Raw genomic sequence first — 136,913 nt, forward strand, 5'->3', positions numbered from 1 at the left:
GCTCCACGGTAAAATCCTTGCCTGCCTCGAAACCCTGCCTACCTCTGAGATCTGAGGACGGACACTAAACGCTGGACGTAATGCAATGTACACATATAAGCAGGCTCTGTAGGCACTCACTGCGCCCAGGCGCGCGCGTGGCGGAGGGGGAACAGAGAAGCAGACCGCTTTCTATCCTTCCCGTGTTCAGTTGTGCCAGATGACAGGAGAGGTCACAGCCTGGGGCTAACTCCTCTGCCCAAGCGGACTTTCTCTGCAGGGTTCAAGGTTAATTGTGAGGATTTACATTCGCATGGCACACCTGCATCCCCCTCTACGTGGAAATATGTCTTAACTTTCATAACTGCCTTACTAGCAGGGTATTTTTCGCTAGGGGCGAAGCGTCCTCCGCAAGCCGCCCAGCTGACATGCAGCAGAGACAGCGTTCTGGCCCTGCTCGCACGCAAGGACAAAGGCGCGGCTGAGCGCGTCCCTCCAAACCACGTGGTCTTGCCAGTGCTTAAAAACAAGCGCTGAGCCAGGCGCATGCGCCGCGAGCCGCCCCGCGCCAGCCCGAGTCGGAGTCCCTGTTGGGGCGGTGTCTACGGTTGAGCTGAGGGCGCAGGCGCCACGCCCCGTCTAACCGGGTGCCCGGGCGGCTGGCGGCGGCAGCAGCGGCAGCGGCAGAGTCTCCGTTTCCGTGTGGGCGGCCACGTAGCCCTGGGTGAGTGTTCGGGGGGCCCGGCCCAATGTCGGGCAGTGGATGTCGGGGCCCGGCTCAGGCTCCTCGGGCGGCCGCGGCCCCGCGCCTTGGCCTCGCCGTGGTGATTGAGCCTGTCAGCGAGGGCTGTTGGTAGCGGTCTTAGGGCCAGGCGCCCGCTTCCGGTCGCCTAGGCTGAGACCGGAAGTAGCGCCGCGGAGCTTTCACCTGAGGCGGCCCGAGTCCCTGGCTGACCAGAAACTCAGCTACTTCTCCGACTTTGTGTAAGACCCCTGCGCGCAGGGTCAGCTGGGTCCTTTTTGATCTCGATTAAAATGCTGGAGCTGTTATTTTGAAGAGAGTCGGGCTAGATGTACGTCCGAGGTTTTGGGCGTTGATAGAGTCAAGTTGTTAGTGTGTGGGCGGATGGGGCAGGCCGCCGGTAAATGCTGCTGTTACGTGACTTCCACGCAGCGTCTTCACTGCTGTCATCCTGTGACAGGCTGCCCTTGCTTTTCTCCTCCACTTTTCCCAATATATTCTTGTTGCTCTGTCTCCTCCAATCCATTATCTGCACAGTTGTGAAAGTGGTCTCTGGCATAAAGTAGGTCATGCCATCATCACCCTACTTAACAGTTTTCAGAGTCATTCCATTGCACTGGGAGTGGAGTCCATGCTCGTGTTTTCCCAGGCCTTGTGTGATCTGGCCCTTGCCTGTCCCCTCAGAACTGTGCCTGTGTCCGACCAACTCTCCAAACCAGACCCAGCTCTCCCCTGGCTCTGGGAGCCCCAGTGCTGGGAGAAGGACGATGAAGATACTAGCGTCCCAGATGATTAAGCCTTAGAAGATACTCTGCAAGACTTAGGCCATGAATGGAGTCCTTCTTGGCTCTTCTTAATTCAAAGTCAAAAATAAAGTGAAAAATTCGGTGTTCTAGCCTTCTTCCTTTTTCACAAATGCATCAGCTCTTTCTAGTGATAAAAGTTACACACGTTGTTGGGAGGCCGAGGTAGGTGGATCACCTGAGGTCAGGAGTTCGAGACCAGCCTGACCAACATGGTGAAACCTTGTCTTTACTAAATACAAAAAATTAGCCGGGCGTGGTGACACATGCCTGTAATCCCAGCTCTCAGGAGGCTGAGGCAGGAGAATCGTTTGAACCCGGGAGGCAGAGGTTGCAGTGAGCCTGGCGGAGCCTGGCAGAGGTTGCCCTCCAGCCTGGGCAACGGGAGCGAAATTCTGTCTCAAAAAAAAAAAAAAAAAAATTATCTTCGTTGTTTCCTTGCAAGACATTCACTTTACTTTCGATCTGACTGAGTCCTCAGATGTCACTTTATCAGAGAGGCCTCCTTGACCCCACATCTACCTCCATAATTTCAGTTTGGTTTCTCTCATTTTGTCAGAAAGCCTTGTACTTTCCTAACAGCAGTCACCGCAATTATACTTGTATGTGTCTCAAAAGTTGGGAACCACTGTATATCTGCTTTTACTTTCAAGCGTTGAAACTAGTGTCAGTCAACTGCCCTTCTATTTTTATATTGTGTCCAAGAAATCGCTATTGTGTACGTGTGTGTGTGTGTATATATATATATATATGGATTTTAAATATCTGTTTTTCTCATGGGACTCTAAGCTCTATGAGGACAGGAATTAGTTAACCTAGTACATTGCCTAGTGTAATTGACTGTCAGTAACTATTTGTTAAACGTATGATTTATTTCACTTCTGAAATTCTTTAATCTGATAAGAGCCTTCTGGTTTCCAACTCTCACTCCCAGAAGACTTGGTTTTCTGACCACTGTCAGACACTAAATGGCTTCTTGACACCTTTCTCCCATTTCCAGGCCCCTTCTGTTTTTTTTTTTTTTTTTTTTTTTAAACCTACTCAGCTTGGACCCTGAAGTCAGTTACTTCAGCTACTGTTCTCAGCATCTTCAACCCCATGACCCTTTTGCTGTACCATTTCTGCTCTGAAAATCCTCAATAGTGACATTTCCCCCAAGACTGCTAATTGCTGAAGGAGGAGATTGTACAGCCCTGGAGATTGTTAGCAGTCCATGGCTCTACGGGGCTGGGGGCTGGGGGCGGGGGGTCCTCAGGTAGGTCCTCCACAGCAATCATCAGTGTTTGTTCCCTGTCAACTCCCTGTTCTCTTGTACAGGACATTTATTCCAGACTCAGTCTTCAGCCCCTGTGCCAACTTTGTCTCCTGACCCAGGAACTGCCCAACTTGCTACTTTGTGGGATATTTTGTCTATGATCCACTTCAGCTTCCCTCCTCTCCACCTGCAAATTTAGATCCATCAGGATTCCTCCTTCTGCCAGAGTCCGAGAAAGATGGGTTGTGCCTCCTGTTCATTTCTGCTCAGGACCTTCCACTTTTGCTGTCTCTTTTGGTACATCTTTCTGTGTAAGTTATCTCCTCTGTCTCCCTCCAGTCATTACATGCTCTAGTTTTTCTTGCCCTAGTTCTTTCCCCACCCCCAACAAATCCATTATTTATCACTCTAGCTGTCTCCTTGCCACAGGCAAGCTCCTTAAAGGACAGGCCACTCCCTTGTGGCCTCCATTTTCTCATCTGCTCCTTTCACACCAACTACATTTCAACCACTACAGTCTGGTTTTTGACCCCATCCTCCACTGAAACTTTTTTTTTTGAGACAGAGTTTTGCTCTTGTTGCCCAGGCTGTAGTGCAATGGTGCGCTCTCAGCTCACTGCAACCTCTGCCTCCCGGGTTCAAGGGATTCTCGCGCCTCAGCCTCCTGAGTAGCGGGGATTACAGGCATACACCACCACGCCCGGCTAAGTTTTGTATTTTTAGTAGAGGTGGGGTTTCACCGTGTTGGGTCAGGCTGGTCATGAGCTCCTGACCTCAGGTGATCCACCCACCTCGGCCTCCCAAAGTGCTGGGATTACAGGTGTGAGCCGCTGAGCCTGGCCTGAAACTTCTTTTACCAGGGTAAATGGTGACCTGTTAGTATCCAAATTCACTCAGCCCTTTCCAATTCACTGGACTCTCTTCCTCCTTTTTTATTATTAGAAGTTTTCCCCAAACTTCATTATTTTTAACCTTGTCTTTGCACTACAATACTAGTACTTTTTGATATTATTTATTTTACAAAAATAAAAAAAGGTTACTTAATATTTTTGGTTGAATTGGCATCCTTTTTCTCTTAAAAAGAAATCCTCATATGTGTACAAATAAGAAAAATGAGAACAGAATTGTTAACTGCCAGCTAGTACAGAGACTCTGAGCTGGAATCCCCCTCCCTCTGTTGGAAAGTGAGGTGAGCTGAGCCTTCCTCTTGAAAATAATCAGCAGGCCCCAAAAGGAGGAACTTTCTCACTGTGTTGTTCACTTTTTAACCTTTCTGATGTTAGCCTCCTTGGACCCTCCAAAATGACGTTCGGTACCTGTCAGAGCCTTAAGAACCCTGAAACTGCTCACTCTGCTGATCTGTCCACGTATCACCCAGACTTTCCCTTGAGCTCAGATGTGCATTTCTGACTGCATGCTGCACATGGTACTGATTACATGTAAGCTGCTTGCCAGTCCTGCTTCCCATCTGCTTCCTTTTTGAGAGTCTCAGTTTTGTGACTGAATTTATGACTCATTTGTCCAGACCAAACTTTTTATTAGACTTAGCTCTGAACCTCACTTCCTTTCAGCAGATATTGAGCACCTCCTATTTATCAGACCATGCACGGTGCATGTGTTCAAATCTCAGTTCCTCCGTGATATTTCTTGGGCTCCAGGCACCATATATAGGTCCCTCAATGCTCATGTGACCTCTTGTCCATGTCCTGGGCTAGCTGACCTGCCCTGCTCTGTTGTTACTGACATGCTGCTTCTCCAGTGGATAGCCACTCGGGTGTAGATGGTGCTGAATTCTTTGTATGCCAGTGCTTTATTGCTGGGCTTATTTTATTTAATAAGGAATGAGTGGGACCCATTGGGGGAACTTGTCATTTAACAGAAAAGTGACAGTGCTCAAAGAAGTCTTAGTTTATTCACAGATAAACAAAAAGCAAGACTGGTTTTTGGTTATTGTGTTGCTTTTTAATGTATTTATTAGGTGTGATAGTTGTATGGGTAATATAGTGAATATATTCTCCTTAAAGCAGCAGGTCCTGAGTATGTGGAGTACAATGTGAAAGTTCCACCTTATTTTTCCCTGTGCTTTCTCTTCCCCCCTCCTGACTTGCAGGCTTAGTTTGTATCCTGCCAGATCATTCTGTGTGCAGGATACATACTTCTTTCAACATAAGTGCGTTCATACCATGAACTTTTTCACTTAACATGGCTTTTGTATCAGTACTACAGAATATACTTAGTAGCTACATTAAACTATTAAAAATGTGCTCCAGTAAACATCTGTGTTTGACTAGTTTGGAATAATTCTCTGGAATAAATACCAAGAATTGCTTGACAAAGGTCATGTGCGTTTAAAATTTTAATAGCTATTGCTAAGTTGTCCCCCCAAAGGGCTTTACTAATTTATATTCTCAGCAGCGGTGTGTGAGGGGGAGGGGATCATTCTCCTTGTCTGTATTGGATGTATCAGGCTTTACATTCTTGCCAGCCTGATGGGTGAGAAATACTATGTATTAAAATGGAGTTATTTTTGAGGTTTTTTTGTTTTTTGTTTTTTTGAGATTGAGTCTCACTCTTGCCTATGCTGGAATGCAGTGGCTAGATCTCAGCTCACTGCAACCTCCGCCTCCTGGGTTCAAGTGATTCTCCTGCTTCAGCCTCCCAAGTAGCTGGGATTACAGGTGCCCACCACCATGCCCAGCCAATTATTGTATTTTTACTAGAGATGGGGTTTCACCATGTTGGCCAGGCTGGTCTCAAACTCCTGACCTCAAGTGATCTGCCCGCCTCAGCCTCCCAAAGTGTTGGGATCACAGATGTGACCCACTGTGCCCAGCCTATTTTTGAGAATATTTTAATTAATCTTTTAAAAAAACTTCTGATTTATTTTACATAGTCTTACTCTTTTGCCCAGGCTAGAGTGCAGTTGTGCAATCATGGCTCACTGCAGCCTCCGTCTGCCAGGCTCAAGTGATCCTCCTGCCTCAGCCCCTTGAGTAGCTGGGACTATAGGTGCACACCACCAGGCCTGGCTAATTTTTTAAATTTTTAGTAGAGACAAGGCCTCATTATCTTTCCCAGGCTGATCTCGAAGTCCTGAACTTGCTGTTTCCCTGGCTGGTCTCTGTCCTCCTGCTTTGGCTTCCCAAAGTGCTGGGATCACAGGAGTGAGCCACGTGCCTGGCCTAATTAATCTGCTGAGCTTCTGATTTGTTCAGAGCTCCTACTTACTGGATAGGTGTTCAGCCTAGGAGTTTCTAGTCTCAGATTCACACAGAAGCTCTTTCCTAACATCACTGTTTCCTATGCATTACAGTTGATCTTGCCACTATAATATAAATCATTTGTATCATAATGAAATGAAGATGCTAACTTGGAAAACAGCAGCCAAATGACTTCAACTGTTTTGAAGAATATTCCATGGCCATCACCCCAGGATTTTGGTGGCTAGCTTTCTTAGCTGGCTGCCTAAATGTTCTTTGTTGATGACACTGCTTTTCTATTTCTGGTTGATTTTTTAAATTTATTATCAGAACTCAAGAAGATATATTGTTTGTCCCTTTTTAGTGAATTAATACTTGGACACTGGAATTTATATAGTTGGAAGATTATTACTTGATCTTTTTAGAAATTGATCTGCTCTAATTATAAAATATTTAAGAACTACAATGAATCCTACATAACGAAAAGGCTTATAAATTTTTTTTCCTTTTAGATAGTCTGTAGAGAATGCCAAATGAGGGAATCCCCCACTCAAGTCAAACTCAGGAGCAAGACTATTTACAGAGTCAACCTGTCAGTAATAATGAAGAAATGGCAATCAAGCAAGAAAGTGGTGGTGATGGGGCGGTGGAAGAATACCTGCCCTTTAGTTCCGTGGGTGATGGACTGTCCACCTCTGCCGAGGGGTGTGCGGCAGCAGCTCCGAGGAGAGGGCCAGCCCTGCTGCATATCAACCGACATCAGATCCAGGCGGTGGAGCCTAGCGCCCAGGCCCTTGAGCTGCAGGGTTTGGGTGTGGATGTCTATGACCAGGATGTGCTGGAACAGGGTGTGCTTCGGCAGGTGGACAATGCCATCCATGAGGCCAGCCGTACCTCCCAGCTCGCTGACGTAGAGAAGGAGTATCGGTCGGTCCTGGATGACCTCACGTGAGTGCAGCCCATCTTCTTCCTTTAAAAGTTGTAGTTAAACATGACGGGGATATTCAGGTAATGGAGAGCTCTAGTATTCCAGAAGTTTAGGAGATGTGTAGAGTCTTTTATTTGGAGGACAGAGTCAGTAAGGGCAATCCTCAGCCTCATCTTTGAGCCCTAGCCCTTCCCCTCAGGAGTGGCATTGTACATGGTAGTTAGAGTCTCCGTCCAACTCATGAAAGCCAGTTGCATACATAATGTCCAGAAGAGAAGGGCTGTTCACCAGCATGTACACAAAGTGATCTCAGGAGAAGTGCACCTAAAATTCGGGTGTTTCCTATTCGAGATGCCAGGAATACATTCCGCCACCTTCACATTTTTCTCTGTGCAGTAGTTTCTTTCTAGCTTGCTGTCCCCAAACTTAGTGTTCAGTCCTTGGGCAATTTTTCAGATTTGCATTCTAGAAATAGGGGAAGCTGTGGACCTGAGCCAGGGTAGGAGGTGAGGACAGGAGAGGGGAAGTGGGAGGTGTTGAGCTCACTTATCATTGCTGCTTGGCCCCCTGTTGGGCAATGTTCTGGGCAGTGTCAGGTAAGCAAGAAAGAAGACAAGGGCTGAACTGGATGGAGGATGGAGCAGTGTCGCAGAGGATAGCTGGGGAGGGTGGAGTGTGGAGCTGTCATGAATGTGGCTGTTGGTACTGCAAAGACATGTTTTCTGCTAACCATTCCCTGGTGTGTTCTTTTGGTCTCCTCAGGAGCAGGTGCACATTCATGGTTATAGTCTGAGTGTTGAGGACCTCAACTCTTTATAATGATACTTTTACATTTGATCTTGGAAATGTGTCCTCTTTCTACAGAGGTGACAGAGGAAAGTTGTGGGGTCTCCATGCAGAGTGATGCTAGATGGCTGGTGGCATGTGGTATCTCAGCCAGTAATATGCATTGTTTATCCTGTAATCCACAGAGGATGCAAACAGCAAATTACACAAGCATCAAGAAGATTGAATTTGTGTTTTGAAAATTGGAAGCTACAATTTTATGGTGTCTATTTTAGGAGTAATTTATTTTAAATTGATTTGTTTTCTTTGCACCACAAAGTTTAATGCTATAGTAAGTGAATCTTCCATTTATGTAGAAGAAAAATATTGTTGCAGATGTGTGATTTATATAAGAAAATGTTTAAGCATTTTTAGGATGCTTCCAAACTTTGGCTTCTGCAACAGGGTTAAAAAGCCCATGTATGCATTTTTTCATGTAAAAGAACAACTTATTGCACATTGTTCTAGCATAGTGTCTTGAATAAAGTGGGCACTTAAATAATGCTTGTAGAATGAATGAAGCAGCTTACAAATGGGAATGAGCTGATCTAAATCCGCTAGATAAAAGAAAACACTAGCAGTCATCTTAAACCTCTAATGATCCTACAAGTTTTATTTGTGGCAAATAAGGGTATGTATTCTGGTTTAGTTTCTTTTATCTTTTAGTTAATAAGAAGTAAAAGGGATGTGTTTTTAGCATTTTTCTCTTTATATTATGCTATAAAAATGTTATCAGAGTGGAAAATAGACAATTTATCTTATTTTTCAGGTCATGTACGACATCACTAAGGCAAATCAATAAAATTATTGAACAGCTTAGCCCTCAAGCTGCCACCAGCAGAGACGTCAACAGGAAACTAGATTCTGTAAAACGACAGAAGTATAATAAGGTGATTCAGAATAACATATTCAGTATTGCATTTTTGAAAAAGTCATCATTTAGGCCCACTTAATTTAGGAAGTATTTTAAAAAGCACTTATAAGATGTGAAGCAAATACTTATAATTACAGTAGAGAAATTTTGGGTTTCTTTTTTATGTTTAATCTTTCTGCTGTTTCCCTTTGACATCCCATTCTATTGCATTTAAAAAAACACAGATACATATACACACACATCCATCCATACACACATCCATACATACACAGTTGCTCCTTGATTTACGGCAGGGTTACATCCGGACAAACCCATCATAAATTGAAAATATTGTTAGTCAAAAATGCATTTAATACCCTGAAAAACCTATCTTAAAGTCAAAATATTGTAAGTCAAACCGTAGTTAAGTCCAGAGCCTCCTCAGTTTATAATGGGATTATGCCCTGATAAACCCATCACAAAGTTGAAAAATTGCAAGTCAGAACTTGGTAAGTTGGAGACCATCTGTGTATTTGAGAAAAGTTCCTTTTTGGTGTTGCTTGCCTCACTTGGGTGCACTTCCCTAGTCTTCCTGCATCACCATTTCTTTGGCCTGGCTTAGGGTCACACTGACCTCAGTCTCCTGGTCTTGTGTGAATTCTTTTCTACTTCAACCTTGCTTCCTCTGATTGTCTCCACTCTGTTTCCTGGCAGTGCAGCCGTTGACCCTCACACACCTTTGCTCACTGTTGCGAGAGCCTGGCCCTTCTTCCCACCTTGGGTGGTACAGTCAGCACCCAGCCACACTGGAGCTGTACTTAGCTTTGGAAAACTTAAGGGTAGGGAATATTTGTTACTTCGGATATTATTTTTATGAAGTTTGAAACTTTTTTTAAGGATTTATGTACAGCTTTGTGAGGTTTGAAACATTTTTTAGGATTTATGTACCCCTTTGTGAAAATATATTGCAATAGATGGGAATGACTAGTTGTAACCTTTTCAATTCTGCCATCCCAAATGACTAACAGATGTCCTTGTGCTTACAGTTGATTCACTGCAGTGAGTAGAGTCCTTGCATCTTTTCTTTAAACTCTCCAGGGGCAGGGCTGTGAATAGACTCAGTTCACGTGGCCCTCCTTTTATTATACTTTCCACTCACCAGTCTGTTATCTGCACCACCCCATCTTCTCTCACTTGCTTCCAGAATACAAGCCCAAAGGTCAAAGCTAGCAGTTGCCCAAGGCAGGTGGCTCCTCCCAAATCAGAGAGATGATATCTGGTCTCTCATGGGAGCATGTGAAATTGATGTGCACAGATATTATCTTGGGCTTCTGGTGGGCTGGGATTTCAAGGGTGTAGAGCATCAAACTTGAGACCACTTCAGGTCCTAGTCTAACTTAATTATGCATTCTTGTCTTTAACAGCTCTTTGATGGTTAGGTAGACTATTCAGAGGGAAAGTGCTTTAAACAGGATGTTGCTGAGAGAAGACTGAGAAAAAACAAATTGCAAGTCATTGCAATGTGGCATTTATGTTCAGGATTTCCCCTAGTCCCATACTCATATTTGAAGTTGAAACATTCTTGACTTTGGGAAGATGAACCAGGTACCACAGGCCCAGTTCATTGGGCCTTCCCAATGAAGCCCAAGGGCACATATCTGAGTTCTAGTGATGTGGAAGGAAACAAGACAGAGGAGTCTGGAGTGGCCAGGGTGAAGAGGCATGGCAAAATATATTTTTTTCTTAAGGCTTTTTGATTAGATAGAATACTAAAAGGACAGTCATAAATATGGTAGGTTATCAAAGGGGACTAACTTTTTCAACTGAACATTTGCGTTTTTATTTCTTATCTTATGGCCTATTGACTTCCATAGCCCATTGGCTCCGAAGATCAGAAACACAGAGTAGTTTAGAGTTTTGCCCAGTGTGTAAGGGGGAAACCAAGTAGAACAAGTCCACCTTTCAGGTCAGTGTCCATGTATTTAAGAGCTCGGGCACATAGAAGGCTGTCTGCCGCCCTTAGGAGAGCATGGTGGTGCAGGCATGCCTGTCTGCTGGGAATATTCATGGCCCCTTTACTCCTAGAAAAGTGGTAGTTGCTCACATGGGGTTCTCTAGTAATAGTAATGCATGGAATTTTTATATAATGTAATGTATATTTTATTTTTATTTTACTTTGGATTAAAGTTTAAAATTTCATAATGCTGTCTTTTGTATTTAACAATAAATCACTTCATTGCTATTTTCCGGCTTCGATATTTACCATTCAAGGAACAACAGCTAAAAAAGATCTCTGCAAAACAAAAGCATCTCCAGGCCATCCTTGGAGGAGCAGAGGTGAAAATTGAACTAGATCACGCCAGTCTAGAGGAAGATGCAGGTGAGAATGGTGGGAGCAGTTTCTCTGTGTTCTTGAATTGATGCCTGATGCCTGTAGTCAGTGGAGGGTGTCTCTTTAGTCTTTGCCTGGGTTTTGAGAAAAATCCATTTCTTTGCTTTAGTGTCAAAACAGATTTAGGAAAATTTTATTCTTTACACTTGCAGAACCAAATCCCTCTCAAAGAGAATTAAAGTAAACTTTTTACTCAGTTCATTGGAGGCTGCTGATACACATTTATTATTACATTTAATACATTGGAAATCTTAAACATTCTTATATTGTTAATTTGATAAAGACAACTAGCATCGTGATTAAATTACATGTTGGAAGCCCAACATCATCAATCCCCATTTGTAGAATGGCTCTCACATGTCTTTAAGGAGCGTATTTGGCAGGCCTTCCAAGCATCAGTTTAAGAAAAGACATCTTCATTCAGGTTATACTGTGGCCAGTATTTCATTTACATTACTGTCTTGGATAGTTGTCTTTTGGAAAACCTTTTGGGAAAATTCATAAGCTCTGGAACTAAATTATCTTTGCAGTCATTGTGTGTGTGTGTGTGTGTGTGTGTGTACAAATTGTTGGTGGCTGCTTAGGCATTGACTATTTGAAATACAGATTAAAGCTGCTTAACATTAAATTCTCTAAGCAACTATTTTCTACTAGCTTTAGAAGTTTATTCAGTAAGATGAGAATTGTTATGAAGAATTAATTGAGGCAATAGAAAAATGTAAATACATATATATATTTTTGAGACAGAGTTTCGCTCTGGTTGCCCAAGTTGGAGTGCAGTGGCACCATCTCAGCTCACTGCAACCTCTCCCTCCTGGGTTCAAGTGATTCTCCTGCCTCAGCCTCCCAAGTAGCTGGGATTTCAGGTGCGCACCACCACGCCCGGCTAATTTTTTGTATTTTTAGTAGAAACAGGGTTTCACCATGTTAACCAGGCTGGTCTCGAACTCCTGACGTCAGGTGATCTGCCCACCTTGGCCTCCCAAAGTGCTGAGATTACAGGTGTGAGCCACTGCACCCAGCCCAAAAATACGTGGTTTTAAAGTTCAGTCTCTCAGAATTCATTAGGCCTATGACCAGTGCTTTTAACTGCTTGGTACTGTGTTTCTCATTGGTAACAGGTGTTTGTACCTGTCTGGCTGTCTCAGATCTGCTGTTGTCTTTCACCTCCTACTGTGACTTTGGTAGTAGGGTTAATAGCTACCTCTCAGGGTTAACAGCTACTACTTTGATAGTAGGGTTAATAGCTTCATTGTCTAGAGTTATTAGCTACCTCCTCAAATCCAAGAGCCTCTTTTTATCCTTGTTCCACTTTGCCTGTCTACAGCAGCTGACACTTCTATTCCTTCTGAGATCCCTACTTCTCTACTGGTTTTCTTTTTCGCCCTCTGACTACTTCTGCATAGTTATTTCTGGCATTATCTTAAATGTTGATGTTTCTCAGGATTTCTCTGAGCCCTCTTCTTGTTCTACTGCCTCTCCCTGGTCATCTATTCCCCATGGCTTTTGCAGCCACCTAGGTTCTACTAGTACCTTATACAGATCTGTAGACATCTGGCTTTGCTCTTTTTTTGAGCTCCTGGTTCCATCTCTCAGTCTGGACACCAGCCAACACTTGAGACTTGAGGCAAAATACTCAGTGTAAAGGAAAAGATTTGTTAAATGAACTGTATATAAAACCAAGAACTTCTGTTCATCAGAAGATAACATTAAGAGAGTGTAAAGGCAAGATACTGAGCTGGAGAAGATAATTTGCAATACATGTGTGAATCAAAGGACTCAAATCTAGGATGTATAAAGAACTAGCAGTCGTTTAAAAAAAATAGACAAAGAAAAATGGGAAAAAGACTGGAACACTTTCTATACAAAAAAGGCTGTCCAAAAGATAAATTCATGAAAGGCATCTATTTTGTTAGTCATCAGGGAAATGTAAATTATAGCCATAATGTGGTACCACTACACATCTACCAAAATAGCTAACATGGAATGGCAAGAATATGCACCAACTGGAACTTTCTGATGCAGTTGATGGGACTTTGGAAGGTAATACTTTGGAAAACTGACAGTGTCTACTAAAGCTTAGCATACCCAGATAATTATATACACACACACGTACATGTGTATATATATGTATATACGTATATATAACACACGTATATACATATATACTTACATATATATGTACATACGTATATACACGTGTGTGTATATACATGTGTGTGTGTGTATATATATGTTACCGAAAGATGTACATCAGAATATTCATAACATTATTTCTAGTAGCCAAAACCTGGAAGCCACTCAAATGTGCATTAACAGTGACAGTTAACAAACTACAGCTTCATTCAACAGTAAGGATGCAGCTCAAAAGCATAATGTTGCGCGAAAGAAGGTGGACACAGGACAAACTTTTCTACTTATGTAGCATTCAGAGACAGGCACAACTTGTCTGTACATTAGGTGTCCAAGTCCATCGTTATCTTGAGGGGTATAGAGGCTGGGAGGTAGCCTGAATGGCTCATCTGGTGGTGCTAGTAATTTCTGTTATATGATATGGGTGCTAGTTTATGAGTACGTGTTTTCTGAATATTCACTGAGTTCTACACTTAATGATTTGTGCACTTTCAGATGTGTGGTTTGTTTCAGTGCAAGTTTTATGAAAAACTGGGTATCATTGGCCTGCAAGAGTCATAGATTTTAGAATATGGATTCCTTCCTATTAAGCCTTAGGTCTTTTGGTGTTTTGATTATGTGGTAATTTTGCCAGAAATGAATTTCAACTAATGAAAGAGGGATACTTTCTGGGTGACTTTACGCTTATGGTGTAACTTCCAATTTTAGTTCATGTTTTTAAGTCAGTTAACTTCACATATCTAACACAGTGCTGCTCTCCAATAGACCTTTTTGCAGTGATGAAAATATTCTCTGTGTTGCCCATTATAGTAGCCATTAGTCATGTGTAGCTCTTGAGCACTTGAAAAAGGGCAAGTGCAGCTGTGGAACTGAGTTTTTAACTTAATGTAATTTAAATTTAAATAGCTACAGGTGACTGGTAACTGCCATGCTGGGCAGCGTAGAGCTGACATTTATGTTTTTCCTATTTAGATATGTGGTGATCCCTGAGATGCCTGTTTTCGGTTTTACTGTCTCTTGAATTTAAGTCCATCTGAATGCTGGTTTTAGCAATGATGTGAGAACTTCAGAGCTTGCTTCCTCATGGACTATTCCTTGGCTGATAAGGAAACACAGCTAAATATGACTATTTATAACTGTATTTATAGAGTAATCAGCCTATTTTTGGATAGCAGAGAGTATATTTATAGTGAAATATTGTGGAGAAAAGTTACTGAGAAGTCATCTTTTTGAACAGGAATATATTAAATATAGTGTGATGCTATAATAAATTTTATTCTGTCCTTCGTATGTAACATGCTTTAGTACATGGATGATTCTTTTTTTTATATGAGTTACTTGTAGCTGCCTAATATTTCTTGAAAGAGTGAGCATTTCTTTTGTACCCTTGAAAAGTTTCATGCTAGTGCAAAACGCGTTGCCGTTGTTCTTTCAGAGCCGGGGCCATCCAGTCTTGGCAGCATGCTCATGCCTGTCCAGGAGACTGCCTGGGAAGAGCTCATCCGCACTGGCCAGATGACACCTTTTGGTACCCAGATCCCTCAGAAACAGGAGAAAAAGCCCAGAAAAATCATGCTCAATGAAGCATCAGGCTTCGAAAAGTATTTGGCAGATCAAGCAAAACTGTCTTTTGAAAGGAAGAAGCAAGCTACTTGTAATAAAAGACCAGCTAGAAAAGCTCCAGCCTCAGTCACGCCTCCGGCCCCAACACAAAGTAAAAACAAACCAAACAAGAAAGCCAAAGTTCTGTCCAAAAAAGAGGAGCGTTTGAAAAAGCACATCAAGAAACTCCAGAAGAGGGCTTTGCAGTTCCAGGGGAAAGTGGGATTGCCAAAGGCAAGGAGACCCTGGGAGTCAGACATGAGGCCAGAGGCAGAGGGAGACTCTGAGGGTGAAGAGTCTGAGTATTTCCCCACAGAGGAGGAGGAGGAGGAGGAAGATGACGAGGTGGAGGGGGTGGAGGCAGACCTGTCTGGAGACGGTACTGACTATGAGCTGAAGCCTCTGCCCAAGGGCCGGAAACGGCAGAAGAAAGTCCCAGTGCAGGAGGTTGACGACGACTTTTTCCCAAGTTCTGGGGAAGAAGCTGAAGCTTCTCCTATAGGAGAAGGAGGAGGAGGAGGTCGGAAAGTAGGAAGATACCGAGATGATGGAGATGAAGATTATTATAAGCAGCGGTTAAGGTTGGTCTGTGGGGATTATAAATATATCGTACTGTTTGCTTTATCTTAGGTGACAGGTTTATTAATATGTAAACATTCTAGATCCAGCTTAATATATTAGACCCCCGATTATGCAGAGGTTGGATTTCTGCAGCCTTAACCTGCTAGAAGCAGTGGGGCCCCTGAGTCCTTAATGATGCTGGCCCCAAATGCATGTACTTCTAGGTCTTTATTTGGATTTGGAGGCAAGTCGAAGATGAAAAACTTAAGGGAAGCCTGGGGCAAGAGGCATACAGAGGGCTGAGTGTGAGCTGTGTCGCCTTGATATCTACAGTCATCCTAGAATAAGTATCAGGAAAAAGAAAAGGGTGAATTATGTCATGCATACTGGATAGGGGTTTCTGTTTTCCCTTTTGAAGCAGGAAAGTAATTTTAGAGAACTTTTCTTCAAAAACAAGCTGAAACAAGCTTTGGCATAGAAAGAATAAGCTTGTTTTTGTAAATCCTTCATTTGTCTTGAGAAGATAGTCATCTGCATAATTATAAACTACCATCGTGCAAAAAGTATACTTTGTATGCACAGCATACCTTTCTTTTCACTGTTGTTTTTTTTTTTTTTTTTTTTTTTTGAGACGGAGTCTGGCTCTGTCGCCCAGGCTGGAGTGCAGTGGCCGGATCTCAGCTCACTGCAAGCTCCGCCTCCCGGGTTTACGCCATTCTCCTGCCTCAGCCTCCCGAGTAGCTGGGACTACAGGCGCCGCCACCACGCCCGGCTAGTTTTTTGTATTTTTTAGTAGAGACGGGGTTTCACCGTGTTAGCCAGGATGGTCTCGATCTCCTGACCTCGTGATCCCCCCGTCTCGGCCTCCCAAAGTGCTGGGATTACAGGCTTGAGCCACCGCGCCCGGCCTTCACTGTTGTTTTTTATGTTAGAGACTGACTTTGGCTTTTAGCTCCATGACATTGTCTCTGTATAAAGCAAGCACCATAAAAGGGAAGGTGAACGTGTGAAACACGAAGTCTGAATTGCATATTGCCACGCGTTTTCTGTGAGCCAGGAAAAATAATCAGCATTGCAGGCCTCCCCACGGTGGCCCACTGAGCACTGTGCTACTGCTGCACATTTCAAGTCTCCTTGACTTAGAGCTCACTTAGCTCTAAGGAATTCAAAGGGAACAAGGAACTTTATTACTTTTAAAATACTTGATAGTGGGATGGCTTTTTCCCAATCCTCAACAGTTTTTTCTTATTTCTCAAGGTGAAGAGACCTAGTTTGTTATATTTATTGGCCTTTGTGAGTGAAGGTTGACCTGGTGTTTTTTCTTGTTACTTAGAACTGCTCATTAACCCCTGTCCAGACACTACAGACACCATAACCTTTCCAAAATAGATGCGTCAGAATTCTGTTAAACAGTAATTTGAGGACCTGTGACTTAAATCCTGTTCTTTAGAGTTGTGGCACTCACATTCTAGTAGCACCTTCTGTAGTAATGCACAGATGAGGGCTGGCATATATTCGTCATCCCTCAGTGCAGCTTTCGTTTCTGTGCATGTTTATTACCTGTAAAGTTGTTTGAGGAATGTTGCCCAGTACTCTTGAACAGTGAGCAGTGTCAGGCTTTTTCTTAACTACTGCAAGGAATTAATAAAAGTGTTAATCTCAACATATTGATTATAAATGGAGCAATATATATTTTTCCAATTAAATTGGGTCAATATTAAATATGTTTAAAATATATCAGTATTTTGATCAAGAGCAATTTATTTTGACTGAATTTTAAATGTGGGTTTAGTTTAATTTTATGGCAGTAAGTTTTTCTTAATAATGTTAAGATTGTAAAACAATTTATTATTTCCAGAGCCAATATTTTGCTAAAGCTACAGTAAAATCTCCAATGAATTTCAGAAATATCAATAACTCTTAATTGCCACCAAAATACGATAGCTCTTAACATTTTATAGCTACAGTTATTAAGGCTGTTAAACTGCAGATATCCACATTGAAATATTTGTATTACGTCTCCTTTGGTGCTATCTGGATTGGGGGATGTTAAAGGAAAATAAAATGCTCAGGATTGAGAAGCGTGTTAGAACTGCCAGTCTCTCTATATTTTGTTACTCATTGCTGATCTTTGTAGACTGATTGAAATGGTAATGCTATTCCCTTGAGAAACAAAAAGACCTTTAGGGTTGCTTGTCTTAGCAGTGGTTTGACGATGGATGATTAGAATAAGTCATATAGTTTACAGCATAGAAAATTAGTTTTTTTGGGGGGGTTAGAATTTAGAAATAGTTCTCAGGGTAGGCACCCTTAGCTGAACTTAACACCTTTTACTGAGGGTATAGCCTGTTAATTATAATGCTCTTTTCAACTCTAGGAAGTGAGAGTGGGTGACTTCTGGATATCTCATTCTCTTTATTCTCTCAGCGTGAGAGCCATCGGCCTTTCACTGGCACTAGGTTCACCCTAACTAGGTACCTTTGTTTTAGCTGGTACTAGGAATTTCCCGTCAAGCCCTTTCCATAGCTTCTTTATGGAACTGGGCAGTCGCACCTTGGATCCTGCTTTCCTTCATTTGGCTCAGACCCTCAGCTCAGTCTTTGAAGTTTTAACCATTTTTCAAACTGTGTATTCCCCCTTCCCATGTGTTTCTCCTGCCTCCTTCTCTGCACTGAACTGTATCTCGAGGCCAGCTCCTCAGTGGGTTCCCTGGTTTTCATACCATTTCATATCATACAGGATGGATGAGCCATTGCTTAGAAGTAAATGTTCTGTTGGTTCTATGGTCAATGGTATACAGGTCTTATAAAACATATATTATTTTTTCATTTTAATTTTGTGCTACCACAGTTTCCATTTGCTATTGGCTGTTGGTTGTGAGGTCTACTGCTTTCTTAAAATATACTACTGCTTTGCACGTTGTGGGCCTGGGAGCTCCAGGTGCCAAATAAAGATTTAATAGGACTAACACACCTTCAGTGTTTGAGTGATGTGGGTTCCTGGTGAGCATCTACATGCTACTTACCTAGTCCAGGCTGTGCAGCCAAGACAGCCCTGGGTGGCCCAGAAGACCAAACATTTCATATGAACCTTTCCCCTTCAGGGTAATAAAGATCAGGGCGCTTGTCCCCAGTCCTTGTTACCTCCATGTTGTTGATTCACTTCCCAGTTGACATATTCGAGGTCAGCCCACATAGCTTTATCTTTGCTTTCATGTCAGGAAAGCATGTCTGCATCCTTGGACTGGCTTCAAGGGTTTCTGGCAAAAAATTTGCAGTCCGTTGATGGACTTGGGCACAAATAGGACCTAACCAAGTGTGAAGGGAATAATGAATTCAGATTGAGATATTTGGGAGAGACTGTGGAGGAAGTTCATCCAGTGTAGGGCCTCGTCTTGTTGGGTAGCTCAGATATATTAATATGGCCCTTATCCCAATTAACAACGTTACACATTTGCCCCTAAACTCCAGGTGCATCATTGAGAAGGGAAAGAATTTGCTTTGCTTTGGAGGCACATTATTTCCTCAGGGTTCTCATTTGGATTGCCTTGGAGGTTGGTGTGATGCCACAATATGCAGAGAGGCTGAGGACAGGGAGGGCAGGTGGGCTTCACTCTCCAGCCAGCTCTGATTTCTGGGGAGTGGTAGTCTATTCAGGGGGCTCCGAGGCCCTTTTTGGGTGGGCTGGGAAAGAGTCTGCAGTTCCTTAGTGATGTCTATCGTATGCACAGTGGGGAACTAACAACATTCATGCTAGGTAGTTGCCAACCTTGCCAGAGGAAACAAATGTCACTGACTCCTGCCTCTTTGTCCAGCAGTGGTCAGCGCTGCTTGGTCAGGCTGTGGGCGTAGATGGGTTGCATCCTGAGTGAGAAGATGCACTTCCAGATATGTTTTTGTCTCTTCTTGCTGCCAGGACTAGGGTTAGCATTTATCATTTGACTTAAACTCATTCCCCCAAGCTCTTACTCTGTTTTCATCTGCCAGCGGTTATTATTTAAGTTGTTGCCCTCACAGACTACTTCCTTGGCAATAAGCACAGACAACAGCAAAGCTTCCCCACCCACAGACTGAATATGCAGTGTCACTGGGAGCCCCCAACATTGGAGATGCTGACTCAGGAAGTCTAGCATGGGGTCACCTGGCAGGACTTTTAAAATATGTTCCCAGGTGGCTCTGATCACTATCAGGTTTGGGAGCTAGGGATGGAAATAAGCCAATCTTACATATTTCTTCTTTTTGGGGCTGCAGCTTTTGGCTAATGCAGTTTGTATATCAGTTTCTCAAAAATCCTCTTTTATGAGCCCTGCACGGTTGTATGTACACAGGGGACGGCCTGGCAGGGAGCCTTAGCTAAATGCTATATGTCATAGATCATCTGGTTCTTGTGAGGTGTGTGTGTCAGAATCACATGGGGAACACTTTCAGTGGGTAGGGGCCTGAGCTCAACCTGGGGAGTCCGAGGCGGCAGGTGTGGGGCAGGAGGAGCTGGGCACTGCACTTGTGCTTTGGCTGAGCTCCCGCTGACTCTGGGGGGAGCTTGGTGACATTCTTCATGGTCCACAGGCCCTTGTTCAGAAATAACTGTATTCTCATTTAGGAGAGCTTTGAGGCAGTTGGAAAGCATTGTTGGTAAGGATATTGAGGCTTGAGAATGTAATGCTTTTTTCTCTACTTTGGGCCACACTCAGCAAATAATTGCCTCTGGGATAAATCCCCAACCTGTGCCCACCCCAATCAGGGAAACACAGTGGGGAGTTCAGAAATGAACTCTTCAGTAGGCGGTGCCTGAGTCTCCTCAGATGACCTGGTGCATTGGGCTAAGCTGCTAAACACACAGCCTGAAGTGGATTTGAGTTGGTTCCTCTGAATGGTTTGAAGGCTCCCTCGCCACCTTTCAGCATTTCTGATGAGTCCCTGTTTTTTATTGTAAAAGTATGATAATACTAAGATGAAAAAATGACCTCTATTTTTTGTTTTTATTTTCTACATGTCATTCCAGTCTTTGGTTCTGTGAATACACATCTTTACATGGTTATAATCATGGCCCTTCCAGTTAATTGGCTTGCCCACAGTCTTACTGTGAAGTAGAGCTGAGATTTTAAGTTGGCTGGGCCCTCTACATACTTGTGTTTCCTTCCCTTTGGGGGATTGAGTAGAAGGTGCAATATTTAGGTATGACCACAGGGTGGTGCCAAGAATCAACACATAGCTACCCCCACCTCCGTTGGACTGGAAACCAAACCAAAAACCTAAGCCTGTTGTCTGGGAATCGGATGAGGATATAGGGAGATGGCTCAGGAGTATGGAAGACCTGGCAAGTATGGTGTGGATGGGGATCGAATTTACTTCATGATCTGGTGTAACCTGAATCTGTAGTCTTGATGTCTGTTGGTATAATTGGTTTTTAATACATTTTTGATCCTAAAGGTTTTTCTTGTGCTCTATTTTTTACCTTTTTTATATGAGTAACTTTGAGATGTAAAGGGCTGATAAAGATGATATTCATTGTGTAAGTCTTACAGCATGTCTTCTAATAGTCTGTGAGACATAATCTCCTGTGAAGATAATACTCTTAATTGTCCTTCCCCTGAGCACTGGGCCTCTGTGGCCAGGGCCCCATTGGATCCTGGCTTGGGAGGGTTGGGTTGTGCACATCCACTGTTCTGAGGAGGGAGCTCTCAGCGTTTCAGATGCTGAGGGGTCAAGCCAAGTAGGATGACTGTTATGAAGAGAGTCTTGTGGATTTGGAACGTTGAGGCCTTGAGGGCCTGAGCACGGCTGGCATTAAGTGGGGGTGGGGGCGGGGGCAGGGGTAGTGCACAAGAGCAATGATGGCTGACATGTTTGAATGCGTACCTCTTAGTGGTTCCTGTGGTTCTTCTTGTTATATAGGTTAATTTGTTTAATCTTTACAGCTACCCAGGAGATAGGAGTTTGAGCCCAGAGAGATGAAGTCATTTGCTCAAGGTAGCAGTCAGTGGAAGGGCTTGGAGAAGGAGAAGGGGTCTGAAGGTGGTTTGGTACACATGAGAGTGATCTCACAGCTTGCTTTGCTGCAGCAGACTCGGACAAGCATTGCTTCAGTGCCTGGTTTCTCCCTCCACTTGATGGGGGCCAACTCCACCCCATTGTCCCATTCCTATCTTGAAATGCTTCTAAAGGCAGTGCCCTGAGAACCACCACCCTCCCAGCCTGTTTCCATTTTATCGTCTTCCGGGAACCTCTTCCTTCTGTCTAGCACCTGTTTGCACTGGGATTGTCCTGTCTGTCCTTAATTTGGATCCTGGTTTGTACCCGATGAGGATTTAGCAATTTTAGGCTGTGCTTCAGCAAAGGCCAGCTGACAATATGGAGGTTGATTTGATCGTGCCTTTTTTTTTTTAAAGCCCAAATTAAAGAGAAAAAACAAAACTCTCCCAAAATCTGAATTTAGTAAAAGTTTGAGATTTTACCCAGAAACCTAAATATAATGATTTTAAGAATGTTCTTAACTTCTCTGAGAGTTCATTTTTCTCAAGAAATAAGCCTGGCCAGGCACAATGGCTCATACCAGTAAACCCATGACTTTTGGAGGCCAAGGCAGGAGGATTGCTTGAACTCAAGAGTTCGAGACCAGCCTGGGCAACATGGTGAAACCCCACCTCTACAAAAAGTAGAAAAAGTTACCTGGGTGTGGTGGTGTGCCCCTGTAGTCCCAGCTACCCGTGAGACTGAGGCGGGTGGATCACTTGAGCCTGGGAGAAAGAAAAAAAGAAAGAAAGATGCCCATGTTCTTTTTTTTTTAGGAATCTATAAGTTGAAAGAAAAAGTTACACTCTTAAAACCTATTTATGCCTAGTGTTCCATTATTGGAACGCTAAGCATGTGGGAGTTACTTATACCCTACTGCTCAATGTCATTGCCAAGGTCTGATTTTTCACACGTCTGCCTCCTGAGGGTGCATGTTATCACGTGGTGCACAGAGTTAGTTACTGCTACAGATACTGGCATGCTGGGAGCTTGTCAAAAGTGATGTGAGTTTTCAGAAACATTTTTGAGGAAGTATCCAAAGACAGGTACATATAACTTTATTGCACTACATTCTATACTAGTAATTTTAAAAGAATAACTTCTCTATTAGTTATGCTATTGTGCAGTACAAAGAAAATACAGAAAGTATTATTGTTGCATTAGTTATGGGTTTGACATTTTTCATGTTCCATTTTTGGAACACTAGGCAAAACCACTACCACTAGGACTAATAATACCTTTTTTCCGTTTTAGTCCCAAGATGCCTCGAACACTAAGTTTACATGAAATAACTGACCTTTTAGAGACAGATGACAGCATAGAAGCAAGTGCTATAGTGATACAACCACCTGAAAATGCTACAGCACCTGTTTCTGATGAGGAATCAGGAGATGAAGAAGGTGGAACAATAAATAATCTGCCAGGTTCTTTGTTGCACACAGCTGCGTATCTTATTCAAGATGGCTCTGATGCTGAGTCTGACTCAGATGATCCCTCATACGCACCTAAAGATGACTCTCCTGACGAAGTTCCATCTACGTCTACTGTGCAGCAACCTCCACCATCAAGGAGGAGGAAAATGACAAAAATTGTTTGCAAATGGAAAAAAGCCGACCTAACTGTACAACCCGTAGCAGGTAGAGTTACAGCACCACCAAACGATTTCTTCACCGAAATGAGAACTCCCACAGAAATTCTTGAACTTTTTCTTGATGACGAGGTCATTGAACTCATTGTCAAGTACTCCAACTTATATGCTGACAGTAAAGGTGTACATCTTGGCTTGACTAGCTCTGAATTCAAATGTTTTCTGGGAATTATTTTTCTGAGTGGTTATGTTTCAGTTCCTAGAAGGCGTATGTTTTGGGAACAAAGAACGGATGTGCATAATGTACTGGTTAGTGCTGCCATGAGACGTGACCGATTTGAAACTATATTTTCTAATTTGCATGTTGCTGACAATGCAGATTTGGATCCAGTGGACAAATTTTCCAAATTGCGACCTCTCATAAGCAAACTCAATGAGAGATGCATGAAATTTGTTCCAAATGAAACATATTTCAGCTTTGATGAATTCATGGTTCCTTATTTTGGTCGTCATGGGTGCAAACAGTTTATTCGGGGAAAGCCCATTCGGTTTGGCTATAAGTTTTGGTGTGGTGCCACCTGTCTGGGCTACATTTGCTGGTTTCAGCCGTATCAGGGTAAAAACCCGAATACTAAACATGAGGAATATGGTGTCGGTGCGTCACTTGTCCTTCAGTTTAGTGAGGCACTTACAGAGGCACACCCTGGACAATACCATTTTGTATTCAATAACTTTTTCACCAGTATTGCACTTCTTGATAAGCTCAGTTCAATGGGACATCAGGCAACAGGTACAGTGAGAAAGGATCACATTGACAAAGTTCCATTGGAATCAGATGTAGCTTTAAAGAAAAAAGAAAGAGGCACATTTGATTATCGAATTGATGGCAAAGGCAATATTGTCTGCAGATGGAATGATAACAGTGTTGTCACTGTTGCCTCATCTGGTGCTGGTATCCATCCCCTGTGTCTTGTCAGTCGTTATTCCCAGAAATTGAAAAAGAAGATCCAAGTTCAGCAGCCAAACATGATCAAAGTGTATAACCAATTCATGGGAGGCGTAGACAGAGCTGATGAAAACATTGATAAGTATCGGGCCTCAATCCGTGGAAAGAAATGGTATTCAAGCCCTCTTTTGTTCTGTTTCGAATTGGTCTTACAAAATGCTTGGCAATTGCATAAAACATATGATGAGAAACCAGTGGATTTTCTGGAGTTTCGTCGACGTGTGGTATGCCATTATCTGGAGACCCATGGTCATCCTCCAGAACCTGGCCAAAAAGGAAGACCTCAGAAGCGTAACATTGACTCCCGTTATGATGGCATAAATCATGTGATAGTCAAACAGGGAAAGCAAACGCGGTGTGCTGAATGTCATAAGAACACCACTTTTCGATGTGAAAAATGTGATGTTGCCTTACATGTGAAGTGTTCTGTTGAATATCACACTGAATAGCAGGTGTCACCACCTCCTGAGACAAGAAACATAATTTTATACATTATGTACAGTGGTTTTGCCTAGTGTTCCAATTTTGGAACGTCACATAACAATGGAACATAATAAATTTTTTTTATCTTCAGATTTTTGTTCCTTAAATTTTTCTAGGTAACACATATGAATTTAATGCAAAAATTCAAAAAATTGTAACCTTAGACATAAATGGGTTAAAGATGTTTTCTTAGAGAGCACATTGGCTTCTTTTAAATAACAAAGCTGAGACACAAATGAAGACTAATTTTGCTTCCTGCTCTACACACCTTTCATTTTTGGCTCTGGGCATAATTGTCTGCATCAGTCTTAATTTACTCCATGAGATCTGCACTCCTAACTGAGGGTATTTCATCTGCTCAGATGTGCCAATTAAGTTTACCCAGATAGACCATAAAAAGGCAGATAAGAAAAGTAAAACACCAAGTATCTCAATTTAGCAAATTAGACTAATCTGTAAGGGATTCTTAGCTGTCTGAAATAGAAAGCCTATCATACTACAGAATTCAAACTATATTAAATACCCAGCTTGGTGCCTGAATATATTTTTAAAAATCAAATTGTACTCATTGTGCCTCTGTTGTTGAATTTCTTAAATGGATATTGCAATAGGTAGAGAATGATCCTGAGGTTGAAATGTCACTCTATTAAGAATGATTTAACTGTGTGATACACAGCTTTTTCCTTACAGACAGTGCAGATTTAAACTGCTCTGTGTACAGTGACCCTTGCAACATAAAAATATTACAGTAGAGCAATAAGGTCTGTTTTGAAATTTTAGCACCACGGCAGGTGACTTCCTTGAAGTGTTGGAGATGGCATGTTTGTTTTATTAATATGATCTTGGGCTACTAATATTTGACAATTCCCATTAATGTGTATTCTGTCCTTTTTGTGTGTTGGTATGGGCAGTTGTGTACGTTGATTTGTTTAGTATAAAATGTATATTACATGATTGTTCAGCCTAGATTATGTATAGTTCGAAGAACTGCTACACTGATTTTACTGTTACTTGGAAAAGTTTGCAGAGGTGTAGTGAAAAGTGAGTTTTGACTTACCTTACACAGTATTAAGGTGGAGAAGGAATCTTGTTATTGTACAAAAATGAAGGCAATCTTTCCCTTCTTTAAACCTTAGTCCTGATGTTTTTTTAAGACAACATATGGTTTGAAGTTTTAGAATTTGGTTTGTTCTTGTGCAATTGCTTTTGTTCTGTGGCAGTTAAAGAGGACCCTTCTGCTGGCACTGTGAGAAAAGCAGTGGTACTAGGGAGTTTGGAAAATACTTTTTGAAGACAGTATTTTGTAACAGATAGAAATATAGACTCTAGAACCTGACTATCTGGGTTTGAATCTTTTCCTTAACTCATTGGTAATCTTGGACAGCTTCCTTTCTTTCTCCCTGTCTGCTTTGACTGTTAAAAAAAAAAAAAAAAGAAAAAAGAGAGAATAACAATAACAATGGTATTGATATGGTTTGGCTTTCTGTCCCCACCCAAATCTCATCTTGAATTGTAATCCATGTGTCAGGGGAGGAACCTGATGGGAAGTGACTGGATAATGGGGGCAGTTTCCCCCATGCTGTTCTCATGATAGTTAGTTTTCATGAGAGCTTATGGTTTTAAAAGTGGAAGTTTTTCCTGTGCTTGCACTCACTTCCTCCTACTACCTTGTGAAGAAGGTGCCCTTCACCTTCCACCATGATTGTACGTTTCCTGAGGCCTTCCTAGCCATGCCGAACTGTGAGTCAATTAAACCTCTTTCCCTTATAAATTACCCAGTCTTGGGTATTTCTTTATAGCAGTGTGAAAATGGACTCATACATACAATATCTTCCTTATTAAATTGTAAAGATTAAATGAATTAATAAATGTGAAATACTTAAAATAGTGCCCAGTGCCCAGTATCACTGTCAGTCATAATTACTATTTGTTTTCTGACCCAATTAAAAAATATGTATGTATGGGTATATATGTAATCTCAAAACAAAACTTGTCCAGAGCTAGCTGACTTTCCTTAAGGAGACAGTAAATAGCATACGGGTTAGACACCACGGGCCATGGAGTGAGTGCCAGAGCCTTGCCGAGTAGCTCTGAGGTCTTGTGTGTCCACTCACAAGATGGGGTAAGATGGGGATCACAGCAGTACCTTCTTCATGGGTGATGATATGTGTAAGATATTTGGCATACATCAGGCACTCAGTAGATATTAGCTATTCTTGTTACACGCCCACTAGCTAAAAGTTATGACAGAGATTCCACCAAGGCAGTAAGATGCTTGAAATGAGGGTCTGTGAGAACCATGAAGGAGGGTGTATAAATATTGATATGAAAATGTGATCTTTCACAAGTAAAGGCAGCTTAACAATTGATACCACAGGTTGACATCCCTGGTCTGAAAATCCAAAATCTGAAAATGTTTTAGCAACCTGATGCCACAAGTGGAAAATTCCATATTTGACCTCATATGTTGGGTCTCAGTCAAAACACAGTCAAAACTTTGTTCCATGCAGAAAATATTGTATAACATTACCTTCATGAATGAATATGAAACATAAATGAATTCATGTTTAGTCTTGGGTCCCATCCCAACATATCTCATTGTGTATACACACAAATATTCCAAAATCCAAAACACTTCTTGTCCCAAGCATTTTGGATAAGGACTGTTCAACCTGTCATAAGCATAGCAAAATCATTAGCTATTACAAATTTTGTTTTATTGATGTTATGCTTTTGGTACCTTTTATACATTTTTAAAAATAAGCTTAAGGCCCACTTAATGATAAAATGTCTATAAAAATATAAGTACGGTATCAATATTGGGAAGAAATATAATTATTTCTCCTTTGAACACACTAGGGGGCGCCAGACATCTGTCTAGGGGACAAACCGTGCAACATGCCCCTTGGTTCTAAGTGTAGGTAGGTCAAGATTGCGGTGTGGTTTCTCACAGTTGTATTCTGAGGTAGATGTACCAGATCCTTCTCTTGTACCTCTTCTGTGTCTTCTCTTTTGGGTTGATTTCCAGCCTCCTTGCTGTCCTGGATGATAGGATGTCCTGACTGGAATGTCCTGCCGATCTTGACTGACCAGTATGGAGTGAACTGGCATGACAGTCTTCTATGCTTGGGGGTTGAACTGAGCTCCTGCTGGCCTAAGATTGCAATAGGTGTTTTGACATTTGCTATTTTTTATTCCCATTTAACCTGCAATTAATTAAAATTTCTCAATCTTTTTGTATAATCTGCCAACTGTTATAGCATCTGAAATTTATGTAGTTTCAAAAGTATAATGTACATACATTATTTCATTTAGTCTTCATAAAAAGTCATTATTTGGCTCATTTTGTGGTGGAGGAGGCAGATTCAATAGTGTTACATTATGTTTTCTAAAGTTCTCCCCTTACTAGTTAAAGGCCTGTAATGCACCTCTTTTGCCTACATTTAGTTTTCACTTATCTGTGGTTATCTTAAATCTGTGTGTGTTGCTGGGTTCTCCTCTAGTGGCCACCACTGGAGCCTGACAGGGGCTTTAGGAGTTAGAAAATGCCTTGATGGGTCGGGAATGTTGGCTAACACCTGTAATCCTAGCACTTTGGAAGGCAAGGCAGGCAGATCACTTGAGGTCAGTTTGAGACCAGCTTGGCCGACATGGCAAAACCCCATCTACACCAAAAAATACAAAAATCAGCCGGACATGGTGGTGCACGCCTGTAGTCCTAGCTACTCTGGAGGCTGAGGCACAAGGATTGCTTGAATCTGGAAAGTGGAAGTTGCAGTGAGCTGAGATCATGCCACTGCCCTCCGGCTTAGGTGACAGAGTGAGACTTTGTCTCAAAAAAAAAAAAAAAAAAGAAAAAAAAATAAGATGAACAACACACTTACTTTGTTTTATTTGGGTGCAGCTGTGACTTTTACATGTATATATTAAAGAAAGAAATGAAAGTAGGAACATCAAAAACACTATTTCCTTCCTAGTAATGTAAAGACAGTTTAAGGCTAGACTTTTTTCCCATCATAAGAATTCTTTCATAAGAAGGTGCTTCTTTTGCCCAGCCTTTCCCACCTGGTCCTGGGGAAGCTTGGGACCAAACTCAGGGCTCCTGGTTCTTCCTGTCAGCTGGCGTGCAGAAACCAGGCTCCTTACCGTCACCTGCTGGTGATGAACCCAAAAAATGGAGCTCAGACTTAAATCACACAATTTTTATTTTATTTATTTACCTTTTTATTGTTCAGAATAATGAGCTTTCCTTCTCCTTATCTCTTTTTTTTTTGTTATAAGATTCAAATTAAGAACTTATCTGATGTTACAGCCACTCTCATTATGGGTCATTTTTTTGTAGCGAACCTTAACCATTTTTATCCAGTGGACGGAGCTAGGAGCAGTGCTTTAAAGTCATACGGGTAGAAAGAGTAGGAAATGCAGCAAGAGGTAGGCTCTAAATGAGATAGAACAGAAAGTTTCCAGAACCCATTTCTGGATGATCCCTTTTGACCATTTTCAAGCCATGCTTCTCTGTCTGTATCTTCCTTTTCCCTACACAATTATGAACTTCATTCATTCATTCAGCACTTACTGTCTGCCATGAGGAGGCATTATACCAGTCTCTAGTGCTATAAAAATGGCTAGGACAGTGTCTGTCCCCAGGTGGCTTCCACTCCAGTGGAGGACACTGGTATGGATTTCACAGTATGCTATACTTGATGGGGCACTGTAGTAGAGTTCCCAGGTGTGTCCAAGATGTCACGGGATTGGGAGGGCCCTTAGAAGACAGAACGCCTAAATCTGGCTGGTCATAGGAGGTTTCTGTGAGTGGAGGTGCTGCGTGAGTGAGGGTATGAAAGGTCTGCTGAATGTGTGGATATGTGTGTTAGGGGAAGGATTTGGGGACAGTACAGGAATGCAGGTGCACAGAGATGAGGAGGCTGCATACATGGTATGGCACAGTGGTAGCTAGCTGTGTCTTTCCACTTACTTATTTTGAACATCCTCGGAATGCTGAAAATTCTTCTAAAATATATTAAATGACAGCAACTAGCTTTCAGGGTTCCATTGACAAGGCACCCTAATAGGTTATAACTGGAGGAAGCATTGTTCCTAGTGTTGTTCAACTGGTTGTGCTGGGTCTGAGTTGCTTCTGACAGATGATTATTGCAGTCTCAGCCCCAGGCCCCACAGCCTGGGCCAGATTCTCATTCCTGCATGAATGTAGGGAAACCAGGGAGTGTTTTCTCTGTTTGCATCTGACTGGAATTTTAGGTTTATGTTTGTTCCCAGCTTCTCTTGTAATTGGCTGCCAGTGGAGTTGACAGCAGGCTGAATCTGGCAGTTCTGTGAGGAGCTAGAAACACAGCCAGTGAACACCATGCCCACCACTTCGTTTTATGTGGTTGCAGCTGTGACTATTACGTGTGTGGATTTTTTAAAATGAGAGAATAGAGAACATGAAAAAGTTATTTGTTTTCTAAAAGGGTAAATATTGGACTATTTACTGCTCCCTTCTGCTTTTTCTCAGTTAACTGGTCTACTTATTGAAATAACAGAATTTAGACATTTTGAGGTCATCTCTAATTTTTAAGATTTCAGCTTACTTGGCCCAGATCTTAACTCTTACCCACTCCCTACCAATTTTAAGTCAATCTGTATCTGTTTTTGTTACTATCACGTAAAAGACTGCCATACCTAATGGCGGTTTACTATTTACAAATTTGTGACAGAATTTTTAAATTGAGATATTCCAACAGGTACCATCTGAAGACTAGGTGTCTTTACTCCTATGGTGAACACATTATTCGTAATAATTTACTGAGCATCCATTTGATGAGCTATCACAGTTTCTGTTCAGGCATACATGTTCACATAGTTCTGTTAAACAGTCAGGGTACATTGCAATATGCACATTGTATTGGGCCACATATGTAACCTGTTTCTTCTCTCAGTGAACATAATAATAGTATCTGCTGCAGGGTTGTCGTGAGGATTTCAGAAAATGTATGTGGTTATATATAATACTATATCAGTTTATTAAGCACTTCCTAATCTAGGTTCTGTGCTGAGGTGCTTTGTATGTGACACCTTATTTAATCCTTCCCAGAACCCAGTGAAGTAGGTGCTGCTGTTCTCCCCATCTCACAGTGGAGGAAAGTTAGATGCGGACGAAGTTAAGTTACTTGCTGAGGGTTCATGAGCTAGTACATGGCACCAGGATTTGACTACAGCCAGTATGAGCTCAGACTTTTGTGCCTGTGCCTGCATTTCTGCGTATGTCAAACCCAGTGTGTTCGTATACAGAATCCTTTACATCTGCTGGCCAGACAGACTGCTCAGCCTGCCAGACTATAGGACAGGCTGGTTAGACATGTTAAAGAGAGCACCTTAAAGTCTTTTGGCAGCATCTGGGATGGGGAAGGCATGTTTCTGTGTATGTGTAGATGAACTTGGTTCTCCCCCTTTCCCTAGTGTGCTGTGGTGTACTTGTCGGCCCCACCTTCAGCTGTGCTGCTTCAGTGGACCCTTATCAGATGGTCAGGTCTATTTTGGCAATAAGTCACATGAGGAAGTATTGCTTATGTAACAGAAGAATCTCTTCGCCTCTCTGTATATGTGTGGTTTTATAACCGTGGTATTTTCTGTCTTTAATATGTGTATAATTCTACTGGGGCGATTTGTCTTCACAATGATACAAATACTTGTAGGCAATAATGATTTTCCCCACCACTTTTAGTCATCCTTTAGCCAAACTGAATAAATGTTTGGCCCTTTTCATCTTTCTTTATGAAGCGGAAGGCACTAGAATACAATCATTTCTGTAGTGGCTTATGTGGTTTCCTAGGTGCTGAGTTCTGTGGTGACAAGATGCCTATATATTTTAGGAGGGAGGGAGGAGGAGGAAGCTGAATCTTGTCGATGCAGAGTGATGTGGTGGGAAATTTAACAACCACAAAGATCGACTGGCTAAGTCTTAAGGAAATGGTCGTCATATATCAATGAAGTTTAAAAAGTGATACCCTGTATGTAAAATATTTAATGACCTTATTGTGCCAGACTTCTAAAGGCAATATATTCTGGTGTTTTTATTTCTCCTTCTGTAAAATTATCTTGGAGAAATTGCAAAGTGAAGTATGTTTAAGTGGCTGTGATTCTTCCAGCGTTTATGTTATCCACAAGTTTACTAAATACAAGTATCCTTTGTTATGCAGAAGTTTGGCTCTGAGTTCATAGTTTTGATACTGAGGACTCTCTCATTATGTAAACTGCTTGATTGCTGAATTACAGAGTGAGTAGCAAGAATTCAGATATGTGTATCAGGAAAGTATATCTGTTCAGTTTCTAAGTTTTGATAGTAAGGGATACCTACATGCCAGGGCTTCTTGGCTTTGACATTATTGACATTTCAGACTTGATAACTTTTTACTGGGGGGTATGGGGGCTGTCCTGTGTGCTGTAGGATGTTTAGCAGCATACCTGGACTCACATGGAAGATGCCAGTAGCAGTATATCCTCCCGACTCCTTCCACAGTTGTAACAACCAAGAATATCTCTAGGCATTGTCAGATTACCCCAGGGTGGGGTTGAAGGGACAGAATTGCACCCTGTCAAGAACGGTTGTTGTACACCATTGCATTTAACTAAATTTGTAAATAACATGAAACCCAGAAGACTCATAGCCACCTAGAGATACTTCATTTTGTCCATTGCATGGTGGTAATTTTTAAGGAAGAAAAATACCAGTGGAGAAGAAGAGATTACCTTTAGAAGTTAAGCACAAAAAGGACATTAAATTTTTCTATAAAAAGAGTATCACTTTTTTATAATAGTTTTTATAATCACTTTTTTTTAATAGTTATTAAACTATTGTCAGATGATAGCTATTTCCTTGACTTGGCCATATATTGCCTCTTCCATTTGCTGTTCTTCTCTGGAAATGACCAACAGTGCTTCATTGATCTTATTTATAGGTCCTTTACTACCGTGCAGTGCAATTTCAGATCACCAGTTCTTATTGATCACAAGTAAATTTCAGCTAGCCCTTCCTTCTGTTACCTTGAAGAGTTGAAATTTTCAACAAGGCAAGAGTTTATCAGAGGATGTGCTTTAAGGCCCACCAGCAGCTACTCAGATACTAGCATTGGGCTCTGTGCTGGTTTTGTAATGGACAATACACCATACCTCTGACCAGGCAGCATGTGTGCCTGTGAATTACCTTTCACAGCATGTGATTTACCCTTTCATTTTCTCTTGCCTTGCCTCAGACATTCTCTCTTACTCTTGCATAGTCAGTGGCAGATAAATGCCGTATATGTGTTGCCGCTCTTACTTCCTATGAGTTTTTTTTTTTAATTGTAGTTTGAAAGCATTTCTCTGTATTATTGTTTTATTCCATTTCCACCATTTTGTGAAATTCAGAGCATCAGTTGCACCATGCCAAATGAAAAAAGTCATCTTTTTATTTTGAAAGTGAATAGAATTTGAGGCTTTTTTCCCCCACTCATGACAACTAGGGTCCATTATAGTTATATAAATGCAAAATTAGTCTCGTTAAATGGGTGCACCTTCTCCACAACCTTGGTGTGTTGCTAAGACTTTCAGATATTTAGATGAAATATATTTCCTTCTGAAATATAAGTGTTCGCCTTATTTTATATCTGAAAGTATATTACTAAATTTGTAACTTAGATTTTATTCAGTGAACACATTTTTTTGAGTGGTAGCGCTATCAGTGCTTATATATTGTTGATGCCTCTTCCCCCAGTTAAGTAATCAGTAATGTGAACCTGATTCAGTGATTTTTGACCCAAAATTTGCTTAATGTTTAAGGTACTTTGTTGTTTTATGCTGTGATTATCATATCTTTAGCACAGAAACAGTAATTATAAATAAAATCTATTTTTTGTTATATAGTATTGCTGTTGTGAAGACACTCAATTATATTGAAATTTTTACTGAATCTTTTCTAGAACTAATTTCATGTATTACGAACTAGCAGAGAAATTTTCCCTTAGGGTATGCCAGAAGAGGAGAAAGTAGTTTTGATAATGAAATGAGACCTTAAAGAAATATTTCTAGAGCAGCTGTAATAATTTACATAAGAAATGAATTGAGATGGCCGGAGAAGAGAATTGTTTTTCCTCTTTGAATATCCGTGTTTTGGGTAATAATGGCAGCATTAACCTAAGAGACCATTTTAATTTGCCCGTTTTTTCTTGTACATTATCAGGAGCTATCTTTTTAAATCTATCTTGTGATCAAAATAATGGAAATATGATCTTTATTTTTATGGTAGGAGATGGAATAAACTGAGACTGCAGGACAAAGAGAAACATCTGAAGCTGGAGGACGATTCTGAGGAAAGCGATGCTGAATTTGACGAAGGTTTTAAAGTGCCAGGTTTTCTGTTCAAAAAGCTTTTTAAGTATGTACCATGTGTTCTTTCCTTTCTATTTGCTGTCAAGTCATTATGTACAAATTAACATTTTAGGAATTACATAGTAGTTACCTGTGGGCCCTGAAGATACTTGCAGCAATTTATTGCAAAAACAGATACTGTCAAATGAAATTATAGCCACGTGCTGTTCATTAAAATTGGATGATAATAAATTGACTAAAGTGTACATTGGGTATGTTTGTAAACTGATGAATCTATATGGACCTGTCTCAGCAGACTAAAAGCAACACATTTAAAAGCCATCTATGTTGAATAATTTTTTTGTTCTTAGTAATTTTAAGGTGCCAAACTCCTAATTTCTTAAATCAGATTAATAGGAAGAGTTGCATATTAAAATCAATATTGGGAAGGATTTTTTTTCTTATATGTGGGAATAAAAAACTTTTGAGATGTTTTGAGTGTCTTATATTGTACCTGAGGGTATAATATTTTTGAGCTGACCAAATGCGCATCTAAATATTTTATGTAGGATGTCATTCTAATGTCAAAAGAGAAGATATGGGCAACACCTTGACGATTAAGTTGCTATCTGAAGCCAGGTTTCATGTGTAAGTGGCCAAGCATTGGAGATGACCGGATGCTGCCTGATAGATGCGTGCATGTTATCTCTAAGGGCTGGCCGGTCTCCCGTGATGAATGTAAATACTGAGGAACATTTTCAGTCTCATCACTCCTGGGATTTACTTAACAAGATACTTTAGGAAGGCTTCTTAGATGCATGTAGGAAGTTAAACCATTACATAGCTTCTTTCTGTCTCTTTTGTATAATCAATTTGTAGTTGGGAGCAGGATGCAAAGTTCTTTCTTTGAGATGATTAAGTTTAGTCTCCTTTATAGATTCAGTTGTCAGCCATGCCCTAAACTTGTGGAAGAAGTTTACTTAAAAACAGCATGCTCTTTTTTCTCTCAAAGAGCTTATATTACAGTTTTAATTTTTCTCTCCATGGGGGAGTGGAGAGCGAAGAGTAGTTATTTTATCCCACTAAACATTATAGAAAGCCAAACTCTGAAGATGTAAAGTGACTTGATGTGATTGCTTTAACTGGACAGAGGAACAGCCATGCAGAAGTTGAAATCCGAATCTGTAGTAATATTTGCAGAGAGGTGGTTGCTTTGTTTATTGCTTCTCCCAAATGAAAATTAACTACGGAAAGGTAAATAAAGGCCACATTTATTGGCAACTCTTTTTGTTTTCTCTAAAGTGATTGTTTATTAAGAAACAAGCCAAATATCATCAGTGTTGTACTAGCAAAAGGAACACCCAAATTGTAGATTAAATTGATTTTAAAAAGACAGGATGCTTCTGTGTATGTGTAGTAAGTGATTTGGCAAATATCCTCAAGGATCAAGTTGAGTCTACATTTTTGTATAAATGTCAGATTTTCTAGCAAAGATATTTGACAATTAATAGAACTAAACTTTGCTTACTAAAAGTATTTAGGATTCAGTGTATTGACAAAACTCTATAGTAGTTAATATAAATAATATTTGTTTTTTAAAAATTAGTCTTAATTGCACATTCCTGGAAAGTAATGTGTTTTTTAATCTCTGCAAAAACAGGATTTTAAATATTTTATAAATGTCATAAAACTTCTGTTCATTTTCTTTTGCTGCATGAAAAAAATTAACAGGATTGATAGTCTCCATTTTTCTTTTATGATTACATTTTAGCGGGGCCAATTTAATTTTAAACTGTAGATGTATTTTTTACTGTATTTACTGCATTCTATGGAATTGAATTAACAGGGTATAGAGTTGCACACAAGGGAGTCAGAAGGTACAATTAGCCATTTAAGTACTATTTTCTGCAAGATAATGTTTAACACTTAAATTTCTGTTTTGAAAGTTTGCCCAGCAAGTACATTTGTCTATCTAATTTAGCAGTCAAATGACAAACTTCAATCTTTTGAACTTACCTTCAGCCACACTAATAAATGCAATCTTGGGTTAGTGTGGCAATGCCAATGCACACCAATTATCTGTGGTCACATAGTGATGCCTCAGTCTCAGGGGATAGCAGAATAAATTTTTTATGTTCACAAAAATCTTTAACTGTCCCTAAAAAGTAATTTTTATATGCTTTTCAAAAATTTTGAAAACTAGATTCTATAGTATGTTTTTATTTAAACTATGTAATTGGTTTACACTGTTTATTATTAGGAAGGTAAAGCAATAAAACCAAAGTCAGTTAGTGGCACTGCTGAAACCTGAGTCAGGCCGCTTACTCCTCATCTAGCAATACCAGCTCTGTATACCATCTATCAGCTGTGTGGCTAGTGCTTTCAATCTGCAAGTGAATTTCCTTTAAATACCATCTGAGGGCCTTCATGTGTTGTGTGGAAAGAAAGAGCCACTCTTTGCTGTCTTTGTAACTATCCCTAGTTGTTAGGGATCCTACTGGAGATATGACTTACATGCTGCCTAGTAAGATATTTTTTTTAATGTCGTTTTCTTAGTGCTGTTCATCTTCTTGTAAACACATTCACATGCTGTTTGAAAGCCCTCAAAGATTAGATTTGTAGATGAGGAAACATCCAGCACATTGTATGCTACCTCTCCTGGGCCACACAGAATCTAGTTGTCTTAACCCCCTCTCAGGTTCCTGCTGAGAGATCCCCTCTCAGGGATCCTATGCTATTTACCATTCCTTTAATAATTTCTCAATTGCTCCTCTCCATACTCTCCCCACTTTAATTAAGTTGATGAGCCCCAAGCAAAAAGAATTGTTGGACCCATGTAGGATGGAGGCAGTGTGGTGTAGGAATAATACACTAGAATAATCACTGGGAGATTTTGTTCCCTGACTGGAGGAGCTGGTCCCATGGTTGTTCTGTATCTCAGCAAAAAAGAGGTCAATCGACTAGAATTTAGTGATTCTGGAAACTAATTGCACATCAGTTTTTTTGGAGAGCTTTTTACAGTATGCCTTTTCAAAAGTTGAGATTATTCTAGTGTAGCCAGTTCATGAACCAACTTTTGTTCTAAATCAGAGTTTCTCGACCTTGACACAATTGACGTCTAGGGCTAAATAATTTGTTGCTGTGGGGACTGTCCTGTGCAGTATCAGATATTGAACAGCTTCTTTGGCCTCTACTATTGCACTTCTCCAGTTGTAACAAAAATGTCTTTAGACATTGCCAAATGTCCCATAGGGAGAAAAATTACCCCTGGCTGACAACTATTGGTCTAGATCATTTCTAGAATCACTTTGGAAACATACAGTTCTGGATTTCAGCTCTGGCTTGCTCATTTTTTTCTAGCAATGTGACCTTTGGCAAGTTACTTAACCATTCTGAGCTTTTGTTTCCTAGTGATAAAGTGTGCTGATAATCTCCTTTGTGCAGGTTGATTGTGAGGCTGTGTCCAAACCACCTGGCCTGTGCCTCCTCAGCAGCCGGCTCCTTAAGTGGTAGCCATTATTCTCTGATTATATACCACATATTTTTGGAATTTGTCCTTCTTCCCAAATTGAATGATCTTATATCTGTACTAGACTTCATCATGTTTTGATTTTTAGTCCTTTTCTCCAAGGTGCATATCCAGTGTGTGTATTATAATTAGCAGACTTAATAAGCAGCAAAATTCTCATTCAGAGTTTTCATTATGTAATAGGTAATAATGGAACAGCTAGAGTCAAACTTCTAGAATTGCTTTGCAAAATACTGGGAGAAAGTTAATTATGATATATTTACTGAGAGGAGATTAAATAAAACCAGTTAAATGAGCTGAAGTCCAAAATGAGATTTTAGGTAGACATACCAGGTACCAGATAGTAAATATTTGGGCAGCAAAACAACAAAACCGTCTTATTTTAAGATGGATAGCCCATTAGCCTTGATATTTTCTTTGAAAAAAAAAATCCTTTATCTTGCATCATTTATTTATTTATTTATTAGAGATGGGATCTCACTCTGTTGCCCAGTTTGGAATCCAGTGGTGCAATCATGGTTCACTGCAGTTTCATCCTCCATGGCTCAAGCAGTCCTCTCACCTTAGCCTCCTAAGTAGCTGGGACCACAGGCATGTGCCACCACTCCAGGCTAACTTTTTTTTTTTTCTGGTAGAGATGAGATCTCACTATGTTGCCCAGGCTGGTCTTAAACTCCTGGGCTTAAGTGATCCTCCTGCTTTGGCTTCCCAAAGTGTTGGGATTTACAGGCATGAGCCACCTCATCTAACCCATCATCTTTTAATTCAAGTGGTATTTGCTTTAGATTTTGTAACTTGGGATATAATCTTCATACCATTCCCTGTTGTTAAGTGTTTCTTCCAGTCTCAGAAAATTTTTTTGTATTTTTCCTTTTTTAACTTTATTTTTAGGTTTTAGATTAAACATATCATTGATGGAGAAAGAAAAATATTAACTTCTACTTTTTGCGGGGCCGGGGGTGGTTTAAATTATTTCTCTTTGGCCCGTATTCCTTATTTAAAATCTTAATAGCTATGATCTTTTTATACCTATGGTAAACTCCCTGAATCAATTTCTGCTTTGAAATATTAAAAAGACCTTTTGTATTGTTGAGTCTCTAAACTGTTCTTTTTTGCATCTGCTAGTAATATGACAGAATCATCTGTTATGTCCTAATTTTGAGAGCAGCCCTATTATTCAGACTTGTTTATGACCTTAAAATTTAGTTTTTTCTATTAAAAGATAATATGATTACCAAGTGACTTTTCAACAGTATAAGCTGTAGGTTGTGGTGTTCTCTGTCCTGCTTTTTTGATGCTATTCAGATTGAAAAAATAGACATTAGTGCCTCTTTTTTGTAGAAAAATTAATGGAACCTTATGAAAAATGTTTGGGATTTTTTTCCCCCAGAAAGTGAGTGAAAAATAGTAAGTTTATGCTTGTTTAGCAAGCTATTTCTAATGTTGAAAAGAAAGGAAATAGTCTCTAATTACCCCATCTATCAGTTTAATTAGAAATGTGTTAACGTTTTGTAAAGAAAAATTTGTGATTTTATGCCTAGGTGATCAAAAATGTATGACCTTATAAATATAATACTCATGTAAAACACACATCCCGCATGTTTCTCTGACTGGTACTAGAACCTAGCCAAATGATTAATTCATGAGTACTTTCTGTTATGATCTGTATTATCCACCATTTGCCATTTTCTCTTTTCTTGTTGGTGTTTGTTGTTGTAGGTACCAGCAGACAGGTGTTAGGTGGCTGTGGGAATTGCACTGCCAGCAGGCAGGAGGAATTCTGGGAGACGAAATGGGATTGGGCAAGACCATCCAGATAATTGCCTTCTTGGCAGGTCTGAGCTACAGCAAGATCAGGACTCGTGGTTCAAATTACAGGCAAGTGCTCCTCTGCAGACTGTCAGTCTGTGGAGCTCAATTAATATTTCATCAGATGTATTGCTGTGGAGGAGGGTCTTGTGAATTATTGATGATATTTCAATTACAATATTCCTTTAATTCTTTTAGTGGGGGACATCAAAGGAAAAATTTTACGAGACAATGGAGCTGTAGGGCAGGAGAAATTAAACATGTAACACTTTTAATGAATTCCAGGCATTGATGCTTCATTTTGCAGATGAGCCCCACTAGATATTTTGGGTCAATACGATGTCTAAGGTTAGCTTCTACAAATGGATTGTTTACAAACTCAATTATGTTAATATCAATAGTTTACACAATATGGAATTTTAAATTAGACATAATACCTTTAGTTCCATTTATTAAATTTTGCATTAAAATAGTTGTTCTGGCAGGAGACCAGGTGAGCATTACAGTAAGTACAAAGTCTATTCATGGGGAGAGCTGGAGCTTTGAAGAAGCCATTCTCCCTAATTTCCTTTATAATGAGTGTACATGATAGCATTTCTAGATGGCTTGCTCTCTCTTTTGTTTTTGAATGAAGTTACTTGTCTGATCCTTGTGCTTTCTGCCTTTCCCAATCTATGAACTTTATGTAATAAATTCTAAGGCCAAAACCTAAGTGACTACCTAAAATGGTAGAAAACTGTGTTTAGATGTTAATCTTTCTTCTCTTTAGAAATTTAAATAAACTATTAAGGCTTTTGTATTTCAGAAGAATAAGCATTTAATCTGTTTGGTGTGGTAGGACTGAAATACTTTGTTTTGAAAGAAAGTACTATGAGCACTTCCATATTTAAACTGTAAATTGACTTTATAGAAATTGATATTGGTAAAAATATTGGTAGGTAAATTATGTAGGATATTTCATCATATTGAACCCAGATAAGTCCAAGCTCCTTGTGTTTCAGGGCTTATGTAAAGAGTAGGAGCAAGGTATTTGCTAGAGGGGTGTGCCCTGGAAACCTCAGACACTCACTACATATGATTTAGTCTTTACAGTAGTGTCAGTGTGCCTGAAGTCAGCAAGTGCCCAAAGTTCTTCCTACACTCCAGCTCATCAGCAACAAAATGCTTAGTAGAGAGCCAAATATGAACCATAAACTGAGTCAAGATCTTGTTTCTTTAGTCTCTAGAGTTTAGTGTTTTCTTTTTATTTCTAACTATTTTCGTTAAGTTAGCAGATCAATACTTCTGTGAGGAGTGTTTGGAGTTTTAGAATATTTTAGAACCCCAGTTGCATTTATATAGATGTAGGAAGGGGAAGAAAACACTCGGAGATTTTTAAATGCTAAACGTTTTGTTGTTGTTGTTACAAGGAAGTTGTATTGAAGCAGGGGATTTTTTTTCAAATATGAGAATTCTATTACATTTTGCTTGGAAGCATGTGAAAACATTCCAGATCTAAGGAAAAGTTGAAGTTGAAAGTGGGCATTTAGTGTTGTCTTATCTATGACTTTATTTTTTTAATATGCTTTTTCTGTTTCAAATAAAATGCTTTTTCTGTTTCAAATAAGCTCTTTGGTTGGCTTGTTTTCTGCAACTCTATTGGGTGTTTTTGGTAACTAGACTACCCCAAACTCCTCCAAATGGTTTCTAGGACTCTTTCTTTCCTTAAAATGGTTTCTGGGATTTTCTTATTTCCCATTTCTTTTCTTTGCTTCCCTTCCTATTATCATCAAACTCACGTGGAATCTAATGCTCGGGTCCTGGGAAACCTAAAGTCATCCCTGCAGTGTAGTTTTGATCTAAAAATTAAAACATGCTCTCTTGGGTGGTGACAATCCTACTAAGAATGAAGTCAAGGCTAATAATGAACAACAGCTGTAATCAATTAACTATCAATGCTTATATCCTCTTCTCTATAATGAAATAATGTGGCATATTGGACTACATCCCAGATTGTCTTTATTAAGATGGTATTGGTGGAAGTGGCTTGCGAGAATGTGGTGCTGCATCACAAACACCTGGGCTCCTCATGAGTGGAAATTTACAGAGGATTGTGGTCCCCTCCGTTCATATGTACCAGGGCAGACTGGACCACATCTTCCTAACAACTTTATAACACCCTCCTCTGGAACCAGATGAATTTGGGAGTTCTCTATATTTATGTCTTACAGAAAAATAGCTCTTAAGGTCAAATGAAGTTCTGTGTGAGCTGTTATTGCCTCATTGGCTATGTATATTTCCTGTGAACTCTTACAAACTGTAGAGGGGCCCTAATTTGAGATGATTTTAGTGTTGTAATTTTAAAGACCATGAACATTGAAGTGGAAACTGTCTCTGTGATACCAAGAAACTTCATGGTAAAAGAAGTTTGATTTGTTGTTTTTTAAAAATGTGTTTTGTATGTGTGTTTCTAGAAGACAGAGAAGCATATTACATATGGTTAATAAACATCTATACTGGTTTCTGTGTTCCCCGTTCATAATAGATACGCCACCTTCTTTTCACTTTGCCATTCATATTATAATGATAGGCCCCTCAATCTTACAATGAAAAGGAAATAATTTGACTTTTCAAACTTCAGTTAATTTTTTAAAGTCTTGGATATCATTTTGTTAATTTATAATGTTACTAAATTTAATAAACTTTCAAGGATAAATATTTTACTTTGTTGTTCCTGGTAAGTTCTGGGTATGACTAGCAGATTTCCATCTTGCAGGTTGATATATTTGACCATGGAGCTATTGGCTTGCCCTAAATTTGTTAGGTAATCAATGGTAATCAAAGATTAAAGGAATTGTAGTCTGTTTGGTAATTGATGCTAATCACTGTAGTACACTTAGCCATTACTCAAGTTCATCTCACTGGAATTAGGGGTTAGGAAAGGGTGGTTCAGTTGACGATGTGACTGTTAATGGAGTTGATTGTCCTGCTGTGGTCCAGCAACAATCTAGGTCTGCTTCTAGATCTCAACTCAGCATGAAAATCTCCAAATTTTTCTACTAGAGGGAAAATGGCAGAAATTAAAGGGCGTCATGATAATGCCAGATAGATGTTCAGCCAGAAGAATATACTAGCCTTAAATAACAAAATGTGAGTCATCAATGTAGCAGTTTGCAGAAGGCATATTATAAAAGAGAAAAAAATACTGTATAACTTGAAAAAACATATACATGTATTTATGCTTATTTGAATGTGAGTTTGTTGTAAAAATATTTTAGACAGCTTTTGATTGGTTGTTTCCTAATCCCTGCTAAGTGTATATTGATGATAACTCTTTTATTCCCCTTGGAGGACAGAAAGAAGCTGGTGAATTTAATCCTTTTAGAAAGGCTTGCTGCCACGGAAGGGGCCAGGGCAGAGTCCCACTCTCCTCAGGGAGCTCGAGGGGTGCCTAGAGAGGCCCTGTCTTGGTGAGGAGCATAGCTTAGAAACTCTGTAGGAAGAGTGTCAGAGTCTCCTGTAGCCTCTGGCTTCTTGTAGTCTGACCCTTTCCACCCAGTTGAAGGGCAGGGACAGTAGTGACTGTAGCTGGAGGCAGGGAGAGTTTCAAAGTAGACAGGTATTTTGTCACGTTGGAGTATAAGGGTAGGCCTCATTTAAGTTAGGGCTTGACCAAAGTTTCGTTATTTTTCTATAGAACTACAGATTATTTTTCAGTTGTATAGTAGATGATTTTTAATATTTCAAGCACTGTATGATTTACTCTTTAGTTATTTGTAAAAGTTGTATTTTTTTTTGTTTGTTTGTTTTGAGACAGAGTCTTGCTCTTGTCGCCCGGGCTGGAGTGCAGTGGCGCAGTCTCAGCTCACTGTAACCTCCGCCTCCCGGGTTCAAGCGATTCTCATGCTTCAGCGTCCCAAGCAGCTGGGATTACAGACACTCGCCACCACACCGGCTAATTTTTGTAGTTGAGGTAGAGACGGGATTTCACCATGTTGGCCAGGCTGGTCTCGAACTCCTGACTTCAGGTGATCCACCCGCCTTGGCCTCCCAAAGTGATGGGATTACAGGCGTGAGCCACTGCACCCAGCCAAAAATTGTTTTAAGTTCAGGAATCATTTATTTCTGAGCTCTAGTAAGGAAACAAAAATCACTTATGTTTCCCCAACTCTGAAATAATCTCTTTTAGCATGTTGATGTATTTTCTTCCAATCTTAAAAAATGTTTTAATTTAATAAAGCCAGTATTCTTTAATTGCTTGCCATTAGGTAGGCATTGAGATCATTTGAAGAAGAGATTATCTCTTCTCTCACAGAGTTTAGGGAGGATCTCATACAATTACAGTAAAGGGTTAATGTGGAGTGCACTAAAGAAGAGTCCTTAACTTGTTTACAGAGAAAGGGACAGGGAAGGCTTTGTTGAGGAAGCTAGAGATCTGAATGTTGAGTAGAAGGTAACTGGAGGGGTAAGAGGGTAACCAGGACAAGGTGAAGGTCGATTGAAGGGAGGGAAGACGGTTCAGGCTGGTGGGCTGCTGGCCACAGGAGCAAGTGTTAGGATAGTGGCAGTGAGAGGTAAGGCAGGAGAGCTGAGCAGAGGTCAGTCTTTGTCGCCTTGTAGGCCAAATCCAGGTGTTTAATCTCTGTCCCAAGAGCAGTGGGCAGCCATTAGAGGCTTTGAAGTGAGGGGATGAGGAATTCAAATTTTACTGTTTGAAATAATCATCCTTGAAGATGCAGTAAGCCAGATGAGAGAGGAGAGTGGCTGGGAACTGGCATAGTAACAGTGTAGATGGAGAGATATTGTGACTGAAAGGATTCAGGAGGTAAAAATGATGTGAACTCAGTGTAGGTTGCTCATGGTGGAGAGCAAGCAGGTCTGCTCAAGGATGAGGCCTAGGTTTCTGATTTGGGCACCTGGACAGTGGGAGACAGTTCTGTCCATTGGTTTGGAAGCATGGGGATGGGAGACAGCCAGGTAAGGGAGGATGGTGTGTGGTGCTATGGGGATATCAGCAGTGAGGTATCTAGTGTGTGGTGGTTTGGAGTTCAGAAGAGTGAACTCTAAATCTAGGCTGGAGACCTAGATTTGGCATTACCAGCATCTAGAATTGAAATTGTGGGAATTAGTGAGATAGAATGGGGATAGTGTATACAGTGGAGTAATGTATGTGCATTTGGCTTCACACAGTCAACATCTTTGTGGGGCAGGAAAAGGGAGTGGAGGGGAGGGATGACTGTGTGCAGAGTGCAGTGACTCTGTTCCAGGTGTGTGAAAGGCAGGCATGTGGCCGTATGATACCCTCAGTCAGTCCCAGTTTTTAGTTGCCTCTTGTAACATGAGCTGAGTGTTGTTGAAGAGGTTGCCATGGTTAGTTTTGACTTCTGCTTAATTTTCATCTTATGCACTGACTGGCACCCAACCTACAGCAAGACTGAAGATAAATTGGCTACATTAATGGCAACGTTGCTTGTGGAGATATAAGCTCAAGAGCTTAGCTAAAGGGATTGGTCTCAAACAAGAAAAGGGACACTTGTCCCATTGTCCCAGAAGGGCAGGAGGAGTGCAGATGCGGACAGGGAATACAGTGTAGGATGTATCGGGATATTTGACTGCACCTAAGTGAAACCTGGCCTCAAATTGGGTTAAACATTCACAAATGTATGGTACACCTAGAAACCTACAGAGGGGGAGGCTGTGGACACAGCGTGATCAGCAGTTCAGTGATGTCTTCAGGGACCCAGATACTTTAATTTTTGCCTAAGGCCAGGTCTCCTTGTAATCATTAGATCTCCTTACCACTGTAACCCAGCGACCATTGGTCTGTCCATGTAGCTAGAAAGACCAGGAGAGAAAAGTCTCTCCCAACCTAGAATGTAATTCTTCCTTACAAAGTTGGTCAGTCTTGCCAGGCCAGCTTCATGGACTAGTGAGAGTTTCGGGGGGGTACCATGCACTGACAGGTTGTAGATGAGTCAAGATTCCTGCTCCTGAGCCAAGCAGTGGTCAGAGTCCCATAAACTGTGTCTGCGGGAAGGAAGAAGGAGGCGCACCTGCAGAAATCTGATTCTTCAGGAAAAAGAGAGAGGGGAATGGATGTTGAGACAATGGCCACAACCAGTTTCTCCACCTATACCTATGTCTAAGGAAATTGGGATGTTTCCATAAATAATTTTTAAAAATTATGATGAACATTTTTCTAGTTTATTAACTTCTTCAAAATGATTTTAATAGTTATATGATATTCCATCTTATTTAACAGAATCTCACAGTATTTTCTATATGGTCCTGTTTTAAGCACTTTACAGATGTTAACTGATTTAATCTTCTTAATAACCCTATAAGATCAATACTGTTATTATTCCCATTTGAAAATGAAAAACTGAGGTTTCCAGAGGTTAAATAGTGTGCCCGAGATCATACAATGTGTGCAGAGCTGGGATTCAGATCCAGGCAGTGCCCCTAACCCCTGGCCCATGCTTTTTAAAGAAATGGGATAGTTCATTCAGCTTCCGTCTTCTCTATGGACATGGGTAGCGCCCACTTTTTCTGCAGTAAAAATGCTCCAGTGTGTATCCCATTGTGTAAATGTTTGTATTGGGATTGCTGGGTCAATGCATGAGTGCCTTTAAGGCTCTTGATTTTGCTGCCCAGCCACCTGCCCACACAGCAGTGCTAGCTCATACTCGGTTGGTGTGGGCTTCCCAGGAGAGAACACCCACTGCGGTGCTCCTCCATGGTGCTGTTGTGGTGTGGAGGAGCAGGCAGGATGGTGTAGTGAGGACAGGCTGCAGTAAGTGAAGACTGGCTGCTAGGCAGCCCTCTGTCCCCTGGTAGCCGTGTCACCTGTGCCATGCCAGCCTTCTGAGCCTGCATCAGTGGAGCATTTCTGGCCTGCTTGCTTCCTAGGGCAACGAGATTGAAATTCTGTGGGTTGAAAACTCTTGGTAGACTATAAAGCTTCAGACAAATTTAAGATCCTGTTATGTTCAGTTAGGTTAAGAAACACTTCACTAATGTATAAAAACTTCACTAATCTGTAGTAGAAGGGAAAAGAAGAGTATTTTTGTTAAATAATGTTTGTTTGATTTTCTTTTATGTTACTATAGATGTTGTATCTCAATATATAATTTAGTGTTTTCTCTTAACACCTACATCCACTAATTAATCAATGGGATTATAGAGATTTTACTTACTGGGTTTTAACCTCAGTAACTTTTTCTTAAAGAAAATATCAATAAATTTCCATAGTTAGCATTTTTTTTTTGAACTAAGTTTTTTGTTTGTTGTTTTGGGGGATCTTTTCAGCAGTTAATGACTGTATATGCTCTTTCATGGTTGTTTTCTTCTTGGACGTTTGGATGCAGGTTTGAGGGGTTGGGTCCAACTGTAATTGTCTGTCCAACAACAGTGATGCATCAGTGGGTGAAGGAATTTCACACGTGGTGGCCTCCATTCAGAGTGGCAATTCTACATGAAACCGGTTCCTATACCCACAAAAAGGTAACATAATATTTCAATACCTTTTTGTTTTGTTTTAATGCTCTCCATTTTACATATTTGGTTTTTCTCTGATCCATGTGTTTCTCAAATGTATATTCCTGTTTTTTTCCTGTGCATTTATTTTATTATTGACTTACTTTAGAGCTCTGTGTTTTCAGAACAGTTATGAATATAGGTCTTATTGTTCCAACAGTCTGTGGTGGTGTTGTGACATGCCTGTTGTCCAGTGAAATATGAATCATCTCAGACAGGGCACAAGCCTGGTTGCACAGGTGGCTGCGTCCAGTAAGGAGAGACTTTGGGCATTAGCGGCTTTAAACAGTTTTAGGAAAGTGGATATGGAAGTAGAATAACAACTCTTAATTGGTAAATGCATTTGTTAATATGCATTTAAAATCTGTTTTTGATGAGTGAAAGAAGAAACCTTCCATTTTGAGAATTTCCCAAGTGTTGTTGCTTTTTAGTTGTGTTTTGTTCCCCGAATCCTTGATCGTCATGTATTGACAGTTGTATTTCTTCACTTATAGTTTGGTAACATCACAGTATCGAAAAGGAGCTTTATCTGTGCACCTGTGGGTAGCATAGATACGTTGTGTTCTTCCTTTTTTCTTCTCATCTCTCTAACCATCCAGACTGTGAGCTCTGTTGAGTAGGGACTGTGTCTGATTCATTTTTGTATCCCAGGTGACCCCTAAGCATTTGCTGAATAAATAATAATCACACAGTTTCACTGTGAATTTGCAGGTTACATTATTGAGGAGAAGCAGCAGTCTCTTAGGAGCTAGTTCTTTCTTTCCTGAGTCTTCTGAGCTCTTGAGTGAGTTCTCAGGGCCCAGGAAAGCAGTGCCAGCTGCAAGGGCTATGGGGTGTTTGCCTCACGGAGTCAGATGCACGGGGACCGTGAAACTCCAGGATTCCTGTTGTTTTGTGTTCATGGAAAAGCAAGCTTTTGATAGAAGTGACTCAGAAAAATCTATGGTTTGGTAGCACAAGTAAGGCAAGATGGAATTTTGCTTACACTGTTATTGTTAAAACCAACTGACTTTGCCCAGAATTTTAAGTGATAAGTGGAAAATAAACTGGATAAGATAATTAATAAATTAGGGTAAATGCTGTGAGTTATAAAAAGAAGTGATTTTTAGCAATATGAAGATAATAACAGTTTAGACTGTTGTCTAGTCAAACCTTAAATGGTTTGTCAAACCTTAAACTATCCTGTCACTATCCTTGTAAAGCATTTGTGGTTCCTTTTTCTTTTCTGTTATCTGTTAACATCTCTTAGTGTTTTGTACTGCAAAATCCTGTAGCAGGACTCATTAGCTGATGTTTGTCTTATAAAGGCAATTAAAAAAAATGTTCTTCCTTTCATTTTCTTTTGGAGTAGTAAAGTGTGCGTATTGGACACCTTTACCTGGATCATAGCTTGCCTCCAGTTCCTTTGTCACCATAGTTTGAAGAACTGCCTTCATGTAAACCACATACATGGACTCATTATAGAAATAGAATTGACAGTGAACTTGGTGAAATTTGCCTCCTTAACTTTGGAGGGCAAACTTTTAAGAAGAGATATTTCACTTTTGGTTGCAGTGGTTTTACCTTCTGAGGTTGTTTTACCTTCACAGACGCATGCATACATATGGTGGTTAATAATTTTTTCAGTGTTTTACAGTTTACCAAGGACTTTAACTTGAAGATTCTTAATTAACTTTTGAGGAAAAACAGGATTACAGTTTTCTTGTGTTTTTATTCAAACCCTTAACTCTCTTCCTACTGTTCCTTTTCCATTATAAAGTATCTTAGATCACTAAAGATGTAAACTGTTAGGCAAAAGATCAAAAAGATATACTTTTATATGTATCAAACTATATTCTTGACTTAGAAGTGCTATGTTTATTACTTTTTATTAATGTTAATATTGGCTTATTATTTGTGGTGATGACACATTGAAAATGTATTAATAGTTTCCATAGGCCTTGATATTGACATTTCTAAGATCATAATTTTGGTTTCTGGATTCAACTACTGAAGGGGTATTTGCTTCCTCTGCACCTTCAATCTTCTCTGTATGTGCAGATCTTTGTCACCACACATGCATACCTGCTGGCTTACATGTGTGTTAAATTACAATAGAGCCTGTGTTTCTTATTCATATTTCAAAAGTTCTGTTTATGGTGATTCGTCCTCTAACTCAGCATCTAATGCCTGACTTCCTTATCAGCTGTGATTGCTTTTTGCAGTGGATGAACTTTGTGTGCCCACCAGCTGTCCTGTCTAAATTTAATAATGGTACTCTGACATTGGGACATTCAATGCTGGACAGAACAGGGAAGGGAAGAGAATTTCTGTTTAGAAATATTTAAAAGAATAATAATGCCAGAATTGTTTTATCATTCAAGTAGATTATCTTTATTTTCCAAATGCTTTGTTGTAGCTGGTATGACATAAATTTTGAAAAGTGGCCACGCATGGTGGCTCACACCTGTAATCCCAGCACTCTGGGAGGCTGAGGCGGGTGGATCACGAGCTCAGGGATTTGAGACCAGCCTGGTCAACATGGTGAAACCCTGTCTCTACTAAAAATACAAAAATTAGCTGGGTGTGGTGGCATGCGCCTGTAGTCCCAGCTACTTGGGAGGCTGAGGCAGGAGAATCTCTTGGACCCAGGAGGCGGAGATTGCAGTGAGCCTACACTGTGCCATTGCACTCCAGCCTGGGTGACAGAGCGAGACTCTGTCTCAAAAAAAAAAAAAAAAATAAAAAATGACAATTTTTCATTTGGAAAAATATCAAATGGTCAATTTCTCAATTGAGCACATCTACCATTCTTCTTCCCCAGATTGCCCTTTAGCTTCCCACCTCTCTCACCCTTTGATGCTATGTTATCTTTGTTAATAGTCTTTGATTGGCAGCATAATTTAGAATTGTCAAATGCACACCCAGCAGCCATGCAAAAAAATATACAGCTGATAGTTTCAACCAAATGATGAAATCTGATAAAGAAATTTTTAGGCTTCTGAATCTCTTTTAATGGTCACTTGAAATCTCATTTAATAAAAGTTCAAGATTTCCTTTTTCTCATTATATTTTGTGATCTTTTTTTCTAGTATAGAGCAACTTTCATGTGAGTTGATTAATATTTATTTGTTAAAACAACCAGAAACACTGCATTTCAGGTGTTTGATGTTGCTAGGGCTCAAAAAAAAAAAAAAAAAAAAAAAAAGGATGTTTTTAACTAATCTTAAAAAGCCAACTGTTTTCTTGGGGAAAGAAAATATAATAAATGAAGAGATATGAAAGAAGGCAGTCTTGTGATACCTATCCCATAATTCACAGTAGGTGGTGACATCTTTAGCACTGTCTTGTAAAGTTTATTTAATGATTAAGGATCCTTTTTTCAATTTATTGCAAGATATATAATGATACATTGCTTATGTTCTGAAACAGTTGTCTCTCTCCTACCTTTTTTTGCTATGTAGGCTCTAGTAGTTCTGTAACATCTTAGGTAATTTAAAGAGTTTTGTTTCATTTTAATCAATTCATGACATGTAGATGCATAAGAGTGGGAGAAGCAACAAGAGCATGCAGTTTTAAGTGCATTGGTTTTGTGCTTGTAAGACCAGGGTTTGAATCTTGGATCTCCTGTTTTATAACTTTGCAAGCTTGGGCGAGTCACTTGCCTTTCTGAGCCTGATTTGATCACCTGTAAAATGGGTAAGTTTTGGTAAACTTGTGAGAACTTTTTGGGTTAATATGTATGTATGAAGAGCTTAGTGTGGTCCCTAATAGTAACATTTACTCAGGTAATTCTTGCTGTTGTTAGAAACAAAGAATATTTAGGCCTCTTCACCTCAGAGGTTGGGAAAAGAAAAGATGCTGAATGAGGCATTGCTGATTGACTCAATATGTAGTCTAGAGAGAAGGTACACATGTACTTTATCAAAAATGTTCGTGGTCATTCAACATCACTTAGACCTTTTATTCTCGTGTTCAGATACATTTGGCCCCAAATGGAAACAGTGAAGTGCAAGGTGTGGTTAAACAAGCAAATAATGGCCCAGCGCGGTGGCTCATGCCTGTAATTCCAGCACTTTGGGAGGCCGAGGCGGGCGGATCACGAGGTCAGAAGATCGAGACCATCCTGGCCACATGGTGAAACCCCGTCTCTACTAAAAATACAAAAAAATAGCCGGGCGTGGTGGCAGGCACCTGTAGTCCCAGCTACTTGGGAGGCTGAGGCAGGAAAATGGCGTGAACCTGGGAGGCGGAGCTTGCAGTGAGCTGAGATCACGCCACTACACTCCAGCCTGGGCGACTGTCTCAAAAAAAAAAAAAAAAAGAAAAGCAAATAACACAAAAACTTGGCCATCCAATGAAACTCCCGTCAACATGACGTTCTTTAAAAGGGCCTGTTTTCTGAAACTAGAGCAAAAAGACTTGGCTTTTTAAAAAGCTAGACGGGAGTAAAAAACTTAAAAAAAAAAAAAAAGCCACATTATTCCTCAAGCATCTGAAATATTTCAGACACATTCTAAGTGCACGAATTATAGTAGAATGCAAAGTGGTATCATTCCTATTAACTTTAGAGTCAGTGTATACACCTGATAGACGACATGATAGATGCTGGGCTTGTTCTGCGAGGTATGTTGTAAAATTGTATTGCTGGAGCTCCTTTTTTTTTCCCTTATTGTCAGCACAAATCCTTGTTTATTAAAGATTTAGCTTGAAGGAAATTTTAATTAATTACAGGTGCAGTAAATCCTGCCTAGGAAGCGGCTGTACTGTGTTTCCTGTGAATGGCCTTCATGTGCCTGTGCTTCACTCCTCTCCCCGCCGCCTGACAGTGTGATTTATGGCTGTTGTTTTCCACCAGTCCACTGTTTGCCCTCTAGGAGGGATTGGTCTCTTGAGCCTGCATAATAACAGCAGCACTTTCACAGACATCTTTTAATGACAACAGCACTGCATTCAGTAAGTCAGGCTAATTGCAGATGTACCCTATTAATTGCAAAAACTAGGAGAGGTTACATATTTTACAAGCTTTTAATTTGAAACCGCCCGAGATGATTTGTCTTAAGTGTTTGGATAGAGACGTCCATAATATTCAACAATTCACCGTTATTGAAACTCCAGTCTAGGCAGCTATAGAATTCTGTGATTGAATCAGGTGATAATAAATGATCTTAGATGGGGTTTTACCCAGTGGCTAAGTGGAGATTTTATTTTCAGTTGGGACATTTTGAACAATTTCTTGTTCTTTTTACATAAGCATCTTTTAAATTCTTGTTAATCATTAATACATCTTCCTGAACACAGTCGAAGTTTTGTATTTCTATAGCTAACATTTCTATACCTATAAAAGTATTTAGAATTTTCCAAATAAACTTCAATCCTTAAACAAGCATAAGAAACTAAACATCATTCCAGTGGTATACATTTGAGAAGCTTGGTGTCTCATTTGATAACTGTGGGAAAGCTCCAGCTACACTAGGTGATGTCCAGAATTCATTTTGGCTTTGGCTTCTAAAGGTCGTAGGTCTGACCAGGTGAGGTGCTGGAGGTGGACAGTTTTTCTCTGGGCAGACTGCCTTCTTCACTGGCACCAGCAGCTGAGTGGGGCTGGTGCGAAGGAGTCTTGAAGGACCCGTATGTGTGTTTTTAAGGCCGTTGTGCACTCCAAGGTGTTTATTGCTGTATTCTTGTGAGGTCAGAAGTTAGGAAATGGTTCTTTCAGGTGTGGCCTTCAATATGGTATTGTGCAGGTGTTGAATTCTGTGAATGGGAAGATGGAAGAGAAGTAGTCATAATAGTAATAAAAATATGGCACACACCTGTCAAATTATTAATAGGTCCAGGCATTGTGGTTATTCTCTGCAGCAATTGTATTAACTCTTTGAATGTTACATGAATTACAACATATGAGAAGACAATGTCCCTTCTTTATTTTGTTCCTTAAGATTTTCTTAGCCTTTCTTGTTGTACCCTTTTATACTCTGTTGAATTAAAACACATTTTAATCCTAGTTCTTTAAGAAGATACAAAATTACCATTTTTTGAAGATGTTGAATTTTATAAAATTTATATGAGATGATTGTGATTACATGAATTATGTTAGGCTTCCTGATAGCTATTCTTGTATTCCTGTGATAAGCCTTATTAGGTTAATATATTACTAGGTTTTATCTGTAAAGTAGTGGATCTCTAGTTTAGAGGCGTGTATGCACACATGTAAGTGTGCTGTGTCAGTTTCGAAAACAGGGTTTGCTAGCCTTGTAACAATGATTTGGAATCCATTCTTTTTCTATATTTTGGAACAATTTCAGTAATAGGATCTATTCCTACTTTACTCATAAAACCCCTTTGGGTCTGGTAGACTTTTGGTGAGAAGAGTATAACATCTTTTTCACATTGTTCAGTATTGGTTCGTTCTGTTGGTCTGATTTTTCTTGGGTCCATTTTGGCAATGAACTTTTTAGCTATCATATCTGTCAAAATGTTCAGATTTTGTGGCATGTATATTGTTTAACACTTTCATATTCTCTACATCTGTAATTGTGTTCCTTTAACATTTCTGATGCTGTACATCTCAGGCTGTTCTTTTGACTTACTTTTCAGAGGTTGGTTTGGTTTAGTCTTTCCAAAGGGTTATTATTTGCTTCATCAATTCTACCAGTTTTTTTTAGTACCCACTAATTTTTATCTTACTAATTCTCTCATTTTCCTTTTTTAGCAGGCTAAGTTGACTGCTCATTTTGATTTCATCTTTTCTTAATAGAGTGTTTGTAAAGAATGAATATTCTTTGTATAGTCTAACGTGCTGCTGATCACAGTTAAAAGGAGCTCTGATGGTGATACTCAAATCCTTTGCATCCTCTTTTTAAATGTTTTATTTTCTTTGATCTGACTCTCTCTCAGGCTGTGGTCCGCTCTCTGGGTAGGCTGTGGGTGTGTCAGTTTGACAGCTCTAAGGGCTCTGCTTTTGTGTTTATTGCTGTGCGTTTTGGTAGGTAAAGGTTCATGGCTTTTTTTTCTTCTTGTGGGATCCCCATTAAAATATAAAATATTCCTTTCTATTTACTCCTTTTTGTTTCATATTTATATTGCTAATCCTGCCCTTTTTTGGTTTGCATTTCTTTGGTATATCTTTGATAATTCCCATATTACACCTTTCAGTACCAGTCTGATTTGGGTCTCTTTTAAACAGAAGGCTAGGTTTTTGCCTTACCCAGTAGAATGTCTCACTGTTAATAACCCACTGTCATGTGGTGGGTTACCAGGTTTAGTCTGCAACCTGATATCTTGTTTTCTGTTTTCTGTTGTCCTGATTTTTGCTATTTTCTATTATTTTTCCTTGTAATGGTTTGAGAGCTCTACATTCTATTTATTTTCTAGTATTTATGTAGAAGTAGCAACTGTTACTCAGTAATCAGCTTAAAGTTTTGACAAATGTATTTTAACATATTTTTCTGACATGGTTAAGAATTAAACTCTATCAATTTCCTGTGTCCCATTCTACCGTTGGACAGGGTGGAATTTTTAGTCCGCTTTTATTTTCCCTTAATCTCGCTGCAGCTTTCATGAAACTAAATAGGAATTACAGTAACACTTAAAAATATATACCTTTTAATATTTTAGATCATTTCTTAACAGTTTCATTCATATTTAAGTGTTTAATATTTAGGCTTTATTGTTATGCTTTAATGATTTATTTTAAGAAATGGTATGTATATCACATATAATCTTCTTTTTAAATTTTTTCTTTTATATTTTAGTAGGAGGTAGTGTAGCCTAATATCAGTAGTACTAGCTTTGGATTTGGCTACCTTTCTCCATTTGAATTCTGACTCCACCACTTAGCAGCTGCATGACCTGGTACATTAGTTACCATCTCCAACCCCAGTTCCCTCATCTGTAAAATGGAGTTAGTGATGGCCCCTCTGTCCTTCCTTGGGGAGCTGCTGTGAGCATGGGCTGTGGTGAGGATACGAGGCGGGAGCATTGCTGTCTTTCTTCAGGTCATGGCGTCTGTGCATGCCTTCCTCTTTGTCCACGACTGCGCCACTCCACTGTCTGGGTACAGTGCACAGTAGCTAGCCAATCTGTTGGTGACTGATCTTCCAAGTCCTTCCTATCTGAAGCTGGAATTTGTTTATTTTCTTCATCAAGCATGACTGCTAGTTTGGATTGATGTAGAATCTATGGTTACCACTTTTCTTTCTTAGAATTATGTAAAGATTTTCCTCTTTGCCTTCGGACATTTTTAGTGCTACAGAAAAGATGTCTGATGCAGGCAGTCCTTTTCATCTGAAGGGAATATTTTCTTTTTCTGTTTCATTCTGACTAGAATGTATGACACTTTCTTCTTATTTTTAAAAGTATTTTTCTCTTTTGAGTCAGGATCTCACGCCGTCGCCCAGCCTGGAATGCAGTAGTGAGATCATAGCTCACTGTAGCCTCAAACTCCTGAGCTCAAGGGATCTTCTTGCCTGAGCCTGCTGAGTAGCTGGCACTGCAGCTGTATACCACCATGCACTGCTTATACCACCATGCACTGCTAATTTTTTTATTTTTTGTAGAGACAGGTCTTGCTTTGTTGTTCAGGCTAGTCTTGAACTCCTGGCCTGAAGAGATCCTCCTCCCTCAGCTTCCCAAAGTGCTGAGATTATAGGCATAAGCCACTTTGCCTGGCTGTTTTTATTTATTTTTGGAATTCAGACATCTAGTAAGCTACGTCTACAGATATGTCTTTTTTTTAGTGTCTCTGCCTGACACTCTGGGAGATGTTTTGTTCTGTAGATTCAAATCTCGGCTCCATTTATGGAGATTGTTTTCTATCATTTTCTTTTTTTTTTTTTTTTTTTTGAGACAGACTCTGACTGTCACCCAGGCTGGAGTACAGTGGTGCCATCACCGCTCAGTGCAGCCTTGACCTACTGGGCTCAAGGGATCCTCCCACCTCAGCCTCCTGAGTAGATGGGACTACAGGTGCTTGGCACCATATCCAGCTAACTTTTAAAATTTTTTAGTAGAGATAGGCTTTCACCATGTTGCCTAGGCTGGTCTCGAACTCCTGGGCTCAAGCAATCCACCCACCTCAGCCTCCCAAAGTGCTGGGATTACAGGTATAAGCCACTGTACTGGCTTTTTTTCTATCTTTTTAAAATCATTGCTTTTATATCCTTTCCACTCAGTCCTGGAATTCCTGTTATACATTGTTAGAGATCCTAGATTTGTCTGCCGTGTGTCTTTGGATTTTCTCTTATTTTCTTGCTTTTGTTTTAAATTAATATATTTTCCATTCACATTGTTGTTTTAACAAGGATGGACACAAAGGATGTTTTGAAAAAATAAAAATAAAAATTTAATATATGTATATATTTATATAAATATGTATTATAACTTTGTCATCTTTTTGAGAGTCTCCTTCCCCCAATAATGACTGTTTACTACTTGCCAGGTTAACAAATACACTTCCAGTGCTGATAATGTCTATGATTGTGCATGTTATGTTTGTATTTATGCATTTTTATAAAGTGCTTTAGATTGTGTCATGATTGAAAGGGTGTCACTTCTTATTTAAAACTGGCTTTACCATTTTATTATGGTCTTAGGAGAAACTAATTCGAGATGTTGCTCATTGTCATGGAATTTTGATCACATCTTACTCCTACATTCGACTGATGCAGGATGACATTAGCAGGTATGACTGGCATTATGTGATCTTGGACGAAGGACACAAAATTCGAAATCCAAATGCTGCTGTCACCCTTGCTTGCAAACAGGTATGACCTCTTATAACAAGGGAGATTTCCAGGTGGAGAAGAATATTTAATTCAGAATAAACGATCTGCTTTTAGTAACACATTTATTGAATCTTTTCTTGTGCCAACTGCACAAGGAATTTAAAATGTGCATTTTCGTTAGTGCAAAGAACTCCTTATTTTTGCCCTTGATCATGTCTTTAATTCTGATTGTTCACGTTATTTAGTGTCTCTTGTAGGGGCCAGTTGTTAGAATGTAACCAAACCCAACTCTATAGTATTCAGCTTCAACAATAAGAAAAAATTCTTTGTAATTTTTTCATCTAAATGTAATTAAGGATTTGTAATTGCATAAAATGTGTATGTTTTAGAGAGTACCAAAATGATGCAAGAATAATGAGTAAATGTGTAAATAATATTGTAGAGAAGCGTTTTGGGGTAGGAATGGTGATTGCTAAAAGGTAAATTTAATAAAAAGGTGTTTCCTTTCCTCAAATAGTTTCGCACCCCTCATCGGATCATCCTGTCTGGCTCACCAATGCAAAATAACCTCCGAGAGCTGTGGTCACTCTTTGACTTCATCTTCCCGGGAAAGTTAGGCACATTGCCTGTGTTTATGGAGCAGTTCTCTGTCCCCATCACCATGGGGGGATATTCAAATGCTTCCCCAGTACAGGTAATATATTAGGATGATAATACTTTTGGCAGTTTAGTATTTAAAATGCTCCTATTAAATACTATAATTTGTAGCCAAGTGATTCAGAATGTGAGAAAGATGGCCAGGCTTATAAACTGGTATCTGATAAAAAAAATCACAAAATTATTTTTGCTTGATCGTATTTTTTTACTTAAAACATCATGAAAAATATTCACAGAGAGGAAAGCCCTAGAATAAAATATCTCTTCGTTTAATGGAAATTAAACAGTTTTGGCATTGTTCCTGGGATGTTTTAGTCAGACAACAAATTTTAAAAAGATGTCACATGTGGTCAGAAGAGCAGTTAGAAATTATGAAACAAGGACAAATCATTTGGAACAGCATGTAATTTAGTTCTGCAAATTGGGGTAATGCATCTTATAAAGTGGTGGAGAAACTTAGAAACACCAGGAGGATCGGACTGTTCAGGGATGATTTAATGAGACATGGCCCTTAACCTGATTCTGGGAATGTGGGCCATGGAGAGTGAGGGCATCCTTGATTAGGGCAACAGTGTGAATGCAGCCACCATATGTGGCTGGGGGCAGTGAAGAGACCCACTTGACTGGATCGGAGATGCTTGTGGGGGCATAGCTAGAAAGCTGTGGATGCCAGAACTGAAGGGCCTTGAAAGGGAAGCAGTGGCACTCGGGGAGGACTGGGTTACTGAAAGTGTCTGAGCAGGACTCTGGAAGATGCTGGTTCTCAGGGGTTCGTCGTGCTATGGGGTAGTCACAGGAGGGAGGCTGGCACTGAGTGACCTGCAGGAACCACTGGGGTGAGGGCCATGAGGACCTGTACCTGATCTTGGGTGGTGGTCTGAGAAAGATGGTGGGGCAGGAGACTCAGGTGGCATTTTTAGGCAGCACAAACAAGGTTTGGAGGCTGATAGGATCGAGGAGATGGAGTAGGGGCTAAGCTTGCTGTGAATAACTGACTGACTCCTGAGGTTTCAGGCCCGGGCACCTGATGGAATGGGGTGGTCACAAGCAGAAATGCCAGGAGGTAAAGTTAGCCACAGGGCAGTTTGTGGCTTGTAGGGCAGGCTACAGCCTGGATGGGAGGCAGGGTTTCTCAGCAGCCCTTCTTGGGTTGGCCTGTGCCTACCAGGTCATGGCTGAGCCAGGGATGAGACTTTCCACCAAAAGAGAAGCTCTTGTATTTTGGAATATTTAATTAGAAAAAGGATTTTAGACCTTTAAGATTAAAAGATTGTCAGAAACAATTTTAACATCTTTTACATTTTGAGATTGAATTGTTTTCAGCTAACTTTTGTAAGGACTCTCTTCTTTCTCTCAATCTCCTGTTATACCATTCTATTTTTTTTAAAAAAAATTCATTTTGAAATAATTTCAAACTTAACAAAAAGTTGTAAGAATTTTAAAAGAACAAACAAACAAGAAAACCCTCTTAACACTTCACCCAGATTCACTGATTGTTAGCATTTTGCAAACATTTTGCCACATTGGCTTTACTATTCCTCCCCTCCCTCTCCCGCACCTCTTTCCATGTAGATTCACAGCTGAAGTTACTGTTTTCTAACCATCTGAGGGCAGGTTGCAGATCTGATGCCCGTTTCTCCAAATCCTTCAGTGTGTATTTCCAAGAACAAGGATAGCCTCTTACATAGCCAGTGTAAGCAACAAAATCAGAAGGAAGTTTAACATTGATAGGAGTCTGTTATCTAGTCTATAATCACTCATATTTTGTCAGTTGTTCCAGTAGTTTCTGTGTCTCTAGTCTCCTTTAATCTGGGACCGTTTGTTTTGCCCTTCATTATCTTGACATTTTTAAAGACTATAGGCCTGTTAGTTTGTAGAATGTACCTCAGTTTGGGTTTGCCTTACATTTTTTCATGATTGGATTCAGGTTATACATTTTGACCAGGAATATCACAGAAATGATGTGTCTTCCTCAGTGCGTGGTATCTGGAGGAACATGCTGTCTGTCTGTCCCACTATGGGTGATGTTAACTCTGATTACTTTAAGTTGGTGTTGGCCAGATCTAAACTCTGTGAAGTTACCACTTCTCCTTTGACATTAATAAGTCATTTATAGAAAAATGATTTGAGAACATGTCATTATGATCTATTTTTTCCTTGAACTTCTTGTTTCAGGAATCTGTGTACTTATCTTTCTCCCCTTCCTAGCGGGTGAGATCTTTGAAAGCAGAGCATTGGTTGTATTTGCTCCTTTTTGTTTAAGACCATGTTGCCGTGCATTTTGAATTCTAAGAAGATAGTCTGTGTGCCGATATTTATTCTGTCATGCTGGTGCTAAAATGATGGCAGGAGCTGGAAACCAGAACCTTCCCATGAAGGTATTTCCAGTCCGGTAAGGGTGGGCACAGGGGAAAATGGTAAATAAACCTGGTCCCAGTACAGGACAGTGACAACTGTGATCAGGGGAGATGCCCAGTGTCAGAGCTTATGGAGCTCAGAAAGGCTTCCTGGAGAAGGGATGACTAAGCTGGGGCCTGAAAGGTGAGGAAGGTGAGGGGGAGCATGTCAGCAGCCCAAATACAGACTGCTGCTGGGGTTGGTGTGCTCAGCTGGGGCAGGGCATGTGAGAACTGAGAAGAGCCTGCAGAGATGCCTAGTTGACCCTCTTCATTCCACATACAAGGTTTTTGATTCTCAGCGTTCTGGTGACTCGCCTAAGGCCACTGTGCTCAGGAAGAGGCAGAACTCTTCCTTGTCAGAGTAGGAAGTAGCGTGGGCATGCTCAGCAAGGTGTCCATTTTCCACAGCACTGGGATATGAGCATTGGTAGAGAAATCTAGCTGGATCCCACCTTGTATTATTATGAACAGAGAAACAGACTGGGAGCCAGTTGGGAGTGAAACAGATCATCATCTCCATGGGGTGGCATGCAGGAAAGAGCAGGAGCCACAGCCCAGCTGCTCCCCAGCCTAGCCCTGGTGTAGTTAACCAGCACCTCCAACCATCATGCTCATTCTTCTGCGGAAGGGGGTGTGGGCGGAGGGAGGATGTGGGGGCAGTTTTCTTTACAGACTCTACATTCATGCTTCCTTGGTGGGACTGTGTTTTTAAATTCTGAAATTTCATCATCTCTGCATCAGAAATAGTAATAGGTATCTTATCATCATCTTCAAGGTGATTTTTATCAATGTCTGAATGATATATTTAAGGGGTTATATATAAATAAAAGTCATTGATTAGTTGAGCTTCTTTTTTATGTATTATTCCAAGTAAAGCCTATTTTAATATTTATGCACATGCGTTCACACAACAGATACACACACATACATATATGTGCATGAGTGAGGTATTTTTAGCGTTCTTTAAAAATATTTTTTAACAAGTTAATTTTTTAACTTTTTTTGTGTGTGGTCAAGCTCTTTTTTATTATCATTCATTTTACAACTGACTTTCTTAAATTGAAACTTTGGTTGGAATTTTTTCCATGAAATAGTAATTTACTAAGTTGTTAAGCCTATTTAGATTTTTTTTTGAAGTAGCAATAATTTATTGACTGCTTTGCCTGTAAGTGAATTGCAGAGGGAGTGGTTTTCTGGGCTGTGGGGCTTTGTTTTTTGCGTATATTTAGTACTCATCTCATGTGGCCGTGCTCCATTACAGAACCATATGCTGCATTTTAGGGCAGAGTGACCTTTCATTTCTAGGATCAGAGGGCTCTTGTTGAACTTACTCTTGTAAGTCTCCAGTGGGCCCTAATCTCTGCTTATTGGCTGGCTGCTCCATCACTGCAGCTTTTCCCTAGAGTTAGCTTTTGATCTTCAGCTTTACAGAGTGCCTTTGTAGCTTTTGGAGAATACAAGATCATAAACAGAGATTTGTACAAAAGCAGTTTTTCCCCTAGGGGTAGTGGTCAAGAACCCAATAAGTCTCTACTTTAGGGTTTAACTGTACAGTAATAATTAAAAGAAAGTGTACAAGAGAAATAAGGCACAAAATTATCAGTTTTGTTGTACATTGTGGTTAATGAGATAATTTTTTTAACTGATAATATTATGAAAGCTACCACCCCTTGGAGTATATGGAACTTATGCTAGCTTTTTCAAACCATTTTGCAATCATTTCCCACTGACTTTGTACAGCTGTTGGTCATTCTTTTATTTTTTTAAGGAATGGAATCTATTGAGAGGTAAGAACAAATACATTCCTTAAACATGTATGGTAGTGTTCTCTTCTCTGCTCTTTTTAAAGGTCAAAACTGCTTACAAGTGTGCATGTGTATTACGAGATACCATAAATCCATATTTACTACGGAGAATGAAGTCAGATGTCAAAATGAGCCTTTCTTTGCCAGACAAAAATGAACAGGTCTGTAAATCCAGGTGTTAACAAAGCATTCCTAAAGCATAAGTGTGCCTTTCTCTTCACTCTGATTCTCCTCTATGGGTGAGTTTGGTGAGGTGTGATCCTGGAACTGTGGTCAGGCTAGGCCTGCTGTGGCGTCTGCCCTCAGTGGATTCTTTTCTAGTCCACAGGCTTTGACCTCCCTCTTATTGACACATGGGTTCCTACAATTGCTCTTTTAAACATCTCCATTCTCCTTAAGCCCCTAATTCATTCATGCTACAAATTATATTAGGTGCCAACCATGTGCCTGTCATGATCCTAGGCTCTGAGATATAGCAGTGAACAAAGCAAGTTTTGTTCTTGTGGGAACCCACATTTATTCTTGAGGGAGAGTGTCACAGAAACTCTAGAAGATGTCAGGTAGCAGCAGTAAGTGTGGAGACAAATGAAGCAGGGTTGAAGGATAAGCTGGGAATGCTGAGGGCAAGGATTTGGGGAAGTGGGCCATTTATAAGGGATGGTCAGAGAAGACTTTTGATGAACTGACACTTGAGCAGAGGCCTAAAGAAGGCGAAGGAGCAAGTCATATAGGTTTTGAAGGCAGAGCATTGCAGATGGTGGGCTGTGGCAGTGCTTTGGGGCCTCCATGGACAGCAGGGAGGCCAGTGTGGTCAGGGCTGAGAGCAAGGAGGAGGGTAGAAGAGGAGGAGCTAGCTGGGAAGACTGGGGAGGCTGGCGCAGACAGGTGCATGAGCAGAAGTGAAGGCCTGTGGGTCGGAAGGTGAGTAGGGTGACCTGGTAAGGACCCAGTGTGTTTGGCCACTAGGAAGTCATGAGTGATGCCTCAGTGATATCAACAGAGGTGCATGTGAGGCTTGCTCTGTGTGTAGGCTTCAGGAGTGAGTGGAGGTGAGGAAGTGGAGGTGGGGATTGTACCTTATTTTCTCAGGGAAGCCCCCATCTTCCATTTGGAGGCTAACAGGTGAGGCACACTATACTGAGGAGAATGAGTGGGTCTTCAGATGCAGTGCAGAGGTTGAAGCGTTGCCTTCCATCCCGTTCAGGCACCTCTTTCTCTGGGAATAAAGGAAGATGAGGTGGATGCAGAAGTAGAGACATGTTAGGGAGTGAAAACCAGGGAATCATGCCTGATCCTGGTAGGTTCAGGTTTGATTTTCATTTTGTTTTTATTTGTCTGATTGTTTTTTGTTTTTTTTTTTTTTCATAGAACGCAATATTTAATTAAATGAACCAATTACAGAGTTAGGTATTTGGCAGACATTTTCTCTCTAATTCAACAAGTATGTCATTTTAAGGAAAGTAACTGACAGTATTTGTTACCACTGATAACATTTAAGCTTTCAAGCAAAAATTAGAACTTTGGAAAATTTGTACTTGCCTTTCTGAGCTTGACAGTGTCCCGATGCTTAAATACTTTTCTCATGAAACTGGCAATGATATTAACACATGTGGTTTTTTTGATACTGCATATCAATCAATGCATACCAATGAAATGTTTCAACATTTGGAAAATCTGCATAACAAATTGAACCAGTATTTTCCAAATGACCAATGCATGATGCTACAAAATTAACCCTGGATAAAAGAGCCATTTAAGATGGAAGATTTTAATGTAACAGTATATGATTTTAATGGTAGATTAATTCAATTTTTAATGACGAGATCCCTGCCTTATAAAAAATAAATAAAGACTATATTTTTGAAAACAAAAGAATATAATGAGAAGAGTGACATTATTTTACATTTTTGCAAAGCTCTTTAATGTTTGATTTGAAGCAGAAATGTAATTGGAAAAGGCAGAAGTATTAAAATAACCTTTTCAGAAAACAGTAGCTATTCTTTGATATTATACTAAAACTCAACACATCATAGTTTGTTTATTGTTTATAACAAATCAATGTTATAATTATATCAATAAAATTTTGTCTGATTGTTTTTAAGTAGAAGTTGAAACAGAGGTGTGGGTGGCTTAGGTGGTGAGGAGCATGGGCACAGTTGCTCTGGGCTTATGGAAGGCTCTGGGTGGGCATGCGTAGAGGACCCCCTGGAGCAGGGCAGGCCATGGCAGGAAGCTGCCGGGTAGGAGCTTTTCTCCAGCAGCACCGGCACTGACCATAGGCCTACAGAAGACTGATGGTTGAGTTGACCTGTATTTGGAAGTTTACAGGGAAGATGCAGGGAGTTGAAAGCAGTCCAGGTAGGTGACAGAGGGGTAGCTAAATGAGCATCCATGGGAATGTAACTGGTGGTGGTGGACTTCACGAAGGAGGGAGGGTTGAGAGGTGAAGGGTCACAGAGCACGATGGCATGGAGTGGTTGGTGCAGTGGGCTGGGAGGGTAGGGATTGCCTTCCAAGGTGAGTCTGGTAACTCATGGGCCTGCACTTAGAGCTCCAGGAAAGGGAGAGCTGCAGGTGAGGTTGTGGTCTCTGGTCAGGTCTGCGAGTAGAGCATGGCATGGGTCATGGGAGGTGGGATGGTTTGAGCACTTGGAGGCTAACATGGAGGATGGTCTGTGCACCTGGGCCCTGAACTTGCTCGTGAGCAGGAAGCCAGTCTTGGGGACTGTGGGGTGGGCCCTGGAGGTAGATGAGTGACAGAGATGGAGGGACTGGTGAGGAGGGTATGGTAAGAAGTATTATCACCCTTTGTTGTTTTCATATTAATTACAGGGATATCATTAAAATCGCATGCATTGTGCTCTTTTGATTGGGAAGTTTTGTTGATATTTTAATTATTTCTGTTAATTTTTTTTTGAAATTATAGTTTCCTTGTTTTTCCCCTCCGTAGGTCTTATTTTGCCGTCTTACAGATGAGCAGCATAAAGTCTACCAAAATTTCGTTGATTCCAAAGAAGTTTACAGGATTCTCAATGGAGAGATGCAGGTCAGCTAAAAAATAGAAGCTGGAGAAATGAATTGTGGACCAAGGGAAGCGAGGGAGGAAAAGAAACTAGGATCTATAGTATGCCAGGCTTTTCACATACTGTCATCTCACTTCACTTGCATGCAGTCCTGCATGGTAGATGTGCAGTCAGCCTATGGCCTGGAGCCGTAAGGTGCAGAGGAGTTAGGTAACTGGTGGAAGGTGGAAGGTTGCAGAGCTGTGCACTGTGGATCTGAACCCAGACGCAAATGCAGCTGCGAGCTGTGCAGTTACTGTTACTTCTGAGGGTCTTACTTGGTAGGTGGGCAAGTGTCAGGTACATAACTGGGTTTTCTCAGATATTATGACCAAAATTATATATCTTGTGGAGAGGATCGTGAGGATTCATAACTTTTATCAGCTTCCTAAAGGAGCCCTATTCCCCAATAAATGTTTATGAACCATTGCCATATTAGGAACCAGATATAAATCCAGTTCAAATGTCCCTGGCTCTAATACTCATTGTCCCCGGGGTAGGACAGTAGTTTATTTATGGTGATTCTGTTCCTTTCAATACTGAGAAAGCTCTCTTTCTACTAGTGTCCAGAATTCAGAAGTTCCTAGCTAGTGTTTTCTCCAAAAGACTCTATTAATGTGAGTGTGATTAGGTCATTTCATTTCTTTTAACCATCTCTCACAATTTCTTATTTCATTTCTTATTGGTAGCTACAGGAGGTTTTTTCAGTCATTCACATCTGTTCGTCTCCATGAATCTCCCCTTAACTTCTTCAGGTCTCTCCAAGTTAGAAGGTCTAGATCACACTATCCAGAAGAGAGAATGCAAACTACACTTGGAATTGTAAATTTTCTAGTAGTCACATTAAAAAGGAAAAAGAGAAACAGGTGCAATTAATTTTGATCATATATTTTATTTGACCTAATGTATCTAAAATACATTTTAATATATAATCAATAATTAAAAATGATTAGCAAGATATTTTACTCCTGTTTTTGTCTTCGAAATTGGGTGTGTATTTTACAAATGCAGCACATCACAATTTGAACTAGCCACCCTTCATGTACTCGGGAGCCACGTGTGACTAGTGACTACTGCATTGGACAGTGCAGATTGAAAGGAAGAAAAATGAGTCATGGATGACTCTAGGGAGGTTTGCCAGTGTTCCTGACTTATTCAGATCATTTATTGTTAATCTGTTTAACTGCTGTTTACTAGTGATAGCTACCCTACCCTTTGATTATTGGCTTAATGGTGATTTCTCCTTTTTTGCTCAAGCTTTTATACCAGTGAGTTTGATTTGAGTCATCCTCTCAAGGCTGGAAGAGCCCCATTATTGAAGTTTTGTTAATGTCCTTTTGTGGGGATGGGCCAGGGGCACTCACCCCTCATCTTCTGTGCCCTTCTGCATGGACCATACTTCATACTTTTCCGATTGGTGCATTTTTCATGCAGTTTTTTTTTTTTTTTTTTTTTTTTTTCCGGATATAATAATAGTCTAAAGGCAAATGGATCCTCAACCTCTGACTCATATTAAACTGCAGAACTTTTAGTGAGGTACTTAGGAGTGTAATATTTAAATGCATTTGATAAGTCACATGACTGATGTCTTCAAGTTTAGGTTGATAGGACATTTCTGATCTATATTTAAAAGGCAAGTTCCTTTTTTATATTAAGTTTATAATGCTGTGAACAGCATGCCTTTTTTCTAGTGAGGGAAAATGAATTGTCAGCAATTGTATATGACCCCTGTAGACGTGTTCAGTCCAGTAGAATTTTTTTGTTTCCAAGAACTTGTTCTATCAGGGAAACAAGATGAGTGAAAGTTAATTTCTCCCAGCTCCTGATAATGCTGTGATTAGAGAAGAAACTAAGAAACTGGTGGAGACCTGTTTTTTAGTCTGTGTTATAGGTTGAATAGCCTCCTTGCCTAGGGAATCTTACTTTACATGGGGTCATCTGAGTGTACATACGGTCTTTTTTAATCATAGATTTTCTCCGGACTCATAGCCCTAAGAAAAATTTGCAACCACCCTGATCTCTTTTCTGGAGGTCCCAAGAATCTCAAAGGTCTTCCTGATGATGAACTAGAAGAAGATCAGTTTGGGTACTGGAAACGTTCTGGGAAAATGATTGTTGTTGAATCTTTGTTGAAAATATGGCACAAGCAGGGTCAGCGAGTATTGCTGTTTTCTCAGTCAAGGCAGGTGAGTGCACAGACTTCAGACAGGAAACAGGCTGGTTCTTTATGACAGCCATCAACTCACAAAATGGGATTCAGTCTAGAGTAATGATTCTGAAGCAAGTCTACCACTGATGCTGAGGTGGCAGTCTGCCGATTTCTTTGGGAGTTTAGATCTTTCTCTAGAGTTGGTATCTAAAAGTTGACTTTTTAAAAAAGCTCACCATGTGATTTTGGTCTGCAAGTGAGTTTAGGCCTGAGCTTTGGCTGTTTACAAAAGTAAGAATTAACCATATGGATATACCAAAACTACTATTTTAACAGTTCTGTTTATCTGTCCTAAAGCAAGAAACTCCTTTTAACATAGGCCTGTTGGGGAAAGGTGTGACCATTTACGCAAATAGAGAAGCACTCACTGGGAATGTGTATTTGCTTTGCAAATTCCTATCCTCCACCTCCAAACAGATGCTGGACATACTTGAAGTATTCCTTAGAGCCCAAAAGTATACCTATCTCAAGATGGATGGTACCACTACAATAGCTTCAAGACAGCCACTGATTACAAGATACAATGAGGTAACATGTGAATGTAACAGGAAAGTTGAGCGGTGCTGCTGTACGTGGAGGGAAAGGACTAAGCGTATCCACACCCTTACCCACCGAAGCAGCGTTGACATCTGGGCTTGGGAGGGGGCCTAAGGGAAGACTTGTTGCTTTTAACTCTGTGCACTTCTAGATATTTGGGGGTGGGGGTGGGCATGTGTGTGTTCAAACAAAGAATGTGTTTTCCACAGAATGTATTTTCCTCCTAAAAACCCAATTTTTAAATATTTCTATTAAATATTAAAATTAAAAGGTGTGAAATGAGATTTTGATTCACCAGAGGTCTCTAGGACATTACCATTCCTTGTATTGAGAACAGCCCAGTAGTTCCGTGTGTACAGTATGTGGAGGCAGAGGCTGAGAGCTATAACTGGTCTTAAGTGTGTGTGCTCAGTGTTGTGTGTCTTACCTCTAGGACACATCCATATTTGTGTTTCTTCTGACCACGCGGGTGGGCGGTTTAGGTGTCAACCTGACAGGGGCAAACAGAGTTGTCATCTATGACCCCGACTGGAACCCAAGCACAGACACACAGGTTTGTTTTTTATTTTTTTAAGAAAAGAATATATTAGTAGAAATATAGTTTCATGGTTAGTGCTTGTGACTGTCCTTTGATGTTCTGGTTGACTTCAGAGTACATTTCACATTTTGGTTGTCTACTGTTCTTCAACGTGGAAGAAGACACCCTTCAGAGCCACGTGGACAGGAACCATCCTCAACAGTTTATCCATAGCATTCTTTCCTAGAGTTGGGGCAAAAAGAACACAGGCATAGTTACAAACATTTTTTTCAAGTACAGATGTCTTGTCAACTGGCTCTTCATCTTCCTGAGTAGGCCTTAGGTGTACTTGATGTCGTGAGTCAAAATTCTGACTCTGGGAGTGAAAGGTTGTGACCGGCTAGCTTTGTTTCTTATAGTCAGTGCTTGTCATTGGGAAGGATTCTTGTTGAGAGGTCTCTCTCTGCCACAGGCCCGGGAGCGAGCATGGAGAATAGGCCAGAAGAAGCAGGTGACTGTGTACAGGCTCCTCACTGCGGGTACCATTGAAGAAAAGATCTACCACCGGTCAGTGCACACGACGGCCACTCTTGGTTGTGCGTTCCCAGAGTCTTGAGCAGGGAATTTTTCCAAAGTGTTGTTTTTAAAAGTCTTAACATCTTAGAATAATAGTTGCTATAAGTTAAGGTTTTGGTTTTTGTTTTGTATTTTTTCTTTCCCTTTAAAATATGCTTAGATGGCTTACTGTGAGTTGTCAGAAAATGTCTTTGAACCTGATAATTTTTGTACCTTATTCTACCTCAAGAATCACGTATGTGTAAACTTCGTATTGTTATTTGAAAGGAATATTTCTGCCTACTATGGTGTGTTGCCTTCAGAAAAATTTTAAAAAATGACAAGGTTAAATGTTACCATATTGGTATTTACACATACTATGCAGGTGGGATCAGTGTGGGTGTTCTGGCGGTCTTTGACTCTGATGCCCCTTACAAAGAAGTTGACAGGATGCCTGTTTCTTCCTCTTTCTGTAATGACTAGGGGATTTTAGACAGTGGTAACTTCAACAGTAGAATCAAGACATTGCCAGCTTCTCCCACTCCCCCACCACAGACTCTCCTTGAGCCATAGCCCAGCTTTTATAGGAAGTTCTATGCCCTTCATCACATGCTGGGAACATTACATCTTCCTCAAGGGACTGTTGTGTGAGGGTGGAGGACGAGTTGGATCCTGTGAGAATAGAGCTTCCTCTTACAGATTTATGCTTTAGCCAGGAGAATAAATGACAGGGAGGGACAGTGTGGCTGGTGGAGGTGCCTGTTCCAGAGTGGCAGTGGCATGGGGCTTCAGCAGAGTGTGGACCTGCAGGTGGGAGCAGGGAGAGAGAGGTCAGAGTGGAGATGTTGCAAAGCCTAGGTAGGAGAGTTTGCTGAGCCCTATGATAGAAAGGTTCTAGGCAGGGCAGGACCCTTGGTATTCAAGTCAGGGAGGCTAAGAGAGGCTATGAGTCACATGATGGCATGTGAAAAGGTGTTTCTTGAAATGGATTAGATCTTAGAGGTTGAAAAAGCTCATTTGGTGTAAATAATAAGGTATTATTTCTAATTTAAATTCTGCAAGATGTGGGAGATTAACTGATGTATTATCTATTTTCTGAATTGTAATTTTCCAAGGCTGAAAATTTGGGGGATTATTTAGCCATTCATGCAGCAGCTATTATCGTATCTCTCTTATATTGCTTTATAACTTGAATTTTTAGGTAGAGCTACACATTGTTTTATACCAGCTTATCTTTTATTTTTTTAGACAAATCTTCAAGCAGTTTTTGACAAATAGAGTGCTAAAAGACCCAAAACAAAGGCGTTTTTTCAAATCCAATGATCTGTATGAGCTATTTACTCTGACCAGCCCTGATGCATCCCAGAGCACTGAAACAAGTGCGATTTTTGCAGGTATTACATAAAATCATTTAATTTAAAGTAATCAATTGCACAAGATGATACAATATAGTATTAGCGGTGTTTTTCCTCTACAGGAACTGGATCAGATGTTCAGACACCCAAATGCCATCTAAAAAGAAAGATTCAACCAGCCTTTGGAGCAGACCATGATGTTCCAAAACGCAAAAAGTTCCCTGCTTCTAACATATCAATAAATGATGCCACATCATCTGAAGAGAAATCTGAGGCTAAAGGAGCTGAAGTAAATGTAGTACCTTCTAATCAAAGTGATCCTTTGAAAGATGACCCTCACATGAGTAGTAATATAGCTAGCAATGATAGGCTTGGAGAAGAGACAAATGCAGTATCTGGACCGGAAGAGTCGTCAGTGATTAGTGGAAATGGGGAATGTTCAAATTCTTCAGGAACAGGCAAAACTTCTAGGCCATCTGGTGATGAAAGCATTGATGAAAAGTTGGATCTTTCTTACAAAAGAAAAAGACCCAGCCAGGCTCAAACAGAATCTTTTTGGGAGAATAAACAAATGGAAAATAATTTTTATAAGCACAAGTCAAAAACAAAACATCATAGTGTGGCAGAAGAAGAGACCCTAGAGAAACATCTGAGACCAAAGCAAAAGCCTAAGAACCCTAAGCATTGCAGAGACGCCAAGTTTGAAGGAACTCGAATTCCACACCTGGTGAAGAAAAGGCGTTACCAGAAGCAAGATAGTGAAAACAAGAGTGAGGCCAAGGAACAGAGCAATGATGATTATGTTTTGGAAAAGCTTTTCAAAAAATCAGGTAATCCATTTGATACATTTGCCACAGGGATGCTAGGACCAGAAAATGAGTAGGCTGTTTCTAGCAGTAGCAGTCTTTAACTGATGGTGCATAGAGGGCTCTCAGCCAGAAGCGTTTTTCTTCAAAAATTTAGATTTGAAATATATTGACATTTAAAAAATTGTAATTACGCCTCTTTTCTGAAGACCTAGAAGAATTTGAAACTTTGGAAAACAGTAGTACTTATGGCCACTTATGGGAAGTGTGCAATTCTTAAATAGATGTGTAGAACATTAGTAGGCAGTTACTTTACATGCTATGTGCTACATTAATCTGATTTTCCAACCATAGGAGATTAAAGTAACATTATAAGGGAAAGAGACAGGCTTGTGGCTAGAGACAGACATTCTAGAAGTACGAAAGCTGATAACTTATGTCAAGGGAGAAAAGTTAGGAGATGTAGACTCAACAATTGCTCAAGACCATGGAGTATAGATAGCCCTGCTTAGTGATCCCGTAGCAGTCACTGTGTTCACAATGTCATGACCTTGAGTTACCAAAGATTGCTGCTTATGGCACTCAGTTTAAGAAGGCAGGTTTATGTGTAGCATTTCAGAAAGACTTTTATTTAACATGGTTAATTTTTTTGTTAATTTCATATTTTGAAGTAATTTCAAACTTAAAGAAATCAGTTTGAATAATACGAAGAACTCTCCTATATCCTTTACCTAAGTTACTAACATTTTTCAGCTTTTGCTTTATCATTCACACACGCACCCATCTATGCATACATTGTTTTTTTTGGCAGGCATACCACAGAGGTGATACTGTATCTTACTCAGTGCATCTGTCAGGAGACACATGGTGGTTTGACCTAGTACAAGTTAATTTTCAAGATTAAGGTGGAGTCTGCCAGGTTTCTCAATGCTAACGTTAATATTTTTCCCTTTGTAATTAATTTGTACTTTCAAGGAATATGCTTTGAGACTGTGTAAATATCTTGTTTCTCATCAAACTTTTATCCACTAGTTTTAATATCCATTGATGATTCTTTCCTCAGTCAGTTATTACTACAGTGATTGCCAAGTGGTGATTAACATTCTACTATAAGGAAGGTTTTCCTTCTCCCTTATTTATTTATTTATTTATTAGATCAGTATGGACTAATGGATTCTTTTTTTCCATAATTGTAATCCATTAATAGGGGTATTATGATGCTCATATTGTCTTAGATTTGCCTCATGGGTGGGAGCTCCTTCAGGCAGGCTCCTTTGTTCCTCTGGTATGTCCCCTCCATTCTTTGAGCACCTCCTTTCTTCTTGGTATACTAATATATGCTGAGCTCAATTGGTATTCTGTGCCAGCCCTGGAATCAGCCATTTCTTCAAGGAGGCCTGGAGAATGGTATTTAGGAACTAGGATCTGGGTTCTCAGAGTGTTCATTGCTGCTAGTATGTCATTGCTTTTGTAGCCAACAGTATCAGGAAATAGATGTATGTATGTGTGTGTATGTGTTTGTTGTGTACATACGTATACATACATGCATATATATGCACAACAAATTGCACAGATACACCTATCTCTATGTCTATAAAAACCATGAGTTTGGCTTCCAGCAAAGACAGATTAACATTTACCCTTCCATGTGAAACAATGAAAACAATGACAAAACATACGAAGCAATGGTTTTCAGGCACCAAAGGGCAGTGATCTCTTGAGAGATGGGAAACAAATGAACTGAATTCTCCAGTTGCCCTGCCCTACTGCCTTGAGAGAATTTTCATGCTGTGACAGAAAGAGGAAGAAACCAGATGGGAGTCCAAGGCAGACCCTCTGTTGAAAAAACAGAGCTGAGCATCAGGGGAGGCCAGGGTGGCTGGCATTCACATGAAAGAGATGATAGAGGAGACAGCTCTGCACAGGGAGAGAACCCCACAGGTCTGCAGAATCTCCTTTGGCACTCAGCTGAATACTCACCAGCTCATTGTGCAAGAAAACTACTTAAGGTCAGTGAAAAGGCCTTTCCTCTTTAACTTTTTGAATTAGAGGAGAGATGTCTGGTGCTCTCCCATGGCCAGGGATAGTGCCTGTTCCCACCAGCTAAGACTGGAAAAATATTTCATGGGGCATTGGGTATAGGACAGAGTAGGGGGTCTTGCCTCTGTAGTAGGGAATGATCAGCCTTGGAGTGAGCACTGCTTCAGCTCCACCTGAGAGTTTACAGGAATATACAAATACCCAACATCCAGCAAGATGAAATTCACAATGTCTGGAACCCAATCGAAAATTACTGGCTGGGTGTGGTGGCTCAGTCTGTAATCCCAGTGCTTTGAGAGGCTGAGGTGTGTTGATTGCTTGAGCTTAAGAGTTTGAGACAGGTCTGGGCAACATGGTGAGATCCCATCTCTACAAAAAGTAAAAAAAAATTAGCCGAGTGTGGTAGCACACATCTGCAGTCCCAGCTACCTGGGAGGCTGAGGTGGAAGGATTGCTTGAGCCTGGAAGGTTGAGGCTGTGGTGAGCTGTGATCATGCCACTGCACTCCAGCCTGGGCAGCAGAGTGAGACCCCATGTCAAAAAATAAATAAATAAAATGTATAACCCAGTTTTTAAAATGGACAAATAATTTGAACAGACTTTACCAAGAAAGATATGTAGACGGCAAATAAATATATGAAACTTGTTAATATTATTAATTATTAGGGAAATGCCAATTAGGACCATAATGAGACACCACTACACACCCTCTAGAATGGCTAACATGAAAGAAGACTGACCATACTAAGTGTTGGTAAAGATGTGAAGCAGTTGGGTCTCTCATACACGCCTGGTGGGAATGTAAAGTGGCACAATCACTTTGGAAAACAGTTTGGCAGTTTCTTAAAAATTAGGCATGCACCTTCCTTATGATATAGCCTTTTCAGTCCTGGATGTGTATTTGCCCAAGAGAACTGGAAAATATGTCCATACAAAGGCTTGTACGTGAATATTCATAGCAGCTTTATTAGTAATAGCCAAAATGTAGAAATCAAATGTCCATCAACAAGTAAATAGTTAAATTAACCATGGCATATCTGTGTGATCAAATACTAATCAACAGACCAGGCTTGGTGGCTCACACCTATAATCCTAGCACTTCGGGAAGCTGAGGTGGGTGAATCACCTGAGGTCAGGAGTTCGATTCCAACCTGGACAACATGGTGAAACCCTGTCTCTACAAAAATACAAAAATTAGGCATGATGGTAGGTGTCTGGAATCCCAGCTACTTGGGAGGCTGAGCAGGAGAATCGCTTGAACCTGGGAGGTGGAAGTTGCAGTGAGCTGAGATCACACCATTGCACTCCCGCCTGGGCAACAGAGTGAGACTCCATCTCAAAAAATATATATATATATATATTATTCAACAATAAAAGGAAATAGAGTATTGATACATGCTACAGCATGGATGACTTTCAGACTAGTAAGATTAGTACATACTCTGATACCATTTGCATAAAATTCTAGAAAACACAGTCATGACAGAAAGTGGCTTGGTTGTCTGGGAATGGGGTATTTGAGGGTGGGATTACAAAGGGACGTGAGTTTTGCAGGTGATGGCTATGTTCATTGTCTTGATTATAGTGATAGTTTCATGGTATGTACATAATGTCACAACTTACCAATTCTGTACTTTAGCAATTACTGCATATCAGTTACACTCTAACAAGATCCAAACAGCAAAATAAAATGAGGGGATACTGTTGTCTCCAATTTCATTTCAGCGCCCTAGGGCCCTTTCCATGTTTGTAGCTTCCCTCTTCAAGACCTTCATTCACAACGTACTGAGTTACTCCTCAATCCTAGGATACATGGTAGTTTTTTAGAATTTCTAACCTGAACTACGGCAAAAACAGTTATACTAACTAGAATTCAATATTTGTTTTTATTTATACTAACTAGAGTTCTGTATTTGTTTTTATTTATTTTTGTCTTTAAGTTTTTGGTCAAAACACTTCTTGAGTCAAAAAAAACTTGGTTCTTTTTTCTCTTCTTTGTATTTTCAGTGTGTGCTATCAATTTAAAATATAGTTAGGTTGATTTATTTGTTTGTATTCCACTTTAGGGTTTCCTCCCATCCTTGTTGACTCTATGTTATCTTCTGAGTAGTAACACGTTAACATAGTAACAAAAGACAAAATATGCAAAAAGAAATACCAGAGTTGTGTCATCCCCCACCCTGTCCCCACCCCTTCCTTCCCTTTCCAGTCTCATGAGTTTCTGGCATTTCCTTCATGTGTTTCTGTATTAGTCTGTTTTCACACTGCTGATTAGACATACCCAAGACTGAGCAATTTACAAAAGAAAGAGGTTTAATTGACTTACAATTCCACACGCTGGGGAGGCTTTACAATCATGCAAGGAGGAGCAAGTCACATCTTTCGGGGATGGCAGCAGGCAAAGAGCTTGTGCAGAGAAATTCCCGTTTTTAAAACCATCAGATCTCATGAGACTCATTCACTAGTACAAGAACAGCACAGGAAAGACCTGACCCCATAATTCAGTCACCTTCCATCAGATTCCTCCCATGACGTGGGAATTGTGGGAGTTACAATTCAAGATAAGATTTGGCTGGGACATAGCCAAACCATATCGTTCCACCTCTGGCCTCTCCCAAATCTCATATCTTCACATTTTAAAACCAATCATGCCTTCCCAACAGTCCCCCAGAGTCTCAGCTTATTTCAGCATTAACTAAAATGTCCACCGTCCAAAGTCTCATCCAAGATAAGGCAAGTCTTTTCTGCCTATGAGCCTGTAAAATCAAAACAAGTTAGTTACTTCCTGGATGCAGTAGGGGTACGGGCATTGGGTAGGTACAGCCATTCCAAATGGGAGAAATTGACCAAAACAAAGGGGCTACATGCCCCACACAAGTCTGAAATCCAGCAGGGCAGTCAAATCTTAAAGCTCCAAAATATCACCTTTGACTCCATGTCTCACATCCAGGTCACACTGATGCAAGAGGTGGGTTCCCATGGTCTTGGGCAGCTCCACCCCTTTGGCTTTGCAGGGTATAGCCTCCCTCCTGGCTGCTTTCATGGGTGGCATTGAGTGTCTGCAGCCTTTCCAGGTGCATGGTACAAGCTGTCAGTGGATCTACTGTTCTGGGGTCTGGAGGACCGTGGCCCTCTTCGCACAGTTCCACTAGGTGGTGCCCCAGTAGGGACTCTGTGTGGGGGCTCCAACCCCACATTTTCCTTCTGCACTGCCCTAGCAGAGATTCTCCATGAGAACCCTGCCCCTGCAGCAGACTTCTGCCTGGGCATCTAGGTGTTTCCATACATCTTTTGAAATCTAGGTGGAAGTTCCCACATCTCAGTTACTGACTTCTGTGCACCCTCAGGCTCAACACCTTGTGGAAGCTGCCAAGGCTTGGGGCTTGCACCATCTGAAGCCATGGCCTGAGCTCTGTGTTGGCCCCTTTCAGCCACAGCTGGAGTGGCTGGGACGCAGGACACCAAGTCCCCAGGCTGCACACAGCATGAACCGTGGGCCAGGCCCATGAAACTACTTTTTCTTCCTGGGCCTTTGGGCCTGTGATGGGAGGCGCTGCCATGAAGGTCTCTAACATGCCCTGCAGACATTTTCCCTATTGTCTTGGGGATTAACATTTGGCTCCTCGTTACTTATGCAAATTTCTGTAGCCAGCTTGAATTTCTCTTGAGAAAATGGGGTTTTCTTTCCTATCACATTGTCAGGCTGCAAATTATCCAGACTTTTATGCACTGCTTCCCTTATAAAACTGAATGCCTTTAACAACACCCATGTTGCCTCTTGAATGCTTTGCTGCTTAGAAATTTCTTCTGCCAGATACCCTAAATCATCTCTCTCTCGTTCAAAGTTCCACAAATCTCTACAGCAGGGGCAAAATGCCACCAGCCTCTTTGCTAAAACATAACAAGAGTCACCTCCGTTCCACTTCCCAACAAGTTCCTCATCTCCATCTGAGACCACCTCAGTCTAGACCTTACTGTTCATATCACTATCAACATTTTTGTCAAAGCCATTCAACAAGTTTCTAGGAAGTTCCAAACCTTCTCACGTTTTCCTGTCTTTTTCTGAGCCCTCCAAAGTGTTCCCATCTCTACCTGTTACCCAGTTCCAAAGTTGCTTCCACATTTTGGGGTATCTTTTCAGCAGCACACCTCCCCACTGGTACAGATGGACTGTATTAGTGCATTTTCACACTGCTGATAAAGGCATACCCAAGACTGGGCAATTTACAAAAGAGGTTTGATCAACTTACAGTTCCATGTAGGTGTGGAGGCCTCACAATCATGTCAGAAGGCAAGGAGGAGCAAGTCACATCTTGCATGGATGGCAGCAGGCAAAGAGCTTGTGCAGGGAAACTCCCATTTTTAAAATCATGAGATCTCGTGAGACTCATTCACTCATGAGAACAGTGCAGGAAAGACTCATCTTTATAATTCATCACCTCCCACTGGGTTCCTCCCTTGTCACGTGGGAATTGTGGGAGTTACAATTCAAGATGAGATTTGGGTGGGGACACAGCTGAACTGTATCAGTTTCTTTTTGTGGAAATAAGCAGGCACATGTATAATTTCATATTCCCTTATTCTTTTACATAAAAGGTTGTACATTATGTTATCTTCTGTTTCTTTTTTTAAAAAACTTCATATATCTTTACAGCCACTCCTGTATTAGTTAACAGAGAGCTATTCCTCCTTTAGCAATTTTTATTGCTAGAGTGCTCTGCTATGTTGACCCAAAACCCAAAATCTAAAATGCTCAAAAATCAAAACCTTTTGTGCACTGACATGATGCCAGATGTGGAAAATTCCACACCTGACTTCATGTGATGGGTCACAGTCAAAACACAGTTAACACTTTGTTTCTTGCACAAAATTGATAAATGTATTATATTAAAATTACCTTCAGGCTATGTGTGTAAGGTGTATGTTAAAAATACACACATTTTGTGTTTAGACTTGGGGCCCATCCCCAAGATGTCTCATTTTGTATATGCAATTATTCCAAATTCCAAAAAAGTGAAAATTTGAAATACTTCTGGTCCCAGGAATTTTGGTTAAGAGATATTAAACCTGTACCACAGTTTATCCACATATGAGGATTTAGATTGTTTATAGCTTCTTTCAGCCACAATGCTGCACTAAATAATCCTGTGCTTGTACAAGAGAGATTGCTAGATCAAAAGGTGAACACATATGTAAGGTTGTTTTGTTTCTTTGTTTGAATAATGCCCAACACCCTTTTGTAAGGTTTAGATCAATTTGAATTGTCACCAGCAATTGTTCCCCAGAGCCTTGTCAAGAGTGTGGTGTTATAGTTACTTTTAATTTTTCCCAGTCTGATAGGTGAGAAAAGATATATTAAGTTTTAATTTGCAGTTATTTTCTTTGAGTGAAATTGAGCTTTTTATAGGACCATTTATATTTAAAAAATTTTTCTTTATGTGAGTTTGTCTGTTCATATCTTTTGTCCATTTTCTAAATCAGATTTTTGGTCCCTTTTCCCCCTTGGTTTTAAAGAGTTCTTTATATATTAGGGATGTTAACTTTTCATTTTTCATATATGTTACAAGTATTTCCTCATTGGTTGTCTTTTATTACTTATGATAATTTTTTTCCTATGAAACAGGTTTTTTTTTTCTAAAAACACTTGTCAGTCTTTTATTAATTGGAATTGTAGTTCTAAGCCTTTTCTACACATAGATCACATGATAATTCACCATGTTTTCTTGTACTACTTGTATGGTTTTGCTTTTTACATTCAGATTTCTGATCCATTTAGAGTATGAGGTGTGGATTTTATCTTGGTTCAAAGATAAAATGCCCCAACATTTGTGCCCCAACGTTTGTAGCATCATTTATTTCAAATATGTTTTTCTCAGTGATTAGAGATGCCTTTATCATGTAATACATTTCCAAATGTAGTTCGATCTATTTCTAGTTTCTGGTCAATCTCCTGTTGTGTCCCTTCCTCAGCACCAAACTGTTGTAAATGGAGCATGTTTTATTGTCCAATAGGGTGTCACTTTGCCTTTTCAGTGTTTTCTGATCTATTCATGAAGGTTTATTTTTCTATATGAACTTTAATATCAGTTTGTCTAACTTCATAAGAAATCTTGATATTTTTATTGAGATTGCATTAAACATATAAATTAACTCAGGGAAAATGGTTATTGAGTCATTCTTCTCAAATGCAAGGGATATCTTTCTGTTTGTTTAAGTCTGATAGTCTCTCTTCCCAGGAGTGTTTTCATGTCTTCTCCACACAAGCTTTACACATTGCTTGGGTTTATTCCTAAGTGTTTTGTCTTTTCTGTTACTGTAAGTAGAATTTTCGTACCATTTTATCTTTAGCTGGCTATTGTTTGTAAATAGGAACGTTACAGGTTTCTGTATGTGAATTTTATTTTTTTATGTTGCCTGAGTTATTTTACTATTTTTTATCATTGATTCTCTAGGGTTTTCTAAGTGTACTATGACTTTGTTTTTTGTCTACCACAATATTGTACTTATATAGAGGAGAAAAGTGTCTTTCTTGCGTACAAAGTGAAATATCACTTTGCTGTTTCTTTTCTTGCTAGTTGGTGTGCACAGTGTCATGAAGCACGATGCCATCATGGATGGAGCCAGCCCAGATTATGTACTGGTGGAAGCAGAAGCCAACCGAGTGGCTCAGGATGCCTTGAAAGCACTGAGGCTCTCTCGTCAGCGGTGTCTGGGAGCAGTGTCTGGTGTTCCCACCTGGACTGGCCACAGGGGGATTTCTGGTGCACCAGCAGGAACAAAGTAAGAGATTGCTGCATGCCATACTTGCAAGGAGGCCAAACAACTAAGGCTAGAAATAAAATCAGGTGTGGAGGCTTATGTTGTTATTTCTCTTCAGGAATAAATCCCTCATGGAAAGATTATAGCAGCGAAATCTGGGTGACTTGTAGAAATACTGTTACAACTTTGCCTTCCTACTTGCTTTCATCCCCTGTTTTCCAAAGTGGCTTCAGGAGAAGTGGTTGGTTTTATTTGAGAGATGGTGTTGTTAAAAATAGTAAGAGATACAGGATAATGATTAAACTTTAATGAGATAATTAGCCAATTTACAACACACATTAATTACTTTGTTATTCAGTATGCTCTTTTAGAATGATTTTCCTACCTGGAATTGAGAATGGTTCCCATCATCTTTTGAACAAGAAACTGAGTGGTTCTCATTCTGAGATGCAGCAGTTCCTTTTTTTTTTTTTTTTTTTGGAGACGGAGTCTCACCCTGTCACCCGGGCTGGAGTGCGGTGGTGTGATCTCAGCCCACTGCAGCCTCCGCCTCCCGAATAGTTGGGATTACAGGCTTCCGCCACCATGCCATGCTAATTTTTGTGTTTTGAGTAAAGATGGGATTTCACCATGTTGGCCAGGCTAGTCTCGAGCTCCTGACCTCAGGTGATCTGCCCGCCTCGGCGTCCTAAAGTGTTGGGATTACAGGCATGAGCCTCTGCACCCGGCCAGCAGTTACTTTCTAGGAGGTTGGTGTGGAAGAGTCAAGGGGGATAGAGCAGAAATGGCGTGGCTGTGAAAGAATAACCATGCAGATGGAAATGTTTCCAGGAAGAAGTTCATTGTTGAAAGAGTATTTTGATCTCTGAGTCTCAAAAGCAAACATTTAATCTACTGTGATTCTTTTCCTTCTTTAGGAGTAGATTTGGTAAGAAAAGGAATTCTAACTTCTCTGTGCAGCATTCTTCATCGACATCTCCAACAGAGAAGTGCCAGGTAATATAGATAACCTTTTTGCTTTCCAGGGTGAGATTTGCTTGATTGAATGCCATAAAAATTTCACCTGATTTTGGGTGTGAAGAAAATGGTTATCTCTGGTGTAATGACACCTGATATTTGTGTTGCATGCTCTGATTTACAATGCACATTCACTTGAATCTAAAAGGACCTGCTGATTTCCTAAAGACAAAGTCTTTAACCCAAGATCCGTAGCAGCATTTCTGTTTTGCCATTAGAAGGTTGACACAGGGATGGATGTGTCGCTGCTAGGACAGCCTGCCTTGTCTAGAGGGGAAGTGCCAGCTCCAGAGACCACAACCCTCTGAAATAAAGGTCCAGAAAACTGCCTTGAATGTTGGTGTCTGTAACTCACCAGCTCTAGAGCAGAGTGCTTGTCTTTCTCTGTTCAAGAATGCCCTGCTTGCCTTGAGTGCTACAGTGGTTAAAACTAGTCCAGACTCCACCATTCAGTGGAAGTCTTTCTGGTTTTTCTGATTAAGGATTATGTTAAAACTCCCAGATTCAGACTCCAATTTTAAGTTAATATGAACGTGTTTAGGAATATGAGTACCTTTTTGACTTCCCATGTTCTGTGCTTTTAGCAGTAGGGATTTGAGACCCTTTCAGAGTTAGATTTGTGTTTTTTTTAAGGAAACTTGCATTAGATGTAAGGTAGGAAAGAGTAAGAAGATTTAAAAGTGAGGAAAAAGAAGTATAGCTATGATACTGTTCCTTATCCACAGTGTACAGGTCAGGGTCCATTTGAGAGGAAGAATAGGAAAAGCCCACAGGCACTGAAAGTGGTCCTGGGCCTCCTAGAGACAGATTTTCCTGAAACCTTGCCTGGAAACCTCCACTCTGCCTTCCCTTCCACCACCATGCAGAGTGGTGACTAAGGGAATGGCTTGGTTGCCCCCCTTTTAATTTTTTTTTTTTTTTTAGGAAATGGTCTCTTAGCAGTGGGAGGATTTAGATATCGGACCCTCCTCCTTTCCCTTTTCATTAGGTGGAGTCTCAGTCTTACCCCGTCAACCTCACCACCCTGGCACATGTGTTGTCTGGTGACCCCTCACAGCTTTTGGGGAAGGAAGTGGGGGCATAAACTAGAGATTAAATATATCAATATAGTGGTCTTCTTTTTCCAGGATGGCATCATGAAAAAGGAGGGAAAAGATAATGTCCCTGAGCATTTTAGTGGAAGAGCAGAAGATGCAAACTCTTCGTCCGGGGCCCTCGCTTCCTCCTCACTCTTGGCTAAAATGAGAGCTAGAAACCACCTGATTCTGCCAGAGCGTTTAGAAAGTGAAAGCGGGCACCTGCAGGAAGCTTCTGCCCTGCTTCCCACCACAGAACATGATGACCTTCTGGTGGAGATGAGAAACTTCATCGCTTTCCAGGCCCACACTGATGGCCAGGCCAGCACTAGGGAGATACTACAGGAGTTTGAATCCAAGTTATCTGCCTCGCAGTCTTGTGTCTTCCGAGAACTATTGAGAAATCTGTGCACTTTTCATAGAACTTCTGGTGGTGAAGGAATTTGGAAACTCAAGCCAGAATACTGCTAAACAACATTGCTTCCTAAACTTTCAAGTCACTTTTTCTAATGGGCATTTCTGATTATTATTATTAATAATCATGTTTGTCAATGGAAGTTGGCTGCACTTGATGTTTGTTTGCATGACATCTACCTCAGAATTAAAACTTTAAGAAGACGAAACTCTTCTCTGAAAGTTAAAAAGTTTTTTTTTTTTTTTTTTTGAGGCGGAGTCTCGCTCTGCCGCCCAGGCTGGAGTGCAGTGGCCAGATCTCAGCTCACTACAAGCTCCGCCTCCCGGGTTCCCACCATTCTCCTGCCTCAGCCTCCCGAGTAGCTGGGACTACAGGCGCTGCTAGCTAAGGGAGAAAATACTTGGATTGATGTTTTTTTTTTTTTTGGCACTCTGAATTATGTTAAAAAATCAGGGACCTAACGGTTACTCCTTGGAGCACATTTGTTCCTTTACCCAAAAGATGCTGTCAGGGAGCACAGTTAGAAGTTTGCAGAACAGAAATCTCAATAATTTTTTTTATTGGTGCTAAAAACAGGTTTTATATTCAGTCAAACCTGTTCAATAAGTTCATCAATATCTGATAACAGCATTATTTTGATGCATAACCTTTAAACATTTAAATTTACTGTTTGCCACCCACAAAGGTCAGGTTTGTTATTTGTTGTTTGATAATTATGTTAATTTTCTTGAAAAGATCCTTTTTCAAGGTACTGGCAAATTGGTGGGTATTTTTATTAGTAAAGCATGAAACAGTTTGTTAATAAATGATAAGACATGTATTTGTGGAAAGTTGTAGGGTATTCAGTTTACCCTGGCTTTCCTTTAAGCAGAGGGCATCTTTTTCCCTTCTACAGTCACAAAAGGGCATCTTTTTCCCTCCTACAGTCACAAAATGTGTTATTAAAAAAAAAATCCAATTAAAGCCAAAAGTAGGTATATAAAAACCACACATGTGCATGCACACAAACATCACTGCAGCCCACAGCAGACCCAGCTGTTATTACTATGAAGTGACACCCCTCCAGACCTCTCTTATCTGCAGGCTGGCAGGCTGTCTTCTCTCCAGTTGCCTTTGTCTTGCACCTGCCTTTGCATTCCTTTCCTGTTTCTGTGGTTTGGATTCCAGCCAAGGCTGTTTGTATCTCGCTACTGTTTATGTGTTTATGGTTCTGTGATGGTGTTGCTTTGATCCTCAGTTTCTTTTCTTTTTTTTTTTTTTGAGATGGAGTCTCGCTCTGTCGCCCAGGCTGGAGTGCAGTGGCGTGATCTCTGCTCACTGCAAGCTCCGTCTCCCGGGTTCACATCATTCTCCTGCCTCAGCCTCCCGAGTACCTGGGACTACAGGTGCCCGCCACCACACCCGGCTAATTTTTTATATTTTTAGTAGAGACGGGGTTTCACTGTGTTAGCCAAGATGGTCTCGATCTCCTGACCTCGTGATCCGCCCGCCTCGGCCTCCTGAAGTGCTGGGATTACAGGTGTGAGCCACCGCGCCCAGCCCAATTTATTTTCTTACCTGTGTTTTTCTTGTTTCCTTCTCAGGATGATTTTATCATCTCATCTTTGAAGTGTTGTTTTCTGAAATTCATTGTATTCCTTGAATTTCTTCTGTAGCTATCTCAGTGCAGTTTGTTTCTTGGATTTGTGTTCTCTGGTCTGCTCTTTTCCTCTCTCATTTTCTGTAGTATACCTGCCCTCCTGCCGTGCTGTTTCTTTACATCTCGCTCATGCTTAACATGGATAGCTGTGTCCAGATCTTCTGTCTGCTTGTCCCTGTGACTCAGACAGGAGGGTCCTGGGCAGGAGGAGCCTTGCTGGACTGCATGAGAGGACATGAGTTTTGCTTTCTCTGCTCTAATATTTTGCTTAAGCCAAGAATCCTTTTCTTAGAGATGTTCTTTATGATTCCTGCCAGGATTTTCTAGTTTTTTTGGATTATAGCTTGTTCATTTCTTTGGTTTTTAGTTTGGTTTATATATAATGAGGGAAGATGATGATTACATTATTTTTGTCACTTTGCCATCATTGTTGAGAAGTCATAGAAGGAATTTTTAAACAGGCCAATAAGTCTTAAACTTGAATACTTGGTTTAGAAGGAAGTCAAAACTCCTTCCTTTTTGACTAAGTGGTTTGTTTCTGGGGAGCTCTTAATTTCTATTTTTATAATCATTAGCCTATAAGGAAATTGTGTCTTCCTTGTTCTCAGGGTGATCTGCTGACCTTGTTCACTCATATGAAGCATTTGGGCATCACATTTATAGTGTCTGAAACATAAACTGTATTGAGCTAGACAAGGTATAGCCTTCTCTTCAAGTAACAAATACTGTCAAAAGCTATAATGCAGTAGGAGCAAGGTGGTCCTTGTTCCAGTTCTTGTCTCAGTTTTTCTGACGTACCATGATCTTGGGAAGGTGGTGTCTCAGTGAGGAGATCTGCACACATTGTCATCATGCCTCCTGGATGGAGGGACTTGGAGAACAATGCAGTAAGTAGAATGGTTTTAACAATGTAGAGAAATTTATTCATTTAAATAAAAATCTAATTTTTGGAACTTTAAAAGCTTTGTACAGTGTAGATTTAATGTATTTAACATGCTTTATCAGCACAAATAAAGGATTTTAAAATTTTGTCAAAAAATTAAATATGTTAATACCATCACCATTAAAAATGGTCAAGCAATAGTCTGCCTCCCCACCCCCACACCATCTTGCACCTGTTCCACAGCTAAGTACAGTCCTATATTTGGTGTGTCTTCTCCATGCATTTAGAGAATCACATGACACGGACTGCTGCTATAATGTCATTTTCTCATTCTTCCTTTACTAATAAAATTTCGAGTTTTACCTGGACGTCTGGCGGCTCAGCTTAAGACTACTACTCAGCGTCCCTTAAAGTTAATTGTGGCCATATGACTAAGTTTTAAACTTCCAAATTGGCCCTTTAAATAAAGAAGCAGGGTATGCACTCTCCTTGACATTCCCCTTTCTTGCTGGCTGGGAGGCCAATGGGAGCTTCAGTAGTGACCTGGCTTCTCAAGAGATGGAAGTCATGTGTTGAGGAAGGAGAAGTTGGCCTGCCAGTCTTGAACTGTTCTCCTTTGACTTGCTATTTAAGAGTAAAATAAAATACTGACTTGCTTAAACTACTGTCTTTTGAAGTCTATTACAGCAACCAGTTTGCTTTAAATATGTAATTTATATTAATGGGGTGATGCCATCCTTATTTTGCAACTAACTTTTCATTTAATATTATGTGCAAGACATTTCTATTCCTGTAAGTATAGCTCTGCCTGCATAGAATTGTTGGATTATGTAGATTTTAAATGTCAGTTGATGTAACAAAATTGCTTGCTTCAATTCACCCTCCATAAAAGGACCCATTTCTCCAAACCCTTGCCAACAGTAAGTGGTATCAATATCGGTAGGTTGTTTTGTTTTGTTTTAACCAATCTCATGATTGAAAGTACCTTTTTTTCACTTGAATTTCCCTGATTACTTATAAAATCAAACATTTGCGTGTTATTGGCCATTTGTAGATCTCTACCATACTTTGCCTATTTGTGTTATATTTGCCTAGTTTTCCTGTGGGTTGTTTATCTTTTAGGATTGTTCCCCTAAACAAAAACAAAAAGGCAGTTATTCCAATGATCAACAAATATTCTTTTCTCCACCAGTTTAAAATGTCAGCTTTCAACTCATCACATGCTAAGTTGTCTATTTCTGACCCGTGGATCCAGGTGTTGGTTCTACCAACCACACTCCTCATGCTGTCATTTGGTGCTTTGCATTGTGTTTTGCCATTCATGGGCAAGTTGCTTTTCCTTTCTCCCCCTCTTCAGTGTCTTATTCTTGGGTGTTTTCTGTTCCAGCTGAATCAAGAATTAGTTTATTAAATTCCAGTAAAATTGTGGTGTTCTTTTGACTAGGGTTGCATTTCTTTCCACATTAATTTAAGAATAAAAGACTTCTTTATAATTAATATAGTGTTTCTGATTAGTATTATGATAGGCCTCATTTTATTAAAGTCTTTTATATTCTTGGATGAAATTTTAATAACTTTCATCATAAATCTCTTGCACATTTCATAATAGGCTTATTCCTAGGTGTTTTACAGATTTTTAGTTTTGGTTGTGAGTCTTTTAACTTTTATATAAAAATATGGAGAATTAGCATATTCTCATATCTACTTTGTGATGTTTATCATATGGAAGTTTTAAAATACAGTAAATTCAGTCTTTCCATTTTTTTTGTTTCTTTAAGAACCATTCCCTAGCTAAGGTCATGAATACATTCTCATAAATTATTAATTCCATATGGACGACTAGTTTCCCTACCACCTTTAACAAATAGTTTATTATTTTCCTCCTGATGTATAATGCCACCTTTACCAATTTACATATAATTATGGAAATGTTTCTTGGCTCTGCATTCTGTTAAATTGGTCCATTTATCTAACTTTGCTAGTAACCCACTGTTTTTATCATTGTGGTGTCATAATTGGTTATCACACATGGTAGAATGATTGTCCTCAAAGTCTTTTCTGGTATATATTGATATAACTGTATAGCTTTTCTTAGTGTAGTAAAGTACACAGTTAAATTTTCTAACATTGAGATATCCTTTAGACTTTCACTTCCAGAATGGCAATGTGAAGGGCCCTCTGGACCCCCTGTCCTAGGAATTAGCTTTAACTGGTGAAAATTGGAACAAAAAATAAACACCTTCCTCTTATACAGAGAGACACAAACACTTAATGTACTGAAAATTATCCTAAAAGCATGTAGAATAAAGTAACACTTATTCAAGGAAATCCAACAGTGAGTCAGACTCTTCAGCCACAACACACTCCCCCCCTCCCTCCCATTTCAGTGGGTGCAGCCAAGAAAACAGAGCTCCGTCTCCCTCAGCTCCCTGTCCAGAGGTATGGTACCTCACAGGGAGGGGCAAGATGCCAGCGTTTCTTATCCCCTGCAGCTCCAAGTGGCAAGAGCTAAATTCATGAAGTTAAAAACTATGACAAGGAAAAAATGCACGAAAGGGGTTCAATAGTAGATTTGAATTGGCAGAAGAAATTGTCAGCCAACTGGCAGATAGAGTAAGAGAGATATGCTTTCCAAAGAACAGAGAATGAAAATGAAAAATGAGCAAAACCCCAGAGAAATGGGAAGCACCATTATATGCACCATTGAAGACCATTAAGTGTGCATGTAATGGGATTACAAGAAGGACAGAAGAAAAAGAAAATATTTAAAGATATAATGACTGAAAACTCTCCAAACTGATTGAAAAACATCTAGGAAGCTTAGTGAACTCCCAGCATGATAAATGCAGAGGGATTCACAGATACATCATAGTAAAAAATGCTGGAAACAAAGATGAGAAAACCTTGAAAGTAGTGAGTGAAAAAAAGATACATCACTTAGGGAACAAAATTAATACTTGACTTCTCAGAAGAAATAATGGAGGCCAGAGGGCAGGTATAACAGCATGCTCGAAGGAAAAGAAGTGTCAACCAAGAATCCCATATCCAACAAATGTATTATTCAAAAATGAAAGTGAAATAAAGACTTTTCCAGATAAACAAAAACAGAAAAATTGTTGTTAACCAACCTGCCTAATAAGTATTAAAGGAAGTTCTTTAGGCTGAAAGCAAATGAAGAGCACCAGTAAAAGCAATTATATAATTATAAAAGTCACATAAATGCATATTTTTCTCCTCTCAACTGATTCAAAATGCAGCTGTATCAAATAATATGTATGTAATGTATTGGTCTATAACATTCAGAAATGTCATATATATAACATTTGTCAAAACAGCACAAAGGAGGTGGGTGGGAGCAAAGCTGTAATAGACTAATGAAATGGCAGATGGTAAAATAATAATTATAACAATGTGTTGTATTTGTAACATTAATGGATACAGTATGTATACCTAAAATATCACAAAAAGGGGGAAAGGGAATATAGCTATATAGGAGGAAAGCTTCTATATATTATTGGACTTAAGCTTGTGTAATTCTACTAGATTCTGATAAGATGTATATGGTAAATGCTAGAGCAACCACTAAGAAAATAACTCCAGAAATATAGTTGAAAAATTATTAATAAAATTAAAATACTACCTTAGAAAATACTCACTTGATGCAAAAGGCAATAGTAAAAGAGAATGAAAAGAACACAATAGATAATAGAAAACAAAGTAATGTGTATTCAACTTATCAATAATAAATGTTAATGAATTTAATCAGGCAGAGACTGTCAGATTGGATTAAAAATACATTCCCACTCTGTGTTATCTATGGGAGACACACTTTAGGTTCAAAGACACAGATAGATTAAAAGTAAAAGGATAGAAAGAGAAATAGTCCAAACAATTGCCACAAAAGAGCTGGACTGGCTGTACTAGTGTCAGACAAAGTAGATCTTAAGACAAAAATGCTCCTAGAGATAGAGACATTTTATAATGATAAAAAGGTTAACTCATCAAAAAAAATATAACAGTTGTAAACATATATATTAACTTAATAACAGTATCAAAACACAGAAAGCAAAAACTGACAGAAATGAAAAAAGAAAATGGCCATAATAGTAACTGGAGACTCCAATAACCTATTTTCAATAATGGACAGAACTAGACAGAAGGTTAATGAAATAGAAGACTTGACCAACACTATAAACCAACTAGGCCCTAACAGACATCTATAGAACACTTTACCCAAGCACTACAGCATATACATTCTCAAATGCTCATGGAACATTCTTCAGGATAGGCCTTATGCTAGACTAGGAAATTTCAATACGTTTAAAAGGATAGAAATAATACAAAGAGCATTTTGTGGTCATAATCACAGGATTAAATTAGAAATAAAAAATGGGAACATTTGAAGAACTCACAATTAGGAAATTGAACAACACACTATTAAATAACCAATACACTAAAGAAGAAAACAAGAAGGTAATCAGAAAGCACTTTGAGACTAATGAAAATTAAGACACAAGTGAACTGTACAGATGCAGCTAAAAAAGTGCTTAGAGGGAAATTTATAGGTGTAAATGCCTGTATTAAGAAGGAAGAAATAAAGCAGTAACCTTCCTTCCACCTTGAGTCATTGAAGAAAGAAAAACTAAACCTAAAGCAAGCAGAAGGAAGGAAATAATAGAGTAGAAATTAATGAAACAAAGAATAGAAAATAGAGAAAATATTACTAGAAACTGGTTATTTGAAAAGATCAATAAATATGACAAATATTTCACTAGATTGACCAATAAAAAGGCAATACTCAAATTACTAGGATATGATATGAAAGAATAGACACTACTACCAACCTTACAGAAATGGGCAATCTGAATAGACCTATCACTAGTGAGCAGATTAAACCAGCAATCAGAAAATTGCCCACGAAGAATAGCCCAGGCACAGACAGTTTTACCCCTGCGTTCTACCAAACAATCAAAGAAATGCTAATAGCAATTGTTCTCAAACTCTTTCAAGAGATAGGAGGGAATACTTCCCAGTATTGCCCTGATAACAAAACCACTCAAAGATATCACAGGAAAACTGCAGACCAATATGTCTTATGAAATACATGCAAAAATCCTCAACTAAATGCTACAAACCAAATCCAGCAACATATAAAAAGAATTATACACCATCACCAAGTAGGATTTATCCCAGGGATATAAGATTGGCTTAACGTGAAAATCAATGTAATACGTATGTCAATATAATTTTAAAAAGTCATCTCTACTGATGAAAAAAAAAAAGGTGCATTTGAATAAATCCAACACCCTTTCATGATAAAAATGGTTGAAAAACAAGGAATGGAAGGAAACCATCTTAACCTGATAAAGAGCATCTATGAAAAATCTACAGCTGTCTTTATACTTAATGGTGAAAAACAATGCTTTCCCACTAAGATTAGAAATAGGACAAGGATGCCCATTATCACACTTCTATTTAACATTGTACTGGAGGTTCTAGCCATTACAATTATACAAGAAGAAAAAAAGTGTGGAAAGGAAGAAGAAAAACTTTGTTCGCAAATAACATGATCTTGTATGTAGAAAATTCTAGAGAATCCACTAAAAAAAAAAACTATTGAAGCTAATGAGTTCAACAAGATGGGAGGATACAACATCAGTATTTAAAAATCAATTGTATTTCTACACACTTGCAGTGAATAATAAAAAATGAAATTAAGAATATTCATAATAGCATAAAAAAGAATAAGGTGCTTAACATATTTAACAAAAAGTGCAAAACTTACACTCTGAAAACTACAAAACATTGCAGAAAGCAATTAAAGAAGACCTAAATAAGTGGAAAAACATCCCATGTTTGTGGATCAGGAGAGTTAATGCTGTTGAGATGACAGTATTCCTCAAACTTATCTACAGATTCAGCATAATCTCTGTCAGAATCTCTGCTAATTTCTTTGCAGAAATTGACAAGCTGATGCTAAGAGTTATATGAAATTGCAAGGAACCCACAATAGCCAAAGAAATCCTGAAAAAGAATAAAGTAGAAAAACTCACATTTCCTCATTTTGAATTACAAAACAACAGTAATTACGAAGTGTGTTACTGGCACAAGCATAGACATAGATCATTGTATTTTTAAAAAAATGGTGATTCCAGAAATAAATGCAAACATCTGTAGTCAACTGATTTTCAGCAAAGGTGCCAAGTCCATCCAGTGGGGAAAGAACAGTCTTTTCAACAAATGGTGCTGGGACAAGTGGATAGTCATGTGCAAAAGAATAAAGCTGAACACTTACATTATATTTAAAAAGTTGGCTGGGTATGATGGCTCATGTCTGGAGTCTTAGCACTTTGGGAGGCAAAGGGGCAGATTGCTTGAGTTCAGGAGTTTCAGACCAGGCTGGGCAACATGGCAAAGTCATGTCTCTACAGAAAAAAAAAATTAGCTGGTCGTGGTCATGTGCGTCTGTAGTCCCAGCTACTCAGGAGGCTATGGTGAGAGGATCACTTGAGCCCAGGAGGTCAAGGTTGTAGTGAGCCATGAGCATGCCACTGTACTCCAGCCTGGGTGACAGAGCAAGACCCTATCTCAAAAAAAAAAAAAAAAAAAAAAAAAAAAAAAAAAAAGATGAAAGAGGCCAGGCGTGGTGGCTCACGCCTGTAATCCCAGCACTTTGGGAGGCCGAGGTGGGTAGATCACAAAGTCAGGAGTTTGAGACCAGCCTGACCAATATGGTGAAACCTCATCTCTACTAAAAATACAAAAATTAGCTGGGCATGATGGCATGCGCCTGTAGTCCCAGCTACTTGGGAGGCTGAGGCAGAAGAATCACTTGAACCAGAAGAATCACTTGAACCCAGGAGCCGAGATTGTGCCACTGCACTCCAGCCTGGGTGACAGAGTGAGACTCTGTCTTAAAAAAAAAAAAAAAAAAAAAAAAAAGATGAAAGACCTAACTGTCAAAGCAAAATCTATAAAACTCTTAGAAGAAAATGGGTAAATCTTCATGAACTTGGGCTTGGCAAAGCATTCTTAGATATGACATTAAAAACACAAGCAGCAAAAGAAAAAAGAGAATTTGGACTTCATTGACATTTAAAGCTTCTGTGCTTTGAAGGATACCATCAAGAAAGGGAAAAGACAACCTACAGAATTGGAGAAAATGTTTGTGAATCATACTAATAAAGACTCAGAAATAACTTTAAAAATGGACAGAGGATCTGATTAGACATTTTCCCAAATAAATAAAAATGGCCAAGAAGCACATGAAAAGATGCTCAACATCATTAGTCATCAGGGAAATGCAAAGCAAAACCACAATGAGATATCACTTCACAGCCACTAAGTTGGCTAAAATAATAAAAAAGTAACAAGTGTTGAGATTGTAGAGAAGTTGGAAGCCACGGATACTGCTGGTGAGAATGTAAAATGGTGCAGCCACTTTAGAAAACAGTTGCGATTTCTCAAATGATTAAACACAGAGCTAGCCTATGACCTAGAAATTCTTCTCCTAGGTATATAACCAAGTGAAATGAAGACATCTGTCCACACAGAAACTTGTATATGAATGTCTCTAGCAGCATTGTTCATAATAGTAAAAAAATGGAAACAGCTCAAATATACATCAATAGGTGAATGGAGTTTAAAATGCAGTATATCTATACAATGGAATATTATTCAGCCCCAAAAAGCAGTGAAGGACTGATACATGCTACAACACTAACGAACCTCTAAAATTTTCTGCTAAGTGAAAAAGCCATAAAAGACCACATGCTATGATCCCATCCATATAAAAGTCCAGAATAGGGAAATCTATAGAAATAGGAAGGAGGTTAGTGGTTGCTTAAAGAAAAAGTGGTAAGTAGGTTGCGTAAATGGTCAGAAGTGAGGACAATAGTTAAAAAGTTGGGGGTTTGGAGGTGTTTTTAGGTTTTCAGGTGATGAAAATGTAAAATCGAGGTGGTGATGGTTGCATATATCTTTGAGTATACTAAAAGCTACTGAATTGTACTACTGAAATAGAGTTATATGGTATATGAACTATATCTCAGTACAGTTGTTAATACATAATTAACATAAGGTGCAAGATAAATTGGGAGCTTAACAAAAAGACAACCCAATTAAAAATGCTTAAAGAATCTGAATAGACATTTCCCAAAGAAGATATACAAATGGCCAAAAAGCACATGAAAAGATGCTTGACATCATTAGTCTTTAGGGAAATGCAAGTCAAAACCGTGATGAAATACCACTTAACAGTCACTAGCATGACTATAATAAAATATTTTAAACTCAGTAACAAGTGTTGACAAGGACATGGATAAGCAAACGCTTATACATTGCTGGTGAGAATGTAAAATGGTGCAACCACTGTGAAAAACAGTTTGGTGGTTCCTCAAAAAGTTAAACATAGAATTATCATATGATCCAACAGTTATACTTTGTGGAATATTCCACAAACTGAAAACTGGTGCTCAAACAGATACTTGTTTGTGAATATTCATAGTAGCACTATTCATAATAGTCAAAATGTGAAAACAGTTGAAGCATTCATTGACAGATGAATGCGTAAACAAAATGTGGTATATCTATACAGTGGAATATTACTCAGCCACAAAAGGAATGAAGTACTGATGCAACAACATGTATGACACAAAAGATAGCATGTATTGTATGATTCCATTTATATAAAATACACAGAACAGGAAATTCTGTAGACAGAAAGCAGATGAATGGTTGTCAGAGGCTGGGGGTGGGGAGGGGGAATGGGGAGTGATTTCTTAATAGGTATAGGGTTCTTTTATGGGGTAATGAAAGTGCTTTGGAACTAGATGGAAGTGGTGATTGCACAACATTGTGAATGTACTAAAGGCTGCTGATTTGTACACTTTAAAAAATATCTTCAGGTGTTCCATGTTGCTTTCAGTTAATTTTGGTAAGATTTTTCTAGAAAATTGTTTATTTTGTCTGTTTTAAAAGTTGTTCCTTTGTGGATATCATCTGTTTGTCATTGGTGTTCTGCAGTTTCATTCTGATTTATGTGATTTTTTTTCCCCTTCTGGTTCAGTCCTCAGAGATATGTGGATTTATTTTTATCCTGTATGGAGTGTGTGCTTTTTGAATTTAAGGATTCATGTCCTTCAACAGTTCTGGAAGACTGTAGCCATTATTTCTTTGAATACTGCCTCTCCTCATTTGCTTTCACCCTTCTGGAACTTTTTATTTCTAACTTTCTGGTTAAGCTATCCATTGACTTTTTATTTTATTTTTTTGAGACATAGTTTCACTTTTGCCCAGGTTGAAGTGCAGTGGCATGATCATAGCTCTGATCATAGCTCACTGCAAACTTTTGACCATAGCTCACTGCAACCTCGAACTCCTGGGCTCAAGTGATCAGCCTCCCAAGAGGCTGGGGCTACAGGCAGGTGCCACCATACCTGGCTGAAGTTTGAAATTTTTTTCAGAGGGACAGAGTCTCGCTGTGTCACTTAGGCCAGTCTTGAATTCTTGGCCTCAAGTGATCCTCCTGCTTTGGCCTCCCAAAGCACTGGTATGACAGGCATGAGGCACTGTGCCCAGCCTGAATTTTTAATTTTATAATTATATGTTGATTTCTAAAATTGCTTCTTTCTCCCCTCTAAGCTTCCCAGTTTTGTCTTACAATGCTTTTTTCTTATTTTTTCTTCTTGTGGCTATAATAATTTTAAACACCACTGTTTCATAGTCTTCATCGGATTACTGCACTGGCTGCAGGTCTTGCTGTTGATCCTGCTCTTTGTGGTATCTGCTGGCTCTCTCCCTCACAGTAAATTGGTTTTGTGTGTGTGTGTGACTCGTGTGTGTGTAAAGATGGGTGAGTCATCTTCAAAGGGGCTTTCTCACCAGCATGGTTTTTGTATGTGCTTGTGTCTCATGGGTATTATCAGCCTGGGACCAATTTTTTTCTGTTAATTTCTTAACTTTCAATGTTATGTTTTAGCAAAGAGACTGACAGCATTTTGCCCCTGCCCTAGAGATTTGTGGACCTTTGAACCTGAGAGAGATGATTTAGGGTATCTAGCAGAAGAAATTTCCAAGCAGCAAAGCATTCAAGAGATGACTTGGGTGCTGTTAAAGGCATTTAGTTTTATAAGGGAAGCAGTGCATGAAAGTTTGGCAAATTTGCAGTCTGACAATGTGATAGAAAAGAAAAACCCATTTTCTGAGGAGAAATTCAAGTTGGCTGCAGAAATTTGCATAAGTAACGAAGAGCCAAATGTCAATCAAGGACGATGGGGGAAAATGTCTCAAGGACATGTCAGAGGTCTTCACAGCAGCCCCTCCCATCACAGGCCCGAAGGCCTAGGAGGAAAAAGTGGTTTCATGGGCTGGGTCCAGGGTCCCCCAGCTGTGTGCAGCCTAGGGACTTGGTGTCCTGCATCCCAGCTGCTCCAGCTGTCACAGAAAGGGGCCAACATAGAGCTCAGGCCGTGGCTTCAGATGGTGCAAGCCCCAAGCCTTGATAGCTTCCACATAGTGTTGAGCCTGAGGGTACACAGAAGACAAGAATTGAGGTTTGGGAACCTCCACCTAGATTTCAGAAGATGGATGGAAACGCCTAGATGCCCAGGCAGAAGTTTGCTGCAGGGGCAGGGTTCTCATGGAGAACTTTTGCTAGGGCAGTGCAGAAGGGAAATGTGGGCTCAGGGCCCCCATACAGAGCTACTGGGGCATGACTTACTGGAGCTGTAAGAAGAGGGCCACCATCCACCAGACCCCAGAATGGTAGACGCACCAACAGTTTGCACCATGCACCTGGAAAAGCCTCAGACGATGGCAGCCCGTGAAAGCAGCTGGGCAGGAGTCTGTACCCTGCAAAGCCACAAGGGCGGAGTTTCCCAAGACCATGGGAACCTACTTTTTACATCAGCGTGACCTGGATGTGAGACCTGGAGTCAAAGGAGATCATTTTGGGGCTTTAAAATTTGACCGCCCTGCTGGATTTTGGATGCATGGGTCCTGAAACCCCTTTGTTTTGGCCAATTTCTCCCATTTGGAATGGCTGTATTTACCCAATACCTGTACCTCCATTGTATCTAGGAAGTAACTAGCTTGCTTTTGATTTTACAGGCTCATAGGCAGAAGGGACTTGTCTTAGATGAGACTTTGGACTGTTGACTTTTGGGTTAATGCTGAAATGAGTTAAGACTTTGGGGGACTGTTGGGAAGGCACGACTGGTTTTGTAATGTGAGGACATGAGATTTGGAGGGGTCGGGACAGAATGATATGGTTTGGCTGTGTCCCCACCCAAAACTCGCATTGTAGCTCCCAGAATTCCCACGTGTTGTGGGAGGGACCTAGTGGGAAGTAATCGAATCATGGGGGCTGGTCTTTCCCATGCTATTCTTGTGATAGTGAATAAATTTCATGAGATCTGATGGGTTTATCAGAGTTTTCCACTTTTGCTACTTTTTCATTTTCTCTTGCCACTGCCATGTAAGAAGTGCCTTTTTGCCTGCCGCCATGATTCTGAGGCCTCCCCAGCCATGTGGAACTGTAAGTCCAATTAAATCTCTTTTTCTTTCCAGTCTCGGGTTGTCTTTATCAGCAGGGTGAAAACAGACTAATGTACTCCCGTTCTAAAGTTGATGTGTGTTGGTCTCCAGGCGTGCTTCATTCACTGACCATGCCTTTCTGGCTGTCACTGTCCCTGGTTTCCACACTGGATCTGCAGTGTGGTTGGATCTGCAACCAACCTCAGATCAAGAATACTTTTTTAGAAAATAACAATACAATATAGTACAAACAAAAAACAATACAGTATGACAACTATTTGCATAGCATTTACATTGTATTAGGTATTGCAAGTAGTCTTTAAATGATGTAAAGTACACAGGAGGATGTGCCTATGTTAAATGCACGTGTGTCCTATTCTCAAATGGTTATTTAAATTTTGACTTTAACTTAATTACTTTTTTTTTTTTTTAATATTTTTAAGACTGTTTCCATGTTTTTCTTCCCTTTGTTCACCTTGATCTCATGCTGGAGATTTGTCTTTCTTATTAGCCTCTTCAAAAAAATCAGCTTTTTATTATTTATTTGATTACTCTGTTGTTAACTTTCTAACAGACCTCAGGTGCTCAGAACCAGATAAGCCAGAATTCTTGGCAGAAGAGGCTCCCCATCATCCTGTCATGCCTGTTTTATTTTGGTTGTGCCTGTACTAGTAAGCACCCATGAACCCACTGCTCAGCATAAGAGAAAGGACACCCCAATAACTCACAGTTACCTGTTTATTCCTCTCCTCTCCTCCACCTTTCTTCCACAGCTAGTAAACACTATTCTCAGCTTTGTACTATTTCCTTGCTTCTATGTTTGTGTATACCTAGAACAACATTATTTTTAGTTGTTCTTAATGTAATCAAAAGGGATCTTGCTCTACTTAATATTCTGAGACTTCGTTTTTAAAGTCAATGTTATACTGGTGTGTTTTATCCACATTATGGCATGTAGCTGTATATTTCAGTCCATTTTCATGCTGCTGATAAAGACATACCTGAGACTGGGCAATTTATAAAGAAAAATAAGTTTAATGGACTCAATTCCACGTGACTGGGGAGGCTTCACAATCACGGCGGAAGGCAAGGGAAGAACAAAGATATGTCTTGTATGGCAGCAGGCGAGAGAGAATGAGAACCAAGCAAAAGGAGTTTCCCCTTATAAAACCATCGGATCTCCTGAGACTTATTCACTACCACAAGAACAGCATGGGGGAAACCACCCGCCATGATTCAATCATCTCTCACCGGGTGCCTCCCACAACAGGTGGGAATTATGGGAACTACAATTCAAGATGAAATTTGGTGGGGACACAGCCAAACCGTATCACTGTACTTTTTTTTATGTTTCACCATGGTATGATAGGCCATTTTGTAAATATTCCACAATTTATCTATTCTCTCTTACCTGGTTCTAATTTGTAATTTCCGATGTGATTTCTTATTGAAAGGCATTCAGTTATCTCAGGTTTTTCTATTATAAATACTGCAGCTATTAACACTCTGATATATGCCTCCCGGTACATGTGAGTGAGGTTGTCTCTTGGACATAGAGCCAAGAATGGAATTGTACCCATTGTGCCAACTATCACACTTTATAAGAAATCCTGCTGATTTGTATCCTTTCCAATATGTAATGCTATCAGACTTCAATTTTTGTAGACCATGTGAGTTTAAAATCTCATTTTGACCTTTGATTTTCTTTATGTCTAATGGTTTCAGACATTTCTTCATGTGTGTTTCCTTTTCAGTTATTTTTCCTGTTTATTTTTATTGGTTTGTTTGTCCTTCTCATTGATTTGTAGGGATTCTTTGTATTCTTGATTCAGATTCAGCATAGATTATGTAAATATTATCTCCAAGTTTCTAATGTGTCTTTCTGTTTCACTAAGGTATTCGTTGATGAGCTTACTTTTTTACATATAGTCAAATTTATCAATCTTTTATTTTATTGCTAGTGTTTGCTGTGTCTTTTTAAAAAAGTCTTTTCCTACTCTACATTTGGAAAGATTTTTACCTGTATTTCCTACTGAAATTTTTAATTTTGTCATTTAATTACTTAATACAGCTAGAATTAATTTTTAAGCATAGAGAGAGGTAGAGGTTCAATTTCATTTGTTTCACCAATGAATATGCTTACGTCATTTTCTTCCTTTGGTGGCTTTGGAATTTAGTCTGTTAATTCTTCAAATAATAATTTGAGCTGGACCCTTGTTTCATAGATTTTTAGTCTTCCTTGCTTTTTTTTTTTTTTTTTTTTTTGCTTTCTTTCTTTTGAAACAGTCTGATTTTGTCGCCCAGGCTGGAGTACAGTAGCATGATCTCGGCTCACTGCAACCTCCGCCTCCCAGGTTCAAGTGATTCTCCTGCCTCAGCCTCCTGAGTAGCTGGGATGACAGGCGCCTGCCACCACGCCAAGCTAATTTTTGTATTTTTAGTAGAGATGGGGTTTCACCATGTTGGCCAGCCTGGTCTTGAACTCCTGACCTCAAGTGATCACCCGCCTCAGTCTTCCAAAGTGCTGAGATTACAGGCGTGAGCCACTATGCCCTGCCCTCTTGCTTTTTAATACTTGCATTTAAAGCTATAACTTTCCCTCTGAGTACCACTTTAGGTTCATCCTATAGTTTTTATATGCTATGCAGTCATCATTATTTGGTTCTAATTTCTAATTTTCAGTATGGTTTCTTCTTCAATTCATAAGCTATTTAAAGTGTGGAATTTTCAAATACATTTGCAAGGTTGACTGTCTTTCTGTAATTAATTTTGAATGCCATTTCACTGTGGTCAGAGACTGTGCTGTGCGTGGGATTGGCAGTTTTGGTGTTTGTTGAGGCCAGTTTTGTTGTTTAGCAGCTGATTAGATTGTGCTGATTGTTGGGTGTTCTATGACTGTTTATTAGGTCAAGTGTGTAAACGGGGCTGCTTAAATTTTCTGTGTCCTTGCTAATCTTTATTTTCCCTGCTTAATCTATCAATTACTGAATGAAGGTATGTGAACTTTTCCATTATTATATGGATTTTAAAATTTCTCTTTATAAATCTATGAATTTTTGCTTTTTCTTTTTTAAGGCTATATTGTTAGAAACATACAGATTCTGGATTTTAAAAATATCTTTATGGTGAATTTTCATTGTCATATGTGATAGAAATTGTTCCTATAATCACATGATGACTTCTTTCACCCTAATAATGCTTTTTGTCTTGTTTATTTTGTCTAATGTAAGTATAGCTATAACTGCTCTCCTTTAATTTATATTTGCCTAGTATGTTTTTTCCATTTATCATTTTACAAATAATTTTCATCAGAATGCAAATAATTTTCATCAGTATACAAACATAGTCAATGTATAACTGAGATTACTAATAAATTTGGATTTATTTCTGTCATTGTGTGTGTGTTGTATTTATTATCATGCTTTGTTTCATTTTTAACTTTACTTTCCTCTCCTGTCTTCTATGATTTTTTAAAAAATATTGATCATTTTTTAAAAATTGACAAATAGTTGTACATTTATGCGGTACACAATGATATTTTGATACAATGTGCAATGATCAAATCAAGATAATTAGCATATCCATCACCTCAAAATTTTATCATTTTTTGTGCCAGAAACATTCAAACTTCTCTTTTCTAGCTATTTTTTAATATATATATATTTTTATTATTATTATACTTTAAATTCTAGGGTACATGTGCATAACGTGCAGGTTTGTTACATATGTATATTTGTGCCATGTTGGTGTGCTGCACCCACCAACTCGTCAGCACCCATCAACTCGTCATTTACATCGGGTATAACTCCCAATGCAATCCCTCCCCCCTCCCCCCTCCCCATGATAGGCCCCGGTGTGTGATGTTCCCCTTCCCATGTCCAAGTGGTCTCATTGTTCAGTGCCCACCTATGAGTGAGAACATGCGGTATTTGGTTTTCTGTTCTTGTGAAAGTTTGCTGAGAATGATGGTTTCCAGCTGCATCCATGTCCCTACAAAGGACACAAGCTCATCCTTTTTTATGGCTGCATAGTATTCCATGGTGTATATGTGCCACATTTTCTTAATCCAGTCTGTCACTGATGGACATTTGGGTTGATTCCAAGTCTTTGCTATTGTGAATAGTGCCGCAATAAACATACGTGTGCATGTGTCTTTATAGCAGCATGATGTATAATCCTTTGGGTATATACCCAGTAATGGGATGGCTGGGTCATGTGGTACTTCTAGTTCTAGATCCTTGAGGAATCGCCATACTGTTTTCCATAATAGTTGAACTAGTTTACAATCCCACCAACAGTGTAAAAGTGTTCCTATTTCTCCACATCCTCTCCAGCACCTGTTGTTTCCTGACTTTTTAATGATCGCCATTCTAACTGGTGTGAGATGGTATCTCATTGTGGTTTTGATTTGCATTTCTCTGATGGCCAGTGATGATGAGCATTTTTTCATGTGTCTGTTGGCTGTATGAATGTCCTCTTTTGAGAAATGTCTGTTCATATCCTTTGCCCACTTTTTGATGGGGTTGTTTGTTTTTTCTTGTAAATTTGTTTGAGTTCTTTGTAGGTTCTGGATATTAGCCCTTTGTCAGATGAGTAGACTGCAAACATTTTCTCCCATTCTGTAGGTTGCCTGTTCACTCTGATGGTAGTTTCTTTTGCTGTGCAGAAGCTCTTTAGTTTAATTAGATCCCGTTTGTCAATTTTGGCTTTTGTTGCTGTTGCTTTTGGTGTTTTAAACATGAAGTCCTTGCCCATGCCTATGTCCTGAATGGTATTACCTAGGTTTTCTTCTAGGGTTTTTATGGTATTAGGTCTAACATTTAAGTCTCTAATCCATCTTGAATTAATTTTCGTATAAGGAGTAAGGAAAGGATCCAGTTTCAGCTTTCTACTTATGGCTAGCCAATTTTCCCAGCACCATTTATTAAATAGGGAATCCTTTCCCCATTTCTTGTTTTTCTCAGGTTTGTCAAAGATCAGATGGCTATACATGTGTGGTATTATTTCTGAGGACTCTGTTGTGTTCCATTGGTCTATATGTCTGTTTTGGTACCAGTACCATGCTGTTTTGGTTACTGTAGCCTTGTAGTATAGTTTGAAGTCAGGTAGCGTGATGCCTCCAGCTTTGTTCTTTTGGCTTAGGATTGTCTTGGCAATGCAGGCTCTTTTTTGGTTCCATATGAACTTTAAAGCAGTTTTTTTCCAATTCTGTGAAGAAACTCATTGGTAGCTTGATGAGGATGGCATTGAATCTATAAATAACCTTGGGTAGTATGGCCATTTTCATGATATTGATTCTTCCTATCCATGAGCATGGTATGTTCTTCCATTTGTGTCCTCTTTTATTTCACTGAGCAGTGGTTTCTAGTTCTCCTTGAAGAGGTCCTTTACATCCCTTGTAAGTTGGATTCCTAGGTATTTTATTCTCTTTGAAGCAATTGTGAATGGAAGTTCATTCATGATTTGGCTCTCTGTCTATTACTGGTGTATAAGAATGCTTGTGATTTTTGCACATTAATTTTGTATCCTGAGACTTTGCTGAAGTTGCTTATCAGCTTAAGGAGATTTTGGGCTGAGACAGTGGGGTTTTCTAAATATACAATCATGTCATCTGCAAACAGGGACAATTTGACTTCTTTTCCTAACTGAATCCCCTTGATTTCTTTCTCTTGTCTGATTGCCCTAGCCAGAACTTCCAACACTATGTTGAATAGGAGTGGTGAGAGAGGGCATCCCTGTCTTGTGCCAGTTTTCAAAGGAAATTTTTCCAGTTTTTGCCCATTCAGTATGATATTGGCTAATTTTTTTTTTTTAAGATGGAGTTTTGCTCTTGTTGCCCAGGCTGGAGTGCAGTGGTGTGATCTCAGCTCACTGCAACCTCTGCCTCCCGGGTTCAAGCAGTTCTGCCTCAGCTTTGTGAGTAGCTGGGATTACAGGCATCTGCCACCATGCCCGGCTAATTTTTTGTATTTTTTTAATAGCGATGTTTTGGCAAGGCTGGTCTTGAACTCCTGACCTCAGGTGATCTACCTGACCCACCTTCCCAAAGTGTTGGGATTACAGGCATGAACCACCACACCCAGCCCTGACTTCTATGAATTAATTGGACTTGTGTATTCCCTTTCCCTTTTTCACTGAAGTTATACAGTTTATTCCTAGTCTTTACAAATTTAATATGCACTTTTAAAGCTGGTATTTTCATCTTCTTTCCCCAGAATAAAAGAACCACAGAACTCCTTAACTATTATTATTGTATCTTTCCCTCAACTTTAATGCTCTGTTGTCTTAATTTTAGGTCCACCCTGTTTCTAATGATCCCCATTCATCATTAGTGTTGTTTCACACAGTTTGTGGTCATGAGGTTTAGATTTCCCTGCATGTTTATTACTTTTCCTGCTTGTTGCATCTTACTCTGTCTTTGTTTCTGAAGTATGTTCTTCACTAGTTCTCTCAGCATGTGTATGTGTGTGTGGGGGGGTGCTCTATTTGAATGAAAATCACTTCATTTCACTCTCACTCTGGAATGCTTGTTGAACAGGGCATGGAATGTTCAGTTAAAAGTTGTTTGTTTCCAGCACATTGAAGACGTGATTCTCTTTTCTTCAGGCCTCTTCTATTGCACTTTAGGCATCTGTGGTCAGTCAAGCAGATACTGGTTGCTAGGTTATTGGTCTTTTCTCCCTGGTTGCTAACTAGATTTTCTCTTTGTCTTTGACATTTTATGATTTTTATTGAGGTATATCCATGCATTCCTTGTTTTTTTCTAAGTCAGTCTTGCTCTGTCGCCAAGTCTGAAGTGCAGCAGCACGATCTTGGCTCACTGCAACCTCTGCCTCCTGGGTTCAAGTGATTCTCCTGCCTTGGCCTCCTGAGTAGCTGGGACTATAGATGCAAGCCACCATGCCTGGCTATTTTTTGTATTTTTAGTAGAGATGGGGTTTCACCATGTTGGCCAGGCTGGTCTTGAACTTCTGGCCTCAAGTGATTTGCCTGCCTCGGGCTCCCAAAATGTTGGGATTACAGGCATGAGCCACTGCACCCGGCCCATGTATTCATTTTTACTTTTTGTGCTCAGAACTACTTGTGCTTACTCAACCCAAGGATTTGTATTTTAATAATTTCTTTAAAATGACAAATCTCTCAAATATGGCTTCTCCTCCTTCTTCATTCAGAAAGCTCTCCTTTCTGAATGCCCATCAGCTGTGTGTCAGCTCTTATTCTTTTCTCAAGTTTTTGAGCCCCTCAAGGTTTTTAATAAAATTATTTTTTTGCATCTCTGTGATGCATTCTAAGTGATTTCCTCAGAACTATCTTCCACTTCACTAATTCTCTCCTCACAGGTGTTTAACTTGTGTTTAACCTGCCCATTGAGTTTTTAATTTCAATGTCTTTTAATTTTATTTTTCAGCTTTATTGAGGTATAACTGACAAATAAAAATTGTATATATTTACAGTGTACACGATAACTTGACATATCTATACATTCTGAAATGATTGCCACAATCAAGCTGGCTAATCTATCACCTAACATACCATGTTTTTTGTAGTGAGAACATTTAACATCTATTCTCTTAGTGACTTTTTATATTTTTAAGTGTTTTATTTTTCCCTTACTTAATCTTTAGAAGTTCTCTTTTCTTATATGGTTTCCAGTTTCTTTAATCTTTTGAAATGTCTTATTTTATAAACATTTTCATAATGTTTTACTGACTCAAGTTTGGTGAGGATTGGGAGAAGCTAATCTAGTTTGCCGTTTCTGCCATTTTTAAAAAAAAAAATAGGCTTTTTTTTTCCAGCAGTTTGAGGTTGACAGAAAAACTGAGTGAAATAGTTCTGTTGATTTTTACTGATTGTGTCATATTTCTTTGTGTGTTTTGAATTTTTTAAACTGGGACTTCCTATATGGCAGAATTTGTGTTTGTTGGTTTTTAATGTAGGAACCTCTGGGCTGGGAAATTGTTTCTAAGGATGGGTTTTGCTTTCACTGTCTCTGAGACACCTGAAGTCTCAACCAATTATAAACAATTCTCATGTTACTTTTGCAGCTTAGGGATTTTAGTGACACATGGACTTCTAACCTGTGCATAATATAAGTTCAGGGTCTCAGTTTCCCTTAGGAGAGTCCTCCTCTCCTCCTTTCCTTCAGTGCTCTAGGCAGATACCAGCTTTCTTGACCTCTTATATGCTACTGGGCAAAATTTTCCTCATTCTCCTTTCACGGCAGCCTCCCACTCTCAAGGATCTCAACTTTATGTAGTTCCAGTTCTGTAGCTTGAATGCATGCAATGCTGCTTCTCCTCTCTCTTTGTGGGGTGGTAAAGTGGGCTTGGATTATAATCCTGGAGGATACATCCTGAATGCCATGATCTGGAATGCTGAATTTGAAAGATCAACATCCCTAATGTCTAAATTCCTACAGTCTAAAAGCCCCAAAATCACAATACCAACAGATTAGAATCCTGAATGTTGAAATCCTGAAAGTCAAAATTCTGAGGAAGGGATTAGTGCCTCTTTCGTTCTACATAGGATAGTTGCATCATGTTAGGTGGAACTATTACCTTCATATTGTCTTTATGTGAAAATTAAGTATGGTTTAAGGGGATGCATATGGCTATGTATTTCATCTTTGCATCATTTCCAATACTGGAGGTATACATTGTATAGAGACTTCTAGAGAGTTCTAATTTGTTTCATGCATTTTTTGCAGCTTTGACTCCAGAGTGCATTATCACAGTGTTGACTGTGTGTAAGCATTGTGTGTATACATAGGAATGCTGAAATTTCTTCAATAAATGAAGAGATGTCCTTTTTGTACATCTGCCTTTGTGAAAGAGATTTCTTAAGATCTTGACTGTTTGGGTGACTGCTTATGTGGTGGTGACCCATTGTGGTTTTTTGATCCATCTCAAAAGTTGGGCCTAGGGGGAGGTGTTTGGGTGATGGGGGCTGATCCCTCATGAATGGCTTTGTGCTGTCCTCACCATAATGAGTGAACTCTCACTCTATGAGTTCATGTGAGATCTGGTTAAGATTCTGGTGCCTCCCCTCTCTCTCTTGCTCTCTCTTCCACCATGAGTGGAAGCTCCCTGAGGCCTCCCCAGAAGTAAATGCTGGTGCCAGGCTTCTTGTACAGCCTGCAGAATCTTGAGCCAAATAAATCTCTTTTCTTAATAAATTACCCAGCCTCAGGCATCTCCTTACAGTAATGCAAATGGACTAACACACTTTCCATCCCCAGCTCACCCATGGACCAAGGAGGAACCTATCCCAAGGCAGGTGCAGTCTCAAGACCCTCTCTCTCCAGGCTCCCCCTCCCCCACACACCAGGATGCTTGTTCAGTCCCTCTGAGCCCTGGGAAGTGGCTGTCTTGGTGAGCCTGGGCTGCTGGGCGTGGGGTGCGTGACACCCCTCAGAGTCACATGCAGGAGCAAGAGAGAGGGTCTGGGCAGCCAGGAAGCTCTTCCTGGAGAAAGTCACTGATAGCCCCAGGCCATTTAGGCTGAAGCCAGAGCTGCCTGGAAGGTAGTAGGGCCCAAGAGCTCTCTCCCGGGTCAGTTACCCAAGCCTCCACATGAGAAACAGGGTTGGAGTAATTTAAATACTCTAAAAAAGTGACAGGCTTGCCTCCAGGAAGAAAACTCTGCATCTGTGGCTTCCCTTATTTTATGGTGCAGCTTTTCAATTTGAATCCCATATGGGGAGAGGGGCAGGGGCTCCATTTTTGGATAAAACTTTAGGCCCTCCAAAGTCGTCCTGGGCCGAAGGTAGCTGTTGTGAGGCGCTCTCAGGATGCACTATCATCCCTGGATATTTCCCATTGACCTTGGGTGACTTTGGGCAACAGTGAGGGGTGCAGCCTGTGGCAGTCACTGACACACCTCAGCCAGCACCAAGCCTCCCACAGAGCCAGTGAGTGGAATGATCTTGATCCCTGATCTTCCCCACAGCCCTTGGCAGAGATGTTATTGCTGTTTGTAGATGACAAAGCTGAGTTCAAACAGCACGCCTGGGTTTGCACACATCCCCGGTAAGGGCACAATGGGAAGTTAAGTCTCCATCACCCCAAGCCGAGTTATTTTTTTTTTTTTTTTTTTTTGAGACGGAGTCTTGCTCTGTCACCCAGGCTGGAGTGCAGTGGCCGGATCTCAGCTCACTGCAAGCTCCGCCCCCCGGGTTCACGCCATTCTCCTGCCTCAGCCTCCCGAGTAGCTGGGACTACAGGCGCCGCCACCTCGCCCGGCTAGTTTTTTGTATTTTTTTAGTAGAGACGGGGTTTCACCGGGTTAGCCAGGATGGTCTCGATCTCCTGACCTCCTGATCCACCCGCCTCGGCCTCCCAAAGTGCTGGGATTACAGGCTTGAGCCACCGTGCCCGGCCGAGTTATTTTTATTGAACAGAGTTAGTGCAACAACCACAGCATTGCTCCCATATTTCCCCTGAAAGAGATTCTTAGACTTCTGGTTTTAAAAATGTTGGGATCCAACCAGATTGACCAATCTTTTTCAAGCCTAGTCGAGAATTTGAAAAAACTACAGGGTGGGCAGAGCTAGGTTTTGTCCAGCAGCGGTTGTTGTGAGCTGGGGAGGTTCACACCCTCACTTGATTTATTACTCATTACTCATTGCAGTCGTGTGCATGAAGTGTTCATCCCTGATTGCAAATGGAGAAACTGAGGCAGGGCAAAGAAATGTGATTTCCCCTCAGCTGTGGGTGCTGAGGCAGGGCAGAAGCCCGGGCTTGTGGCCTGCAGTCTGGGCTGAGGAATGCTCCTAGGGCCCACGTTCTGCCCTGGTTAAGGATCTGTATTGGGGCTCCACTCTTGCCTGTATGAGGGCACGAGAAGCAGATAAGAATTCTGTAAGGGCTTTTGGAGCCCCCAAACCCTGAAGATGGTAAGTGCCCTTCCCTACAATTCACTTCCAAATACAAACAACACCAAATGCCAGCGCAAGAGGCCCCTCGAAGCACTGATTTTCCTCCTGTGCACTTCTGGGGTTAGGCTTTTTTTACTTAGGTATCTAGTGTGAAATCGTTAAATTATTTAATATTTGATGCCTGTGCTTTGCTGGTACTCCACTTGCAACCTCAGAGTGTCCACTGGGTACCCCTTATGGGGGTTTCAGGATCTCCTTGAAGATGGGGAAATTGAGGCCCAAATACAAGTATGGTCCCGGGCATAGAGGGTGCCCACTCTGTCCCCTCAGGAGGCCTCCTTTCCAGGGAGGGCGGGGCCAGACCCTCCCAGCCCTTGGTCACCATCCCCACCACCAGGGCGGGAGCCATTGCCCTGCAGCTGCTGCCTGTGGGGTGCTGGGCCAGTCTGGTCCTCTGCTCCTGGGCCTAGGGGCGCTAGCAGCCAGGGACATGGCACAGCAGGAGAAGCAGCTGGTGTTGGGGATGAAACACCTGTTGTCCTGGAGGAGCATGACCATGCGCTCCCCCACCCACACTTGGCTGCATGTGGGACCCTTTCCAGAGGGGTGCCGACCCCAGCAGGGTCACCAAGGACCAACGCCCCTACAAGCAACACTGTGTGGTGCCTCCAGCAGGAGGGAGTGCTGGGCTGCCTGGTGGGTCGGGGGAGGGGAGATGGAGGGTGGGTCTGGAGTTGGGGGTGTGTTGGGGAGGGGAGAGGGAAACGGACTGAGAGAAGGGGAGCAGGAGTGAGGCCCCCTCACTGGAGGGCAGGAGCACCACCCCGGACCTAATGCTTTTCTTCCTCGGACCCAGCCTCCCTGGCCTTACCCTCATTTCCGACTCTGCCCAAGGACAAGTGCTAGGGGACACGGCCTCCTAACAGCACCGACTGCCGCCCTTTTCCTCCAGGGTCTCCTCTGTGCCAAGCTGGAGAAGGTTTTGACAGCCAAGCTCAGCTTCACAAGTTCAAGCTCCGGCATCTGCAGGAGACCCCTTCCTACAACAAGGTCCTGCGTTAGCACAGGTGAGAGGGCCTGCGGTGCTGGGAGGCAGTCTGCCGATCCACGCTGGAGGGAGCGCTTCTGGGGAGGACAGCTGGCTTTGACTGGTCCAGATGCATTTCCCTTGGGCTCCCTGCAAGCCAGTTTCCTGGCCTCAAGCCTGGGCTGGGGGAGGCCTGTGGGGGAGAAGCCTCTAGGGCAGCCGCTCTGGCTCCAGGGCTGTTTCTGAAGGAGCTGGGGTGGGTGTCCCAGCAGCCAGCATGCAGGTGGCACAGGGTGGGTGCTCTGTTTCCGAGTGATCTAGCAAGCCCCAACTCTCTCCTTTCTTCTCCCTGTTCCCCTCACTCCTTTACTGCTCATTTCTTGTTTATTTCTAAGAGTAAGTCAGGTAAGGGCTCTGTTCTCAAAGGCCCTGATTTGGGAAGACAAGGTGGAGAGATAGGCTCTCCAGGAGCCATGGAGAGGCAGGGTGATTGCCCGTTTTGGGGAGGGTCTCAAGGGACAGAACTGGATGCCTAGGAGGCAGGTGTCCAAAGTGGCACTGCACTCACTCTTCCATGCTCATGGGGCAACACTGGAGGCCAGCGTTTTCCCCAGAAAAGCTCCTGTCGTCTGAGCTGGCCTTGAGAGGTGCACAGACATTGCTAGGCCCAGGAGGGACTCTAGGAGGAGAACAGCATGGACAAGGAGGGCACTGCTGGAATGAGTGGTGAGCCAGGGGTCATCACAGAAGGCCAGGAATGGGAACAAAGAAGTTGGATTTTATTCCACAGGCAACAAGGTAACATAACCCATGGGAACTACAAAAAGTTCAAAGGAGAGGCAAGAAAGACACCCATGATAGCACCACTGAGGAGCAACTGTCATTAACATCTAGATGTATTTCCTTTCAGTCTTTTTTCTTATAGTTTTTCATGGTAGATTATAGTTTATCTATCTATATATTTTCATTTGATGTCTTAATCCAATCATTTTCCCTTGTGAAGAATTCCTTGGATCACATAATATTGCATCAAGTGGGTGTATCATAATTTACTTAACAACAATTTTCTATTTTCTCCTGTTATAAATAATTCCACTGGACATTTCCATGCATGAAATCTTTCTCCCCTTCCAATTTACATCAGCTTCTTGCAAGACTTCCCAGCTCAGAGGCCTTTCACCTTCCACCTCCCTGCTTGCATGGCAGCAAGCTTTTCTTGCACCTGCATCTTATTTCTCAGGGGCACTGTGTGTAGCTTTTATTCTCCTCCTTTGGGAGTGAGGGGTAAGCTCATGGCAGGGGTGCTGTGTTCCCAGGTAAAATCCACAAGTTCCTTGGATCTACCCCAGAATCAGAAGGAGGGAGCCTCCTCTTGGTCAGAAACATGCCTCTGGCCTCCCAAAGCTGGCTAACTTTTGATGTCACCCAGACATAAGACAGGGAGGGCCTGGACCTTCTGATCTGGGTGCTAGGGGAGCAGTGTTGTGGAGTACCCAGGACCTGCCAGACACCACTCCTGATGCTTTTGCATGCTTTGTTTCAGAGGAGTCTCCTCCAGCATATCTGGCTCATTTACAGGTGTGGGGAGGTCACGGTTGGGGGGAGTTCCCAGATACCTCACACACAGGTGCTGGGGGGCTGGGAACTGTCAGTCACTCCCCTTTGTCACTCTTTCGGTGGTGCCCAAAGCAGAGCATCTGGATCAGCACACAGTCAAATACCTTTCACTTTAAAGATATTTCTATTTAGAAATAACTTCAAACTTACAGAAAAGCTATGAGAGTGGCAGATAACTCCCACGTGCTTTTGATCCAGATTCACCAATTGTTTATGTTTTTGTTCCATTTATTTTACCATTTGTATTCTCTCCCCTCTCCCTTCCCCTTTTTTCCTCATCTCTCCTCTCCTCTCTTTCTCCCTCTCCTCCCCTCCTCCTCTTCTGTCTCTCCTCTCCCCTCTCTCCAGACACATTATGTGTGCACACACGCATACACAAGTATACATTTTTTTTCCCCAAACATTTGAGAGTAAGTTGCAGGCATCATGCCCCTTTGCGCCTAAATATTTCAGTGTTTTTCCCAGGCACAAAGGCGATCTCTTAGAGAATCGCAGTACAGTTATCAAAACCAGGAAACTTCACATTGACACAATACTGATTCACATTCACACTTTGCCAGCTCTCCCCACACTGTCCTTAGCAGTTCTCCTACCTGCCTGTCCAGGCTCCCATGCTGCTTTCGGTCATCTACCCCTATCCTGCAGCTGCGATAGACCCCGACTTTCCTCAGCCTTCATGACATTCACAATTTGGAGTTCACAGAACGTCTCTTGGTTTGGGTCGGCCTGATGTTTCCTGAGGCTCTGGGTGAAGCATCTGTAGCTGATCACATCAGGAGGGACATATCTGTCCCGAAATCCCTGGGTAGGGTGGCGACTCCAGGCCCCGCTAATGTAAGCTGCTTTTAACCCCTTTGAGCTCAGTAAGTAATCTGTGGGGAAATCCTTCTGAGATTATGCAAGTATCCTGTTCCTCATCCAACTATTGCCCACTGTTTTAACCTCATTGATGAGTTTTGACTGAATGCATTATTACTATGAGGGCTGCCAAAGGATTTTCTGACTCCGTCACTCCTACATTTATTATCGGCATTTACTGGAAGGAAGAGCCGCTCCTACTTATTTATTTACATCAGAATGGACTCATGGAATTTTGTTTTATTCACTAGATTATAATCCATTAGCCTCATCATTTATTTTGATGCTCAAATATTCCTGGTCTTGGCCAGGAGCTGCTGTGAGTTAGTGCTGGTGGCCTTTTGACAGGCTCCCATTGCCTTTGTCCATGTCCTCACCTCCTGGCACAGCTCATTGGGTACGTTCCGTATCCTGGCTGAAATCAGACCTCCCTCTGAGGAGTCCTGTCCTTCTCTCCCTTCCTTCCTCCTCCTGATTTTAAACTCTTCATTCTGAAATAATTTCAAACTTATGTAACATTTGCAAGTCTGGCCCTTGTTGCAGTGGGGAATATTATTTAGAAGCCAATGAGCCCTTTATGTGCACATTGCATTTGGAGTATCATTTGTATGATGTATTTATTTTAAATTTATCCTTGCGCACATAAGAATACTGGGTTTATCATAGTGCTACCAAGTGTCCATTTAAATTACACTTTTGGTTACCAAAGTGAGGCAATTGATAGAAAAATGTGAAGTCAATAGTAGACCTTAGATACAAAGATGGAGTGTGGCTGAAATCAGAGAATGCGAACGAGTAAAACCAAGAAAACCTGAACCGCATCGTGCTGGACTTGGATCTGAACACCAATGGGCTCTTCGGCATCCTTGCAAACCACTGAATGCCCAACATTGGGAATGTTGGCTTGCGCTTTGAGAAGCAGCTCATCCATGCCAAGGCATATGAGTTTAATACTCTCAGCAAGCATATGAGGTTCACCAGTATTACTGCTATTGTACAGATGGGGAAACTGAGGCACAAAAGGCCAATCAATGAGGCGGGGCACCTTGGTGCTGTAGGAACTCAAGTTTATAATGGCAATCAGGGATATTGTTCTCTGGGTTCCTACTTTGCGGTATGGGATGTTAGATTGCACAAATTGGAGATTTTTTTCTATTGCTAATATTCAAATATAAAATGTTTATTGGGGTTGTCTTTCCATTGCAAATGTGCACTGGCTTGGAAGCAATGACTTGATCATTCAGTTTGTCTGGAGGGGAATTGGTAGGTACAGTCATGTGTTGATTAATGATGGGGATACATTGTGAGAAATGAATCATTAGGTGATTTTGTTGGTGTGTGAACATCATTGAGTGTACTTACACAGACCTTGATGATATAGCCTACTACACACTCAGGCTACACACTTGTACAGCCTTTTGCTCTCCTGAGTATAGCAAGTGGTTGAAAACACAATGGTAAATATCTGTGTCTCTAACCATATCTAAACATAGAAGAGGTGCCGTAAAATTATGGTATTAGGGTAGGCTCAGTGTCTTATGCCCTGTAAGCCCAGCACTCTGGGAGGCTGAGGCAGGTGGATGGCTTTGAGATTAGCTTGGCAACATAGCAAGACCCCATTCTACTGAAAAAAAAAATGAGCTAGACATAGTGTTGCACACCTGTAGTCCTAGCTACTTGGGAGGCTGGGTGGGAGAATCACTTGAGCCCTAAGCTGGGGTCAATTTGGTTCCTCTCATGTGGAATTGAATCAATTGTCATTTATACCAAGTCGTATGAATTTAATGTTCTCAGCAGTCCTAGGAGATTTATACCATTATTATTACTATTATACAGCTAGGAAAATGAAGGTACAAAAAGGTCACTGAGCTGGTAAGAGCCTGAGCCAGAGTTTGAATCCAGGCAGTGTGGCTCCTGGCATCCTGTTTAGCTCCTACCCATTTGGCACCTGGTGCAGAGTTAACACGGGGTAGCACACAGCTTGGTGCCTGACTCCTGGTTGTGTTACTCGTGGCCATGAGGCAAAGAAAAGGTGGGACCACCTGGAAGGCAGGAGTCGTTCTTGGTTGGCCAGTAAAGCTTTGCCAGTGAGGCCAGGAGTGGTGTGCAAGGACTGGGGCACAGGCAGAGGGAGCTGGGGTGCAGGGCAGGGTCAAGTGTGAATGGTCATACTGAGGCCCCTCTGATGCTCTGCACTGCTGTGCAGCTGCCCTCGGGGCTGTAGCATCTGCCCCAGTGGGAGCCACCTCCAGACATCACCCCCAGCCAGCCCAGATGTCTGAGGAGTGTGAGACGCAAAGTGGACTTCCGGGACATTGGCTGAGTCTTCCCGCCACCCACCAAGCTACCAAGTCAATTACTGCAAGGGTCAGTGTGTCTTCCCAGTGGGCCACAAGACCAATGCCTCCCATCACACCTCCCTCATGTCCTTCCTCTCTCACTTCAAGTGAACCCTGACATCTCCAACCCATCTTATGTCCCCAACAAGCTCCACTCCACCAGACTCCTTTACTTGGACTCACAGAAGATGGTCGTGCTGAGGCAGTGTGCAAACATGGCACTGGAGTGTGTGGCTGTGGTGACAGTCTCACCCTGGCATGAACTTCTCTTGACTTTTCATGACTGCTGAGTAGGGTGAGCAGTGAGAATGGTGTGGGAAGAAATGATATCCACTTGGGAGCTCAGAGCACCAGATCTCATTTAATGATGACATTGAGGTCCCTGTGTGATCTTGGGTGAGGTGTAGATTCTCCCTAAGCCTCGGTTTATCCATCCTGGAATGGTGCTAGCTGAGGGGAGGTATGGGGGCCAGTTTAGGCGGGACTGTTGCCTCCTGTGTTATTCTATTCCATAAAAACTTACAGCTGGGTCCCCAGGGCAACACTGGCCCAGCACAGAGACAGCCCTTGGTATTTATTGAATGAATAATGAATGGATCAGAGGTTTCTCTTGTCATTCTTTTTCTTTTTAAGTTTTTTTTCCACTTAAAGCCCAGTGTCTTCATATCTAGCTATTCCTCTCACAAGGCTATGTCCTGTTTTTAAGGCAGGAGGAAGAGTTTTATAGCTTTATTACCTTCCCCAACCTCCTTCCCAGCTTGGGTACAGAAGTCCTGGTTTGAGGGCAGAACATAAACTCTCCTGGCTGGCTGACTGGAGATAGTGGAACTGGTCAGCTTTAGCAGGTGATCAGCAGTGGAATTTATAAAGCTTAGGGAAGCAGGTCACTGGCAGAGCTGAGACTCTGCACAGCTGGAGGCCAGTGGCACCTGTGTTTCTGTACCACTGGGACAGAGTGGTGGAGGGAAAAACCTTTTTAATCTTCACTCTTCTTGACGACCCCCCTGGAGCCCAAGTGAGACCATTTGAGATCTAATGAAATCAGAACAAGAGCCCTGCCATGCCAGTAAGCTACCACTCTCAATCAGGTAGTGGAAAGAGGACAATATCCTGTCGTCCATTGTGGATGTGTGGTACTGCTTAGATTAAAGTGAAACAAACCCATCCATCCATCCTTCCATCCATCCATCCTTCCATCCATCTATCTATCCATCCATCCATCCATCCATCCATCCATCCATCCAAATTATGGTGAAGACATTGAAGATGATGTTTATAGCAAGATGTTCAACAACATTGTTTGATTCAAAAAGCTGGTCACAGAAGTCTTCACAATATGATCCTATTTTTGTTTACAACTATTTGCATAGAAAAAACACCAGACAGAAATACATTACAGTCAACACTGGAAAGCTTTTCTTTTGTTAGTAAGATCTTGTGTGGTTTTTATTTTCTTCTTATTTAGCTATGTTTTCTACATTTTCTTCAGTGAAGATATATTAATTTTATTTAAAAGAAAAAACCCAACTGATTTAAAAAGAGAGCAGATGTGTTCTGTGTGTTCTTTGGATCTGACTGGGAGATAGGGGTGTCCACGGCGGGAAGGTGGGGAGAGCCAGGCAGGGGCATCTTCAGGCTTCACTTGCCAGGTACTGGTGGGCTCCTACCTGGCATGAATGAGGTTCTGGTGACCTCTGAGGCTTCACCCAACTCAGGGCTCCTAGATCAACCTAAGGTGCCATTCAAGGACAGCCTCTCGGTGCCCTGCGGACCTAGGGTGTGGGGAGGTGAAGGCAGTCCCGTCCCAGCCCTACGTGAACCAAGGATATGTTCAAAGTTCCATGTTTGGACCTGGCTCTGTCCCTGGCCACCTATCTGTGTGACCTTAGGAAAATTCCCTCACCTCTGTGAGTGGCAGCCTTCTCATCTGCGAAGAACGGGAAATACCACATCTCTTAAAGGGCTTTTGGGGGAATAAATGGCACAGTAAGCAAATAGAAAGCAAGAGACACTCCTCTCTAGCGAGGAGATGAGATAAACACTAGTTCACATAAAAGCCAGCCAAGAAGATTGTGTAGGGCTGGGCTGGGGGCACCCGGGAGCTGATTTTGCCAGCCCTCCTTTGCAGTGCCGAGGCCTGGCAGAGAGCTGGTGTTAGGAACATTTCTGCTACTTAATGAAGATGAGGGGGAGGTAACAGGACCGCAGGAATGAATCTATAAAAGCACAGGCTGCTGGCAGCAGCAAAATGGGAATAAACTCCTTAGTGCACCTGCGGGAGCCTGCTGTCCCATCACTACGCAGGTGCCCCACAGCAGGACACCCCTGGGAATGCCTGGGACCCTCTGACCTGGCAACAGTTTGTTGACTGAATAGATGGCAGCACATGCAAGACCCACTTTCTTCCAATAATCCCAGGACCATAAGTAGGAGTCAGAAAAGCCCGCTGCTCGCCTCAGCTCCCCTCTGGGTTTTTGTGTGCCTGGGACCAACGCCAGGCTGAGCCAGGGAATCCCAGAGAGGGGAGTCCGCCACTTCTTCCTGGGGCTCTCTGGGCTCTCTGTGGTCAAGGGCAGTGAGTGAGGAGCCTGATGTGGGCCTGCAGAGCCCAGCTTCACTTGTGGCAGTCTCAAAGGTCCTTCCACCTTGTCTGCTGTTGACACAGCCTCTCCCAGTCCTACTATCTAGTGCTCCTTTGATGATGGTGAATTCTGGAAGAAGCCCCACCTGCAGACCTGGGGAGGGCCACAGGATTTAGAAGACTTTCTGAGAAAACACACAGGTGAAGGCCAGCTGTCCTGCTGGATGTGCTCCTGGACTGTGTGGCTTTCTTGCAGATTTCTTTCCCCCTTCTTCCTTCTTTGGTGTCCCAGGGTTGTTTTGTCCTCCCCTAGTCCCTTCCTAAGTAGAAACAAAGACTCAAAAGAGCCAGGAGCTGAATGCAAGGCGGGAATAAAGCGAGGCTGAAAAGCCAGGGATGCAGGAGGGCAGCAAGGAGGAGGGCCCCTGGGGGGCAGATGGGTGAGACGGGCCTTCCTGGGGGATGGCAAGGAGGGGGTCTCTCTTCTTGGGTAGCCAGAGAATCAGTGTGTGCTATCTTGCCCAACTGGTGGAGCTCTGATGTTCCTGCCACAGGGACCTTGTGGGAGAATGGGGCCTTGGGGGCTGAATCCCACCCTCGCCAAGACTAAAAGGGCCGAGGAAGTTGAGATTGTCATGTGAGTGGACACACAGCCACTGCCACACAAGAAACTAGGAAAAACATCTGTGTCACTGATGACAAATGGAAGATGAAAGCCTTATGACATTAAAAGCTCTCACAAGTCATGAACCTTTCAATAAGAAAACAAGCAAAGAAGAGGAAGTCCCCCCACTTTGCCCCGGCACAAACAACTTAAAAGAAATACAATATAGTCAATATATGTATGATAAACTCTTTTAGCCTGTAAAAATGGAAAAAAGAAAAAAACCCTGAGATAAAACAAAATGCCTTTTTGTGTGGCTTGTCAAATCCTGGCACTTGGCATGTGGGGAACTTCCACCATCCACAAGGTCCCTGGGTTTTGGATTGCTCTCCAGGAGGGCGGACAACCTGCCCTGGTGGTGGGCTCAGAGCCAAAGGCAAGGCGGATAAATAAGTGATGGGATTTCTGGGCACAGAGAGGCAGCTGGGATTACGGTAAATGAAACCTGAACATCAAGGCTCCCACTCACCACTGGCCCTGCACAGGTGGATACTCCAAATGATCTCCTTTTGTGCACCCTCGCTATAGTTTCATTACGGTCCATTAAACAGCAATAATTAAAACAAAATATATTGGATTTGTTTGTCCTGGACTTTGTAAGGAAATGAGATTTGCAATGGTGTTGGTGCACAGTTGAGGACTACAGGACTTGTAATTAGTAGGGCAATTAAGGAGATGTCGCCTTTTTACTGCGACGGTACACTTCTCAGGGATAATGAACTCTCCTGGTGGAGGGCAGTCTGGCTGGGGGTAGCCACGGGGACCAGGGGCTGCCTATTGCTGGTCCAGCCAGTGGGGGAGCTGGGGCTCTTTATGTAACAAAATGCTGCATGCCAGATGCTGTTCTAGAAGCCAGGGTGCACTGTGGAGCTTGCATGCGAGCACCGAGACAGACACCAAGCATGTGCCAATAAAGCATTCGAGAAGGACTTAACAGCTAAGCAGGAAACCAAAGCAGGAATAAAGGTGGAGAGTGGTGGGGACGAGAAACGGGCTTCTATCGTCTCAGAAGTCTTCTCTTAAAGAGATGACTTTAAGCCGAGATTGGGATGAAGTGAGGGCCAGAGTCTCGAAGGCCACCCAGGGGCAGCTTTCCAGACAAGGGGAAGGGCAAGGACTGGTGGGAAGGTGGGTGATGGTGTCTGGCCAGGCTGGGGTGGGAACTGGGTACAGGAAGGGTTTTTTTCCCCGATTGCTCCTGGTGTGATGCAGAGTGTGAGGACACCCCAGTGACCTCTTGCTCTCTACCCCGTGACACAGAGGGCAGACCCTGTCTCCACTAATTTGTTCAATAAAGGCCCTCTCTCCAGGCTGTGTACCTCGGCTGGAGCTGGAGGCAGAAGCACCTGGGAGGGCATATTCTTGAGTTGGAGTTCATTGTGAAGTCCAGGGCACATCTCCAGCTTTACCTGTGGTTTCCACTTAAAGGAGAAGAGGTGCCAGGCTCCTGTGGGACTAGGGAGGTAGAATGAACTCCATCATCTGTCCCTTCATCCATCCATTTGTTCATTCCTCCTTCCTCCTTCCTCCTTCCATCCACCCACCTATCCATCCATTCTCCAACCAGCAGGCATTTGCAATTTCTGAGACCCCAGGCTGTTTCAGGGCCTTAGTAGGAGCAGGAACACCCAGATAGATCGGTCCTGGCTCCTGCCATCCACTTGAAGCTGTCTCTCCAGTGGAAAAGGAGCTACTCCGCAGTTTGGTGCCACCTGGTGGCAGCTGTTGGCTCTGGCTGAAATCAGTGAGGTTGATTCTGGGCTGGGTGGCTCTGTGCAACTTCAGGACAGCAGCAGCTGTTTCAGAAAGTACCAAGTGGGTTAATGCCTCTTCTCAGCCCAGTCTGAGGAAGTTGAGCTGGGAGAATGCTGGGAAGGCAGAGACCCCTCCCTGCCGCCACTTCCCTTTTCCCACGATTGGTGGCAGGTTACTTGGTTTCCCGCTGTTTACCCTGTTCTCCCTCGGAGGCAGTGGTTTCTACTCTGAATTTACATTTAAATGGAGTGTATAGTTCTGTCCAGTGACCCAGAAAGTATGGTCACTGAGGAGTTTCTCTGTAGGGCTGTAGGCAGAGAGTCCCATCTGCTGCAGACAGCCGTCTGAGACCGTGGGTGGAGCCAAGTGGGTTCAGGGGAGGCTCTGAGGACCACCATATGCCACATGCTAGATGACCCTGCCTGGGAGAAACAGCCAGCGGCCTTGACCTTGACATCTTTACTATCTGAACTTGTGAGTATCTTTTTTCCTGGCCACGGAAAACAGACCCCTGACCTGATGCCTGATTGTCCTAGGACCTGCCTCTACAGCCTTCCAGCTCCACCCCAGAGACCTTTGACCTTGGGGTACCTGCTTATGACCTCTTCCTCCAGCCAGCCTCTTTATTGAAGCATCTATCTGGAGGCTCAGGGCTTCCCTACAGACCTCTGTCCCTGGCCTCGGTCCTCACAAAAATGTCCAACATCTCAGGCCATCCCTGAGACCCTGCCTGGCTCTAACTTTGCCACCACTGACTAGAGTGGCTGACTCAGAGGCCTGTGGGATTAGCATGATGAATGTAGTTTTCCACGTGGAGCTATGCTCGTGAGTGTTTCACCATCCACAAGGATGGGCCACTTGGTTAAGGAGGGGACGCTGAAGGGTGCTCAAGGTGGAAGTGAAGCTGAAGAGAAAAGTGCTTGCATGCCACTGGTCACTGATGGGCTTTCACAGAAATGGGAAGCAGTGTGAGTAAATTGAGGCATCTGCAATATGCTTATTCTTTGATCAAATCATTTATCTACTGAAAGTTTATTTTAAGAAAATAACGAAAATTAGCCCAGGGAATTTTTGTATTTTTCGTACAGATGGGGTTTTGCCATGTTATCCAGGCTGGTCTTGAACTCCTGGGCCTGCCTTGGCTTCCCAAAGTGCTGGGACTACAGGCATGAGCCACCACTCACTGCTAGTTTTACTTTTTTGTCTTATGTGCTTCCTTAAATTTTTTTTAAACATTTAATTCATTGATTGATTGATTTTCCTTTAGACAACTTTTTCTGAAGAGCATAATAAAAGGAAAGTCAGCCATAAACAAACCACTTAAAAAAATCCATTCAGGGATTGTAAGTTCAGCTGCCTTCAGACATGAGACAGAAAGTATCCTGGTGTGAGGGGTGAGACGTTCCAAGGGACCAGGACCTCGGGCAGATGCAGTCCATGCAATTGTTTTCATATTTTAGAAAATCTAAAACAACACTAATACTGACACTGGCCAAACAACACAACTCTCACCCTGGCTGGACAGCCAGAAGGTAACCTTTGCCCAAAGTAAGAAATGAGGGTCCCCTCTCCTTCACCCCTTCTGCATTCCTACTCGCCAAACTCCAGACACAATTTTTTGGTTAAAGGGGTGAGGCCATGAGAGCCAAGGTAGGTGCGCCTGGGAGAGCCATCGTAGGGAATGGGGAATAGGCATTACTTGGACACAGCAGAGTTCAGCATAGGTGTTGCCAGACAGAGGCTGGACCTGGGTGGGGACAGGCAGGAGGAGAAGGAAAAGGAGGAAGAGGGACAGAAGGGAGGGGAGAGAGAAAGGGATGCGGAGAGAGGGAGAAGGAGTGGGAGGGAAGGGAAAGAGGAAGGGAAGGAGGGAGTGGAGGGGAGAGTAGGCAGAGAGGGTGGGAGGAAGAGAAGAGGAGGAGGAGGAGAAAGAGAAGGAGGGAGGAGAGAGAGAGAGAGAGAGAAAGAAAGGGGGGCATTTCAGGATTGAGGACAGATATACAGATGTGGAAGGGCTATCCTGCCTCCTCCGTTTTCTGAAAGGCTGTCACACTTGCTAATCACCACCACCAGCTGTGGAAAATGTTACCATTTCATGCAGCAGTTCTTCCATGATGGGAATCCTTTTGGCTTTGCAGATGGGAAAAATGATGTTCAAAAAACTAAGACAACCCAAGAGCTGGAAAGCAGCAACAAGGATTTGGGACATGAAGCCCCATATCCATTCTATGACTTTGGCTGCAGCATGCGGGGAGAGTAGCCATTGGGAAGGTTTGTGGGTGCAGTCAAGAGAAGCAGGCTAGGGAGAAGTGCCTTCCCACTGCTGCAGCCTTTCGAGTAAGACTGGACAGGGTGTCCACCTGGCTCGCACACCACGTATCCCCATGACCATGTAGGAGGTGACTCTCCAAAGGCCCTTAGCAACCTTTAGTAACAGATACGGGAAAGAAGAGACGATTGATTGTCCCTCTTTAATTAATGCGATTATTCAAGGCCTGACTTGTCCCGGAGAGCACTGAAGGACACCAGCCCAGCACTGCAGGGAGGCACTGGCTTTGTTCGCTGTCTGAGGCACTTATCTCCAAATGCTTTGTTCACGGCTATGTCCTCTGTGACTTGAAGCTGTAGATCTTGTCTTATTAATGTATGCATTCAACAGATCTTTATTTTATGCCTACTAGGTGCCAGGCACTGCTAAGCCCATGCTGACCTGCTGTTTACAGTCAGCATTTACAATCTAGTTGGGGAAATAATATTGGTAAACACACATACACGAACACACACAAATATTATATTAAAAGTTTTAAGGATCATGAAGGAAATGATATCTCTTTTCTTTTGTCCCCATGTAAGGCTGGCATGAACAGGGTTTTCAGTTGAAGAATGAATTGAAGAAATGAATGGGGAAGGGAGAAAAAGAATATGCAGGCTATAGGAGGGGCCTCCATCCTCCAGCAAAAGGGAGGCCTGGTCCTGAGCTGGGCTGGTGCGGCTGGGGAGTGAAGACGCCGTGGCCACCCTGGCTGGCTGGGACTCCCTAAGCCCAAGCTGCCAGGGCTGAGGAGCTGCCTTGGACAGCTGAGGTCCCCTCCAGGGCTGCATCCAGGGGACCTGCTGCCTGTTGTTGGAGGTCTCAATTTGGCAAGCTTTGTTACAATGGCTGTATGAGGCCCTCCCAACACCCCAAACTCCCCAGGTCCCCAGGTACATGTGCTGAATGTTACCTGACCACAGAACCAGGGCTGCATAGCTGTTTGAATAATGGATGAGGAGGCAGATGGATCAGTGGGCAAAGGGGCATGCCCTCTGAGTATTACCTTGTCTCTTGCCAGGCTGGTCTGTGGAGGGTGTGGGCTGATTGGGGATGGGGCTGAAAGGTGGGAATTGCCTGAGCCAGCTTTGCTTAGACAGCGGGCAATTTCATGCAATAAAAATTTCTGTTGGGATCTAAGAGTGCTCGGAGAGTCTGCTGTTGAGTGAGGCTGAGGCCATGGGAAGGAGAGGGAGGCAGTGCCCCACCCCTGGGAAATGTGCTGAGGAGTCCCTGTTATAGCCTTGCTATGCCAGGCAAGATGATGGCCAACCAAGTCACCAAGAGCAGAGCAGTGAGATGTTGGGGAGGGCCAGAGGGCAGTCCTGGTGAGATGGGACCAATGTGGATGGGAGTGGGCTGGTCAGGTGGGGAGAGAGAGGGCCCTGCAGATCCAGGATTGCAAGAGCGTGACAGTGAAGTCACAGCTGAGAAGTACTCACTGTGTGTATCTTTGTGTGTATGAGAGAGTAGGAGGGAGAGAGAGAGAGGAGAGAGAGAAAGAAGGGAGGGAGAGAAAGAGAAAGGGAAAGAAAGAAGGAGAGAGAGAAAAGGAGAGAGAGAAAGAAGGAGAGACAGAAGGGGAGAGAGAAAGAAGGAAAGAAAGGAGAGACAGAAGGTGAGAGAAAAAAGGGGAGAGAGAAAGGAGAGAGACAGAAAGAAGGAAGAGAAAGGAGAGAATGAGAGAGAAAGAAGGAGAAAGAAGAGAGAGAGAGGGAGAGGGAGAGAAGGAGAGAAATAGCAAGAGAAAGAGGGAGAGAAAAAAGAGGAAGGGAGAGAGGGCTGGGAAGAGAAAGAAAGAAGTGGTGAAAGGAAGAGAGAGAGATGGGGACAGAGAAAGAGAGAAAGAAGAGAGAGTGATGGGGGGCAGCAAGAATAACCTACTGATGCCTGGATCAAGTACTGACAGGCGGGCCTTGTCAATAGGGAGGTTTAAGAGGCCAGACTTGACCCCAAGTTCGCCTGGTTGAAACCCCGTACCCCTCCTGCTGCAGCTATGTACATAATGCAAGTCTCAGAAATGGAAAAGATTCATTGTGTTTACTAATTATTCATGTAGCAAACTTACTTCATTCCTTCCATAGTCATTTCCATTAAATTCCACACATTTGTTGAGCACTTAATATGGGCAATCAAATGTGCATTTTGTTTGAGGGAAGCCATGTCCTATTTAGGAGGGAGCAGCCGGGGGTGTTGTGCTGGGGATCAGGAGGACTGGCCGCCAACCCTGCCTTTGCTGTTCCCAGTCCCCTCTCCACGTGCCACAGCTCCATTCAAGTCGTATGAATGCACCCAAAGAGCTTTGCACCCAAGAGCTGACCTTGAAAGCTATTTTATTTTCTAGAGGTTTATTGGTGAAATAATTTAGACTTGGAGGCTGAGATCTTTCTTCTATTTCTGGTCGGTCCCAGTTTGAGATTTCCTTAGATTGATTTAGTTTTCTTATTAGCAATTCATTACTGCATGTTAATAATAGCTAGACTTACCAACTAAATACTTATAAAAGTATTTTGCTCCAAGTCAGTGACTCCAGTGAGTCAATCAGAGCAGTCTTGGATGCTGGGATCTTAGAAATTGAACCTGTGGGTATACCCAGAGGAGGTCCCCCAGACCAATGTGGGGTCCAGCCCCTCAAGATTGTCCCATTAGGAGGCTGATGGCTGATGCTTATCCCTGTCATGACCCCTCGACAAGCCCCTGGTGAGAACTCTGGGACAGAGGAGATACTGTGTCTTTGGGCTCTTCTCCATTGGAAGTTGCAGGAGAGCACATAAGGACAGGAACTCCTCCCCAGGTGGAGGTGAGCTATGTTCTCAGAGCTGCCCATCCAGAAGTTCCTCTAGGGTGGTGGAGACAAGGTCCAGTGGATCCAGTACCTTTGGGTGTTGTTTCCATGTGGTACCAGTTTCCTTTCCCTCTGTGTCCCCATCTCCCTCCCTAGCCAGAATCCCTAGGGGCTGGTTCCCCAGGGCTGTGAGCTCAGATCTGCATCCCCTGGCATAGCACAGAGTAGGTGCTAGATACCCGAAAGGAGGGGAGAGAAAGAAGGAGAGACAGAGAAAGGGGAGAGAGAGAGGGAGAAAGAAGGAGAGAAAGAAGAGAGACAGAGAGTGAGAGAGAAAGAAGGAGAGAGAGAAAGCAAGAAGGGAGAAGGAGAGAAGGGTTGAAATGGACTGAACGAGACCCTGAAATGCTAGAAGCTGAAGACTTGGCCTTCCTCAACATGCCCCTGTCGTATCCTAACACTTGACAAAAAGTCATTATTAGTCTGAAAATAATGATAGACTCACACAGAATTTATGTCAAGGGTTGGAAAGACAGATAACTACAGGAGCCAGGGGGGTTACACAACCTGGAGAGAGGAAAGTAGTAGGGAATGGTGAGGTCTGTGACCAAGTAAAGTTGACATGCCCAATCTAAAGGCAATGGATTTAAATTTCTAAAACATTTCTATTAACTGGATAAGATGCCTTTGATCCAGCTCAAAAGACCTTTGTTTAGGTTTTCTAGCAAAATAGGTGTTTTGAGTACAGTACGACAAACCAGGCAATTAAGTGTGAAGAACAAAAAATGGTAAGGAAGTAAGTTAAGTGTGGCAGACAGGCAAGTGCGAGCTCTCCCAAGGGTGTTGTGGCTTTTGCCTGGTGGGGGACGGGGCTAATATAGGAGACCACCAGAAGATTCAGGTGCCATCTGTAAGTTCCCAAAACAGCTCACAAGAGCATCTCTCCAGGAACATGGCCCTAGCAGCAAGACAATAATAATAATGATAATGCCACAGTTGCAGCTGATGTTCACAGGGCAGTTGCTACGTGCTGGGCATTGTGTTCAGCACTGTCTTTAAAATTTTTTAATTTTTAAAATAGACTTTATTTTGTAGTGGAGTTTTCTATGCACTGCAGAATTGAGCAGGAAGTGCAGCGAGTTCCCATATATCCACCCCCAGCCTCCTCAACTGTTAACATTAGCACCAGAGTGGCCCATTTATTACAGTGTGTGAACCTGCATTGACATGTCATAATCACCCAGAGGCCACCATTTACATTAGGGTTCATCTTGGTGTTGTGCATTCTATGAGTTTAGACAAATGTCAAATGACATATATCTACCATTAAAATAGTTTTAACTGTCCTAAAAGTCCTTTAGCACTGTCTTTTTTTTTTTTTTTTTTTTTTTTTTTTTTTTTTGATACGGAGTCTTACTCTGTCAACAGGCTGGAGTGCAGTGGCGAAATCTTGGCTCACTGCAACCTCTGCCTCCCAGGTTCAAGTGATTCTTCTACCTCAGCCTCGCAAGTAACTGGGACTAGAAGCGTGCACCACCACGCCCAGCTAATTTTTCTATTTTTAGTAGAGACAGGGTTTCACCATGTTGGCCAGGATGGTCTCGATCTCTAGACCTTGTGACCTGCCTACCTCGGCCTCCCAAAGTGTTGGGATTACAGGCGTGAACCACTGCACCAGGCCAGCACTGTCTTTTAATCCTCCCTCCAGCACTTGATGTGGCATTGTTGTCCCATGTCACACAATGGGACAGGGAGGTCCTGAGAGAGTAAGTGACCTGCTCAAGCTCACTCTCCCGAGGACCGAAGCCTGCTTGAATGGAGGCAGGGGTACAGACTCCGCAGGTGGTGGGCCTTCCTCCTGGGCTGTGCTCTCTTTCTTTGTGAGAATTAGGAGGCCATGGGCAACCCTCCAAGCTCTGCAGCAAACACAGGGCCAAAGGTTGAAGCTGAGCTCTAAGATCCCTGGGAACCACATGGGAATATACTTTGTCCTGTGGTCACTGAACAAGAACAGGTGAAGTTATTGGAAGTTGGCTTGCATTTGAGGAGCTACCATGTTTTATATGACAGTAGAACTAGTGAATTTTAGGGAATTTTCAGGATGATAAAAATGCGTATCTATCCCTTGTTGTATATATCTATTTTCTGTTTCCAAGTCCCCAGGAAATCTGGAATTTCAATTAACTGCTATGTTCTTCACATATTCTCTCATGTTTAGCTTAGCTAAGCTAAGTTTTTTGGCAATTTCCAAAACTGCAATATAACAATAGATTTGCTGACAAGTAGAGAACATGCCATATTCACACTGAGATGTATCCACCAGGGATTATGCTAGAGAGCCTTTAAAACATTTGTAAAAATATCAAAATGACAGCACAAATAACCTGAGCCCTTCCAAAACATATAATTAGGAATTCAGTGTGGTTTTTTCCTCCCTGATAATTTAAGTATTTTACCTGCTTTACCTTGTTGCTATGGGTTTGAGCCATGTGTACTGAAATCATTTCTGCTAAGGAAAGTTTTAAAAGGGAGGTTGTGAAAATCCCTTCTGAGCACAATTAAGATGTCAAATCCAACACATATTCTTGTATTTGGCCTCAAAAGATGAGGACAGAGGTGTCTCCAAATATTTTCCCAATTTTCCTAAAACAAGCCAAACAGTAAGAAATAAATACTATGCATGGTATTTAAAACCTCAACTCCGAGCCTTCAAACCCCTACATTTTCTAAGGATTTGGAATTCTTTTCAGGAATCAATTTAAAATGATTCATAATTCAACTGAAAACAATTGAGGGCTTAGATAGATGCTCGAATTTCCAGCTTTTTATTGCTGCTCTTAGTGTTTCTGAGATGACGGTTTTCCTTTCATAGAACCAGCTTAAAATTAGAAAAATCAAACACCCATTAGAGAAAGCAGATTTACTGCGCTATTAATTGATATAGAGATGTAAAGCTTCCATCACCTGGGCAGAAGCCTAGCGCATTCCTGCAGACAGTTGCAGTGGCTAGAACCTAGGGGGTCTGCATCCCACTCACTGGGCCTGAGTCGGAGCTGTCAGCCTCTAGGAGCCAAGCCTTGAATTTTCAGCACTAAGACATGCGGCATTGGGGGAGCTGCCTCTGTAACAACATCTGCATGCCAGTCTTGAGGGGTGTGTGTTACTGTCTTCCCATTTTATTTTTAAAAACATGAACATCCTTGAAAGTTGAACTCCCCACCCTGAGCTGGCTTCTCTCTTCCCTATGGGACAGGAGGCAAAGTAGCACACCCTGTTTAGCAACCAGGAAATGATTCTCGGGAATGCAGATGCTGTGGCTGCGGGTATGAGATGCGGAGACAAGGGGCACTGAGAACCCAGGATTGTCTCCCTACAGAGGCTGGAGGCAGCCTGGGTGAGGGCCGGGAGCGGGGGACTGTGAATCTGCTGAAATAAGACCCCTGCGGTTTTAACTTTAAATAAGCATTTCCGTCCTAGTGGAAGCCCCTCTGATGTCTCCTGCAGCTTTGATTTTTGGAACACGTCACATTCCTCATTAAAGCAATCACTGTTAAAACATAAAGCAACACAGGATTTATTTCTTCATTAAACTGATGATCCGTATATGAAGCCAATTAACATTATGAGTCTGGTGAACATCAAGTGTAAAGAGGTTAGAGAAAATTAAAAGCAGTCACCTTGGTCTTTAGATAAAGAAAGTACACTTTTAGATTGTAAATTATCAGAGTGTCCAAGCGGGACAGATCGGCGAATTTGGTTAATTGGAAAATACATTTTACCGCACAAGAATTAAGGAAAAATAACCTTTTCGTTACTAAAGCCCTTTTTTAGGGGGAGGGGGACCGTAGTGAACACCTATTAGTCACCTTCTCCTGGGTGTCGGAGACATTCGGAAAAAAAGGGGGCTGGCGTCATCAAAGTTTGCCGTAGCCTTTCGTTTCTAAGGTTGTTTGGTTGCTTGTTTAGTCGCTGTTTTGCCAAGAGGAAGGAGCCCAGCCTAGCGGCTCCAGGAGGGGCGAGGCCGAGGGTCCCGAGCCGGCTTAGAACCCCGCGAGCTGGGTGTGTGACCGGAGCTGGGCTGGTTATCTAGCAAGGGAAGCCGCCGGACTCGCCTTGGGGGCCGCGGGATGGTTTCCGGCTGCAGCCGCCGGGTAAGAGCCGCGCGTGGGACTGCGGAGAAGGGAGTTTTGTCCCTGTTGCCAGCGCTGAGCGCGTGTCCAGAGTAACTTTCGCAGGTTTGGTCTGGGAGAGAATTGGGGTCGGTCCCCGGACGCCTGGGGTCCGGCCGGGCGGATCCCACTCCTGAGCAGCGATGGGCCCCGGCTGGGCCCCCGGGACCGGCTTCTTTCTCCGCAGCAGCTGGGAGTGGGTGGGGTGAGGAAACCGGTGCCGCTGTCCAGGGTTCTGACCTTGCCGGGAGGCTCGGCGAGCGCTCTGTCCTCAGACCCCGGATGCGCCTGTCTCGTCCCGGGATCATCTCTGGGCCTTAATAGGAACCTGCCTCGGTCAATGTCAGGGATGGGGAGCTGAGACTGGCGTTTGGACCTCCTTGGTTTCTGGGGCCAACGCAGCACCCTGCGCTGGTCTGCTGCTGTTGAGGGTTCCCGCACAGACCCCCAGGTGCGCCTGAGTATCTTGGCCCGGGCGGCCCAGACGCTGTCCGCACCTGGCTTCACGGCCACCGGGCTCCCAGAGCGCACAGGCAGGGAACTGCTGCCTAGGGCAGGAGGGAACCCGAGGGGACTTTCGGCAGACCTAGGCAGCAAGAGGAGCTTCGGGCTCTTGTCAAGAGCTCCAGAGAGCAAGGGCCCTCTGAGGGAGACAGGGAGACAGCCAGCGCGCGAGAGCTGGTCTCTTGACCTGGGATAAGGGAGGATCAGCGCCAGGGGCTCCCAGCCCTCTTGGCATGACGTATGAACGACCCTCAGCTGCCCTGCCGGCCCCCGCCTGCCACCGCACCCGCCTCCGGGACCTGCCAGCTGCTCCTCCCGGGCCGGCTGCCTGGACTCTCGGAGTCCGTGGCCCCGGCGGAGCCGGCGTCGCGAGCTCTCTCCGCTCTGAACCGAGCGGGAGTTTCCTGTGATTCTTTCCCCGAGGCAGAGCAGACTCTCCTCTGGAGCGACTGAGCCCAGGAAGGGCCGCTTCACTAAAATAGGTCCTGACTTGCCTCGGCCGGCCGGAGACGAACTGGTCTTCCTCCAGGCTGTTTTCTAAGGGGCGTCGACGGCGTCCGGGACCCAGCGCTCTGTCCCGCAGCAAGATGTTCCTCGCCCAGCGCTGGTGTCCAGCGGCGGACCTCCCAGGCCTTTTGTTTCCGAAGCGCTGTGTCTTTAAGATGAAGGCTGGATCCCGGGCCGTGCAGGGACCCGACCCACCACTTCGCCAAGGCTCCCTAACGCAGCATTAGAATGTTTATAAAATATTCAATTTATGTAGTCTGTCCAAGAAGCCATCGTCCCAAAATAAAATCAGCAGTCTAGACGGAGCACAGACACCAGAACTTATCAACAGTTGTCTGACTTGCATCTTCTGATGCATCTTGAGTGGGTCATAATACCAACTTTATTTTCAGTGGTGCATAAATTAATTACACGCATTTAATAACCAAAATATCATTATATTCCCCCTTTAATATCATAAAGGCTTTCCGCCAGGGAAGCACTTAATAGTGCAGGGGGCCGTAACGGGCTATTATCCTGGTGTAATGCTATTACAGAACCAATTATGCGCCATTAGACTTGCTTTTTTTGCAGTTTATGTGATTTGATCCAATCCCGCGCCCCTGACTTGAAAATTTCAGCCCGGTACTTTAGAGTTTAATTTTCACCCAGGCAGAGAAAAGGGCGGTCTCTCTCCGTTGAGTGTCTGCCTCCGATGCATTTTAAAAGTAATTGCAAAGGGTCCCACCGCATATCATTTGCATCGAGAAGCGAACATAAATTCAGGGACCCCTTGCTGAGAACAAAATCAAACTTTCCTTTTGTACGATCGCTTGGAAAGGGAAGCCGTGTGCAAAGAGTCCCCCCAAAACCCATCCGGCGGCGACAATTAGCAATGCTTTGTCAATTTGCAGCCCGGGAGTCGCCAGGCCTTTGACAAGGGCAGCCCAAACCGGGCGCTCGCTCTCGCTCTCGGAGAAAGGTTTGCCTCTGAGGGGACATGAGGTGGGGGGTGGGGCCTAGTGTGTTTTCGGAAAATGTATTTTTTGGGGGTGATGGTGGTGGTTGTTGTATCGTTCTGTTTTAAAAGAGGAAAAACCATTCCTGATGTTTGCTGAGAAATGACGGATTTTTTTTTTAACACCACGTGGGCCATTTGTAAGGCCCAATAGACCTATCCAAGTTACTCACTGTAGACAGCGCTGGAAATAATCAGATTAAGGCCAATTATGCGTGAGATTATAAAGGCGAGTGCTGAGCGGCGGCGCGCGCTGCAGACAGACAGCAAGACATCTGGCCACTTCCCGAGTCACTTCTTTGGTCCTGCGGGCGCCAGCCGCGCCGAGCCCCGCCCGCCGCCAGCCAAGCAGGGCGTGCGGACCGGAGGCGGTCACGCTCCGGCCTCCTTGACCGCCGCCCGCCGAGGTATGCTCGGCTCTGGACCCACTTGCCGGTCCCCGAGCGCCGGGCCTTGGGGCTCGGCTGCCTTTCTGGCCTGAGCTGCAGCGCACAGATGGCCTTGCGCGCTAGCCGGACCTGGCTGCGGCGGCCCGGGTGCAGGGCTTCTGGATGGGACCCCGGAGAGCCAGAAACTACGCCGCGCGGGTTTGGTGCTGGGGCTAGGGTGAGGGCACTGCACTCCAGGAGGTGGACACACCCGAAGGACTGCCCCGTGGGGTTGCGGCTTGCGACGGGGCTGACGCCTTCCCTCCTGTCTCCGGCAGTGAGCTGAAGGCGTTGGGAAGGGTTTTCCAGGAGGGGAGCGCCCCGGGTGCGTCCTAGGGCCGGGCGGGAGCGCTGGCAGAGGGAGACTTGAAGCTTTATCGCTGTTCGCTTTGCAGCCAGACAGGAGCAACGCGCGCCGGTCCGTTCCGCTGCCACCCTCCCAGGTCTTGGCCGTCCAGCCGATCTGACAGCCGGCGATGTTTTATTTCCACTGCCCGCCACAGCTAGAGGGTAAGTAAGCGCCGCGCCCCAGGCTCTCCATGAAGCCAGAGCCGGCCAGAAAGGGCCGGAGCGGCAGCAGGGTTGGCGGGTGGCGGGGTCCCAGCCCTGCGGGGAGCGCAGCCGCCGGCCGGTGAGTAGGGGTGCCCCTGTCCCCCTCCCTACACCCCACTGCAGCCCCGCTCCAGCTCCCCGCCCCGTCGCCACCTGCCTCCCACCTCCCTCCCTGCCTGGGCCAGGACGCCCCGGGCTATGCGTGCTGCGGGGACCCGCCGAATCCTCCCAGCACAGATGCTGGTGTCACGCCTCTAATTGGGGCTCCCCAACCCAGGGGGCCGCATCAATCTTTCATGGTGCTTTTGCAAACATCCCAGAAAGCAAAGGCGAGTGAGCCCGCCGCGTCCTGGCCCCGATCACGATCACGAGCTGCACGAGCCTAGAAGGGCCCATCGCTGGGCTGCTCTCACTGGGGCCGCTGGCGAGAGCCCTGCAGGGGCCTCGTCCGCCCTGGATTCTGGGCAGCTCAATTCGCTTCCTGGCCGCCTGGCTGTCCCTGGAACCAGGTGGCCCTGCCCACCACCTGCCCGGACTGACCTAGCGTGGCTCCTTCTCTGTGACTCACTAACCCTAAATGTCGAGCACTCCCCACTCCCCCGGACCAGAATTTCCATCTTTGAGGGTCTCCAGGCCTGAAAAGAAATTTCCCTTCAGGATCCCCAGTCTGGCTTCCGCACCCAGTTGTTAGGGGGGCGTGGGTTGGTGAGAAGGGGACAGTTGGGACCTCCTGCATGCCCCTGCTCAGGACCTGGGGGATCTAAGATGGGGTCTTCACATCAGGGGGCCAATTAGTAGCCATCAGGTGAGCCACACTGTGGGCTTTAACGGGGCCTTCTGCAGAGCAGCAGTCTCAGCCCTGGGGTATTGGGACTTACTTTTGTAACCGTGGGAGTGGCATTTGGCAACCTACTCCTTTGATTTATTATTGTGATGGGAGAATTTGGGGAGCCAAGTAGTTGTGGAAGACAAGGGGCAGGGTAAATGTTGTGAGGCCCTGGGAGACCTGAGACTTCAGGTGATACTTGTCAGTCTTGCCTCAGGCTGCCCTGAACAGTGGCTGAGCCTCAGAAAGTTTGTTTTTGTTTTTCTCATAAAAGCTCTTAAGAGTCCAGTAGGATTTTCTAAAGGAAGCTAATGAGGACCAGTGTTTAAGCCCTGCTAGCTCTGTCAGCACTGCTAGGAAGGGAAGGCCACACATTTGCCTGCATTTCACCTCCTTTTATCCCCAAGGTCCCATGCAGGGTGAGTTTTATGGAAGGGTGGAAGATGTGCATCCCCTGACAGTGTACTCTAGGGGTTGAGGGAGTCTCTCCTATGTTGAGGGTGCCTTCTCTGTGCATCTGAACCAGGGGTCTGGACTAATTGCCAGCCAGTGTCCCACCCTTCTGGTCAAAGTTGGGGAAGGCAGAGGTTTGGGCATTTGGCAGGTAGGGGACATCATGAATGTCTGTGTGCAGGGTGGGCTGCAGGAGTGACTTAGGGAGAGTCCTGGCCTGGCCTGCCGTGACCCCAGCTCTCAGCCCAACTTAGCGGGCTTACTGTGCTCCCCATACCCTGGGCACATCCCACCTCAGTGCTGACTCTGTGATATAACCAGAAGAAGAGGAGATGGGTCTTTCAGAGCCTTTCTTCCGTTTGTAGATGTGTTTCTATGCCAGTTTTGCAGAAAGGAGTAATTTAGTTTAGTTGAGTGTTGCTGGGTGAAAGGGATCTCCTGAGAATGGAAAAGTTGAGAACAGACCTTTGGAACATGACATAATTATAGTCTATCATCTTTTTTATTTTAATTTTTTTTTTGCTAATCTAGAGAGACATAAAGGAGAAAAGAAAGAATGGCTCATAATCTTACTTGTCAGATAATTTTGCTGATGTTACATTAAAAAGTACCACTGGCACCTGCCTGAGAAGTTTGAATACAGCAGAAACTTATACATTGAAAAGTAAAATCCTCCTTTTCCACCTCTTTTTCTAAAAGTATCTGCTATTTTTTGGTGATTCTTTCAAGAAAACATGATTTAATTCTCATTTATGTATTTTTAAAATACATGTTTTGCCTTATTTGCACTGAAATTATGTTGCTACATCATTCTGTACTTTGCTTTTTTTACTTTGTAATGTATCTTGGAGATTTGTTCATGCCAATATGTATAGATCTACTGATTTCTTTTAAACTGCTGCGTAGTATTCCATTCTATGTTGTGGAGAAAGGGAGAAAGGGTCTGCTGATGGGCATTTTGGTTGTTTTCCTTTTTTTTTCAACTATGGTGTTACCAGAAACACATTTTTTTCTATTTTGGCACATGTTACAAATATATTCAGAGATTAAATACCTGTATGTGTACTTAAATGTTTGATGGATGTTGTCAAATTACCTTCTAATAAGGCTGCACCCGATTTGTACTCCTACAAATGCTGAATTAATCTGCACATCTTATGACACTCATATCTGTACTGGGTGTCTTTATGCACTTCATTATTTCACCAAAATGTTGAAAATAATATTTCATTGTTCTGTTGTGTTTGGTTGAATTATCTTTAAGGTTTAACATTTTCATAATATCGACTATCCTACTTATTTTTAAGTAAAATAGCTATTCTCATTTTTTCTTCTTTTCTATTAGCTTGTCAATCTTTTATTAATTTGGTGAACTGTCATCCTTTTTTAGGATTCAGTTTGACATGCAGTGTTTCACTTAAAGATTCTGCTTGTACACGTTGTGAGCCACTTTGGGACCATGAGGTATAAATTAGAAGACTGAGGGAAATTGTGATTGGAGATCCTCAGAGATTGTATTCCATCCTCACCAGTCAAGTGCATTGTTTCAAAAAAAGACAATTTGTTTTCATGCAAAGTAATGAAAATAAGACTGCATTGAGGCCATTCCTTGTAAGTTTCCAATGAGCTGGAGAGAAATAACTGTAACTAGGGTTTTGAGGAACAATGCAATTTGGACAGGAAGATGGAAGGAGAACACTTTAGCAGAGAGTCAGGGTGTTTGGCAAAGGATGTGGCCCTGGAGGGTGAAAGAATAACTAGAAGGAACTTCCTCTAGTAGACAGAATTTTAAGAAGCCCAAAGGACTTTCAATCTTTGAGACTGAGGCCCTTCTGAGGGTCCTTGTCTGGGACAGTGTAGCTCCAGAACTCCTAGTGCCGTGATTCTGAAAACAGAGCCCATAGCAGGTAAAATATTCACTGGTTAATGGCAACTTGCTCATTTGTTTTCCTAAGAAGCCATTGTGGACTATCAAGTAAATAGAGCACATTTGGAAAATGATCTGAATGCACGTTTGGGGCCAAACTCTGTTCTGGGTTTATAGCGAGCTTTGAAGCCTGCTGGGGAGGACAACGTCTTTCTTTTGTGGGGAAGTAGAAGCAATAGGTGCTTTATAAGGCCTGGCCAGAGGGCGGGGTGCCCTTTGAGAGTGGCCTTGTTCAAGTCTGCTTGGCATTCAGGACAGTCACTATTGGTGCAGATCTCCTGTTAATTGACATCTATATAACAGATCCACTATGGTGCTGATGAGCTGTGACCAACAGTAATTAATATTCATTTATAAACTTCTTCCCTCCTCGCGTTCTGCACTTCTAGGAGAAAAGTGCTGTGAAAAGCTCTTGGTGTTGTCTTTCCTCCCCCAGCCTCTCCCAGCTCCCAGATTTTAATTCTTCTTTATAGAAATAAAGGAAAGTAAACTACCAGATGAGCCAAAGGGAGACACACAGGCTTCTATTAAAGGATCTGGAGTAGGGGTGAGATAAAGGCACATTGAACAGGGGTGGAGCCGGGAGCTGGAGAGCAGGTGAAGGCTCTGCCTCAAGTCAGTGACCCTTCCTGGTTCAGAGTCCAGAATTTCACAAGAATTGAACTTGGCCATCTCGGGGATTAAGGTTACCACCTGCCCTGTGTAATAGGGATAACTGGGTTTAAAGTCAGAGGTTTTGGGGACAGAGTGGAAAAGAGGGGGATTTAATAGGAGGAACAGAAAAATATCCTTTGGGACAAACAGGGCTGCTTGTCTGGTGGGTCAGGTGTGTGCCCTCTGAACTGTGTCCAGGGGCGGTCTGAGGACTGGGGCCCCTTCCAGCCCAGGCAGATCAGTTTGCTCTTGGTAGGCACTGCACCCTTTGGCAACCACTCTTCGGGGGATTTTGACGACGGGTTTCTACGTAGAAAACAGCGCCGGAACCGGACGACGTTCACTCTTCAGCAGGTACCAACGTTGATTCTCCTTTCAAACATCAGCTACTTCCTACCTTTCCCAAATCAGAGTTGAGCAACTCTTCTTTGTCTTTTAAAATAAGACCAATTGATTACGTTAACTGAATCTTTCTGTTTTCTTGAACAACTTGTGTGCCAAGGAATCTGTTTTAGGGAGAGTGCAGATGACTTTAACCTTGTAATCCCAGATGAGAGAAGCAGCAAAAACGTTCTCTCCCACTTGCCTTAGGTTGATAGTTTGGGGAACACTTCCATGTCAGCAATATCGTTTGAACCTCACAGTGACCCTCTGAGGAAGGCAGGTCAGACATTCTCATTCTCAGTACAGAGATGAAAACCCGGATCCCTGGAAGTTGGCTGACTTGGATAAGGTATAGTTGCCCACAAGTGGAAGGGCTACAACTGGGACCTTGATACTGTGTTTCCCAGAGCTGGGCTCTTTCTCCTCGATCAGCCTGTGTCCCATTCTTGGAGTGAACTGGAGTGGTTGCGAAGGTGAACAAATGTCCCTATGGCATTTTGTGGGATGACACCATGAGGGCTTCTGCAAGTTGTTTCTGTTCCCTGGCTTCCTATGGTGAAAGCGATACCAATTACTGTAACTGTTCATAAGGTGACCATTAGGTTTTTTTGATTCCTATGACAATACTTAAATGTAAAAGCATATAAATATTCACATCTCTCTTATTTCTACTTCTTGCCAGAGCACTGAGGTTGCCAGTAAGCTGTAGCTCCTAAGTCATCCGCGGTTGAAATTCTCATTCTGTGGGATCCTTCCAAAGAGCTCCTTTCTCCCTGTCCTTCCTTGATTTGATCTGTGAAACTGCTTCCTCACCACTCATAGGAGATTTGAAATATGCATCTGCTTCCCCTCACCTAGCCACAGCCTCTCACCAGTACATATTTTTTCCTTTTACCAGCTGGAAGCTCTCGAGGCCGTTTTTGCCCAAACACACTATCCAGATGTCTTCACCAGAGAAGAGCTCGCCATGAAAATAAACCTCACAGAAGCCAGAGTGCAGGTAAACCTTCTTTTTAATTATTTAACTCTCTAATATTAAAACTGGCAAACTTTTTTTTTGACATCATGACTGCAGAGTGCACATTTGGCCAAAGAAAGCAAATGAAGACTATCTGTCATTTTCATGATGCACTTTAATAACATCAACATAATGTGGAATATTAGATTAGGTTGATTAATCGGTCATTCATAATTAACTAGTGATAATGTTCTACACTAATTTGTCCGCGTCTCTAAGGTACTAAATTACATCAATGCACATCCATTTCCTTGCTTTGGAAAAAAAAAAAAAAAAAAGAAAGAAAGAAAGAAAAGAGCTGAGATGCTATTCTCAAAGCAGCTCTGACCGCTCTGGGGTAAGGCCAGTCAATTGCAGAGAACCGCGTTTTCAGATGGGAAGCGGGGTAAGATCTGCTTTCCAGAAATTGCATCATGTCCAACTTTTCCTCTGCTCTCTGATTCTTTCAACAAAGTGGATCGGAAGAAGACGTGCAATTTAAAAATCTTGAAACAGCAAAAGCGATAGGGCTGCTTCAGAGATGAGTATGGCCTGCGGTGGCCGTCTCTAAACAGGATTTCTGTTTAGAAGCTACACAGTGATTACGTTTAGGTGCACAAACCCGCCCGCCAAACCCAGCAGATGTGCCTGAGTGCGAGAGGAAGGGATCCACAGTGCCGCCTCTCCGGGCGAGCTGTTCTTTGAGCACAATTATATATTCATTTTATTTATGGGGTTTCCTCTATGCTGTTTTTGTTCCTTTTTTATGTAGGGGCTTGGGGTTAAGACTATGCAAAGATCTAATTGTAGGAAATATAATAGTTTGCTTTCGGTTCCCCTGGGTCATGTTAGTATCTCTTAAAAACCAATGGCTGAAGAGAGATAATGGAATTCTGAGCAGTAAATTGGGGGTTGTAAACAAATTATTTCCCCTATAATCAGATTATGTGATCCTGATTATTAAATCTGAACATGAATCATTGGTCATATGCAGGCAAATTAAACTGATTATTATTTGGAAATGAAAATCTCCTTTGGCCAGGATACCGTCTATCCTTTCTTTTTTTAATGCCAGCTTGCCAATAGCTGCCTAAAGACTGAACTGCAAATTGAGATAAATGACACAATTATTGAGCATTCAGAAGTGGAAGATCATAACTTCTCCCTGAAAGGTGCAAGGGTAAGATAGGGGTGGTGACAATTAAAGCCGGGAATTGTTGTTCAGGCTGTTGTTGGCTATTATGCAGACAGACAATGGCTGTGAAGCGTTTGTTTAGTGAACCTCCATGTGGGGACGTGGGCTTCGGTGGCGGGAAGGGAGATGTGTTTACATTTATACCCCTTGCTCATTCAAATATGATTAATGTTCTATAAAGCAGGGTCTTAATCGAAGCTGATGTTGTCAAACAATAACTAAATAGGGAAATAAACGACTCCATCATGCTCTTTCCTCAGAAGCAGGCGAACTGTCAGTGCAAAGTCATTAAAATATGATAATGAAAAATAGCTCAATTAAATGTTGTTATAGCTGTGACCTTCATTCAATTAAGACGCAAGAAAGTGTCTGCATTTTGCTTTGCATTTAACTGCCCTAAATTTAGAATATAGATAAAATCATTATTCAATGGTTGCTGATATGTGCAATTAAAAGCCAAGTAGATGAGAAAAGAAAGAAAGAAACCCAGTTAAAGGAGAATGAAAATTAAGAGATAGGGTGGGGCCAGCCCAGCAGAGAGCTTAGCCTCAAGGACCCAGGCTTTCTCTGGGGCCATTGTGCCAGCAGCCAGGGGAGGAGGAGAGGGATGCGCTGGGGAATTGAAGGGAGGTCTCGCCAAGCATTTTTTTTTTTTTTTGTAGTCAGGAATTATCTCCCAGGAGGGGAGGGAAGAGGTTTTGCTGTAAGGAGTAAACAGAAGCAGGATTTCACTGACCTCTGGAAACTCCCTTGAACCTGGGCTGCCCGGCTTCCATGAGGCTGTCCTGCAGAATATAGTTTTTGGTTTCTAGGGCTTAAAGAACCCTGCACCTGACTCTAAGAAGGTGCTTAGGTCAAGATGAATCACCAGCCTTTTTGTAACCTGAGGGTGATGGAGATGACATGAGTGCGTGTTTACTGAGTGGTGGATGGCTATGCATCAGGCCCTGTGCTCAGTGTTTTGCAGGCATGCCA

The 136,913-nt window shown here is 41.9% G+C and overlaps 2 protein-coding genes across 10 annotated transcripts in view; both read left to right on the forward strand.

Moving 5' to 3' along the window:
• Positions 1-529: 529 nt before the first annotated feature.
• On the forward strand, positions 530-84,658 carry LOC103215829 (DNA excision repair protein ERCC-6). Of its 9 annotated transcripts, none has more exons than XM_007962576.3 (22): positions 542-703; positions 6,492-6,927; positions 8,502-8,622; positions 9,305-9,424; positions 10,857-10,965; positions 14,546-15,293; positions 33,645-33,773; positions 38,955-39,113; positions 46,391-46,526; positions 56,135-56,305; positions 56,784-56,960; positions 61,172-61,288; positions 64,078-64,173; positions 66,160-66,375; positions 66,816-66,926; positions 67,369-67,488; positions 67,925-68,019; positions 69,256-69,401; positions 69,485-70,192; positions 78,784-78,988; positions 79,885-79,963; positions 81,112-84,658. In XM_007962576.3, the coding sequence occupies exons 2-22, from the start codon at positions 6,506-6,508 to the stop codon at positions 81,529-81,531; spliced, it is 4,605 nt and encodes a 1,534-aa protein (XP_007960767.3). In that variant the 5' UTR covers positions 542-703; positions 6,492-6,505; the 3' UTR covers positions 81,532-84,658. The 9 variants fall into 9 exon arrangements, with proteins under 9 accessions (XP_007960772.3, XP_007960767.3, XP_037864833.2 ...); XM_038008905.2 differs by having other exon boundaries at positions 6,496-6,927; XM_038008906.2 differs by lacking the exon at positions 542-703 and adding an exon at positions 869-963.
• Positions 84,659-128,522: 43,864 nt separating this feature from the next.
• DRGX (dorsal root ganglia homeobox) overlaps positions 128,523-136,913 on the forward strand; it is a 31,620-nt gene continuing 23,229 nt past the window's right edge. The window contains exons 1-5 of the mRNA XM_073019526.1: positions 128,523-128,929; positions 129,346-129,460; positions 133,619-133,716; positions 134,645-134,746; positions 135,819-135,923. Of these exons, the coding sequence (XP_072875627.1) occupies positions 129,427-129,460; positions 133,619-133,716; positions 134,645-134,746; positions 135,819-135,923 (339 nt within the window). The 5' untranslated portion in view covers positions 128,523-128,929; positions 129,346-129,426. The remainder of the gene's footprint in view (positions 128,930-129,345; positions 129,461-133,618; positions 133,717-134,644; positions 134,747-135,818; positions 135,924-136,913) is intronic.

Source organism: Chlorocebus sabaeus, chromosome 9 (genome assembly GCF_047675955.1).
Source record: "Chlorocebus sabaeus isolate Y175 chromosome 9, mChlSab1.0.hap1, whole genome shotgun sequence".
NCBI lineage: Eukaryota > Metazoa > Chordata > Mammalia > Primates > Cercopithecidae > Chlorocebus > Chlorocebus sabaeus.

What these genes read in the sequence shown, in the direction of transcription:
- LOC103215829 (XM_007962576.3), top strand. Translation starts at nt 6,506, where the DNA reads ATGCCAAATGAGGGAATCCCCCACTCAAGTCAAACTCAGGAGCAAGAC. An exon ending in TCGGTCCTGGATGACCTCAC is followed by an intron (nt 6,928 to 8,501) that starts GTGAGTGCAGCC and finishes CTTATTTTTCAG; the next exon opens with GTCATGTACGACATCACTAA. An exon ending in AAAGCTTTTCAAAAAATCAG is followed by an intron (nt 70,193 to 78,783) that starts GTAATCCATTTG and finishes TTTTCTTGCTAG; the next exon opens with TTGGTGTGCACAGTGTCATG.